This window comes from Silurus meridionalis, chromosome 15, assembly GCF_014805685.1.
Source record: "Silurus meridionalis isolate SWU-2019-XX chromosome 15, ASM1480568v1, whole genome shotgun sequence".
Classification (NCBI taxonomy): domain Eukaryota; kingdom Metazoa; phylum Chordata; class Actinopteri; order Siluriformes; family Siluridae; genus Silurus; species Silurus meridionalis.
In genome coordinates this window covers 19559844-19704022 of record NC_060898.1, presented here as the reverse complement: position 1 = coordinate 19704022, position 144179 = coordinate 19559844, and the positions used below count along the sequence as shown (strand labels likewise).

The window sequence follows — 144179 nt, the reverse complement described above, 5'->3', positions numbered from 1 at the left end:
GTGGGAAACTACTTACACGTCCTTTCTTTCACCATCTTTCAGATTTAAAAGTATGGACCATGATTGAATTGGTTTTATGTGTCATATTTTTATGAACAACTATTATATCACATTTACCCTTGATGAGATAACGAGAAATAAAATGTCCAGTTAGAATGGGATCTAAATTCAAAACGGAGTTGAAAAAGCTATTAGGCAGACGAAGGTCAGAAATTGTAGTGGTGCCAGTGGTCAGTATAAAATGTCTAGAAGCCAGACTAAGCTATGACTGCTTTTGTTCTAAAACCTTTTCCCTGTCTGTAGATCAAATCAACCTTCAGCTCCCATTTCTCCCAGGCATGAGTTCTGTCTAATTCTCACTGCCTTGAGTCAAAGTGTACCTTTGTAAAATTCAGTCCCAAAACTGCTTTTTCTGTCTTTCCAATTCAAACAACTCAGTCTTGGCTTCTTTGTTTTCCCTGGATGCCCTTAAATTAATGTGGCTTTGTACCGCATTTCAAAGAAAAGCAACTAAAGAGTTTACATGCAAAACAAAAACTAATTTAAAGGCAATTGCAAGTTTTATAAAGCTCAGCCATAGAAGATAAGAGCCAACAAACTGTATAGTAACTTTTATTGTTGTGTGTATATAACCCTTCAGAGATGCTGATCTTCCCGGGGCATTTTTTGTTCCAACAGCCCATATGCTGAAGTATGCTTAGTGCAGACACATCTGGTCTCTATCCCACACTGCCTGTTTAGATTTGCATCTTTCCCTGAAATAAATGAAGGTTTCCAAACTGTAAAAGACCTGAAGCTGTCATAACTTTGCTTATGTTTCATTTGCTGGAAAATTTTTCAGAAGACAGTTTCCATTAGGTTTTTCTGCATTGTCTATTGTATAAAATCATGCTCATCTTAAGAATAATTTCTTTATATAAGTCAATAAATTACTGAAATATCTGCTTGACCTCATAACACTCAGTATGCACAAAAACCTTTTGCCAATACAGACCAAATTCATTCTATAGAACATTCAATTATCAGACTGACTTTAGTATTTGGCTGTGATTTGGTGAATAGGTCACTTCCTGTCCTTCATCTGTAGACTGTGAAGATTTTATCCTGTAGATACTCCCTTTGTAGATATTTTTTTTCTGGGGTTTTCCAAAGCTGTAGTGATCCTTATTAGAAGTTATTAACCAGCAGACTATTGCAACCCATGTATGTCAGTTCTTATTCTAAGCTCATAAAATCACAAGTGGGAGCAGGTTCACATGTGCAGGCATCTATCATAAAAACAGACAATACATGGTCAAACATTGTAAAATAGATCCAGAGCTTGAACTCATTAACACCAAAATGCTCAATGAATAGAGACAAAACATGTCTCTATCACTTTTCAGTTTATGAGGCATTTAAATATGAACCTGAATCTGCACAACCCTCTTGATGGTAAGAAAAAAAATTTGTTATGATATAATAAGATATTACATTAAATTAAATAGTAAAAACAGCACATTTGTTGAAAAAATTGCATACCTACATCTTCAATATATATGAATATGATTGTGAAACATTTTTGGTTACCTTTTGGTTCTTAGTCTAATTTTCTATTATGTAGATCTATGTTGTGTGATGTAGCTCTATGTTGTTTATGTAGCACCAGGGTCCTGAAAAAAACGTTGTTTTATTTCACTGTGTAGTGCATCAGCTATATTTGGTTAAAATAACAACATAAAAGCTTCTTGACTTGAACTTTAGAAGGGATTCTTTTTTTCATGTTTATACTACAACTCAGAAAATCATAGGAAATTTGCATCAGAAACATGAGAAATGCAGTTCACAACAAACACACACACACACACACACAGACAAACCTGTTCGTATTTTCAAAAATATTTTTACTGTCTTAACAAGCATGCTGTTTTGAAAATTTGTCTCCTGCAGCGCCTGACATGAGCATCCCTTGAACACACATATAATCAGTGTGCTATTGCCTTAGGGAATCTCCTGATGAGGAATGCTGGTAAACTGTTGCTCATTTTAGATAGACTTAGTAGGGGGAGAACATCAACATCCTGTTTCCTTCTTTCTTTCTTAACTCCCCAACACCACTACACTATGAGAGATCGTTATGCCCTCTACAGCTGTCTGCAATAGCTTGAACTTAATGGAGCACCCACTAACCCTTTGACCTCTCAACTTCACACATGCTTAACTCCTCTGGATATGTGGTCTTATTTAACTAAATACCTCGGTTAAACCGGATTATTCTGGGATCTGAGGTAAAATCCAGGACCTGACACTGCCCTGCTGGATGTGAAACAGATAGCTGCTGTCTGGATAATTAATGCATATGTGAAGTACTGTTTTTCTACAGAGGTGGGCAGCCAAAGAATTTGGGCCAAAGAGCACTGTGTGTCCTAGTTCACTCCATTCTGCCAATTCAGATAGTTCTATCAACCATTGCTATCTACACACAATGGTGAATGAATTCCCATTGCTAAAATGGCCTTTCAGTTCCAATAGACACCCACTAAGTTTCCAATTGAAGTCCAAGCCATATGTACAGCATTTCAATATATTTAGGCAATGGACAGCATTGCAAAACTTAGTGTCTTAATGATATTAACCAGTACCAAGCTATATAAGGTGCTGCTCCAGAACAATCTGTTGATCTGACCGAACCTCCATGAAACGCACTAATATTATTAAATAAAAGCTATTTTCAGAATAATTAATAGCTGTACCATTTGTCTAAATCTAAGATGAGTTTACTTTATTCTTCATTACCTCAGCCCTCCTGTCAACGGTGATGTGTTGAGCATATGTTGCCTCCATTGCCATTTGATCGGTAAAGCATCTGCAGTTCCTCTCTCTATGGACTCACTTCAGTGGATGTGGAAACCTTCAAACATACCTGTATCTTCTCTTTGATACTCCAGAGGTGTATTTGGATATGGAGTGTTGGATAGAAAAGACTAAACAGCAACTGAGGTATGGTAGCACTCTGCAGGAATCTTGACCTTCTACAGCTGAAACTGTGCTCCAGAATGAATTATGATTAAACCAGAGATCTTGGAAGATGAAGTGTGAGCTAAATTGTGAGGATGAAGGTCTCAGAATTTGGTAAAAGGCTTAGCAGTTCCAGTCAGGCAGGCATTTCTAAAGCTATTCGAAAAGAAAAGCTGAGTGCTGAATGTTTATGTCTGTGAAGTGTTAGTGTAGACAGTGTATAGTTAAGTTTTATTGAAAGATAGTCTAGTTTTACAGTAGTTATAAGAAATAATGTGCTACCATTTTCTTGTATCTATTGTGAGATTCTTTTGGATCATGTATAGAAAACTGTTGGGACCACCAACAGTTCAGTGGTCCATCTGGAATGCGGAGAACCACCTATGGATGTTGCATGTGACAAAGATCATATTAGGGAACAGTCATATTTAAGACTGTTCTTTCCACTAAAACATCTGTCTGAGATCAGGTATTTTCTCTCTCACAGCACCTTGTCTAGACGCACAGTACCCCGTTACACGGTGATTATCGCTTGTGCGAAAACAAGTTGTCAGGTTAAGGTCTTATTGGCTGTATAAGTGTAGACTTTAATTGATTCAATTGTTTGTTTATTGACTCGTAGTGCCAAGGCATGTCTTTACCAGTAGTGGGCTCAGAGTTGGAAGTATCGGCCACTCAGGAATTCATTAGACACACTGAAGCTATTATCCAAGGCCATGTGCCCCCACTGATTCAACCAAGCTAAATTCCCAAGGTTTTGGTCGTCTCCAAAGTGTTTTATATTACTTGCAGGCCCTGAGCAGTACTCAGTATTGTCCAGCTGGTTTCCTGAACAGGTTTTTCTATTCAGAACCATCTATATCACAGCCATCTGAGTGCCTAGGACATGTCTGTGATATATTGAATGTATTTATTTATTTTGAACATCTTTGTCTTAAGTTTTCATTGTGGAATATCTAGACTAGGAAGTAAAGACTATTAAATAAGTAATTAACATCTTTGAATCCCAAGAAGAGAAACACAACCACTGCAACACAGCAGTTTGATTATTTGATTACTGCACCTGCACAATAATTTGGCCATTTGGCATTCAAAATTGTTTTAGTGGGATTTTAAATGGGACATTTTCATCAATCTTTAGCACATCTGATGTCTTAAGAATAAGTCGTTTAAAGCTGGAAATGCAGCACAATTCAAAACAGCATGACTAAATTCAGAGCAAGTGCAGACATAGCATGAAATTAAACCATAACAAAAGAAACATGATGTGGCCCATGGTCTCCAGCTTAATAACCACATAACATTTAACAAATTTGCTTTTGGCTCATTTAAAGAGCAAGAACAACATGATGGGTGGGGGGGCCTTATATGAAAACAATACAAATGTCTGAGGACTATGTTCTCCAAACAAACCCTCTTCAAAAATAAACACATAAATTCACAGAAAGGAAATCATAACCATGCATTAATACTGGCAGACTGCCCTTGTCATCAACGAGACAAGACTTTTCCCTGAATAAATTGTTCTTGAGTCCCATGAGAATTACTATGGGTATAAAAACCATATCACGTTAAATGTTTTTTCTTTCTTTTATAAATAATCTTGCCAATACATTAGACTCTGCACAGCTCCAAACAGCAGCTCAACTCATTCAACTCACCAGACTGTACCATAAATGATTTTAGGTCCACTGGGTTTGTAAAAAGGACGATTAAAGGGACATCTGGCAGGAACGTGAACAAATGTTGTGTTACTTCTGAGAGTAATCAGTGATAAATTCCAAAATGGAGATTCCAGGTCTAATACCCAAGTAAACGTTTGGGCAATAAAGTAGAAACCGGCAGATGGTAACTTCTAGGAAAAACTGCACATACTGAAAGGAGAGGGGGAGGTTAACATTTAAATGGAAAATGGATTAAAAGATGATCGGTTACTTCTTATTTCACAGACTAAGTATAGAAAAAGGATTCTTCTGGAATGAAGTTTTTTGAAGGGGGAAGTCATGATATAAGAATTTTAATAGACTGAAGTTGCACTTGCTTCGGTTTTTCCATCATCCCTCCTTGTTTTTCTTACATGATCAAGGACAGATGGATTTCCTTAACCACCTACTGACCCATCTAAAACTCTAAGCAAGCTTTCTTCATCTTATAAAAAGGAAATTAAGTTTTCCCAATGGATTTATCCGAATATACTTCAACAAAAGAGCCTTGAATCCTTCCTATATATTGCATGTTTAGTCTATGTCCATGAGTGAGCACTTGGTATGATTTACAAGGTCACCAGATGACATTGTTTATTGTCTCCTATCTCCTGACAGTGGATATTAAATCTTTGTGCTGTGTACAAAATCATAAGCTATATATCCCCAGCACAGAACAACATATCAATGAATAAAGTACTATTAAACAAACAAAAAAAAAGATAAATAAAACAGAACAGCTACCACCATATTTGGTCCATTGTGGTGACTAAGCCACACAGAAACAGTGGAGAACTGTATATTTTAGAACAAAATAAAAAAATGTAAAAATTAAATGAAAAAATGTAAAAAAAAATATTATAGGAAAAGTCACAAAAAGGGTTAAGATCAACTTAATGGTACATTTTTATCTGTTCTTAAGGTAAAAAAGGATTTTAATACTCAAATCAACAAATGTTGATGCTTTATGCAAATGTATGTTTACTATTAGTAAAACCAAACTTAACATAAAGCATGAAGACAAAATATTCCTAAATGTTTTAAAGTAAGAATTGTGTTTTAAATTATGTAAATCAGCAGGACACCAAATGGAACTATTGCTCTGTTTCCACACGGACGGTTTTAATTGCCGGATGTCGCATCGCAGCTTATTTTCGTGCTGATTTGTGACTTGGTGCGTCAGTAAAACAAATGATTAGTGATTAAAAATGATTTTTCGGGATGGTTTTTTTTTATATCTGAGTAAATAAAGGACGTGGTGAATAAATGTGTGTTGGGTTGCAAGTTGGAATTTTGCCTCTTTTATATTTATTTATTGAGATTTTTTTGCATGAATCGCATAATTAAATTTGTGTCGTTATAATGAATTTGCGTTAACACGTACTAATTGACACATTTTTTTAGTCAAACTGTTTTTAATTGCACTGAATATCCTGGATATGGATATTTAAAATTCAAAAAATATATATTTTCCACATTAAAATGCATCCTTTATGTTTTCTATATACTATATTCCATATGGCTTTTCTCTTGTTTAAAGTCCTCCAGGCTGTGCTGCTATTCAGGACCCCCTTGTGTGAGGGTCATGGTGGAACATGCAGAGGGCAGGAGCTTTGCATAGACCATACTAAGAACCCACTGACAGGGCCTTGCATCCTGCCGTGTGTCTTCACTCATGGCAGTAAGACATGCTGCGCTTGGATTTCCACTGGGCCCCGTGAGGATGCTGGAATGAAAGTTTCCTGGGGCCGGGGCCTACACCAGCAGCTTTGCTCAGCCAAAAGAGCCTGAGCTTTAAATTCACTCCAAGAGAAACACATAGGGATCAGCAAAAACGCAGGTTCTTTGCAGACACGTGGGCAACGACAGACATGTGCCGTTTGTTACGTATGGTTTGATCTATAATATGTTTTGATGAGCACTGTTAAGGTCGTCCCAGTGACTGACAACCATGGCTGGAAGCTACTGAACACATCTGTGAGGACTGAAATCGATTCTCTAACAAAAACTTAGCAGTCTACAGAAATAGATATCTGGCATGAGCAGCAAAAGGCATTGAAAAAGAGAAGAAAATATCTTTTATGCTTGCAAAAATATTAAATATTAATATAACTATTAAGAAGTTATATTTGAAAGAACGCAGTACACTGGGCTAAACTACTGATCGGTTAAACCAGCTGAATGGTTTCAAAATGCGCTTAGGAATGAATCCTTAGTGAGTGCATGTGTGTGGGAGAATGTATAAAACACATAGACAGACAAGTTAATGTCCTGCAGCAAGATGAGATCTAATTAAAACGTGTTATTAACAAGATATTAAAAAAAATAACACAGCTGGTCCGAGATTTCTCTGGTGCTGCCATTCGATTAAAATCTGCGTAGAAATATATGAAAATGCTTTTGTCCAGGCTGATATTAAGGCATGCAGGTAACCTGAGCCGTGTGCACGTTAGCCTGCAGCAAGAAATGGAATTTCATCTGCAAAGCACATTAACATCTGGTATCAATTGAAAGTGCAGCTACTGTGATATAGTATGTGAGCCTACACTGACCTTATACCGTTCGACTGGAAACACTGTAAAAATATGACACATCACACTACAGATCTCATAAAGTATGACAGATGGAAAATCAGGGCTTAAGAAACGCTTTGTGGGCGGTAGGATTTGGCACTTCCGTAGGGCGCAAAGTGATACGGCGTTAAAAAAAATTCAGTATCCAAAAATGTCCAATCATCAATACAGAAAATAGTTTACAAATCGATTTAAAATGAGGATCTATTTAAGTTTCCAGATTTAAAAAAAAGATATCTGATTCCTCTAGAGGTATCTGCTCTCAGCTTTTTTTCTCATCTTCGTCCTGCTCATGATGATAAAATGCAGACTTATTTGTATCTTTTGCTCCAAATAGGCACTATTGTATAAAATAAATATCTTTCCCATTCATATAAAGTCTTCATGCATTATTCAGAGAATCTATTTACCTTTCAACCTTTCTTGAGGACCTTAGACCTCTCATGTCAAGTCAAGTTTATTTGTATAGCGCTTTTCACAACAGACATTGTCTCAAAGCAGCTTTACAGAAATCAACAGTTAAGGTGAACGGTGTGTGTTTATCCCTGATGAGCAGCCATGGCGACTGTGGCAAGGAAAAACTCCCTTAGATGTTATGAGGAAGAAACCTTGAGAGGAACCAGAATCAAAAGGGGAAACCATCCTCATTTGGGTGACATCAAGAGTTTGATCATAAATCTTTCAACAATAACTCATCACTACCCGCTGCATTACTCACACTTTTAGAATTCTCTCAGAATTATTATTATTTTTTAACGTGCGTGACAGCGTTATTTACACTTCGGAGAAACATGTCAAATGAATGGCAACATGCTTTTGAAACTTTATTTGACTCTAACCACTTCCTTTTACCTTGGAATTCCACCTCCTTCACCATGCACCATCCGACATCATGAAAACTGAATTAATACGGCTGTCCATGTGTGTATTCAAACTGTAAACTAAAAGAAAGGAGTTTGAAATATGCGGCCTGGTGGAGGCTCGTGCTGTTTCTGTCTTTGCGAGCACTATTTAATGATTTTTTTTTTTTTACTGTATCAATTTCCCCATATGTTTAGGTTTAAAATGTCATTAGATGTGTGGTTTGCTCTTTGTCCTGAAGAGTGCAATGTTTGTGGAGTTGACTGTATCCAGAACAAATAGACACAAGGTAATTTATTGTAAACTGGATATACAATATGTGTGTTATGTGATTTAGTGGAAGACTGTGGACTGTGCACAGAGTGTTGGTGAGTTGATGGAGGAGGAGGAGGAAGAAGAGGAAGAGAAGAAGGAGGAGAAGGAGGAGGAGGCGTTCGTCTCACAGAAACGCAGTAGTGTCGGTCTATGTTGGTTCTGTGGAGCAAAGCCCAGTTGCCCAAACAATAACACATTAACTGCCACCAACAGATGATGTGGTGAAAAGAAAAAGAACAAATTTGCACCAAAAAAAATTTAATGCATGACCTCATCAAACACACAACAATCCTGTAGTAATTTCAAGAAGGGGAAACAAGGTTTCAACAAACGTTGAGGAATTCTGAGGAAAACAGAATTCAAACAGTGGTGTATAGTTTAACTGGAAGCTTGAGAGCATTACAGTTCCCAGTGATCTTTTAAGAAGTCTGACACCATTTATCTCTAAGATATTGAGTCACGTCATTTCTGAAACTTAGTGTCTTGATTACATGGTAAAAACGAGCTCTGAAAAACCCATAACGCAAATAAACAAATGGGGGACAGGAAAAAAATAAATGAGGGGTGCGTGTTAAATACACAACCCCCAGAAAATATGCAAACAGTGCCTGATTTTCCAACCCAAGAATAGACAAACATGATACTCATTGCACCAAATCATTTCAAGATGATGATTCATTTCAACAAACGAGAGGAAAATTAATCATATTTACAGATGCAGATTCCATCCAGCCCATTTCCAGCCAGCAAGTTTTCGTCAACCTACAATTAAGATTTGTGTATGTACCGACGCCAAACAGAAGTAAAGCAATAAAAATGGAAGCAGATGGGCTGGTATCTGGTGCCAATGCGAGCTTGAACCAGAGGGGCATCTGCAATTCACTCAGATGAGCAGCGGAATGATTATATCACATCCGAGTAACAGACTGGAATATATTTTTCAATCAGCTTAAATCAATTAGATGATAAACACACCACCACGCACACACACACAGACAGATCTAGAGGAAGATCTGTGTCACCAGTCCACCTACAGGCATGTTTAGTTGAGGTGGTAGGAAACCAGAGCACCCAGAGGAATCCAATGATATTACCAATATCAACCTGCCCCAACACCTGGAGGACAATAAATGTAATTTACGCAATATAAAGCAAAAAAGTGACAAGGATTTTTTACTACTGTGAAACATTCATTTTTATTTTTGCATATAGCACTGAGGACTTTTATGGGGAAGGGGATTGAATGCAGTTGCTTCTCTCTCTAGTTTTTCTCTCTGGACACAATAAAAAGTTAACTGTCCTCGATACTTCTCACACATGTCATCACTAAAAGTTTTAAGTAAGAACCTTAACCCTCGGTCACTCAAAACTCCATATCTTACACTAGTAAAATTTTGGGGGGAAACAGAAACTAAGTGTCCCCGAAAGCCTTTTCTTAGAGAAGTCATAAACCCTCCTTAAAAGCAATAATGGCAAACTCCAAAGTAAAAAAAAAAAAAAAAATTTACCCATGTTTGTCTGTGCAACTGTTTTTGTTTGCAGAACTTTGAATTAAATATATGATCCTGGTCAGGGTTGCAGTGGATCTGGAGCCTATTCTGGAAACTGTAGGTGCAGAACAGGAGAATTGATTTCACATGAGATTTCAATTTACAGGCTGGAGCTGTAAGACATACTTCCCCAAAACCTGTTGTCATGTCATTTAAAACCAGTAGATGGCGTATAGGGCAGATTTAACAGTCAAACTTGTTGAGTTTAGTTGAATGGAGCCACCAGAAGGGAGGAAAAGAGGAAGGTCAAGGAGAAGGTTTATGGATGTGGTGAAGGAAGTTAGCAGGTGGTTGGGTTGAATGTGGGCAGATGTGGAGGACAGAAGGGTATGGAGACGGATGACTTGAGATGCTGTTTTTTGCACCTTTGACTGTATTATACTGTTTACATGCTGTCTTTTGCACCTCTTTACTGCTGCTGTTTTTTGAACTACATTGTGTCTGTTTATATTCACTCCCGGGTATAGTTTTTACACTTCTCCTCGCACAGTACTGTACAATCAAAGTATACAGTAGGTTCACTGGTCGGTGCTATCTTGGGTTTTGTGTCTTGTCTTGTGTTGTCTGTCTGCACTGTCTCTCTGTACTGTTTTTCGTCTGCAATGTTTGCACTAGGTTGTCTGTTTGCACTGTCTGTTTGTACTGTTTTTCGTCTGCACTGTTTGTCTGTACTGTTTTTCGTCTGCACTGTTTGCACTAGGTTGCACTCGATGCACTTTATGTAGCTTGTGTTGTGTTGTAGCTCTATGTTGTTGTTTAGTGTAGCACCAGGGTTCCAGAGGAACGTTGTCTCGTTTTTACTGTGTACTGTGTACCACTGTGTATAGTAGAAATGACAATAAAAGCCTCTTGACTTGACTTGACTTGACCCCTAATGAGAGCAGCTGGATGAAGAAGAAGAAGTTGGGCGTTTTTAAAACAATATATTGCACAATTACTACACAATGATTCCACATTTCAATGAAGATATTACATGTTAGATCCAGTTTTTATACTAGTACATTATTATTATTATTATTATTATTATTATTTTATATTATTATTATTATTATTATTATTATTATTATTATTATTATTATATTGTAAATGAAAATGTCCTGATTTTTGCAAACCACTTCCTCTTTAAAGACACTGCTTCATTTTCAGTTGCTAGAAGGAACTAGATTAGGAGGGGTCTAAAAAAAACCCTGAGTTTCTCAACCAGTACGGAGTCTCAGTAAGTAAAGACAGTTAAACATTCGTCTGTTCAGTTAAAGTATACATTCATTTTAATTCAGTTTTGTTTGTATAGTGCCTTTAACAATGCACATTATTCCAAAGCAGCCTTACAGAAACAAATAGGTCAAAAAATTTATTTTATTTTAATTTTACTGCCGATTAGTTTATCGATTCTAAGTTTATCTCTAATAAGCAAGCCTGTGATGACAGGGCAAGAAAAAACTCCCTGAGATGTATGAATAACATTATTTCATGCAAATAAATGAAAATGACAGACAATAATGGCAACCCTGTGCATGCAAATGAACACATGTTATAATGATCAATCATTTATTTTAATAACTTTTCTTCTTCTTCTTCTTCTTCTTCTTCTTCTTCTTCTTATTATTATTATTATTATTATTATTACAATAACTTTGTTCACTGATAGAATTCAAGTGTATGGTAATAATTTAACAATTGGTTAGAGGATTGAAGCTTTGAAAGTGGTTTAGTGGTTAGTAGTCCAGTGGTTAGAGTCTGATTGAAAGGTTAAAGATTATTTATAAGTAACAAAAGTAACTTTAACAGCTGAAAGGGATAAAAGGGAATAAAACTAAAGCACATACAATTGTTTTTGTTGCAAATATATATATATATATATATATATATATATATATATATATATATATATATATATATATATATATATATATATATATATACACGCACACATTTGCAACAAAAAAAACAATTTATATTTATATATATATATATATATATATATATATATATATATATATATATATATTTATATATATATATAGTATATAATATATATTATAAATACATTTATACACAGTTTTCATATCTTCATATCACAGTTATCTATCCAGACATTATTCATGTTTTTATTATATATTTAGTGATAATGTATTTATATTTATTATATATTTAGAGTGATAATGTATTTATATTTATTATATATTTAGTGATAATGTATTTATATTTATTATATATTTAGAGTGATAATGTATTTATATTTATTATATATTTAGAGTGATAATGTATTTATATTTATTATATATTTAGAGTGATAATGTATTTATATTTATTATATATTTAGAGTGATAATGTATTTATATTTATTATATATTTAGAGTGATAATGTATTTATATTTATTATATATTTAGAGTGATAATGTATTTATATTTATTATATATTTAGAGTGATAATGTATCTATAGGAAGTGTTTCCTGGCAGACAAACACTCGGCGCCTGGAAAGAGCGCCAAAAGTAGCCACGCCCACTCACGCGACAAACCCGAGCGCTTCCGGGAAGTGAAGTAACACACCAAACTCAGAAGACAAATTTCAAACTTAAACATTTTACTTATAGGTCAAATCGTATTCTCCTACTTACAATCCTACTTATCCGCTCAATACTACCGCTTCTTTTTACGCATTTTTAAAAATATAATGAACAATTATTAAGCGAAAACCTTATTCTGATTTTGATCGTGTGTTTATTTAGTCCTTGCGCTCGCAGGGCCTCTATTTTGAAAGGAGACCAATCAGAGAGTATACACTTGGGGTTTCCATAGCACCGGCGCGCATTTGCGGCATGGCCACAGACAGCGCGATGTCTCACGGAAACACCTCGGCCTCGCTAAACGGGGAACCGTCGGCTAAACGGACCTGCGATGGCGGAGGTGCCGCGGGCACGCAGTCTCAGCCGCAGAATAAAGTGACCGTGGTGCTCGGGGCGCAGTGGGGAGATGAGGGGAAGGGGAAAGTGGTCGACCTGCTGGCTATGGACGCGGACATTGTCTGTAGATGCCAGGTACCGCATTGTACATCATTACAGAACATGGCGGTTTTTATATAAACACGTGTATAAATTCTGGGGGTGTATTTTTATTTTTTTATTATTTAAGCAGTAGTCAGATCATCGTTAGAAACTTAACCCTGGGCTGCTGAGTTACTTCCTCGTTTCTGACTTCCTTGTTCGCTAGCATAAACCGGCTAATAACCCGGGACTCCTGGTAGACCTTCATATAATCTATAGATTATATTTTTTTCCCTCAACCAGCCTTAATGAATAACTTATAACTGTTTTTATTATTTATGACGCATAATAACGCGCGAATAAACGTGTGAGCCGAACATTTTAGCCTCCAGCACTCATCTCCGGCCCTCATCCTCGCTTTATCTCTGACCTCATTGTGTGTCACGCAGGGCGGAAACAACGCGGGACACACGGTGGTTGTGGACGGCGTGGAGTACGACTTCCACCTCTTACCCAGCGGCGTGCTCAACAAAAAGGCAGTCTCCTTTATCGGTATGTTTTGATTTATTTTTCATTTGACCTTCTCGTTTCTTATAATAAAACAAATGTGCTGCCCCCTGTGGGTCAAACACAGCAGCACACTGTGATTTCTTTTCCCCACTGTCTTTACTGCCTTTAATGTCGACATGCTCAACTCAGGTCGCCATGTTTGTTCGCAGAGGTTGGGGTGCCGTCTGCGCATGCGCAATACACAATGACGTGCATATAGTATTACTTGGTATTACACATGGTTTAATTACTGATTTAGTGTGTGTGTGTGTGTGTGTAATATATAAAAACGCCGTGCAGATTGTGAGTCATTAAAATAGAAATTAAACCGGTTTTTAGTCTTTCTGTACCTGTCTGATGCCAGGTACTGTAGTGGTTCATGAAATCTGCCCTATAGCATAGGCTTAATGAATAATTCATGAGGCAAATAAAATAGAAAAAATATAGCACCCTGTAGATTTCAAAAGTCAGTGTAAAAATACTAAACAAGTAAACATTAAAAGCTTTTATTCTTTCTTTGTGGCCCAGTATCGGTCAATGGCTGGGGACCCCTGTTTTAAAACATGGGTTTAATGAATAATTAATAAAGGGGTGGGGCTTAATCACAGAAAGTTTTACATTCCCTTACGCCCTGTCATTGATACACGTTAGTATTGTAAGTTACAGGGTTTTTTTTTTTTTTTACATACGTTTGTGTGTAGCTGAAAAGTATGCAAGTAGTAGGACATAACATGTCATGTAATGTCGAGAATATTGCAATATCGTCATGCACATTAAAGGTCGACTGATTAATCGGTTTTGCCATTTAATCTGCATCAATAGTTGATTTCTAGAACTACAGTAATCCCCCATTTATCATGGTGGTTATGTTCTAAAACCGCCCCCAATTTTTGTTTTTAATTGTTCAAGCTCTAAATCATTCTCCCACACACTTTAAACACACACAGAAAACATTTACAAAAATACAGTAATTACTTTTTTATTAATACATTTTATTATTTCACAATAAAACCTAGTAAAAACAATTCCCTATTAGGGTTTTTTTGGTCTAACGTGCTATCGAGGAGAAACCGGGAAAATCAGCGAATCAAATTAGTTATGTGGCAAATGCAATTCCGAATTCGAACCGCGGTAAAGCGGAGGATTACTTTATCGTTGATCGGCAAAAATCCATACCAAATAGTTTTTCCAACTGTGTTGGAGCGTCCTAAAAATCCAGGGTCTTTGTACAGTACAAGAGCGGCCTCTAGAGGTGAATCACAGATGATACGTGCTGTTTGTAAACATGCGTTATGATGTATGATTCTGCTTTCTCCATTATATTTTGAGCATTTAATATGAAAATAGAACTAAAACTGGAAAAGTTTATGCTTTAATCGTTAACCTTTAACAGAGTTAGTAAAGTTTCATATGTTTAATAAATATTGAGGAACTAAAAGACATGCATTTCAAACTGAAATAATAATAAAAATGAACATTGTTACAAATAGAAAACCACTTCAAATAAATAAACATTTTTAATGTTATCACATTGACTTTCAGATTTTCCTCATTTGTTGTTCATACTAAAGACTGTTTATATAAAAATGCTGTTCATGTTTGCAGTAAATTTGTTGAGGCAAGCAGTCACAAAAGTATTTCTCTTTGTTGTAATTAATTCCCTATTGTTGAACTTGTGTCTAAATCATTTTGTGTTTCAGGTAATGGTGTTGTAATTCATTTACCTGGGCTGTTTGAGGAGGCAGTGAAAAATTCCCAGAAAGGCACAGGTGAGCCAGAGATGTTTGTAAAGATGTCTTTGTCACCACAAAGTGGGACTGAAATAAGTTATTTGTGTATCCACATTTATTTTTCTGTTATATGAGATGTTTTATTTTTCCAGGTCTTGAGGGTTGGGAAGAAAGGTTGAGGATTTCAGATCGTGCACATATAGGTAGGATCGAATCTGTTAATCTGTGTATTTGGTGGTCTTGGATATAGAATCTCAATGAAATGTTTTAGGGCAACACTGCTGAAATGAAAAGGCAGCCGGTTTATGAACTTTTTCTTTCTCCTCTCTCCCCCAGTGTTTAACTTCCACCAGGCTGTTGATGGGATTCAGGAGCAGCAAAGACAACAGCAGGCTGGAAAGAAGTAGGTTTTCTTGCTGCGTGTTTACAAAGTTTTTACATTTTTCCAACTGTTTTGCTTCATTTCTTTTTTTTTTTCCCTCCTCTTTTTATACTATAAAGCTTGGGGACGACCAAAAAGGGCATTGGTCCAGCATATTCCTCCAAGGCAGCACGTAACGGACTAAGAGTGTGCGACTTGGTTTCGGATTTTTCCGTTTTTGAGGAAAAGTACGTATTTTACTTTTAAAATCTGTGCACGTGGAATTTGAATGTTAAGAAATCTGCTTTTTTATTATAAAACCACTTTCTTTTTCTAGATTTCGTTTCCTGGCTCAACAATTTCAGACTACATACCCCAACCTCAACATCGATATTGATGGTGAACTGGAGCAACTGAAGGTAATAAAGACGGAATGGTGGGATTTGTGATAAAAGTGTGTGTTGTCCTGAGATGTTGTACGGTTTAGAGACAGTGGCATTGAGTAAAAGACAGGAGGTGGAGCTGGAGGTAGCAGCGCTGAAGATGTTGAGATTTTCATTCATGACGATGAATAGGATTAGAAACTAGTTTATTGGAGGGACACCGCATGTAGGACATTTTTAGGGACAAGGTGAGGGAGGTTTGGACAGGTGGTGTGTGTTTTATATGTATGTATGGATAGGAGAATGATAAGGTTGGAGCCACCAGGAAGGAGGAAAAGAGGAAGACCAAGGAGGAGGTTTATGAATGTGGTGAAGGTGGACAAGCAGGCAGTTGGTTTAAAAGAGGCAGATGTAGAGAACAGAGTAGTGTGGAGAAAGATCAGCTGCTGTGGCGCCCCCTAATGAAGCCTCTTATATGTTTTTTTTTTTTTTTTTTTTGTTTGGGGTTTTTTTTGTGTTTTGTCCACAATGTTATTTGTGTTGTTTAAGTTGGATGCTAAAACTAAAGTCCGCTTTAACGTATTGTGCCAAATTATAACTTTTGTCATCTTATATATAATCTAAAAACACTACCTTGTGCTTCTGCTCTTTCTTTAGGGCTACGCAGAAAGGCTGCGGCCTCTAGTCACCGACGGCGTATACTTCATGCATAAAGCTCTCACTGGTCCGAGTAAGAAGATTCTGGTTGAAGGTGCTAATGCAGCTCTTTTGGATATTGACTTTGGTATGGATTGTACACCTTTTTTTGTTTGTCTTTTAATCCTTATTACTGTGAACACCTAACATTTATTTAACATATAAACACGTGAATGTTTTGTGTATATATCTTTTAAGATATATGATTGGGTATTTTTGCCCTCCACAGGAACCTACCCTTTTGTGACCTCATCCAATTGCACAGTTGGAGGTGTGTGCACAGGTCTCGGGGTTCCCCCATCCAACATTGGTCGGGTTTATGGTGTCGTTAAAGCGTACACCACTCGAGTTGGTGTTGGAGCATTTCCCACTGAGCAGGACAATGTGAGTTTGTCAGAATGCACTAATGGACTCAAGAGTGTACATGGTTTCCTGTTGGAAAGGTTTTTACTTTTGGTTGTTGTGTAGGAGGTTGGCGACCTTCTGCAGTCAAGAGGAAGGGAATTTGGAGTCACTACTGGCAGACGGCGACGCTGCGGGTGGCTGGACCTGGTTTTAGTTCGTTATGCCCATATGGTCAATGGCTTTTCAGCGTAAGTGTGCCTTTACGCACAGCGTTGCCCCATGGATTACTCTGAATGTCTAAGGTCTAGCCCAGGGGTGGCCAACCATTTAGAGACCGAGAGCCATCCCTTCCTCACACACACACACACACACACACACACACACCTCTGCTCAGCTAGATTTATTGTAAATGTCACACACCAACATAATGACAGAAATTGATTCCTACAGTTCTAAGACCACAGGACAGTCATTTTCAACAATGAACATTGTGTCTCACACACAAACTCTGTTTAACCAAGTCCACAAACAAAAATATAATAATTTACAATAGCGTTTTTCTTTTACTATGCATGTTACTTAGTGGGACTTTTGGCATTCTTTGCCTTGAACAATCCCCTTCAAATCTGCCTCGTATTCCGTTGTTGCCACTCGAAGCAATTCTTTCACATAGGTGTCAGTCAGAACAGATCGATGCTTTGATTTCCGTGTTTCAGGGTAGAAAACACAGACTTACTTTGTGTGTTAGTTTTTTTTTTTATTTCGTCAAATGCGCATGTGCGTGAGATGAATATACCGCAAAGTTTCCCAGTAGGGGCAAGATCATTTAAGTTTTAAAAATACCGTATTGAACTCAAGCGAAGCGAACACGCACATAAAACAAAAAACACAAACACAAACTTCGATATGAACGTAAGAGCCGCATAAAACCAGCCAAAGAGCCGCATGCGGCTCGTGAGCCTCGGGTTGGCCACCCCTGGTCTAGCCGGTCATTTGTTTTATCCCTGTGGTTTTTTTTTTTCCCCAGTATCGCGCTGACCAAGTTGGACATTCTCGACACGTTAGAGGAGATCAAAGTGGGCGTGGCCTACACCGTTGACGGCAAGCCCTTGGACAGCTTTCCCGGTGAGTTATACGTTTTAGATTACGGGATATAATTTCCCATTAATTTGGGAATTCGTTTGATCACCATTTTCTCTGTGTAAAATGAAATTTTTATTTTTTTAATTTGCAGCTAATATGGACCTCTTGTCGAAAGTCGTGGTGACCTACGAGACGTTACCCGGTTGGTGCTGCAGCACCGAGGGAGCTCGCACGTTCGAAGACCTACCATCTCAAGCGCAAGACTACATTCACTTTATTGAGAAATTCCTGAACATGCCAGGTATACATTTTTGTCTCTCTTTTCCTAACAAAGATGCCCATGTCCTTTAGCTATGAATAGAAACTGGTGAATGATTAAAGGAAAAATAGCTTGTATGAGAGATCACTATCCTGACCTTTCTTTTTAAGTGAATATGTATGAAATAATTGTTTTCGAGGCCTTTTGTATCAATCTCGGCATCCTGGATGTTTTGGCGCATTTAAAAGTCGTTTTTGTTGTTGTTTTTCTTTTCCAGTAAAATGGGTTGGAGTTGGAAAATCCAGGGAGAGCATTATAAAAGTGATGTAAGATTCACCGGACAGTACCTGAAATCCACCACATCCTTCAGTCTTCCAGGACCATACAATTTTTGGGACCAGGGATTTATGTAGTGGATTAGTTCTGTATTAAAAATTCATTTGGGTTAAGAACCCTGAGACTGTCCTCCTTAAAGTGAGCACCAGCATAACTACAGTTCAGGACCATAGGCAGTAATGGGTGGGGGGTCCATTTAGAGAATGACTCTGGGTCAGGTGTGTGAGAAACCTCAGAATAAGTTCAGTTATTGCATATAAATTCGGTTTTAATTTCAATCTCCATTCTTAGTGCAACGCTTGATGCATATAGATTCTGAGGTCATACACTCCCACTTTTTAAATCTGCACTGAAATGAGCTTTATGTAAATGTTATATGTGCAAATGCACCATTCTGACCTCTGGATTTAGCTTTCCACTGTAATGTGTGGTAATTATTGATTCCAGGTTTAAGTCTCCCCTTTTTTTTTTCTTCTTCTTCATTTGAACTATTGTCCATTTTAATATGAAGCGCAGCACAACGCTGTTATAATTAAGGCTTTATTTTGATTTATTGCTTTTTAGGACAAAAAGAAAACTATTTTTCCATCTGTGTTGAAAATAGGGTTTTAAAGTTTACTGTAAAGTGTAGCCAAACATTTTATGTAATCTTGTGCAAGAAATTTATTGTATGAATCGTGATTTAAAACGTTTTAATTTGAGGTTTGTACAATTAAAAATGCTCTGGTGGCTGTATAATAAAATAGATTTACACAAGCTTTTTTTTAATTAGCTATGTACACCAGGCATCAATCACCAATTTTAACAGATGAGCACACTAGCAATGCAGGAGATGGACGTATACTCCATAATGCATAGTTGCCGTCCACTGGAGCGTAGATTGTATCGAGATATAGGCTGCTGCTTTGGAACAATAAACTGTTCTGATTACACCAGTGTGTGTTTTTTTTTGTTTTGTTTTCAACCAGTCACTTGCACAGGTCCGCATCATCTTGAGCTGTCCATTATTAGTTGTGTTATTAACTGGAAGTGACCAAGACTTAAAGCAGGTGATTAGTTGAATAGTGTAAATAATTTATGCAAGACGTGCATGTTCCTGGAAGGCCATGTTTTTCTTTAAAGGAAAAAAAGGATGCAATTATGTAGATCAAGGAGCTTCATAAGGAAAAATTCTTATGTACATATGAACCTTGACCATGAACTAATTGGTGACGGACCAGATCTGGGTTACAGGTAGGTGAATGTGTTAATAGGTTTAATGTAGATCGATGAATAATTTTATAGAAATTTGCTACAAGTGTTGGTTGTATTTTTGGTTTTAATGTGCGTGTGTGTGTATGTATGTGATATATATATTAATATGGAATTAAAATGGAATTAATATGGAATATATATATATGTGTGTGTGTATGTTATATACAGTACATACCAAAAGTTTGGACACACCTTCTTATTCAAAGAGTTTTCTTTATTTTCATGACTATGAAAATTGTAGATTCACACTGAAGGCATCAAAACTATGAATTAACACATGTGGAATTATATATGGAATTATATACATAACAAAAAAGTGTGAAACAACTGAAAAATGTCATATTCTAGGTTCTTCAAAGTAGCCACCTTTTGCTTTGATTACTGCTTTGCACACTATTGGCATTCTCTTGATGAGCTTCAAGAGGTAGTCACCTGAAATGGTCTTCCAACAGTCTTGAAGGAGTTCCCCGAGAGCATAGGCGTAAATTTCATTTAACAGTAGGGGGGGACAATTAATATAAAATTTCTCATAAACAATTTTTGAGGGGGGGGACACAAATAATAGTCAAATTGTACTTACAGTATAAAGACAGTACATTATTATTGTAGCATGGAGACTGCGTCAATTACAATTCTAATTCAAACTGCTTTACATAAAGAAAGTAAAACTATCATAAAAAATAATCACAACAATAAAAACAAGGAATTAAAAAAATGTTTAACGTTTTATTTACAAATTAATGAAGACACTTAAGAACAGAATATAAATTGATTATACAAAAAAATACTGTGTGGTCAGTTCAGATGTAGCACAGTGCTCATTTAGTAAATGCACAGATAAACAATATGCTCATTGTGTGTTAATGTTAAATTAACATTATACCAAGTCGTCCCAAATAAAACACTGCATGTGAAACGGCTTTGGTGTGTTAGTGTCAGTGCACTATGCTACAAGCTACTGTAAACAAGATAACTTTCACTAGATAAGTCATATTTTAATCACTAATAGAGCAGATTCATGGAAAATTACATCATTAATCAGCATTTTTGCCGCAACTAATTTATGAATGAGTCTGCATCAACTACATTATAGAGAATTGCTTTATTTAGTGAATAAAATAAGTGAATAAAATACCCTACTTAATGGAGATGAAAATTAGTTGAGCTGCAGCCACACACCTGACTCGTGTGTGTAGTGAAGGTGAGATGAACACACACCTGACTCGTGTGTGTAGTGAAGGTGAGATGAACACACACCTGACTCGTGTGTGTGGTGAAGGTGAGATGAACACACACCTGACTCGTGTGTGGTGAAGGTGAGATGAACACACCTGACTCGTGTGTGGTGAAGGTGAGATGAACACACACCTGACGTGTGTGTGGTGAAGGTGAGATGAACACACACCTGACTGTGTGTGTGGTGAAGGAGATGAACACACACCTGACTCGTGTGTGTGTGGTGAAGGTGAGATGAACACACCTGACTCGTGTGTGTGTGTGGTGAAGGTGAGATGAACACAGACCTGACTCGTGTGTGTGGTGAAGGTGAGATGAACACAGACCTGACTCGTGTGTGTGGTGAAGGTGAGATGAACACACACCTGACTCGTGTGTGTGTGGTGAAGGTGAGATGAACACACACCTGACTCGTGTGTGTGGTGAAGGTGAGATGAACACACACCTGACTCGTGTGTGTGGTGAAGGTGAGATGAACACACACCTGACTCGTGTGTGTGGTGAAGGTGAGATGAACACACACCTGACTGTGTGTGGTGAAGGTGAGATGAACACACACCTGACTCGTGTGTGTGTGAAGGTGAGATGAACACACACCTGACTCGTGTGTGTGGTGAAGGTGAGATGAACACACACCTGACTCGTGTGTGTGAAGGTGAGATGAACACACACCTGACTCGTGTGTGTGGTGAAGGTGAGATGAACACACACCTGACTCGTGTGTGTGGTGAAGGTGAGATGAACACACACCTGACTCGTGTGTGTGGTGAAGGTGAGATGAACACAGACCTGACTCGTGTGTGTGGTGAAGGTGAGATGAACACACACCTGACTCGTGTGTGTGGTGAAGGTGAGATGAACACACACCTGACTCGTGTGTGGTGAAGGTGAGATGAACACACACCTGACTCGTGTGTGTGGTGAAGGTGAGATGAACACACACCTGACTCGTGTGTGTGGTGAAGGTGAGATGAACACACACCTGACTCGTGTGTGTAGTGAAGGTGAGATAAACTGAGAAAACAGGCAGTGGGTCAAACCACTGTGAGGAAGGGGAGGGGGAAACGCAACTGTTTCTAAATGCATTTTTGCGGGGTTTTTTCTACTTACACAATTATTTTAGGTATACATACATATATTTTTCATATTATAGAGAATACATATAATAGAGAGTGCGATTTTTTAAAATATTTTTATTGGGGGGGACAACCCTTGGACAGGGGGGGACATATCCCCTCCGTCCCCCCCGGGATTTACGCCCATGCCCGCGAGATGCTTGGCACTTGTTGGCCCTTTTGCCTTCACTCTGCGGTCCAGCTCACCCCTAAACCATCTCAATTGGGTTCAGGTCCGGTGACTGTGGAGGCCAGGTCATCTGGTGCAGCACCCCATCACTCTCCTTCTTGGTCAAATAGCCCTTGATGCCTTCAGTGTGAATCTACAATTTTCATAGTCATGAAAATAAAGAACACTCTTTGAATGAGAAGGTGTGTCCAAACTTTTGGTCTGTACTGTGTGTGTGTGTGTGTGTGTGTGTGTGTGTGTGTGTGTGTGTGTGTATATATATATATATATATATATATATATATATATATATATATATATATATATATATATATATATGTATATGTATATGTATATATAAATAATGCGTATATATGTATGTATGCATGCACTTCATTCTTCATTTACTTGATAAAAAAAAAACCCTTAAAATAATTTGATAATAAAAACAGATTAAACATAATTAATCTGAGCAAATTAGAAATGAGCAACTTGTGAAGAGATGGACTACTAGTAGCAATGTTCTCACTCTGGTCCTGGACAGTTTTCTTAGGGTGACTGTAAGGTTTTTTTGTGGGTTTTTTTTTCTTTTCTAAAATAAATAAAATGCAATTGTAAATTCCGAGATGAATCACAGAGCTGTTTCTTGAATTCAGAAACCACTTTCCTTTCAAAACATTTATTTGTCTCATAGTGAAAATGTTGGTGATGAAAAAATAGATAATGGAGAAAAAACAAATTACTCAATGAAATGGCTTTTTAAGGCATTTTTTACAAACGAACTGTGGTCCCCCAATTCTATCACAACCATCTCAATTTTGGTTAATTAGACTATTAGCTGATAATCAGGTGTGTTGGAATCAGGGAAAACACAGGACATGGTACTCCAGGACCGAGGATAGCGAGCTATAAATTGGGCGATAGCACGCATGCGCAGCGCAATATAATTCCTCACACCGTAAAAGGAATTTAATTAAGCAGGTTAATTACTGTACCTATCTTTGTATACTGCACTTCTGAAATGTAGCAGGGCACACTAAGCTCATGCTTTTCTACAATTAGAATTAGGTTTCGATTTCAGCCACATGCTGACTAAGTAAATCCACATGGGAAACCTACGTGACTTTACACCATGAGCATCTCTCATTTAAAAGATCTCGATCAACATGTGGGCTCATTTGATCTTCACCTTGTGATCATGTCGCATGTGTTTCTTTGGCTGCTTCTTGTCATCACCCCGTCTCTCCAAACACGTGGCCCTGACTCTCAGGTAGGAGAAAAAAAAAATTATCATAGAACCAGTGAACATCACTTATTTCTTCTTTTTAGCTACATAGACAAGAATTGCTCTTAGTCTTAACTCTTATAGACTCTAACTGCTCTACTGGCTCTGAATTTGCCTGCAATTAAGTTCTCAATCCACTAAGCACAGGTCAGTTATGCACATCATATCCACATCTGTATTACTAAAATACAGTCTAGCAAATGTAAACGATTTGTTCCTTTTATTCAGATATAAACAATGTAATTTTTGCCAATTTGATTGCAATGACTGCATTTAATCAATATAATAAAAAGTGTATTGCATTAATTAGATTTATTCTATTTAATTCTTATACATTTTTATTTTATTAAATATTATAAAATGTATATATTATTCAACCAAATGCATTTTTTTTTTGTTTTAAAAATGTTAAATGTTAATAATAATATACGGCGTTAATAAAAAAAAAAAATGTAAATTATGTTTTGCAATTCCTGAATTTTGTGTACACCCCTACTTGATTTTTATTTGGACCTGATGTCCTGTCACAGAGTTGTCAGAAATATACAGGCCACATGTATAATATATGGCCAGTATACATGCCAAGTGTGTACTGCAATCACGTGATGGTCATTTATCCGTTGGTGGATGATGTGTGCGATGAACACGTTCAGAAACAGAAGAATGTTTGCTTTCTAAACAATATATTGTAGGACGTGATCAAATGCAGGTGGCTGCTATGACTGGGTGGCCAAAATGGGAACGGCATGATGATGATGTAAGCACGAGTCACTGGTGTACTTTTATTTTATTGTATATTCTTAGATTTATAGAGCATGGATCATTTCTATGTACATGCATTACAGCAATGAGTGTTTTTATCCGAGGTCAAAAATGTCATTCCGAATCCAGTCTCACCACAGAGGTCCAACTGGATCTGACAGATATGATCAGTTGAAAACTGAGTGTGTAATTTTCTTCCATCTTCTTCCCATTTCCACATGGGTTTCCACCAGCATTTTTTGTTTTCTTCCACTTCATAAATTCATGCCAGTATGTGGGTAAGTAGAGCCAGTCTTAGGGACAGAGCACAGCTATGTACTGTAGTCTAAACAAATTTGGGTCAATTTGGAAATCTGGCTCATGTGATGAGTTTGTATCTGTACGAGTTCATATTTTACAGGACCGTTATATTTAATACAATTCATGATTTTATTTAATATACACATTAGATTTTATTTAATATGAATTTTTGTTTTATAATGAATGTATCCCGGCTGAACAACCACCATATAGAACACAAGCAGAGGAAACATGATGATGGTGATCAATAATATCTCTGTTCTCTGTCATGTTTTCTTTACTGACTCCCTCTGTCTCGTCTACATTAACCCCATACTTCTTGTTGCCTTCTGCGTTGCTTGCTGTTTGCTTTGTAAACTGATTTACATCTGTGGTGTGTGAGATCCAGGAAAGGATACGCCAGTGGTAGATCGAAAAAGCCACACAATGACAAGAAATAGGTTGATAAGCTGAAAACAGCATGTGGTGAGAAGAAGAAAATTGATCAAATCACCAAATAGATTTAAACTAAAGATAGAAGTAGAAAGAAATACAGATATTTGTGTAAAAAAGGTAATGAGTGAAAGGAAAAAGCTGTCCCAAAAATAGTGAATTAAAGTAACGATACCAGATAAATCTTCTTAAGTACAGTAATGAAGTATTTGTACATTATTGCTACCATCGCTGGTGCACTGTGATGACTTGGTCTTTCAGTCAGGCTGAATTCTCCAGTGTTGTTGGAATTGGTTCGGTATCCAGACTAGGCTTAAATGCATACATGTGCGCACATTCGTGGAATTCTAAATTAATGACGAAGTGAACTTGAAAAGCCCAGTTAGAATCAGTTCTGTGTAACTTGTTATTTTACGTTCTCTGGAATTGAGAAATGGGAAGTTTAGTCTGGGAAGGTTAGGGAGTTTTAAAGACTTGTGATTCGCACCAAATAGTTACACTTGCGTAAACAACAACCTTTCACTTTCCTACAAAGACTCACATAAGTAAAATGTCTAATATATTTTTATCTTTCTAACTCTTATTTAACTCAGAAGAGCAACTGGCCATAATGGGACCCATAAGTGGCATGTTAAGACAGAAAGTATTGACCCTTGCATGGTCCTTAATAGTGGTTATAATGTACTGGGATTTTTCTTTGCACACTTTGACAGAGTATATAGTTGAACTTATAGCTAAACACTTTTAAGTGACAACTGATTAGCGATTTAATGTTTAGTGAAATGCACTTGTAAGCATTCGGATATAATCATATAATTACACCAATTACATATAATATTATTAATATTATTATTAATATAGCTCCATAGCCCTGCTGAGTGGTGATGAGTAAAGCTATTAGTGAAACCTCATGGGTGATTGCTTTTTGCTTTTTAAATTAATTTAAATGTGTGTTTTCTCTTTTCTTTTCACGTAGGACTACAATGAGGATACCGGGGAGAAATTAAAGCCTAATAAAGGTATTTGCACATAACTCACTGAATTTCAAGCATTACTCAGATCATCCTTAATATTTGCAAATCATTTAGTTTTTATAATTCCTAAAACAAAATGTATTTCTTGTAAAAGCCTTTTCTTTTCTCTAAATCTTAAGTTTATCTCTCGAATCATGTTGTCAATATTGTTTTAATTACAGTGATTGGAGATGCACATTTTCTGCTGTATGGCATCTATAAATATCATCAGCACAAATGTACATATTACTGTATGTGGGATATTGATTGCAAGAGACTGGACAGGATTCACACTTTTACCAAACTACTTGTGTTCATTCGTTTCCTGGTTTTTCATCCATTTCCAGAAATTGTAATTCTTTGTTTTGCTCTGTTTGCTCTTCAATTGAAGGTTCACAAGATTCACCTTTGACCTATATTATAGAACTTAATTGATCATTGGTTGATCTGATTTATCTGCACAATTCATCAATTCAAGACACATTTACAAAAAAAGGGTTCCATAGAAATGCCCAGATGTTTTGGGGGTTAAGACTCTTCAAATGAGAACCAGTATAAGATATTTAGATCAACATGATAAACTATTGATAATGTAAGAAACAGCAGGCAATTATACACAATCTATTAAATAAATGTATCAAAACAATAGCGTTTTGTTTTGTTTTGTTTTTAATGTGCACAGTTGACTACATTGATGTGATTGAACAAGTAATTTTGATCTTTTCTTATTTAAAAAATTCTCTAAAGATCCTTTTTTAATTACAGTTTATATTCCATAAAGGGCTTCATTTGATAGTGAGACTCTTAGGAAGATCAGAAAATGAACACAAAGTATAAAACACCACTGAAATACACTCGTTATCATGTTCAGGAAACAAGGTCCAGATGACTTTGTTACATAGCACATTAGAAATTAGAAAGAAGGTTTACAAAGATGAGTAAATTGTGTAGATAAAGGAAGGCATGTATGTGGTCAAAAACCTTTTGGAAAAAACAAACAAACACATGTTATGTTGACATTTTACTGATTTTTTACCCAAGGATGAAACAGGATACGGTTGAGCAGACCCAACCATGGAAGCTGGGTGGCCTTCTAATTAATAGCCCTTTACCACTAAGCCACCACTTCTATTATGTTTCTCTACACTGAAACTGAATTTGACCTTCCTTGTGTTCTTCAGGGATTACCACCTCGGACCTTATTTTGCAAAGTAGCTGCAAACCTCGTGAAACTTTAATCAATGTTTATGAAGAATTTCCAAACGAGACACAATACACCATTGTGCCTAGTTGTGTGCCAATGCAACGGTGTTTGGGTTGCTGTACAGATGAGGCTACAGTGTGTACGCCTCGGAAAACCAAGACTGTCAAGTTGGAGGTATGAGTGATGATGAACATAAAAAAAATGAATCACTGAAATAAAGTTGTCTTGTTCTTTAAATGATATTGCCTCAGTTCTCATGTTTATCTCCAGAATCTTAACTCTAAACCTGATGCTGTTATGTTTTTTAAATAGGTGATCCGTGTTTACTCTGATGGTACACAACAAACCATCAAATTGAATTTTAGGAACCACACTCATTGCAGTTGCAGGTAAATCCTTCTGATACAAGAATACCTCATTTCTCATCTTAAACCCTTACAAACTTACAAACAAGTTACTCCTTGTTGAATTTTTTGTATTTCTCTTGACCAGATTTATTAACAGAATTTCTGTATTAATAATAATTTGACCTTTTTTGTGTGTACTTTTTATTCTCATTTTATTTATTTTTTTTTTTTTACAGATACAGATTCCTGGAATAATTAGTCCGACATCCTTTATTGAGGAGTTATTTAATCATTTTTAATAAATATGTTATCTTGTAATTATTTTTTTTATATTTAACATTTATATGTGGTACTAAACAAATGATTGCAAATTACTGTTTTGTGAATAAACAAGATTAACTTAAAAGCTGTCTGTATTGAATCTTTACATTGTTTTAGCAGAAAAGCAGTCAACAAGCCTTTTAAAATATAGAATTTATAGTTTAATCTGTCACCTGTGGACCTAAATAATATTTAATTGAATTTTGCAAAAAATAAAAAATAAATAAATAAAAAATACATTAAAGTAAAGTCTACATGGCATGGCTAGTGATTATTCTCTTTTCAACATAAAATAACTACATAAATCCCAACAATGTGAAAAGAACACCCTAATTATTACTTATCAGTCCCTGCCACTTTTCAGAACTTAAGTAAATAGAGTTATTTGCTTGTTTGTGTAAAAATCACAGATTTATCATATATATATTATCTCAGACAAATAATATAGAATTGAAGATCTGCTTTTATACTTTTATATCCAGTTTCATGGAAAATAATGTTATGCCCAAATATAATAATCACTATAATCCACATTCACACTCATAAATTAATCATAAATTAATGATATGCTTTTCATAGTGCATTGAACGTTTTTTACTGATTATTTTGCAGTGTGTTGCCTATCATTTAAATCATTTAAATCTTTTACTCAGAATGACGTGGTTTTACACATTGGTAGTGTTTCCTGGGATTTTTGATCGTAATCATCACAGGCTACGAAAATAAGAAGCTTTTTTTTATGCTTTGCTATCTACCATCCAGTGGCAGGAAACACTACGGATGTGTAAAACCACATCATTCTGTGTAAAAGATTTAAATGATTTAAATGATAGGCAACACACTGCAAAGTAATCAGTAAAAAACATGTTTAATGCACCATGAAAAGCATATCATTAATAATGATTATATATATATATATATATATATATATATATATATATATATATATATATATATATATATATATATATATATATACATGTATATATATATATATATATATATATATATATATATATATATATATATATATATATATATATATAAAATAACTTTGTTGATTATTTATATATAACACTTAAACAGAAAAAAATTGAACATAAGAATCAAATAGTTTGTTTGGTTGGTTACTCTTTCTTAGTTTGTATTTTATAATAAGTTATTGTTGAATTTGATTAAGTAGTAATCAGGTATTGACTGTTACCTATTAGTTTATGTGATACAGTAATGTGACTCCATACACATAATACTTGTTTTTATCTTATATAAATCTATAACCTTTTATTAAACATTTCTGTGGAAAAGAAAATCATTGGTTAAAAAAGTGAAATTGTTTTGCGGTTCAAGCTGATGATGACATTTCCTGTGAATGTATAAAACAACAGGAAATAATTAGTTGGTGATTTTATCTCTGTAAAATCTACTTTATGTTTGGCATTTGCCAGAAGGTTACATCAAAATGCGAGAAAAGTATATAACTATATTACATAATAAGAATGAAGCTTAACTTTAGCATCACAAAAACATTTCTATATTGGTAAAGTCCAGTGTACAATTTACAACAACACTTTAATGTAAAATTAAATGTTAGAAGTTTCATGATTTATCTAACATTTATTCATACCTTTACAATGTCCCTCATTCTAACTTTTATTTTAAATAAATTGAATAAATTAAATTATATATTTTTTAATAAAAATAAATTCAAATGTAGTTTTTAATGCAAACTTTTTTTTTTTACATCAATGAGCTTTAATCTAACATGCAAAAAAACTGACAGTTTTATAAATGTAAATGTATATCTTTTTAAATGTAATAAATCAGACCTCCGTTGTTACACCAACAAAATAGGTCCATATTTTTAAATGACACTTTTGTAGGCAGGGATAAAAATAAGAAAAAAAAACTAATAGCATTCGTTACGGTATTATAAAGTGATAGATCTGTTTAAAAAATAATCGTCTGAAATGTTTTTTGTTTGTTTCTTTGTATATTTAAAAGAATAACAATATAACATAAAGATTCAGGTACAAACGTTTGAATTATACAATTAACTATCCACATTTAACGTAACAAAAAACAAGTAGAAGATAATGAGTATAAGCAAACAACAAAAAAATATGTTATTAAATAATACTAGACAGAGTAATCCAAAAAACAAATAAATAAATAATAAAAGGAAGGAAAAAAATATATATTAAATAAACTAATTTATTAAAAGAAAAAAATTGATCAGTGTATCATTGATTGGTACGGAGTATCAAACAATAACAGAGAAGATTTGTGGTTTTCTGTTAGATTCAACGAGTTCAAAAAGTTTTGTATTTCACAGAGGAAAGGCAATATTTTAGACAATTTACATTTTTACATTTACACAATTTTCATTTGTGAATGTAGGACATTAAAATATAAAAGTTGACGTGTTCAAGGCTTGGCACTATGGCTGAAAAAGATTATTATTTCCCGAAAACGTGAAATTATTTATTTGTAATTAAGTTCCCACCAAAAAGCTTGTTATAAACCTCTGAAATGTTGTCTATGTAAATACGGAGAGAGAATGCTGGGGGATGGTGCTATATTAACATATATCCCATGTTCACCAGGGGTCTTGAATGGATGAACTATTTTGTCATTTGTCTGTGGTACATGTTATTTTTTAAAGTAGCTTGGACTGCTTTCTATGTAGTTTATGTTAAATCTTCTATTTGTTTATTTTAATTACGGTACGATTAATTCTTCACCATTACCCAGTAGTGTGTTGTTTCTGGTATGAGGTGGGACGGCCAAGTGCCCTGAATTATCACTCTTGTTTCTCTTCATATCGTATAAATCTTTCGCCTTTTACTAAAGATTTCCGTGGAGAGGAACATTATGAGTATCAACTAATTTTTTTGTGGCTTCACTTTATAGTGGAGCTTCCTTTCTGAGTATAAAAACAGATTCCAAATATATTTTACTATGTTTAGATGTGGTAGTGCTTCATTTCAATAAATGTAAACAGTATTAATAAACATTTGGTAAACTTCAATGTTGGCCTTTATTAAATTTAGTAGTTTTTATAAGTTCATCATTCTTTGACGTTAGTAAAAAACATACATTTTGAAGATTTCCATGCTTCCTTCCTATTAGTTTGTTCCTTATGAGTAAGCCATTAGTGACGGTGGCAAGGAAAAACTTCCTGAGATGGAATGAGGAAGAAACATGGAGGGAAAAACAGACTCAAACAAAGAACCCAGCTGCATCTGGGTGGCACCGAATGTCCTTTTGTTTTATAGTTTTATCATTGCTGGACTGAGCTGTTCAGTGATGTGTCCTTAAATACAAAACTATCATGCACTGGAACAGATTGTAATTTGTTCAGATTTATTTTTCTGGACCGTTTCATACAGATGTTTGCCAAAAGTTCCTGTAGTTTACTGTAGTTTCATTAGTAAATTCAAGAAAAAAATGCTGGGGGCGGGCTAATGATATGCATCCCATGGTGCTTTGCATCTCGCACGTTCGTAAAAAAGTTTCTTAAGGTCATTTGGCATATATATATATATATATATATATATATATATATATATATATATATATATATATATAAAAGAGAACTAGTTTGCGTTACATTTATTTATTCTACTGTGTTAACTCCTCACCATTACCCAGTAGTGTGTTGTTGCTGTTATGAGGTGGGACGCCCAAGCTCTCCAGATCATCACTCTTGTTTCTCTTCATATCGTATAAATCTTTCGCCTTTTACTAAAGATTTCCGTGGAGAGGAACATTATGAGTATCAACTAATTTTTTGTGGCTCCACTTTACAGTGGAGCTTCTTTCCAGTGTATAAAAACAGAATCAAAGCAGCATTTTTGTTGTTTGTTTTGTGGTGATTTTAAATCTTGATTAATTTATTCTCAACTATATATGATTTAAATTTAAAATGGTCTTAGATTTTGTTATTTAAATAGTTCAATTTTGTAGTTTGGGGAAATTAAATGCATTTTTCTTTGAAGAAGTCAAAACCAGTATTTTGCCATGTGAGGTATAATTACAACTAAAATTATTCAAAATATACAATTGTTATTTTGTAGAGTGCTTTTAACAATGGACAATGTCTCAAAGCAGCTTTACAGAGATAAAGAGGTTATATATTATTACTGTTTACTTCCTATTAGTTTATTCATAATGAGTAAGGAAGTAGTAACGGTGACAAGGAAAAACTCCCTGAGATGGCATGAGGAAGAAACATTAAGAAAAACCAGACTCAAAAAAAAAAAAGAACCGATCCGCATCTGGGTGGCACCGAATGTCCATTCTTTATAGTTTTTATTATTGTTGGACTGAGCTGTTCAGTGATGTGTCCTTAAATACAAAACTAATCATGCAAACTTTAGTTTTCATTAATTGGAACAGATTGTAATCTGTTCAGATTTATTTTTCTGGACTGTTTCATACAGAGGTTTGCCAAAAGTTCCTGTAGTTTACCGTAGTTTCATTTGTAAATTACAGAAAAAATGCGGGGCGGGCTAATGATATGCATCCCATGGTGCTTTGCATCTCGCTTGTTCGTAAAAAGTTTCTTAAGGTCATTTGGCATATATATATATATATATATATATATATATATATATATATATATATATATATATATATATATATATATATATATATAAAAGAGAACTAGTTTGCGTTACATTTATTGATTCTACTTTGTTAACTCCTCACCATTACCCAGTAGTGTGTTGTTGCTGTTATGAGGTGGGACGCCCAAGCTCTCCAGATCATCACTCTTGTTTCTCTTCATATCGTATAAATCTTTCGCCTTTTACTAAAGATTTCCGTGGAGAGGAACATTATGAGTATCAACTAATTTTTGTGGCTTCACTTTATAGTGGAGCTTCCTTTCTGAGTATAAAAACAGATTCCAAATATATTTTACTATGTTTAGATGTGGTAGTGCTTCATTTCAATAAATGTAAACAGTATTAATAAACATTTGGTAAACTTCAATGTTGGCCTTTATTAAATTTAGTAGTTTTTATAAGTTCATCATTCTTTGACGTTAGTAAAAAACATACATTTTGAAGATTTCCATGCTTCCTTCCTATTAGTTTGTTCCTTATGAGTAAGCCATTAGTGACGGTGGCAAGGAAAAACTTCCTGAGATGGAATGAGGAAGAAACATGGAGGGAAAAACAGACTCAAACAAAGAACCCAGCTGCATCTGGGTGGCACCGAATGTCCTTTTGTTTTATAGTTTTATCATTGCTGGACTGAGCTGTTCAGTGATGTGTCCTTAAATACAAAACTATCATGCACTGGAACAGATTGTAATTTGTTCAGATTTATTTTTCTGGACCGTTTCATACAGATGTTTGCCAAAAGTTCCTGTAGTTTACTGTAGTTTCATTAGTAAATTCAAGAAAAAAATGCTGGGGGCGGGCTAATGATATGCATCCCATGGTGCTTTGCATCTCGCACGTTCGTAAAAAGTTTCTTAAGGTCATTTGGCATATATATATATATATATATATATATATATATATATATATATATATATATATATATATATATATATAAAAGAGAACTAGTTTGCGTTACATTTATTTATTCTACTGTGTTAACTCCTCACCATTACCCAGTAGTGTGTTGTTGCTGTTATGAGGTGGGACGCCCAAGCTCTCCAGATCATCACTCTTGTTTCTCTTCATATCGTATAAATCTTTCGCCTTTTACTAAAGATTTCCGTGGAGAGGAACATTATGAGTATCAACTAATTTTTGTGGCTCCACTTTACAGTGGAGCTTCTTTCCAGTGTATAAAAACAGAATCAAAGCAGCATTTTTGTTGTTTGTTTTGTGGTGATTTTAAATCTTGATTAATTTATTCTCAACTATATATGATTTAAATTTAAAATGGTCTTAGATTTTGTTATTTAAATAGTTCAATTTTGTAGTTTGGGGAAATTAAATGCATTTTTCTTTGAAGAAGTCAAAACCAGTATTTTGCCATGTGAGGTATAATTACAACTAAAAATTATTCAAAATATACAATTGTTATTTTGTAGAGTGCTTTTAACAATGGACAATGTCTCAAAGCAGCTTTACAGAGATAAAGAGGTTATATATTATTACTGTTTACTTCCTATTAGTTTATTCATAATGAGTAAGGAAGTAGTAACGGTGACAAGGAAAAACTCCCTGAGATGGCATGAGGAAGAAACATTAAGAAAAACCAGACTCAAAAAAAAAAAAAAGAACCGATCCGCATCTGGGTGGCACCGAATGTCCATTCTTTATAGTTTTTATTATTGTTGGACTAAGCTGTTCAGTGATGTGTCCTTAAATACAAAACTAATCATGCAAACTTTAGTTTTCATTAATTGGAACAGATTGTAATCTGTTCAGATTTATTTTTCTGGACTGTTTCATACAGAGGTTTGCCAAAAGTTCCTGTAGTTTACCGTAGTTTCATTTGTAAATTACAGAAAAAAATGCGGGGGGTGGGCTAATGATATGCATCCCATGGTGCTTTGCATCTCGCTTGTTCGTAAAAAAGTTTCTTAAGGTCATTTGGCATATATATATATATATATATATATATATATATATATATATATATATATATATATATATATATATATATATATAAAAGAGAACTGGTTTATGCGTTACATTTATTGATTCTACTTTGTTAACTCCTCACCATTACCCAGTAGTGTGTTGTTGCTGTTATGAGGTGGGACGCCCAAGCTCTCCAGATCATCACTCTTGTTTCTCTTCATATCGTATAAATCTTTCGCCTTTTACTAAAGATTTCCGTGGAGAGGAACATTATGAGTATCAACTAATTTTTTTGTGGCTCCACTTTTTACAGTGGAGCTTCTTTCCAGTGTATAAAAACAGAATCAAAGCAGCATTTTTGTTGTTTGTTTTGTGGTGATTTTAAATCTTGATTAATTTATTCTCAACTATATATGATTTAAATTTACCGAATGTCCATTCTTTATAGTTTTTATTATTGTTGGACTGAGCTGTTCAGTGATGTGTCCTTAAATACAAAACTAATCATGCAAACTTTAGTTTTCATCAATTGGAACAGATTGTAATTTGTTCAGATTTATTTTTCTGGACTGTTTCATACAGAGGTTTGCCAAAAGTTACCGTAGTTTACCGTAGTTTCATTTGTAAATTACAGAAAAAAAATGCGGGGGGCGGGCTAATGATATGCATCCCATGGTGCTTTGCGTCTCGCATGTTCGTAAAAAAGTTTCTTAAGGTCATTTGGCATATATATATATATATATATATATATATATATATATATATATATATATATATATATATATATATATATATATATATATATAAAGGAACAAGCTTGTGTTTAATTATTTGGTTCTAGTTGATTATTTGTTCACCATTACCCAGTAGTGGGTTGTTTCTGCTATGAGGTTTGACTCTTGATTCTGTTTGGTTATCACTCTTGTTTCTCTTCATATCGTATAAATCTTTCGCCTTTTACTAAAGATTTCCGTGGAGAGGAACATTATGAGTATCAACTAATTTTTGTGGCTCCACTTTACAGTGGAGCTTCTTACTAGTGTATAAAAACAGAATCAATGCAAAATATTTGTTGTTTGTTTTGTGGTGATTTTAAATCTTGATTAATTTATTCTCAACTATATATGATTTAAATTTACCGAATGTCCATTCTTTATAGTTTTTATTATTGTTGGACTGAGCTGTTCAGTGATGTGTCCTTAAATACAAAACTAATCATGCAAACTTTAGTTTTCATCAATTGGAACAGATTGTAATTTGTTCAGATTTATTTTTCTGGACTGTTTCATACAGAGGTTTGCCAAAAGTTACCGTAGTTTACCGTAGTTTCATTTGTAAATTACAGAAAAAATGCGGGGCGGGCTAATGATATGCATCCCATGGTGCTTATGCCTCGCATGTTCGTAAAAAGTTTCTTAAGGTCATTTTGCATATATATATATATATATATATATATATATATATATATATATATATATATATATATATATATATATAAATATATAAAGGGAACAAGCTTGTGTTTAATTATTTGGTTCTAGTTGATTATTTGTTCACCATTACCCAGTAGTGGGTTGTTTCTGCTATGAGGTTTGACTCTTGATTCTGTTTGGTTATCACTCTTGTTTCTCTTCATATCGTATAAATCTTTCGCCTTTTACTAAAGATTTCCGTGGAGAGGAACATTATGAGTATCAACTAATTTTTTGTGGCTCCACTTTACAGTGGAGCTTCTTACTAGTGTATAAAAACAGAATCAATGCAAAATATTTGTTGTGTTTTGTGATGATGTTTAATATCAATAAACTAGAACTCATCTATTGAATAGATGAATTTTTAGTTCTCTTAGAATTTGTTCTTTTCCCAGTTCATTTTTGTAGTTTTAAGGAGTCACAACCAGTATTTTGCCATGTAAGGTATAGTTAAAACGAAATATTGATGAGAATATTCAATTAAGTTTTTTTGTAGAGTGCTTTTAACAGTGGACAATGTCTCAAAGCAGCTTTACAGAGATAAAGAGGTTATACAATATAATATACAATGTATACAATATAACTGTTTACTTCCTATTAGTTTATTCATAATGAGTAAGGAAGTAATGACCAGTGTCGGTAGTAACACATTACTGTAATGCAGTTACTTTTGACAGTTACTAATACTGTTACGCAGGGGTGTCAAAGTCAATTGCACCGGGGGCCAAAACTCAAAGCACAATTTAAGTCGTGGGCCGAACAGGACAAACATTTATTAAACACACTAAAACTAAATGTTTTATTTTACATAAATATGAATAAAAACCAGACAGAAATATTATTCCAGAATAAATAATCTTAAACTTTATATAACTTAAGATATTTTGCTCTCCATAAAAATATCTCCTGTCAAAATTATACAAGTTAGAAATATGAACATGCTGCAAAAAACCCTGAACAAATCTATACCAATTGTGCTTTTGAGTAAACGTTAAAATAACAACAAATCAAAACAATCAGATTTCTTTGCTCTTATGCGATTTTATAAAAAATAATCTTAAACTTTAATCAACTTTAAATATTTTGCTCTCCATAAAAATATCTCCAGTCAAACACCAGACGTCTCACACCTTCATCATGCAGCTCTTCAGAAACTCTCCCTCTGTAAATGGCTGATGTGACTCTGATTTCTCCTCTGTTTTCACACCAGCTTCACTTTGTGATTTTGCTGTGGTGAAAAACATCTGGTGAAATGTCAGATTCTTCTTTAACTCTTCTACTTTCTGTATCTTCTGCTCTGCATTCAGGTTTTTCAGCTTCTCCTGATGTTTTGTCTCGTATTTCCGTCTTAGATATAATTCCTTAATTACAGCCACATTCGCTCCACAAATAAGACACACGTGTTTACCAGCAGTGTCAGTAAACATCTACTCAGAATCCAATCGGTTTTGAAAGGCTCTGTTTTCAGAATCCACTTTTCTCTTGGTCATTGTGAGGAGCTTCAAAATAACTGTACAATAGGGTTAAATACATCAACAGAAGCTCGACTTGATTGACGCTGGAATGTTCCCAGGTAGTCTAGCATTCGGTAAGGCAGCTGAAGCGCTGCATTATGGGATTTGTAGTTTGTGTTATCAGCGCTTCATATCGCCGGGACATTAATAACAATAATAATAGCTCTTTATAAAATCATCTCACGGGCCAGATGTAATTGTACATAGGGCCTTGAGTTTGACACATGTGCTGTAACGCATTACTTTTAAAAATAAAGTAACTCCGTTACCGTTACCGTATGGTGCGTTACCGTTACTTTTATAAAATGAATGAATTTCAGCTGAAGTGTAGACTACAGTCTAACCTGTTTAAAGCAGAGACGCATTGTAGGATTGATGGATGAACCACTGTATACACGAAGAAGACACACTGTGGGCGTGTCTCCATTTATTCAGGTCTGTGCGGCAGTAATGAGTTTCTGAAAGTGGAAATATGCTCATTATTTCACTTTAGTTGAGCATAAAAACCTTTTAGTCAAATGTAAGCTGTGTCTGGTTCGAAGGTTGTATCTACTGCGATAAACAGCAACTCCAATCTGTCGAAGCTCCTCCAGAAACTCCATGCCTCGACGAAGCTAGAAGCTAGAAGCTAACCCGGTATCAGTGGACACACTCGAAGTCAAATCAAATCAAATTGTGAGTCAATCCCCTCCAGCCAAACAACAGCGACTAGATTTTAACCGGACTGTTAGCCAGGGACAGATCAACAAAGTATTGCACATTTTATATTTGTAAAGTATGCAATGTTATACACACTACTTTGACAAATAAATTGACACCTGGCCTTTCCAGCCTTATGTTGATCTTCCCCAAACTGTCACCAGTTTTTAATGCATGTCATTTATGGTTGTCAATAATAGCGTTTTTTTTGGTGCTGAGTTTCTCCAAATTGATTTTGAATGATTCGGATTGCTTTCATTATTAATTTCAAAATGTTTTGTGTTATGTTGTATATTGTTGATAGTTTTCATACTTCAGCTGTGAAAGGAACATGTTTAAGGGCTCAACACAACAGCAGAAGCCACTTTAGTTTTTGATTGTGAATATATTATTCAGCTTGTTTTGTTATTTATTTCAGAAATCCTTGAGATATATTCAGTGTGTGCTGGTCTGACTTCAATAAAATAGCGTTTAAAAATTACTTTGTGTTTTAGTCAGTTTTATGTTTGTATAGATCATAACGCATAAAAGGGCATTAATGCGAATATTAAAGTGCGTTCTTTAAAAAAGTAACTAAAAAGTTACTTTTAACAGTAACGCATTACTTTTTGGTGAAAGTAATCAACAAAGTAGTTGAGTTACTTTTTGAATGACGTAACGAGTAACTGTAACTAATTACTATTTCTTAGTAATTAGCACAACACTGGTATTGACGGTGGCAAGGAAAAACTCCCTGAAATAGCATGAGGAAGAAACAATGAGAAAAACCAGACTTAAAAAAAAAAAACTGATCTGCATCTGGGTGGCACCGAATATCCTTTTGTTTTATAGTTTTTATAATTATTGGACTGAGCTGTTCAGTGATGTGTCCTTAAATACAAAACAATCATTCAAACTGCTGTTTTCATCCATTGGAAGAGATTGCAATTTGTTCAGGTTTATTTTTCTGGACCGTTTCATACAGAGGTTTGCCAAAAGTTCCTGTAGTTTACCGTATTTTCATTGGTAAATTCAAGACATACATGCTGGGGGCGGGCTAATGATATGCATCCCATGGTGCTTTGCATCTCGCATGTTTGTAAAAAAAGTTTCTTAACGTCATTTGGCATATATATATATATATATATATATATATATATATATATATATATATATATATATATATATATATATATATATATATATATATATATATATAAAGGTAACAAGCTTGTGTTTAATTATTTGGTTCTAGTTGATTATTTGTTCACCCTCACCCAGCAGTGTGTTGGGTTTGGTATGAGGTTTGACTCTTGATTCTGTTTGGTTATCACTCTTGTTTCTCTTCATATCGTATAAATCTTTCGCCTTTTACTAAAGATTTCCGTGGAGAGGAACATTATGAGTATCAACTAATTTTTTGTAGCTCCACTTTTTAGTGGAGCTTCCTTTCTGAGTATAAAAACCGAATATAGTGTGGATTATTTTGCCGTGTTATCAAACATTGGAAAATTTCCGATTGTTTAAATTTAGTTTGATCTAATATTTTGTTCTTTATTCTATTCGTTTTGTACCTTTAGGTATTCTCTAAAATAAAAAGTCACAATCAGAAGTTTGATATGTAAGGTATAATTACAACCAAAAGTTTTCATTTGTTATTTTGTAGAGCGCTTTTAATAGAAGAACCGATTTGCGTTTTTGTATATTGTATACATTTTTCGCCTTTTACTAATGATTTCTGTGGAGAGATTTTTTTTAATGGAAAAGTATATAATGTGTAGTTCTTGATTTGTACTTATATAGTTTTGTTTCGCTCTGGACTCGGAGTGTGCCCTCAACCCTAGAATAAGTTAATTTACTCATACACTCGGAAATAAAGGGCGGAGTGACGTCACATCAGCCTTCAGGATTTCCAGTGACAAGACCAGGAGTGACGTCATGTATGTAAGCAAATTAAAATTAAAATGATGCAGATGTGCTGTTTTATCCAGAACGTGAACAACAATATATTATACATTTGTTTGTTTTATTAGGAAAATTCCATATTCATAAAAATATGGCTCAATGTAGACAAGAAACAAAAAACAAAATAGCACTGAAAACATGTAATGCTCTAAAAACTTTGACATCTATGTAATAATTTTTATTTATTTAACATGAGTATGTTATACCTCTTGTTCTTTTGGCATAAAAAAAAAATTAAATGCATGCCAAAAAAGGTCAAAGCCAACAGGAGACCAATTCAGAATAAAGAGAAAAGCAGTAGGGGGAAAACCTGCAAAAGATTAAGATGTGTATGCAGCTCTATTACTCATCTCGTTATAAGGAAAGTATAGACTAATAGATTTAATGAAATGGGATAGTACCTGTATATCACTTATGCTATGTTGCCTGCTATACTATTACACCTAGGGCAACAATATTTTTTCTGTTCAACTAGCTTACATAACATTATAATTTATAATTAATTCGACCTAACTAGTAGTGTTGGATTGATTATATTATTTATTATTATAATAGCACTTATTGTGCTATTGTAAATGTCCTATTGGGATGAACAAAGTATTGATATATAAAGCTAGATCATTAAATGACTTGTGACTAGGAGGAGTTCTAGGTCTAGATCTAGGTTGCACTGTTAACTGGGGTGAAGAGAGTAGAGAGAAAAGAGTGCAGGCAGGGTGGATTGGGTGGAGAAGAGTGATAGCAGAAGTGATTTGTGATAGAAGTGTATCTGCAAGAGTGAAAGGGAAAGTTTATAGGACTGTTGGTGAGACCTGAGATGTTGAATGGTTTAGAGACAGTGGCATTGGGGAAAAGACAGGAGACTGTGAATCTGGTGAATGTTGTGAAGGAAGACTGGTGGTTTGAAAGAGTCAGATGTAGAGGACAGGGGGTGTCTGGAGACGGATGATACGCTGTGGCGACCCCTATAGGGAGAAGCCCAAAAGAAGAAGAATGTACAATAGCACTTTATTTTAAAACTTTTCATAAAACTAATATTATATCTATATATTTTGTATACAGTATATATTGTTAAAAAGTCACATATCTTTTAAATGGATGAATATTTGCATAATTTAAAATGTATTCGGAAATAATTCAAGTTTTGCATAATAGAATTTTTACAATTTATGAAACATGGGCATAACATTCTTAAGTTTACTTTGGATTGCTTTGTTAATAGAAACATAGCAATCCAAAGCAAACTTCAGAATGTTATGCCCATGTTTCATAAATTATAAAAATTCCAATATTAAATCCATTGTTAATTTACATAGTAATCAAATAGTTTTGTGCGGCTCCATTTCATTGTGGAGAGCTTTTTTATTTATTTTTTGCATTTTCAAACAGAAACTAAAAAACAAAAATCTGTGCTAATAATAACTTAAGCATGATGCAGTCTAGTGGAATACATGTGTATTCACAATATTTAAATATAAATCAATTAGATTAAATGTTTACAATTTTAAAATCATTTTTTATTTATTAATACAACTTGCTACTCTCCTTTATGTACATTCATTTAAGTTCACCTGTATATACAATCATCATGTCCATAGAAACAGTATATTATTTTGCAATGTTTCTACCTCATGAATGCACCTCACTTTGAAGTTCTCAGATTCACACCCCACTGCACTTTTATATCCATTTATAAAAACTGCAACTGATCTTTAAATGCAAATATTTGACACAATGCGCTCTTATTTTTTATTGTTTTATTACGACTGACAACAAAGCTTGCTTTTAGGTATTAATTACAAACTATACTTCCAGGAAGGTTTCTGTAATGCTCTTTAATGAAGTCATTGTCAAATAATTTTGCTCTATAATGCATTTCTTCTCCTGCAATGTACTCTTACAGGAAGTTCATAAGAAAAATCCAATCAATTCTTCAAAGAGTCAATTCTTCAAAGAGTCAATTCTTCAAAGAGTGGCCGCTAGGGCGGGCTAATTATATGCAGCCCATGGTGCATTGCGCGTGTTCGTTTAAAATGAATGAAGTGTGGTGTTGTTTTTTGCAGTTGACATTAGTGTGTGTATATATATATATATATATATATATATATATATATATATATATATATATATATATATATATATAACGTTTCTATTTTACATGCTGAATGAAATTTCTATAGGATTATTTATTCACCCTCACCCAGCAGTGTGTTGGGTTTGGTATGAGGTGGGACTCTAAATTTTGTTTGGTTATCACTCTTGTTTCTCTTCATATCGTATAAATCTTTCGCCTTTTACTAAAGATTTCCGTGGAGAGGAACATTATGAGTATCAACTAATTTTTTGTGGCTCCACTTTTAGTGGAGCTTCTCTTGATTGTTAAACAATAGAACACTTTCACATTTAAACACATGCAAGAATGAAAAAGTGGATGAGGTTTTTTGCTGTGGAGAGTGTAGTGTCTCAATTCAGACGCTCATGGTGTTATTTCTCTCCTTTTTAGATGAACAGTACGAAACTTTCACTGTCCGACATGAGTTTCATGCAGTTTATTTAAATGGTCAAGCAACTTAAATCTCTTAACTTTTCATGACTCTGTGCTCTTCCCCCCCATTCAGCCTCAGCTCGCATCCTTAGAGTAACTATGGTCAATCAACTGTCCATCTCCTCACATGTTGCTTATGTGGCTTTGGAGGATTCGGCCATTCCTTCCACACAGGCTGCCCAGATGATTGTTCAGCTCTTGTCATTTCCTTGCTGACAGGTCTTCCTCTGAACGCTACTATAATGCATTTCTTCCCCTGCAATGTTCTCATCCAGAAAGGTCTTAAAAGTTAGTCAAAGATTGCTTTCGACTTCTAAAATGAATCATAAGAGAAATCCAATCAATTCTTGGGTCACTTCAAAGAGTGGCCGCTGGGGTGCGCTAATTATATGCAGCCCATGGTGCATTGCGCGTGTGCGTTTTAAATGAATAAAGTGTATTTTATTTATGTATTTATTTTTGCTTTTGTTAAGTCATTTGGCATTGGTATATACAAATATATATATTTGGGTTTATTTACGTTATTTTACATGCTGAATGAAATTTACATATGATTATTTATTCACCCTCACCCAGCAGTGTGTTGGGTTTGGTATGAGGTGGGAATCTAGCGACAGTTTGATTATCACTCTTGTTTCTCTTCATATCGTATAAATCTTTCGCCTTTTACTAAAGATTTCCGTGGAGAGGAACATTATGAGTATCAACTAATTTTTTGTGGCTCCACTTTTTAGTGGAGCTTACTTTCTGAGTATAAAAACAGATCACTACTGAATTAATTAAAGATCTTTTATAGCATGTATTTTGTTACTTCAAGAATCATGTAAAATATATGCTTTATGTTTCACACCATGAACTGTAGTAAGATGCATTATATTTCAATTCAGCTTTCTAGAGTTTTAATGCTGAAGATGATTTTTGAGACTGTGTAAGTGTTTAGTAGTAGCAGCAGCTCACCCATTAAACAGTATAAAGCTGTACAGTATACTGTTATGGAGTCCAATAGGAGCTTCATGCAATGGATTTACATGGTCGAGCAACTTAAATCACCGAATGCAATGCAAAGCATCCAGTGGAATAATATAAAACACCTCCACTGGACTCTGGAGCAGGAAAATATGTGCTGTATGTTAGGCAGTCTGATGGGCGAGTAGAGTCTGGGTTCTGTGGACGCCAGGAGAATGTAATTCTACAGTGAAACAGAGAACTTGCTGTCATTTTTCTGCACCTCAGGTCCTATGTTTTAGTGCATGTTGAAGGAAAGTAAGCATGATGTGTCTTTCAATCCAGTTTTCCTCGCCGACCACTGCATCTACGATCCTCAAAGTTGCCTCCTTTCTTTGTCCTTCAAATCATCTTGAAACCCAGGGAGACACCTTGCCTGACCTGAAACTGTCTTCCACAACCTTACCTTAATAGCAGAATTTGGCTGTTCCTCAGCCAGTTTAAAGCTCCTACACAACTGTTTCAGCTGTTAATGACTGTGTTTCAACCTACATATAAAATGACTGATCATTAGCACCTGCTTAGTGTCATTGTTTAACCCTACACCTGATTGTGATCCTACAAAATCTTTGACTTTGTGCAAAAGTAAGAATTGAAATAAAAAAGGGTGATGATACCAAACATTGATTTGAATATCTGTTTATTTACTTTCTATTTTGTTAATCCATTTTGTGAGTAGTTATATTTCTGAAAGAATCTTTCACAATTTGTGTGTGTGTGTGTGTGTGTGTGTGTGTGTGAGAGATAGAGAGAGAGAGAAAGATAGAGAGAGATAGAGAGAGAGATGTCTAAATACTACAAAAATCTATTAAAAGGCAGTAGCATCTTAATTCAGGTTAGTTCATTTGTAAGCACTTTTAACAATGGACAATTGTTTCAAAGCAGTTTTACACAGATAAAGTGGTATAAAAGAATGCATAAGTTTGTCCCCCTGATAATTATAAATTTGTCCCTATATATATATATATATATATATATATATATATATATATATATATATATATATATATGAACCTAAGACAATGACATTTTTATTAGTTTTTTTAATGTAATTTGAATATATAAATATATATTGTATATGCATTGGGGGATTTTAATATGATATATTATAATATTTAAATCCCCCACTAAATAAATATATTTATTTAAATCCCCCACTACTGAGGCTTGTAAGAAGACGTGGCAGTGACGTAAGAGTTTGTACCAGAACCCGGATGTTCAATGCTAATAGCGCAGCTACACACATACAAAACAAAGGGAAAAGTAGCTCAAGTTGCAGGTGTGTCTGGTAAAAAAAAGTATTTAGGTGTGAATTTGTTCTATAATCGTGTGTAAATTCGGGTTTTAAATGCGTGTACCTTTTTAATTCTGACAGAACAGCTGTTAGATATTTACTCCAGCCGGCTGTCAGGTGTCTTAGCCAGTTAGCTTTAATGGAAGATCTGTTATGAAGCTCAACACAAGGATCTTTTTTTCTGATTTGATCATCTGGAAACGTTTTTATAACACACTAGTATATTTTATTGACATAAAAACAAGCTTAAGGATCTAAACCTGACTCGAAAGAGAAGTTAGCTAGGTCTTGTTTATTGTCTAATACCTGTTGTTTAGCATATTGCATTCTGGTCAGCAAACCTTAAAGTTCACAAGTGTACTAGTACTGCATGTTAGAGGTTTTTATCCATGATTATCCAAAAGATAAAACTCCTTTCCATAGATATTTATAATACATGTCCATTCAGGAGGTTCTAATGCCTTTGAATAGTTTTCTTTAGTATTCAGATTATTTATGAACTGTCCTGTTCTCAGGTATTTGATGTTCAGGAGCACTCATGAATACACGCAGGCGACACACTCCAAGGAGCACCCAGGAAGGGGTTTACACTGGGCCTTCTCAGACCCAGACCCAGACCCAGCTGCTCCAGCCACTGGAGACCCCTCTGTCGGTTCCTCTTCCTCTCGTTCCTCCTGTAGATGCCATCAGCATGTCCTGCAGAGACCGTACCACTGAGTTTCAGTCTGTGTGCAAGTCGCTTCAGGGGAGAATGGTGAGTCAGGGGGTACTGATGGATTCACCGTGGTATACTTTGTGCTAGAGAAAAAACACTTTAAAAGGTAAACTCAGTCCTAAAACATGTGAAATATTGGTTGTGTGCGTGGCCCGTGCCAATTTTATGTGTTGTTATTTTCTTTATTTCTGTACGAGGTCAAAATGCCTTTGAAATTACATTAGGGTTTATAAGAAGAAAAGGGATTTCGGTCACCATTTCCACTGGTGTTTAATGCCACTGTAATGAAAAAGTCAATGTGGAAGTAGTGGAAACCCCAGAAGTTCTGCAAAGTTAATGCAAAGTACTTTATCAGCATGATATTTGATGCTCTTTTAGAGTACAATAGATAGATTAGGAGGGATGAGAGCTGAACTGACCACTGACCAAAGTGCAGAAAGAGTGTAAACCAATGATCTAAGTATTAAAGTAAAGTTTCTTGATTTTGGTGTTCAGAGATGACCTTCTAAAAATTAGAGGTGCCAGTAAATCCTGCTAGTTTATTTGAGTTGAGTTTGAGGAATTTGGGTTTCTCCTGAGATTATACCTGCAAAACAGACCTGCCTCTTTTCATTCAAAGGCAATTTATGAGGCATACAATGTATCAGCTAGGGAGATCTAAAATGCTGTCCTGGATTCATTTTCATTCAGCTTGCACAAAAAGCAAGACTTGTAAACATTGCAACCTGTTTCTGTAATCCACTAGAATGGAGCACAGGGCATTAAACCAGTTCACACTGCTGTCAGAGAGAGGAGTGACTTCACACTCATTGCAAAGTGAGTAATAAAGCTTTCCTTTCTTTAACCGCTACACTACATCAGAAATTTTCCTCTTTATTGACTTTAATTGCTGATTATTTTTTGTCTCATTGGACATCTGATTTGTAATAATATATTTTTCTAATGGCTTTTGTAGGAGAATTGGCAGGGACCTTAGCAACACCTTTGCAAAACTGGAGAAGCTAACGATATGTAAGTGTCTGCGCAACCGTTCACTCGTCCAAGTCTTAATCTGTGTCTTATGGTAAAGTTTGTGACGTTCTGTCCATTCGATTACAGTGGCCAAGCGGAAATCCCTGTTTGACGATAAAGCAGTGGAAATTGACGAGTTGACGTACATCGTGAAACAGGTAGACATTTTTATGGTCTTGACTTCACAGTTAATCATCATAGTTCTTTTCTTTGTTTTATTTAGTTTTTAGTTTAATTGATGTGTTTTTATATATATGTTTTTTGTTCAGGATATTAACAGCTTGAATAAACAAATAGGCCAACTCCAGGAGCTTGTCCGATCCAGAAAGGGGCAAAACAGCAGACATCTTCAAACACATTCCAATACCATTGTTGTATCACTGCAGGTATGGACATCTTCCAAAAATGACTTAAATTATTTAGGCCTGCAACTAACGAGTATTTTGATAATTGTTTAATCGTACGATTGTATTATTTTTTACATTTTTCCCCTTTTGATTAATTAGGTTAAAAACATGTATTTTTTAATTAGATGTTTTGCTTATTAAAAGTATAAATATCCTGAATTAGGGTTTTATATGTATGAAAGTGTTTGTCACCGTGGTACTTTCATGCCACACAAACGCCCCTTTGCATAACTTGCAAGTACAGTTTTCTTTGCTATGTTTAATATAAATTGTTCTCATGGCATGAGTTTAATATGAAACGTTCTCATGCCTTGGATAACTTGGGACCCACACTTGTTCCTGCTGCCTGTTGACCCTGTTCTCTTGTAATGTCGTCACTTTAACCCGTAACTTGAGCGGCCGAACTAATCAATATCGGCGTTCGTTTACACTGAATATCATTATCGATTATATCGGTTAGTTGTTGCAGCACTAAAAAATAAATCTGTATATTTTCTTTTATAATCTTTTATTCTTGTCTTTTCCAGTCAAAATTGGCATCAATGTCGAGTGACTTCAAGTCAGTTCTGGAAGTAAGAACAGAGGTAAATCTTGATACAAATGAATGCACATTGGTTTCAAAGACTATTTCATTAATAATGAATTTTATTTCGCAGAACCTGAAGCAACAAAAAAGCAGACAAGAGCAGTTCTCTCAATCACCAGCCTCCGCTTCCTTCCATAACTCCAACTTCAGTAAGCTCCAGTTTTATAATTGACATTTCTATAGCTAATAAACAGATCGGTGTGTATTAATATTCATTATCTATGGTCCAGGAAATGTGTGGATTCCTGGTTTGCCTACATGTATGAAATGTGCTGAGCACGGGTGTTTTGCCATTATCGTCCATTAACTTTAGTACGTTTTGGGTTTTGAGAATTCTGTCAGATACAAAAAAAATATACTTTGTTTGTTATAAATGATGCTTTCATGGCAATCGGTCAGTTTGTCAGACCCTGCAAATTTGTATGTGGGGGCATAAGTGCATGGGCAGTCCGGTATTTAGTCGTTGTCACAGCACCACCAACTGGACACAGAATAGAATTTCAACTATCTACCTAGATATTTCACCAAGTATGTTATAAAGGGGCCTAGCTGCATACTGAGAAGATGCTTCTTGTGTCTTTTTAATTTGCTTGTCTTTTATTGTGCTCTTGGTGCTTGGATCTGCAAGTCGCTGCTTGCAACTGTATTTATTGTTGATTTTACAACAGGCAATTCAGTATTGATGCAGGACAATTCAAAGAAAGCAGATGTCTCCATAGACATGGATCTCAGTTCCAGCCAGCAGATGCTTCTCCTCGATGAAAAGGTAGTTCATAGTGTCTAGTTGATTTATTATACACTTGTCACTAGTGGAGAGTTTTAATGCATGTTTGTGTCATCAGGAGTCTTATATTCAGGACGAGCCAACACTATGCAAAACATTGAGACTACTATCGTAGAGTTGGGATCCATTTTCCAGCAGTTGGCCCACATGGTGAAAGAGCAGGAAGAGACCGTGCACAGGTAAGAGGAAAGACAGGGTTCAGGAGTGTAAGAGAAACCTAGTGACGTGTGTGTGCGCGCTAAATACTGAATACACAAAGACGCTTGTTTTGTTTTGATTATATGCATTTTAACCCTGCATCGTATCTCTCCACCCCCCCCCCCGTAACAGGATCGACGCTAACGTAGAAGACACTCAGCTCAATGTGGACTTTGCTCATACGGAAATTCTAAAGTACTTTCAGTCCGTCTCCAACAATCGCTGGTTGCTCATCAAAATCTTCCTCATCCTCATCGTGTTCTTTTTTATCTTTGTCGTCTTCTTGGCTTGATTCCATTGGACAACCGGACAATTCAGAGCAGTCTCCAAAAAAAGAAAGGATTGCATGAGGGAGTTAAAATGTAAAATAAACAGGGATCCCTCAGCTTTGGTGCGATTAGAGACTTTAACGTGTTTATAAATAATGTGACTTTACCGAATCTGCACCTTTGGATCATGAGCAGTGTTATTTGATACTACTAAAGTAACTTCTGATAGCAAGTTATTTTATTGTGGCCAAAAAAAAAAAATTGTTTAAGTAGGCAATTTTATACACACACAAAAAACCCCCAACACATCCTCCCTCTATTTATCGATGTAGATTAGAAGACAGGGTAGCTACACCACTGCGGCTGTAAATGGCTTCTTTCATTATTGATCATTAGGCTTTGGAATCATAATCACAATGTGTAACTGGTTTTATGCACTCTGATTGAGTTGCCAGGTTTATGTTGAGACAGCGGTCTAGATTCGAGCAAAACTCTTATATGGGGCGCAGTGCCAGCTGGGTCTCATTTAAAACTAGCATATTCAGGAGTTCAGAATCCTGCCAATACCATTTTAATTTATGGTCAGGAGTCAAGAGCTCAGTGCTCTGTCTGTCCCCTTGTCAATCACAGTGACATTAGCCAGCCGTGGGCTTTTGTGAGATTGTGTTTGCGGATGCGGAGGATACCTTCACATGCCTCAGCGGATGCATGTGCTAATTTTATCCTTCGAGAATGGTAGCTGTTGTCTGATAACGAGAGAGTTGCCTAGTGGGTGACAAAAAAAGTCTGTAAGTACAATTGGCTTTAATAAGAAGAAAGTTTTACTAGCAATTGCAATTATTGAAAAAAGACCCACATTTGCTATAAGAGGTACTTCAGGAATTTTCATTTCCAAGACGACCATTATGCATCAGCAGAACATAATTCATATCATAAAGTGCAATTTTAGGGATTTAAAATTCAAGGATACAAATGAAGACAATAACATTCCACTTCCTGTCATGTACAGCTGTATTTTTTATCAGGGAATAAAAGTTCAGCAGGTAAATATGTTTGATCGTCTCTGGCTTGTTAATGGGAAAACATTCGCTCCGTCTACAGCCTTGTTCTTCTTTAACAGTGGCAGTTTGTCACTTTTTTCAAAAATGCAAACAATTTCTTATTTCATACTCACAGCCTGTGATTTAGCAGAAATTTCTGTTATAAAATTAGGTCAGATTATCTGTTTTACATACTCTCGAGAAGCCTCTTAAATTATTGATGTGAAAATAAACAAAATGCTGGTGATTGTGTTTTATGCGACTGTCAATGTGGATTCAATCTCACACATATATCCAGGTCTATAACACTATATAGGACTCATATACAGTAAGAGTTTTATCACCCAATCTACCAACAAACTTGATGAGTCACTTGAGAACAATAGGTTCACTTTGGAAGGAAGGGATCTTTAAGCAGAGTTCCTGAAGCTCTAGCAGCTCTTCAGCCATGATCTGGTAGGGGGCTTCTGCTGTGTTGTTGCCAGCCAGCTGTAGTCCACACAGGAGCTGTCTACGAATCTTGGCTGCCCTCTCCTGACGTAAGCATTCAGTGTGCTTCAGCAGAGAGTCCAGCTCCTGCACAAGTGTTTGGGTCACCATCTCAGAAGGGGAGCATTGACTAGGATGCTGGGGCTCCAGAGTGACTATGGCAGACCAGGGGAAACACCTAAATATAGGACAGGAGGATATAATGTCCAACAATGGTCCAGTGCAGTGAAACATTCAATACAGAGTAAATCTTAAGATAAAAATCATTAGGGATTGTTAAGGATTTTAAGATATTTATGATGGAGAAACATCTTTAGTCCATTTAGGGCTCTTGATTCAACTTTTTGGGTGTTTTATTTACAAGTCATCACATATACCTTGTCAAGTTTACACAGCTCTCTTATTGCTACAACACTGAAATATTGTCAGAAATCTCTGAATACCATGAAAAGACCAAACCTTACCTTAAAACCCAGCACGTTGTGCAGTAGATGCTAGTATCCGATCTTGTCATCAAATGAGCCAAACATGTTTACGACATCCTGGCACCAATCTGTCCTGCATGGGCCGTGAGTGGTTTAAAGCACCTTTCCTGTCTACACAATCTAATGGGCTGAGGATAAATGTTAATCTGCTAATACTACACTGTTCTTTTCCTCTGCATTTTAATGCTTCAGCACTTTGAACAGTTAAAAACAAATCAAAATCAAACTGGGGCTATGTTGATCACAAAGTCTGCTAAATGATTTTCACAGTGTCTCCATATCCATGCATGTATATTTCTAATATACTTTCAGTATCTAGTTGGGATTGTATAATATGAAATTGGATTAGTGTCTGTCTGGATGTATACAGTAGCTCGCAGGAGCATTCACTTCTTTTGAACTTTTTCTTTTGTAGTGTTACAGCCTTTCATTGAAATATATTTAAATGGGATTATAAATCTCAAAGCTACACACTATAGGCCATATAGTTAAAGTAGGAGGAAATCAATTATAAATTATTAATAAAAATGTAAAGGTTGTAAATATTCACCATTGTTTCTGTAAAACCAATTGTAATTAAATGCTATGGGAACTGTTTCTGACAATCCCAAGGGTTTGTTATAGAACACACCTCAACAAAAAAGTCTCATAAAGATGAACAAGCTTTAAAAAAAAACGTTTTTGCAAAAAAAATCCCAAACTTTTATCATCCTGCAAAACACCTATTAAAGTGTAATATAAAAAAATAAGCCAAATACTAGACAATCTAAATACAGTTAGTCTCCAAATTATGATGGTTTGACTTACAATTTTTTTGATGTCACGATGACGATAGCGATATGAAGAAATTGTACAAATATTAAAATTTTTACACGTCATTTAAATTTTTGTATAATACATTAGGATGCCGCCAGGATTTACGCATCTCGTTGAGATCTTGTGAGATGCCTTACTCTCGCCAGCAGTCGACGGAGTTCAGAGTAAATGATTAACAAATACTACCCCATACTGATCATTATTCTTTAAGACTCCTGTGTAGGCTAGCCCATGTCTCGATTTGGCCTTGATATTAAGTTAACATGAGGTCAGAGTATCGCTTCTCCTTTGTAAGTCGGGGACTAATCCAAAATGTGGTCATATCTGCAAGAAACTCGAGACTGGGGGAGAGGTTGTGCATTCTACCAAAGCTGTTCAAAAACAGAAATCTCTTTGCGGTAGAATGGTCCAGTCAAAGCCCAGAAATCAGATGAAAAAAAAAGTAGCAAGATTTATAAATTTCTTTTTATCAACAGTCTTGAACAGCAGTTTGATCCATTTTGGGAAAGAAAATAATAAAAAATATCCATTTCGCTGATAAGGAGAGCTCTGATTTTAGCCGAAGATGTTCTACCAAATGATTAAATACATGCAACCAACAACTGAATGAAAAATATTTTGCATCTTCACATGTTAAATCGAATAAATCAAATGGTTACAAATATATGTTCATTTAAACTTTAGGTTTTAATGCTAAAAATATGGTGCAATCAAAGGGGGGATACTTACACAACATTCTGTATGTAACCATGTAATGGAAACAGAAAAACTTTTCTATTGTACACCGTTAGAAACAAGAGCGTAATAACATAATGGTTTGATTTTGTGCAATCTGCACTTGAAAACATCAGGGTAGGCAGAAGACTATAAAGCTTTTCTGTCATGTGAAGAAAACTAGATTTAGATGTAAACTTAAGTGCTGGTCATAATCCTTCTTACTTCTCACTATTCTTCCTTCTTCAACCGCCTCCCCTCTTCGTTCTTATGTTAAAAGCTTGCCAGAGTTAGATTAGATTATTAGATTAATGTGTAATGTAAGAGTTCTTTGTGTATTGATCAAGTGCAGGAGAGTGCTGTTTCTTTGGAGGTGTCTGCCGGCCCACTTCCCATCAGGATTGAGGGGGAAAAAAAAGCTTACACACGGCCTCTTCTGTCTGTCACTCATTATGCTTTTCACTGTGCATAGATGTCGGTTCAAACTTTAAACACTTGCAATTAAATATGTGATAAATAGTGATGTCCTTCGAGAGTATTTATTCCTACGTGCTATGAGCTAATGGTGTTTTGTAATATTTTACAGAACATTTCAGTAACCTGTTCAAGTGGATGGAAATTGGGTTAGAATTGTACATTTCTGAGATGTCTGAAAGTGCACTGCATAGTCCTGGGCAAAATGGGCTAAAATTGCACACGTCTGCATACAGATCAATTTGCAGCCTCCGAAGTCCATGCATCATCAGAAAAATAGCACAAAGGGGGCTTAATTGAAGACGCTTGTAAAGTGGGAGATAAACACAGGCATTAGTGTTTAATCAATTCGAAAATTCTGTCTTGGAACCCAAGGCGCTCCTCACATCATATCTCCAGCCCATCAGGTCATCGAAATCATTATCCGTGTTTTCTTGCTTTTTTTGTATGTGTTTTTGACTCGAAGCGAATGCAATTAAAATTCGAAACAAGCCGAAGACAAACTAAAGAGAAAGAAAACGTCCGCCAACACCATCGGTAAAGGGAATGAGTAAGTTTTTTTGTTATTCTGTAGCTTTTTAAAAAGGGAAAGAGCTAAAGCAGTCATACTTTATTGCTTTAGGAACAATTTATTCATTGTATACAAGTGTATTTTTTGACAGATGACATCAAAGATATAGAGACAGTCATGGTTCATTCACTGGAAAGAAAATGGCATCGTAGAAAATGAAATTGTTTTGATATTGTCAATTTGATTGAGTGTTTCCTATTTCAAGATCACCAAGAAACCAAATATTATTAAACCTATTTGTTGTTGTTTGTTTTGTTTTTTTTATTATTAATTTCAAACCTTACATTTTCACATTGAGAGATAATTTCTCTTCTTTCTAGAAATGAACGCTTGAATTAAAATTAATGTGGAAAGACCATTTCAAGCCTGAAATAAATGTAAAAGTACTAGAAATAGTAGCCCTAATAGGTTTGTTGTAATCATATAAGTAGAAATACTACATTAAAAATATATTTGCTTGCTAAGATGCCATTTTTGCCATTTTTGCAACTTCCTGTGTAGAATGTGTGATAGAGTTTGTCACTTTGGGATTCGGAATACCTTTATGCCTAGTCTATAAAAAAAAAAAAAAAAAGCCACCATTAATTTTCTAGTTAAAGCATTTTAAAAAATGCAAATAATAACCTGACTGCATATTATAAACCTCACCCTTTAAATGTTGTTAAGGTTAAAAAGAAAGAGAACAAAGACTCAAGGACTTTCAGGTAGGACACTTCATCTTGATACAGGTCGAAAGAAAAGAGTCAGTGATCTCTGTGAAAGGATTTATCCAGGAAGGATACCTTCCACGTTTTAATTTATTCTTCAGTCTTTGGATGGTAAGTGGCAAGTCGTGGAAAGTACTTTCACCTACATTATTGACATCGTCCATGTTGGGACAGGACGTAGGACGTAATCAATCTGTGGTCAGGAAAATGTGCAATCTGAGAAATAAAGCGAAGTGGTGAGAGGGGAGATGGTATGGTAAATCATCATATTTGGTCTCATTGGCCATGCCTGAGGCTGGAAAAGTCAGGGATCACTAACTCATCATAGCTATTTGCTGTGGTCTTAATTCAAATCCAGCATATCATTGAGTCTCTTCTTGAAGGCCAATTTATTTGTAAAAATAAAAGACATTTTATAATACTAACCAGTCAAACACAGGAAGGTGCGTTTTTGGTGCTACGGCTTGAGGAATCCCGAAAGAAGAACATAAAAGAGCAGGTAAGACTTCATATTCTGATCTTAGTCATGGAAAGCTTTAGCCATGATCACTCCAACATCTGAAAGCTCCTCAGTTTTTCTATGTTTCATTCTCTTTTAAGCGGTTTGGCATCGGACAAGCCATTTCTAAAAGTTTTTATGCAAAACTGGAGCGCTGCTTGCTTTATGAAGATGATGCAAAGATAGGACTTACATACTGTGACATAATGTGACATTTTTAGAACACCAACATATCATTTCTTGGCATTTCTTGATTTGAAATGTAAAATATTTTCATGACTGATTGCTGATTTTTTTTGTGATGAAGTTAAAAAGTAAGACAATGAATGCATTAAACTCTGACAAGATTTCTTTCATTTTTACATTGCATATTTACTTTTGTAATTGGACTATCTATGTTTTATTACCACAGAACATTAACACATTATACATTAGGTTTACTGGCTGCACAATTTTGTGTTTTGTGTATCTGTCTAACACTGTCTTGTCTTTTATCTGCACTGTTTGCACTCGGTTGCACATGATGCACTTTATGTGGCGAGTACAACTTACTTCTTTAGCTCTGTGTTCTGTATGGTGCTATATGTTGTGTGATGTAGTTCTATGTTGTTTTATGTACTGTAGCACCAGGGTTCAGAAAAAACGTCTTATTTCACTGTGTATTGCGTCAGCTATATATGGTTGAAGTGACAATAAAAGATAATTGAGCTTGACCTCTTGACCATTAGTATTACCACAGAACAAATGCATGCGACTTGTTTTTACATTTTTAATGTATCTGGAAATAATTAAAATCCAGGTACACTGCAGGAAATATATTTTATATATATATTTTTTTTGATATCTTGAACAAAAGGAAGTCATCTAATAGCCCTCATTATGGGATTATTATTTAACAAATACAAGATAATGTAGACATTTAGATGATTTTGATAATATATAGATTTTGTTGTTAATTATTTATTCTAAAAAATCATACTTGTTTGTAGAATGATCTACAAACAACTTTCGAAAATTGCTACATTATTTGCCGAAAGGATTTAACAATTCCAAACGTAAAGCTTCACCTATTGTTTCCTATACAGTATTTATATATAATATAATCTATTTATAAAATTTTATATTCATCATCTTTTTACATGCTGTGATTTTTGCATTGTAATTATCATGTAAATCAAGCTAGACATTTCAATTACCTCGGCATATTTGTGTATTAATACATTTTTTCAATATAACTTTTTTTTTTTAAGATACAACAAGCATCATGTCGTTTTCTTACAACATTCCCAACTTTCCCAGGAAGAATTCCTGTTAAGTCGCTGGCCAAAAACCTTAAGTAGATCTAATAATAGACATTCTGAGTGATCCTACATGCTGACATGAATCCAAAAGGGATATAATGACAGTTGTTCAAGGGGCAGATGGAATTTTCTTGCATCTTCAGTATGCACTTGTGCCCGTGTCGATTTCAGCATTCGGCCTGCAACATCCGTATAAATACTTTACCTGATATTTGGGAAGACCATGAGGTCATCTTGCAGAGGTTGTCTGGGTTATGTGCAAGGAAATTTTTCTGTTGCTCCTTTGATGGTGTCTGGGACGTTTGGTGCTGTTGGTTCAGGTACAGCCAGGTTCGGATGTGTACAGGCCAGCTACTCAACATCATTTGTCTTGAAGGGGAGGAGAATCTATAACCACATTAAATAGTAACATATCTCCCTCAATGACTACTGGATTTACTTCAGTGAACAACACCTGGATGCCATGCTTTCATCCCTATTGTTTGATTGACCACCAGTAACGATCCATGCAGTCTATAGAGTAAAGGCTCATGAAAAGAGTAGCCAGCTAACTTTTTCTAATAGCGTATCATATTCCCGTTCCTAATTCAAAACTACTTTTGTAATACTTCCACTCTTTCTCGCCGAGTAAATCATCACTTTCTGCCACTGATCAATTCTTTTTTAAATATTTTTTACACTTAGCCAGTGAATGTGACCCCTGAATCAGTTCACCAGACAACTGTGATTTACCACTGCTTCCCCTGTGAGTAATAAGACTCCTGTTTAACAGCTGTTGAATCACATTCAGAGCCTGGGAGAGAGGAGAGCTGGAGACTCTCACACAAATTACATTGAAAGAGCAAAGTGGGCATAAAAGTTCACAACAAACTGAATCAAGCTGCAAATGGAAGTTGTGCCGCACACTTCAGGAGCTGTCAGGATGCAAGCGGATACTGTATGTATGATCACTGATTTCAGTTTTGAACACGTATGACTCACCAATTTGGAACGCACTTTACAACTTTCTGACATCGTAGGTACACTCCCCAACACTGTATATGATTGATGGATGATATTTTTATGAGCAGTGTCAGGAGCTATTTCCCCAACCCCCGTTTTCACAGGCAGCAACAATATGTTTGGGGTATTTAATAAACCATGGAAGCACCTCAATAAAATAACCAGACACTGAGCGTATTTCATTTTTTACTGAATATGGCACAGAGCCCAGTGTAAGGAGCACAGACGTACATCAGTTAATTACAAATCCCAGTTGGTTAAATAGAGTGCCACAGTACAGCTAATTTATTCAGGCTATGACTGTTGTTCATAACCAGCACAAAAGGAACAGAGATGACAAAAGAGATATAAAAAAAATACAAGTTTGAACTATGTACCCAGAAAAGCATGTGACCATTCAACAGCTGGTTAAAATTGACTGGAGCAACTGTTGGTGTTTACTTTAATCTATGGAAACGCAAGATGCTGTGGTTACAGCCATCCCCTTTTAGAGGTATTACTGTAGGTTATCCCTTCATCATCTCCAACTGGTCTACTCTTTATTACAGGAGGATTTGCATCCCCAGTGGTCGTTAGGATTGTCCCAGGGCAGCTGTCCTCACTTCAAGATGAGCTATTTCAACAGCAGAGAGAGATTTCTGTTCTACTAGGTAAAGAAGATCACGAGAGTTAGGAAATGGATGATGCAGGCATTTTTGTAGACGTGCTGGTTGTAGTGTGGTGGTACATCATCATGAATAATAGAGCATTACTGATGTACTCATCTGTTCTGATGTGTAATTGATGGCTGCAGACATGTATTGATTGTTTTACTAAATTCAATACATTTACTTTAATTTTATAAAAGAACTTATTTAATCTCAACATCAACAACAGCAACATTTTTTAGACATTCTTGCTTCCAGACATGCTAATGAGAATCTTTCATTTACAAATTGCCAGATGTACAACAGATTCCTTATGGCATGGTGTCACGAAAATGCATTTATGAGTGCACTACAGTACAATGTATAACTAAATGCAAAAATTCAATATATTGTATTCCATTTATTTAAAGAGTAAGTAAGTGTTGAATAATCTTTAAAATCATAAAATGTATTGATATACTGTATATTAAAAGAAATTGTACCATTGGGAGGCCTTTGGGAGTCCATAGTGAATTATGATAGTTTGATGGTTTAAGAGAAAAAAACATGTTGGTGATTTTTTCTGTGCTTCAGACTCCTATGACATAGCTTATGCATGAATTGCAAGGTTGTAGAGCAGAACTACACAGCCACACTCAACCACACACTCTCTGCTGAGCCACTAAAAATTCTTCTAAGAAAACTTCCTCCGGATGTGTTAAATCGCTTTCGTATACGAAGATCGCTTGGCATTTTAGCTTTTAAAGTTAAACAAATTCACATTCACTGCCCACTATCATAGAAAGACCTGTACACCTGCTCATTCATGAAATGATCCAGGTAGCCTAAATCCATGCAGATACAAGAATGGGTGGATCTGAGTGGCTTTGATCATGGTGTGAGTGTTGGTGCCAGACACTGTTATTTCAGTAACTGCTGAGCTCCTGTGATTTCCAAGTATGGATTTTAAATAGAGTGCAGAAAAAACACCCATTGAATGAGGAAGGCCACTGTAACTGAAAACTCTTTACAGCTGTGACGAGCGGAGAAGCATCTCTAAATGTTGGAGCTTCATATTCAACCTCAAACAAAACACCCTCACCTGGAGCATCATCAGCCAAGAACAGGATTTTGATGGAATAGTGCATCCAGTAGCTTCCATGTCATTTGTTTTCCTGAACGATATGCATGAACTTTAGATAAATACCAATTTCCTATAGTGACCAGTAAAATTATTACATTTCTGAAAAACTCAGAAACTTGAAATAAATTGTTTTAAGAGACTATTTTATTTGCTAAAGACAAATAAATTGCAGCTTTTTCATTTTATTTCTTTATGAAATATAAGTTACACTACACCATGCTTTACCTCCTGGTGCATCTGGAGGTATTTCTCAACTGGTGCATATAAAGATTTTCTTAAAGATCAAGATTATGACAATTTAAAGGTGCACAGTAATGATATTTTGAGGCTGAACGTGTTGTTCCAAAAACAGCAACTATTGCTGATACAAAAACTACATGAAGATGTCACCTATTTGATTTATGGCTACTTTAGCATGTTGCTAAGTATTATGTTATTAAAACATACTTTGGGCTTCAAATCTGTCTGTCAATCCAAGAACAACAACAGTTCTAAGGTCTGCAGGGAAGTTGTAGTGTTTCGCATGGCCATGTCCACGTACCAGATGGCTTTTAAATCAGATATCTAATGCTGGTGCGCTCAGATCAGTATGTAGCTGATTGCAATATGACTCCGGGTTTTTGGATTTACACCTGCCATGACCCTCGAATGACTGACACAAAGCTTCCACAGGTATGCAGAGTAGAATGTAACACTGCTTAAATACACGCAAACCGTAAACCAATATAGTGAATGCTATGAAAACATTATGTACTAAGACAAACAGTGATAGAATATGTACAGAGAGTCTATGAGGTGGGGTAAAGGTGCAGGTTGACACATTTTTGGTTACAGAATGATCTTTATTTCTTATTTCCTTAAATTAGGACAACTGAAGTAATGTGAAGGTTTATTTAAGATTTATTATTATTAACAACTACAAACTTCTTCTTCTTCTTCACGGCTGCTCCACACTACTCTGTCCTCTACATCTGCCTCTCTTAAACCAACTACCTGCATGTCTTCCTTCACCACATCCATAAACCTCCTCCTTCTTTTTTTCCTCCATCCTGGTGGCTTCATCCTCAGCATTCTCCTACCGATATACCCCATGTCCCTCCTTTGCACATGTCCAAACCATCTCAATCTTGCCTCCCTCACCTTGTCTCTATAACTTCCTACATGCACTGTCCCTCTAATAAACTCATATCTAATTTTGTGCATCCTCATCACTCCCAATGAAAATCTCAGCATCTACAACTCCCGCCAGCTCCAATACCCTTCTATTACAAATCATTCCTGCCACTCTGCTCCACTCACTCCACCCTGCCTGCACTATTTTCCTCACTTCTATAACACACTCTTCATTACTTTGTACTGATGATTCCAGGTACTTAAACTCCTCCACCTTCTCTACCTCTTCTCCACTGCCCTCCCTTTTATTCACACACATGTACTCTGTCTTACTCCTACTGACTTTTATTCCCCTTCTCTCCAGCGCGTACCTCCACCTTTTCAGGCTCTTCTTAACCTGCTCCCTACTCTCACCACAAATCACAATATTATCCACAAAATCATAGTCAATGGAGACTCCTGTCTGTCCTACATATATATATATATATATATATATATATATATATATATATATATATATATATATATATATATATATATATGTATGTATGTATATAAGTATTTGTTATTTCTGTATATGTATAAGGATACACACACACACACACACACACACACACATATATATATATATATGTACAATGTGTGTGTGTGTGTGTGTGTGTGTGTGTGTGTGTAGTACATATACAGAAATAACAAATTCTTATTTAGCAGTTGAGGGAGATTCTGAGTCATGAGTTAATTGTGTGTGATTTGACAGACTGCAGGTTTAACAGATTGTAAAAGGGATGGCTATTCCCCCTTTCATTCTCTGTAAATATTTCATAGAATGTCTCCCAATCTCATGCTGACTATGTCCACTGGAGGAACGGAGAAATGTGAAATGGCAAAAGAAAGCAAGACATATACTGTAGCGTGAACTAAGCAGCTCAGTCAGGCTCTGAATATCTGCATCGACCCCTCCCTTTATTTCTCTCTCTTGCTCTCTCTCTCTCTCTCTCTCTCTCTCTCTCTCTCTCTCTCGCTTTCTCTCTCACAGTAGTACCTATTCATTTCGTCCCGGTCTCATTCCCTGCTCAACCCGCCCTCTTTTACCAAAACACACTCAGTGCATCACTCTCTTAAAACTTGCAAACCAATTTGATTGAGTATCTTTTTATTTCTTGGGCACTCAGCAAAGTCTCTCTCAGATACACACACCCAGCAACACACACTCTCTGGACAGAGTCCTACAATTTGTGGTTGCCTCTTTCAATTCCGTGGACCATTTGCTCTGAGGTAGGAGATGGAGACAGGCGTGAGAGTCTCAGTGTGAGTGTCTACATGCATGAATGTTTATTAGGTGAAATGGTTTTGTGGTGATTTTACAATCTCTGAAGTGTTCGCTCCCCTTGTAGATTGTAACAGTCATGCCGTGTATGAAATTTGCTTGTTACTGTGCAAGTCTTTCCGTTGTAACCGTGCATGTGTTCCGTCCAGTTGTGTACTTTATAAGCTGTGCATCAGAGTTGGTCATGCATGGTCATGCAGCTGCAAGGGTGAACATGCTGCTTTTGGTGTTGCAATTACAACACTTTTGTTACAAACTTGTGCAGACGTGAATTTAGAAGGATAACTCGTCAATGTAGCTGTAAAGCATGATCTGATGAGATTTCAATCGAGATATTAGGATATCACTTGGGTTAATGTAATGGGATGTGTGCATTACAGTGATGTGTATGTACTTGTTTCTGTACAGTGCTGTTCTGGTTTTAGTGTTGATCTTGCAGCTGTAGAGTCAGCAGCAACTCCTGCTATCTGAATTAGCTCAAGCCTATTAAACTGTCACACAAATGTGTTTCTCCACCCCCCGGGATCTAGACCTTCACACACTCACACACACACACACACAAACACATTCACCCAGCCAGACCACCACACACCATTCTCAGTATCATCCTTCGGGGTATAGGCTTACCACTTGAATCTTCACCCCCTCCATAAAATCCAATTACAACTTGTGGGTGGTCAGATCATTTATTTGTGCAACATTAGTAATATCAACATCATCACTCAAGCGAGATACTCTGTGCCTGAGTGACAGACCATCACATTAACCCTGAGCTTATTTCCTTTATAGACCTCCAGAGTTGTTAAGTTGTTAAAATGCTATTCCCATTCTTAGCGCTTTGGTTGATTGTTTATGCAGCACTGACGTGACTTTTCCGTCACTGCATGATCGATTAACTTTGCATGTCTCTTCTGTCTCACTCCAAAGCTGCTAAAATATATTTTTTTCCATGGAATGGTTCATCGTTCCCAATGGCTTCTGGGGAAAAAGGCATATGGTTCATAAGTTGACCCAACACAGGTGCAACTGCGATTATTCCTGTGCAATGCTGTTCCAAAACATGAATGTCTAAAGAGGTGCCAAACACACCCTGTACTATTGTTCAACAAATGAAAAGACAAAAATACGCTGCATTATTGCCAGTCATGCATGAGCTGGGATACAAGATGGGATTATAGAATAATTGGTTTCCAGTGTATTTCATGATAATGTTTTACAACTTCATGCCACTGTTTTATGTACAGACAAAACTAGGTGTATTTTGAGTATGTGATCATAATTGAGGACATTTCTTTACTTCTTTGTATTTAGTGTCTCCAAGGTCTGACTGTGAGGATTTTCCTGCTAGTTACGGCTCACGAAACTCCATCCTTAGTCACAAATCCAGCTGGAGAAAGCAGCAAAGAAAAAACAGAAGAGAGAGGTACAAATAATATTCCAGCTTTTTCAACATAACCTCTATTGGATGTGGAAAAAGAAAAAAAAACCTATTAACACAAATAATGTGGTTTTAATAAAAGTCGTATTCAATCGATATCTAACAGATTATAAATAAAGGTATTGGGATTATCATAATTTTCCAAATGTGTTATAAATTTTTTATTACTAATTTTTTTTTTTTTTTTTTTTAAGTGATCATGTACAATTTTTAACATGTTTCCATTTGATGCATTATTTTATTTAGCCAATGGCTAGTTTTCATCCGTGGTCCCTTGGAGTGCAACTACAAATTATTTTATTTGAAACATTGGTCACATACTTATGGGTTGAATGACATCACAGTTTTGCATAATTTACATATCAATTAATAAAAGAGTTTTAATAAAATGCATGTTCCATGTCAATCTTTTTCAACCACTCTATCAGATGACTTCCAATAAACTTCCATATAACCAATGTAACGTTACCAAATAAGCCAAACTTACCACAATATGCATGATTAAATGACTGTATATGGATTTTATGCCTTCAAGTGATGCAGTGGAAACACCCCCTGTTTTATACGAGTCTATACTTACTCCAGCATACTGAAAAATATTTGCTCATCAAGTTCCACAGTGCAGTCTAGTGGCTTATTCATATTCAGAAGTACACAGACAGTGATAGCATTGCATTGTGCAGTATGAGAAAATCATTGCAAAATGAAAGAATTTATGGCTGATAAGCTTAAATGGAATCTTTAAACTAAAGTATAATCAAATTTCAGTTGATATATAGTATATATCAATGGCTGGATGAGAGAGGAGACCTTTGAGGTTTGTCATGAGTAATTTTAAAGTCTAAATCAAAATGTAAGAAGTAAAAAGTTACCTTTATTTACTGTATTTGTACTTTTTAAATTTAATTGTATTTATTTATGAGTATAGTATTTAATAGAGCATAAATGCATTAAGATAAAACAGGTATAGTAACAATGTACAAATACTCATTAGACTAAATAGAAAACAATGGTTTATAGTTTTGTTAAAACCATATAAACGCGTATGAAGAGACATAATAAAATAAAAATAGACGACAGTGCATGTGGAAGGCTAAATTTCCTCCTTTAGTAATTTTTTGAAAACTCTGGATCCGTGTGAGTATGAACTCTGAGGTTTTGTCTTTTCTACGACCCATCTTTGTCCATCAATGATGTACTCAAATAAGTCAATTTCTAGATGACTCTGCTCTCCTGAAGTAAATTACTTCTATTGAGTTTGAAATAAAAAAAAACCATTTGCAAGCTAATTGAACTATCAGTCATTGTTGAATGACTAATCTGATGATATAACTAAAAAAGAAATCACAAGAGATCACACTGTTAGTGATTTACATTTAATGTATGATGTTGCCTTCTTCTCAGGCTTGGTACAGACAGGAGCAGCACTGGCAGCAGAGAAAGAAAGCAGGTGACCTCGGGTCTTAACAGAAGAACAGCCATGCGCTGCACCACACTGCTGTGCATCCTGGCAGGTGTGCTGGCCTACCTGGTCATGGGAGCACTGGTGTTTCACTACTTAGAAACCCCGTATGAGGAAGGAGTCCACATCAAGCTTCTGGATACCAGGCGGGAATTCCTGGACAATTATACTTGTGTGAGCCCTGATATGCTCCAAGCACTGATAGAGGTACAGAAATCAGAATATGCAGTTGTTTCATTAAAAATTAAGTGGATAAATTAATGTTGAACTAATTGATCCAAGTGTGTCCACTGTTCTTTTATGTCTCAAAGAGTAAACCTCAAAAATACATTTTAGTCAGAGTTGTTTGAACATTTTTGCATATCTATATTGTCAGATGTTATTATAGGTATATAAAACTTCGAAAAAATTATCAAAATTTAACACAACTTAATATGAAACAAATGAAGTAGTATTTGTCTTTTATGTTACAATTGCGAACACAGATTACACAATTATATTAATGCACACATTTCATGTAATCTTTCCGGATTTTATTAACAGTAAATCTCTTCTGCATGTCACTGCTCTTCCATGCAATGAAACATGAAAGACAAAATTGAAAGACATTGTCTTGTCCCATTATGCATAATGCAAATATATGCTCTGCAAGATGGCAGGGCGATGACATAATAAAAGTATATTTTCATTCACCAATTTGCTGATTTTGCTTCCCAACAAACAGGAGAATTTCATTACAGAAAAACACTTTAAGAGGCAACTGTCCAAATCAAGAAGCAGCCAGAAAGCCATGCCCAAACTTCAAAAAGCAGTAAAATGTATCTGGCTCTTAGCAACAAATCCAGTTCAAATAAATAGAAATCTTCATGTGCTTGTTTATACAGTAAAATGAAGGTTGTAAACTCAACTCCCAGCCATACCAAGCTGTAACTCTTGGATATACTCAATATACATAAAAATTATATACTGTATATTTATAATATGTACACATAGTATGCATAAGCATACACAAAAGCATAGACATTAACATACAATAAAGTACAGTAAAAGTGTACAGGAGGCCATTTTTGTGACATTTTAACTCAAATCTAAAACCTATTTTCTGAGAAAATAATAATAATAATAATAATAATAATAATAATAATAATAAATCTAAAAAAGAAGACAAAAAAAGAATAATTTCATAATTATATAATTTCAAATACACTTAGCTGCCCAATTACAAATTACACCTAGTGGTTAAGGTTCTGGGTTACTGACTGAAAGGTCTGTGCTCCAGGGATGCTGTATCATGGCTCTGACCCCAGCTTCCTAATATCGCTGAGAAATGCGAAGAAAGAATTTCACTGTGCTGTAATGTACATGTGACAAGTAAAAAAACCCAACCCGTTTTTTATTTTTATTTTTTATATATCAACTATAAATATTAGCATATGTATTGTGGATATAAAATTTAGGTCAGTAGAAACACTGCTGACCACATACAGTATTATTTATTATCAGGTGCAAAAGAATATGGACGATAAGATAAGATAAGATAAGATAAGATAAGATAAGATAAGATAAGATAAGATAAGATAAGATAAGATAAGATAGGATATACCTTTATTCGTCCCACAGTGGGAACATTTCTCTGTTACAGCAGCAAAGAAAAAATAAATGCAAATATACAAAAGAATAGACACATACTATAGTATACAGTATATACACAACACAATGTATAAATACAAATAGGGGGCTAGTAATTGGTTACGCACATATTGCAGGTAATTACTAGTGGTAAACAATAAACATAAATGCAAGGTGGCTGCTCAACCATAATGTGCAGAGCTGAAGGAATTACTTGGTGTTATGTTTAGTTTAGATTGGCTGTCAACTCTCATTGTTACACTAATGACATTTGACCTAAGTTAATTAGAGAAAAAAATAAACCTGATGGCTGGTGATATTTTCATTGCCACAATTTCAGCCCATGGATACCCGATGACGCCTTATACACAGTAATCTGATCAAGCGGAAGGAATGCCAGGATGGTGTGTACTCGGTTGCTGTCTAAACATGCCAGCCGTCTAAACTATTATTCTTTATGCCTCTGCAGAAGGTTACAGATGCCATTGGGGCTGGGGTCGACCCAAAGAACAATGACACGTTCAGCAGCAGCTGGGACCTTGCCAGCGCTTTCTTCTTCTCTGGCACTATCATTACCACCATTGGTATGGCATTTCCACAATGCTGCATGAGCCCTGTTCCCTTTTAACTGCCAACCATTGGCCTGCATTGTATGGATTGTTCACCTTCCAAGTTCTCTATAAATATCAGGGCCTCGAATCACATAGCGTTTTCCTGTGGGCTCCAGGTTATGGGAACATCTCCCCAAAGACACAGTGGGGTCAGCTGTTCTGTATCTGCTACGCCCTGGTGGGGATCCCTATGTTTGGGTTCTTGCTTGCTGGAGTGGGGGACCATTTAGGAACTGGGCTGAGGAATGCTATTGCCAAGATTGAGATGCTCTTCCTGGTGAGAGACTGAGATGATTATGATAATGAGGATGCAATTGCATCAATAATCAGTGACCAAATTACCCTTTACACTGGCACATATTTCATTAGATACTTTATTAATTTTCTGGCTACCATAAATACATTCATATTCATACTTTTTTCTTTTTAATTATCTTGTACATTTTCTTCTGTTCTGATGCTGACAGAAGTGGAAAGTGAGTGCAACTATTGTTCGCATCATCACCGCTGTGCTGTCCATCCTGCTGGGCTGCGTACTCTTTGTCTTTGTGCCCACTCTAATCTTCCAGGAAATCGAGAGCTGGTCTTTGCTTGAATCCGCCTACTTTGTAGTCATCACGCTCACCACTGTGGGTTTTGGGGACTATGTGGCAGGTATAGTTCAGTTTCCATTGTGTTTTTATTAGTTGGAACATGTTTCGTACATTTCAATTAATTAGAAATGTTAATGTAGTGTAAAAGATTCCTGCTCAAGGTTCCAACAAAACAAAAACAAAGATACATAAGAAGCAGGTTAGGTCATTTACACTGCAAAAAGATGTCTTCGGTGGAAAATGTTCTATACTGTCAAACATATGAAGTATTTCCTATTATAAGATTACAGTGAACCAGATATTAGACCATTAAAGACCATTAAATTAAAGACCATTAAACTCATTTCTAGACATTATCACTCATTTGATAAATCATTTTGCTTCTTTATATATATATATATATATATATATATATATATATATATATATATATATATATATATATATAAAATATTCAGCTATTATGTGTTTGTTGAGTGGAAGCAGCCACTGTTTCTTTCTTGAAGTAGTCGTTCTCTAAATTCTGGCAGCAAGCAGGACAGATAATGGCAGGGCTGTCAGGGGTTGCTTTAAAAAAAATTGCCTGCCGCTCCCAAGATATATTGTTTAAGTGCAAGTGCATACAGTATTTCTATTACATCCACTATTGATACAGTTTATTGTAAAGATTGGCAAAGGGAAAGGGGGATTATGGAATGAAACATGTCTGTATATCATAAACCTGTTTATATGGTGTCCTTATTATTTACACAAATGCCAAGAAAAAAAAGGGAAATGTGTTTTTCTTTTCCCAAATTTGTGTAGCTAAATTCAGATATTTTGTGCAGTTTTTGGGTAGTGGTTTAGCTGGATATTTTGCTGAAACCTAGCAACCCTGGCTAAAACAGCCCAGAATGAGCTGGTAGACTTGCGTTCTGGTTCAGTGTCTGTTGTCAATACTCAGCTGCTTTTTCTCAGTTGCCTATAGAATAGGTAAAAATTTATTTTCAATGTGGTCCCACCTCTCCAAAAGATCTCTCTGTTGGCTTCATGTCTGGCTTTAACTTTTTTGTGATCAGCTGTTATTATATTTATTCTGGTATAAGTCATGTTATTACTGTTAACCTCTTATGTAGGTGATGGAGGGGCTGAAGGCACAGACCACTGGTATAAACCTCTGGTGTGGTTTTGGATCCTACTTGGATTGGCTTATTTTGCTTCCATTCTCACCATGATTGGCAACTGGCTACGAGTCCTGTCTAGAAAGACCCGTGCTGAGGTAAGTTGCAGATGAAACTAGTATTGTGTACGGATGCTATTAAGTTTATTCCTCATCTTACTAAGAACAATGCACGACGGTAAATTGAACCAACTGGAATTCTTGCCACAGTTAAAATCACTGTCCAGATCTGCTTTGTATAAGTATTCAGCTCGCTGAACATTTCTACATTTATTAGTTGCGTCCTGGAACACATTAACTCTAACTTAATGTTAAAGTGTATTTTGAAAAAATATAGTGTCAATATAGTATGCTAAATTTACTATTTTATTAGGGGTGTAACAGTACACGTACTCGTACCACACTTTTTTAGTACAAAGCTTTCGGTTCGGTACGCATGCACCAAATGCAGTTCTATTTACCTGCAGAACATAGTTATAATCTGAATTCCCATAGGATGTTTTAAGTGGCGGACCGCAAGTTGGTTTAGTCTCCGCTTTGCACTTTGAGCACATCTGTATTACCTGAATTAAATGAGGTCTAACAAATGTAAACTATTTAATAAAAAAATTGTTTCTATTTATTTTATTGTTTTGCATTTCTTTCCCCTAAATGTACCGAAATTTAACCAAACCGTGACTTAAAATCCGAGGTACGTACCGAACCATGAATTTTGTGTACCATTACACCCCTATATTTTAATATATATAGCAAAAAAAAAAAATATATATATATATATATATATATATATATATATATATATATATATATATATCAAAGTCAAAAAGACTTTGCTGTAAATGGGGTTGCTTTACTGACTAATCCCCTCTCTACCTGATCTCTGATGAGTTTTGGATGTTGGCCATCTAAGAGCAGTTTTATAATAATAAATTTAATGGTTTAATATATTGTTTATAACCAAACCTGATTGATTTCTTGGTCCTAGATTTGTGTTTGTGCTTCATTTGTATACTAAGAGCACTTTTATAGCACACAGATGGACTCCGTTCAACTAATTATGGGACATTTAATGGTGATCGGTTTCAACTGAATTCAATTAGGGCTTCTAAGTCCATGGGGTAAATACTTATACAAGTACAAATATGTTTTCATTAGTAAACTATTTAGATTTTCTCAGTCTCTAAATGATGATTTAATCCTAATTAAATAAACCCAATTGAATCCAGGTTGATTAGTTCAATGGGTGTGAAATACTATGAAAGACTTGCCTAAATCTGTAAAACATAGATTCTTTAATATAAGTTCATATATATTTCAAATATAATTTAATGGAAATAAATAAATAAAAATTTCACTCAATGACACTCTTCAACTTTCCTTTTATGGTACATATTGTAGATTATTGATCATACGTACCTCGAAGGAAGTTAACCACTCACTTTGGACTGCGTCCAGATCAATTTGTCTCCAAACCTTGTCTTGCCTGGTGCTTTATTATCTATTCTTTTATTGTTTTTATAGAATAAAAACTCTCTAAATCTGTTTCTATTTTGCAGATGGAAGGTCTAAGAGCCCATGCCACTGACTGGACGCAGAACATCCAGAACATGTCTGTCGACTTCCGCATCTCTGGCAAACTGGACGACCCATTTAAGCGTAGACGGAGAAAGCGTCGCCATGGTCACCGCAGTCAGGGAAACAGCCAAAGTGCTCATGGCAATGTCGGTCAAGGAGAAAACAGGAGACGAGACGACGACTATTATGACGACCAATCTGAATCTGGATCTGGATCCTCATACTCATATACATCCAATGAATCAGACTCGGATTCTGAGGCAAGCTCAGAATCAACCCAGACAGAAAAGGTGCCAGACGTGGTTGTGAGGAAAGAAATAACAGACCCCACATTCTCACAGCCATTGGATTACTTTGGAGAAAATTTAGCTTATATTGATGAGTCCTCAGATGCTGTTAGCGGCAAACTTCACCTGGACCCGCTCCTGGACAGGCCCGAATCTAAAACAGCTGCACTTCACAGGGCTAAGAGGAGACGTCCCAGGAGACCGGCAGGAAAAAAAACACCCAAAACTAGCCCAACCAAACAGCAGCACATGGCACCCAATGGAGGAATTCTAATAACACCACCCAATAACACCCCACCTGCTTCACCAGACCATTAACTAGTGGTCATCCATTGTGAGGGAAAGGTGCTCCCTCAGAAGTGCATTTTAGGGACCGTTGGATACACTGGTTTACACTTTTCCTGTTGTCAATGTGTTTGTGCCTGATTTAAGTAAAATATTTTCTGATGACACAAGGTGGGAACTTAGCCATCACCCATGCATAGACTTCAAAGCTCTTAGCTCCATCTGCTGGCTGTTTTTGGTGCTGGATTGCCTTTGTGATACACATTCAGTGTATTCAGCTCTTGTCTCAGTGGCCTTTAACCTGCTTTAATGCTCTTTACAATTTCTCAATTAAACTGTGCACTGTAATGCACATTCTCTGCTGTTACATTCTGATGCCTATTACTGACCCAGGAGTTTTAGTCCTTGTGCCTTTTGGTGCCTCACGCTTTTTTTTTCCATATGATAATTTTTTAAAACTCACCCGGATGTAAAGATGACCACACTTATCAGTGATTACATTTTGGAACTAAAATAAAGCTAAATTTTATCTGACAGAAAGACGGTTTGTATATAAGATAAGAAGGTTATTGATTTTTTGCCATTTCTCCTCGGTAGATCAGTGATTAAGGCCCTGGGTTACTGATTGGAAGGTCAGGGGTTCAAGCTACGGTATCACCAAGCTGCCAACCTTGGGGCCCTTGAGCAAGGCCCTTAACCCTCTGTGCTCCAGGAGCGCTGTATCATGGCTGACCTTGCACTCTGACACCTGCTTCCAAACATTGCTGGGATATGGGAAGAACTTTTTTTTTACTGTGCTGTAATGTACATGTGACAAGTAAAAAAATGTCTTTCTTTTATTTATTTCTTTTCTAAACGCAAAGTTTCTGCTTTTATTATCTAGTAACTTCAGTTAATTTGCTAAATTCAATATGTCTACATTTATGCATTGACGACTCCTGAAATGTTTTTAAAAAATCCAACTATCAGTAAAAACAGGATAAATGAATAATTTGACCATCTTAAGAAGCAAACATCATTGATAAAAATGTAAACGCGGTAAAGGAAACTAGAGTTCACGTTCACGTGATTGAGCGGTCTTACCCAAATAAAAAACAGTACAATCCTATAGGATGCCAAAGGACATTAAAGGAAAGCTGTCAAAGGAGGACACCAGGGAAAACAATGCTAAACCTCAATCAAACCTCTTCTGTAGATGGATATGCTTTGCAAACTTTGGAGTACATGCACAAACTGCAAATATCACACCAACAGTAACCCCTCATCTCATCTCAGCATGGCAAGCCAAATTTCAGAGACATTGTACAAAGGCTGACCCTGAGCATTGTCTGCAGCTAGGAAATACAAAGATAAAAAAAAGATGTCTGTATAAAATGTGTATATGCATTATGACATGCATTTCTGACAAGCTGTGCAAGCTATAGAAGCAAAAAAGGATTTGAAGCAGCGTGATTAATTTGACCTTGGCACCGTTAACATCTTGATTCAGTCTCATCAGTAAGTATTGATTCATTTTAAAGAATTAGAGGTGTACATCCATCTACTTACTGTAATATGTTATGGGATCTATAGTCAGGTCTACTGGGCATTCTGTGGTGAATAATTGACATGAACAGCTTTAAAAGAGAGATTTTCTAAGGGGATGTTTATCTATCCTTTTGTAAGGAGTCTCCAATGTGAGAGAACTGTAACATTTAGAGGAAAAGCTACAGCTTATGTTATATAACGAAACTTCCGGATAAAGGGCTTCTCTATAGCAGGACAAATTTAATTTGTATGTCTTGTTTACATTTATTTTTTTAATAAATTATTAATTTAAATAATAATTTAATTAACTATTAACTGTTGAAAGTGAATGTTAGAACTCGAGTTATACAGTTATGTTTCCCAACATTATAGAAATATAAACGCATACAACGTACAATGTGTCAACCTAACAAAATAATGTTAGTCCTGGCAAATTCCCCTTGTGTAAGTCAAATTAAAACACCCGCTGTTATAGCAAAATAATCCACTTTAGCCTGGCATCGCATCTCAACACGCTGGTATCGATTATTCTCCTCCAACTGAACACACAAGTGTGTTTTATTCCTTATCAATATTTGACTTACAGATATGACAGTATCCATTAGATCATATAAGGAGCCATGTATGAAGAAAGCCGTATAAATCCATGATCATTTACCTCAAAAGAAATCATCTAAATCTTTATTTATTCACTGAACTAATTATTCACTTATTGATATTTCATTAATTTAATTAAATCAAGTGATTTACTTTTATTTGTTTATGATTTTCAAAGTATTATTCAACTCGAAAATATGTGCTTCCAGTATATACTCATTACAGATCAACCTTGTTGAGAATGTTGCCTTTTGACTCAGGATGCTTGGATCCTGCTCTGGTTAGTATAGATAGTTTCAATAGAGGATCTCGTGCTAGACCACTGGTTTGAAGGAGAATGCACTTTATCATCTCTAAACAGCATGGTTTTACATGAAAAATAAATAATGCAATCCATAATGCATGACAGAAATGTAGGTTTGGATGTTCGGGTTGTTGGTGTCTGTCTTACGGAAGTTGCTGTGTCTGATCGATTAAAAAAAAATTCATATCATTTTTCATCAGAAACTGAAGACCTGCAGAACAATCGTATTTCCTGTAATAAAATGTTTGCCCTCAACACATTTTTGTGTTTGTAGTGGTCATCATTTGGACTGTTTTTTGCAGCTGATACAGATGTTGTGGTTGCTCTATGTGTATGTGAGGTGGGAGGTTTTTTGTGTGTGTGTGTGTGTGTGTGTGTGTGTGTGTGTGTGTGTGTGTGTGTGTGTGCATGTGCAGAAGCTTAAGTTGAATAGCCTTGTGATAAACACGGCCTGACACATCTACAGATACCTGCTGTTTTTCTTCTGCTTCTGCTCAAGCCAGACTATCACCTATTCACACTGTGCATCTGCACTGAATCAGTGATTCCCTTCTCTCCTGCAGCTCAACTCACCTTTTATTTAGTTTCCTCTCTTTTCTTGTCCTTTCTTTTTCTTTCTAGCTGGCTGATCTAAGTTTAAAGTGAAACAAAAGCAAACAGATCAATGATTCCCTCCTGTCATCTACAAAATAATTCCTACAATTTGCAGTACGTCTGAAAGTACCTACAGATCTTTGTAGCATACTGTGCTTCGTTTTGAGCACCAGAACAAAATTCGACTATATTTTCGATGTGTTGTACCACGATCATCAGGAATTGATGAGCACTCCTGCTTCAGCACAAAGATACTTGATACAGTTGAAACATCAGGACTGTGCAGACCAAAGGAAGCAATACAAAATCTATTTTATGTCCAATAACAATATGATAACAATATCAAGCTAAAAAAAATACTTCATAAATTTTAGGTAATAATACTGAAAGTATAGTTTTTTGGATGCTAAAATGTATTTTGTATTCTTTTATTCATTTTATTTGAGCATATTTTCCTTTGTTACAATTTTACAGACTTGTTTTTCTTTGTTTTTTTTTTGTTGGTTTTTTTTTTTTACTTTTTTTGTGATGTAGACCTAAATAATATGACACGTATTGTAGATGTATTGTGAGTTGTAGCATAAATACACTTCTGTGATATGGTGTCTTATCATGCTGCATCCAATAAAATGTGGGTTTAGCCATTCACACATTCTTTAATGGGAATCAAAAGTGTGCCGAAAAAACTTTTCCCACACCAACGCACTGCTATTACTGGCTTTTGCACCAAACAGGATGAGTCCATGGATTTAAATTTTTGCTTTAGCAAAATTTTGATGTTAAATCATGGTTGTGTCTGATTAAGCAACTTTTTCTACTCCACAAATCTTCTGTTCTGATGGTTCTGTGCTCACAGAAAAAACATTACTCTTTTTTTTTTTTTTTTTCCCCATCCCACACTCCTCCTTTTTGGAAATATAAGGACAGTGAGGACATTATTATAACAAAATATAGCAAATCAATAGCACATACAATATTTATGAGTTATACTGTACTATTTTTTGGACTATAAAAACAGTCATGTAAGAAAAACTAAACAAAACAAAAAGAACAGAACAGAAGTAAAAAAAAAAAAATTATAGTGAGAAAAAAATTGGTAAGAAAATATTTTAGAATTCTGTAAGTTTACAGAGCAAGGTTTGGCCAGAAAAGAGGAATGTGTCATAGGTGATCATGAGTTCATGTATGTGTAAATAGAGCTTTCTTTGAAGTGTTTTATGTTGCCGGTTATGCATAAATTAGCATCCGTTTAAAACATTGGTTTGTTTGATATGTCTTATGCAAAGCAAGCGTTTAAAGCTTTTATCCTCTGGTATCTGTTGTATGATAGTAGAGAGATGGTTGATGTGTAGGAATTGCCATTTGAGCAAATTGGCCTGAAACTGTGGAAAAAAGGGATAAATATGTGTAGAAATAGGGTGTGTATAAAAATTAACAGGCAACAGATAAAACAGCCATTATTTTTAAGCTTTGGTGTAAATGAGATTGAGATAGGACGTGTCTTTTCCCAGTAGAGCTTGTTTATGGACATGTTTATGGCCAAGCTGCTCATGATTTACACCACACAAAAAAGGATTACATTAGATGAAGGATAAAGGATCCACAAATGAAACTTCATTTGTCATTTGCACTTCTAAAGCCATGAGAGACCACCAGCAGGCAGGCGAGATCACACCATCAACCATTACCTGCAATGTGGGATACAGATGATGTAATTGCACCATGCTTTGCATCAGAGCACAATCTTACATAACACTATCCAAAAGTGTGTCTGTGAGAGAACTCTTACAAAACTGGCTTATCTGTAGCTGAAATCTTGCCACTGAATGATTTAGAAATCACTATATAAAACAAAACATGATATAGGTTTAGTTGTATAGAAATGTCCCACTGCTCTTGTTGAATTCTTGTGGAGCATAAAGAATTACATGCTGCTCCTGAGTGGCCACAAATAAAAGGGCCTGACATTTAAAGAAGTCGTTTGTCATTTTTAGAGTCCTCCACTGCCTACAAGGCAAATTGCAATTAACAAACTCTGACACGCTTTTCTTTGTTCCACAAACCATCCTATTTTTCTTTTTCTGAAATTACATATGTCTCATAAATTACTTATTTTAAGGGAAACGTTGTATAGCTAAGATATAGTTCTCTGATTGGAGACAAAGCCTATTTCTGGACTAGAATATGATAAAAAAAAATCCATAAAGAAGAAAAAAAAAAATGGAGAAGCCGTATTACTAATTAAATGCAAGTCATTATTTTGTTTATATTTAAATGTATATCATTATGTTATATCAATTAGAAAAAAACAGTGAATTATTGGGTGCATTCATTTTCAAGGTGATGTTTAATGCAGACTTAAACTTTGCAAAGGACATTTCAGTAACTCTGCTGTCACATTTGACCTCTACTAATCGCTACACCGAGGAACATGGCCGCTATTCTGCTCCACTCTGCCTGCGTGATCATGCTCTCTCCACTCTTTCTCATACAGCAAGCTGTCCAAATGTAAAGGAATTTGGAAAATGAGTATTAGTTACATATTATTGCTAATAATATGTGTGCCTGTCTCTATGTGTGCCTGGGTGTGTGTTGGCATCTGCTTGAATTGCTAAACTCGAGCCTATCCAAGACTCTTAAAAATGCATGTGTGCTTTACAAAGTGGCACAATAAGTATAATAAGAAGTAGAAGAAGTAGTAGGAATTATTATAAAGTATATATAATATATTGAATATACATCATATTTGGTCCCGAAGTGGTCTTTTTGATAAGGCCAGGATTTCCATAGTTTATAATTCAGATCAGGTTTTATTTATGAAGGACACAAGTACAGCAGGAAGTTCCTTAAACACGGTTAAGTTTAATGGATATTTAAGTTGATTTAAAAAAATTTGTATAGAAGCATGTGATTAGTGTCATTTCTGCATTCTTCCCTGCTCAGTTTTTTGTTGCTGTTGTTGCGGTTTTAAATTAGGTCAATATTTATCAGTATTTATTTATATACTTCACTAATTAGAAAAAAAAAAATCCATTCTGGAGACGTCTGCATACAAACACGACTAGCCCACATGCATTAGTGTCTCAGCTGTCTCAGCCTCTCAAACGTGTGACCTTGTGCTCAAGGACGATTGGGGGATTGACGTCACCATTGCACTCTTCCAATGGGACATGTTTGACCGCTAGAGGGCGCCACGTTGTAGCCTGAAATATATACTGCGCTTCTGTATCCTAGTCTTTACCTTCAGTCTATTTATAGCCTGGGAATTATTGATGACTGGCGCGATTTGCTGACGACTGTATAACAAAGGACTACGAAGACATAACAAGGACGACACAACGTCATATAAAGTGTGATTTAAAAAAACAGTCTGCTTTGAGTTACAATAGTACAGTACAGGATAAGGTTATGAATAGTTATTGTGAATTCACAAGGTTGCATAAATAATTGGCTTTAATATAAATATAAAGCTGTTGTGATGTTGTGTAAGTCACTCGTGCATGCACAGACACCATGCAAGAGTTTGTCTGGGAAGATGCCTGCATGAATTGTGTATTATGCACGTGTTATACTGGGTGTTATAGCAGGCCACAGGAGACAAAACGAGGAGGAAATTGGATAGTGAAGCCTACTACAGCCAGACTTCCCGTTTTGTATAGACCACATGCGTGACTATTATTTTTGTGCGTGTAGTCGCACCTGTCATGGGGTCATGACCTCAAGCAGGAGATTTCGGTATGCAGGACTAATGCATGAGCTCCTTACAGCAAAGTCACAACAACTGACATAGCACTTCAAAAAGAACCTTCATTTTATATATATATATATATATATATATATATATATATATATATATATATATATATATATGTGTGTGTGTGTGTGTGTGTGTGTGTGTGTGTGTGTGTGTGTGTGTGTGTAAAGTAAGTATATAAAGGTATCTCTTGTCGTGACATGGATTTTAATGCTCTATGTGGACATAATGCAGTAGTACAGACAGAGTACTTCCGCTCAAATGCAGTGTGTAGCCTCTGCGGCGTCGGGGAATGAATGACCTTGAATTCAAGGTCGCTTGAAGATTCTCAATGACACCGGGAACGCAGCGTTCCTCCCGTGTAGGATCTGTGGAGCTCTTTTCCTTCTGTACACCTGCAAAAGCTCAGAGATGACTCATCTTCCTTCATTTATTATGTTATGCTTTACATGGGTACAATGGTAATTTTTTGTCTTCCATCAAACCCGCATGATCACTGAGATCCTTTTTCCTCCCCAGGGCGCAGATGCACGCGCCCAGGTTTCCGGTTCGAGTTACGTCCCGGTGTGCTGGTTTCAGGCTGGTTTCAAGCTGAGTTCTGGGTAGTGAGGAGTGTGTTTAAGATCTGCTGAGGCTTTAGTCGAGCCAGCTGACCGGGGGAAGGCCGCAGAGCTGCTTCAGTGTCACGAGACCACGAATTTTCCATGCCATCTAAAGCCATGCGGGATTTACAACCAGGGCCGAACACATTCTGCCGCATTACACCACCACCACCACCTCCTCTTAACCCTCCAAAGCATGCATCACACACATTTAGTCTGTAATAATTGTCTTATAATGCCACAAAAATAATGCAATCTGTGTTGACCTCAAGCAACGCATACAACCATGAACCGCAATTTGCGCACAATTGTGCAACCTGTAACATTTTGCAACATCAGATAAACATTGTTTGTGATAAGTGATATTTTGTAAGCCATGTATCTTTATACACACACACACACACACACACACACATCCTGCCAGTTACTTCGTCGTATCCATGATTAAATTAAACAGGCTTCTCAAGATCTCAATGATCTACTGAAGATCTACTTCAAATTTGTATTTGATAAAAGCCTGAAAATAGAAACATCCTAGTTAAACAGCAAGAAATGAAAAAAATCTGGAAGATCTAAAGCATGTTAACTCGTGAGTCACAGACTCCATGAGCTGCATACCGAATCCAGAGTGGTTTCCTACATAGGTGTACTGGAGAAGGTCTGTAATAATGGGTCGGACACCCTATCTAGTGCACTCCAGGATCCAGAATAGATTGGTTTGGGTTTCATTTTTTTTCGTTGCGGCGTTGATGACGGAGAAGCGGCATGGAAAAGGACGTAACGGAGAGAGAGAAGGGGAGGAGAAAGAGTGTGTGTGAGTGTGTTACTGTGTGTGTGTGTGTGTGAGTGAGTGAGAGAGAGAACGGACGTAAGCAGGATCAGCGGAAGAAGACACGGATTCAGGCTTCCAGTGGCAACCGAAAGCGCTTTATAAGAACCTGGGAAAGCCTTGGATTTAAAAAAGAAAAAGATCTTCTCACTTGGTCTGCACCGAAGATCTCGAGATCCTGGCATGTCATATGGTTCTGGTGTATAGTCTATAGTGTCGATCTGCAATCCGAAAGCCGCTTTGAGATCAAAGTTGATCGCCACCCGGAGTGTGTGTGTGTGTGGGTGTTCAGGTGTGTTTTATTATAACCGGAGTGTGTCGTGTGGACAAGCGACGATGTTGCTCGACTCGTGAGACTCACACCTTGTCACACACAGACCGACTTCAGAGATATTTGACTTCCTACAAATGCCGGTGAGTACCTTATAAAAAAAGATGCAGAATAAATGCTCTGATCCCGAGCCTAACTCCAATCACACACTTGAATGAACTCGAATGAACTTTTCCTATCTACTCATCTATTTTCTTAGTGTCCAAGACATCACTAAGTTTACTTAGAAAATTCGATATAGCAAAAATTCATTCATAACTATACTCCAGATGTGCCTGCCTTCCAGCTGTTGTGTAGTAGTGACACGGTATGTAAAGTAAAGAAGAAAGTCCGCATAGGCTGGAAAACAGTGTGTTGATGCGTGCTGACCTTGATCATGTTGTCCTAATCCTTAGTCCATAATAATGTGTACAGTTCCTTCCCACTACACCGGTCATTTCCCATTGGCCTTCAGTTCGCAGTCCGAAAATAAACCCAGAAGCACGTCAGAGCCTCATGAGGCAAACTGACATTCAGTGAAAAGTGGATCTTTGGTGTATGGAAATTGCATTAGGATTCTGTTCAGAACTTAATGAATGATAGTGTAATTCAGTTAGCAGGCACTTTCTGCATACTGACAGTGCCACATGGTCTGCTTTGTCCTAAAATAGACCTTTATTTCTTTTCTGATACGTTTTTATGTATATTGACTATATATATAAACTGATGGTTATTTATGGAAATCTCTGTCTAATTAATTTTGTACTATTTTTTCCTGGCAAAAACTCACTTTGCATGCTGGATCGAGCCACCGTTTGACTAAAAGACTGAGATTGACATAGAAATCCTTGTTCTTAAGAGGCAGTAATCCAATTTTAGAAATTAACCTTTCGCTATTCACTTTGCAATGTCACCTTCTGAAGTCTGCTTCGGCAACCTTTGCTGTAGTCGCTCTCGCCGCACGTGTGCTTGAGCCAAAAAAACAAGAAGGCTAATAACCCTCATTTCGTATCTCTGCCATGAATCGTTTTTTTTTTACACACTGGCCTTCAGATAATGCAATCAGTCGATCTGTGACTTCACTCCGTGTGTAGGATGTGAGAAGTTTTACAACACGTTTCAGTGGTTGCTGTGAATATCTCAGCCTGATGGCTTGTACGTCTCCTTCACCTTGGGCATCGTGCCACTTTTTCTCTTTACTCCCATGATAATGTCAGTGGGCTGTATTTCTCTGCGGCTTTCATTTCGTATGAAAGCAATATATGAAGCAAAACTGCCTTATGGAAACTAATCTCTTTGTCTGGGTCTCTGGGCATCACATGGCACATTCTGGCAAATTTTATATATGAAACATTTTAATAATTCATATTCCTTCAGTTATGGGTTGTTAATAATCAGGCAAAGGATTTTTTTATTAGTTAATTTGTTTTTAAATAAATTTGTTTATCTACTGTATCCGTTAAATATTTATATTGTAATATATAATAGTATATATTATGCTACATGACATTAGTTTTTTTTCATATATTATATTAATAACATTTAAAATGTAAAAAAAGAAATATTGAGGGTCATTCATTAAAATAAGTAAAAATAGCTGCCTTAAGAACAGTCTGTCCTTCACACCTCTGCATATCTCAGGTTGTTACTCCGAATTCACAAAGTTAAGCACTTTTGCATCTGACTTGAGTGTTCAAGCTTCTTAATCTCATTGTTTTTTGCAAGTGTTGGGTATAATTAAATGAAATTCATGCATTGTGTTGTTAAAACAAGCCTTTCCATATAACCCTTCCCTATAGCCCCACTGAGTACTCCTATAAAGTTATTCTTACTTTTAATTAAATCCTACTTTCTCATATAATTTATTAGAATTTGTTATTAATAAACTGCACCAAATGGTAATTTACGAGTTTTCCTAATAAGGAAATGTCTAACAAGTAGAAATACGCACTTATAATTAAGTCTATGTATTATTGTTTCTCTTTCGGGTCACTTTCTTTGTATTGTCAACGTCTCCAATCTCCCTCGGTATCTCTTAAAGCTTAGTAAATTATCACCCAGGTGGAACTGTGTTTTTCTGCATGCGCATGCAGTGCGATAGAGTGAGTTGCCTTGACTGTCCTTCAAGCCCTCATGTGACTTTGACCTTTGGAATGTGTTGGAGAAAAGGAGGGGGTATTGTGAGCAGAAATAGTGTGTGTTGGTGTGTGTTTGTGTGTGTGTGTTTGTGTAAGAGAGAGTAAGTCCCCCTGACATGGGCAAAGAGTGTGTGAATGACAGTGAGCAAGAGCAGCAAATGTTTGCCTTTGAGAAAGATGAAGAAATAACCCACTTTCCCCATCCGTCAGCATTTTCTGCCTCATGTTGTTGATGCAGTGTAATAGACAGGTATACGCTCTGTTAAAGGCTGAAAATCTAATTTAGGCCTGTATGAGGTATAAGGGTAGCTACAGTGATATACGACTCTGAGAGAATATCTTAAATTATACAAGCTTGAAATAAGAATTCATGTTTAAGTGTAATCTTATTTAGTAAATCCAAAGAATTTGGCTTATAAGCTTTATGCAATTAATACCACATATCCATATGTAGTTACTCAAACAAAGTTGCTTCTATTTTACAGTGTTCCTGATGGCTGCAGAAAACTGACCCATCGTCACACGACTGAAGACAAAGGGAAGTGAGCGGACATTGTTCATCGCCCACGTGGGGCTGAACGTACAAGCAAAAAAAATAAAAAGGTAGGACATCTCTCGAAATACATTTCAAGCCACTCCTGTTTGAGAATCTCCACGAATGTATGATCTAAATCATGGAGGAGGTGGTAGCTTAGTGGTTGAAGCATTGGACTTTGGATCCAAAATTTGTAAGATCAAATTCCACACTAAGCGCCTGGGCCCCTGGGTAAGGCCCTTAACCCCATAGCTGCTCACTGAATGAGATTAATGTAAGTCGCTCTGAATGAGGGTGTCTGAGAAATGCCATAAATGTAAATCAGAATTGGTTTGAGACCAGTATCAATAACACGTACTAAATCGAGTATGTTAAGTTTAATTCTAAATTATGTGCCGCTGATGTCAAATATTTCTCTACAATTAGATGTAGGACTGTGGACTGCAAATTAATAGAAACTTGGCATCTTGAGCTTTGGTTAGTGTCTGTGTAGAGTTTTTCTGGCTTCATCCCATCTCCAAAAACCACTCCTTATTAAATTGTATTTAAATGTGAATGATTGTGTGAACGGTTCCATTCAAAGTGTGTTTTTGTCTGTTGATGTGTACATTATTCCCAGGAGAGGTTTAGGATCCACCATTATCCTGACTGGCATATATTCACTGAAGATGACTTGATGATTAAAATGACCTCAAATAGAATGGAAATGAACGTTATGTACATGTACGCGTCAATATATACATTGCGTGTCTGAAAGTGACCCTTTCCTCATTCTGGACATCCGGTTTCAGATTTAGTCTTGATTTCACTACTATAATAACTTTTATTCTTCAGGGAAGGCCTTCCAGTAGATTTTTAGTGTGAAGATTTATCCACAAGAGCGTTAGTGAGATCAGGGCCTTGGTGTTGTGTGAGGAGGAGGAGGCACCACCACCTCTGGGGCACATCTGGCATTCTGGTTCATCCTGAAAGTGGTCAATGGAGTTTTAAACAGGACATGCATGTTCTTTAGCCGGGGTGAAGCATCCTTTCAAAGCTTGGGTCATGTGATATTTTAGCTCATTGTGTGCAGACAACTTTGTGGAAGACGTTTACGAAAGGTGTGATGATCAGTTGTCCACAAACCTTTAAAGAAGAAAAAAAAAAAAGAATGGGTTCATTGAGTAGATGGACATCTGATATGCATTCAGTATAGAACTGTACTGGGTATTTAATTGTAGAAATAAAATACAAATTCAACCCTGTCATGCTGTGTGTGTGTGTGTGTGTGTGTGTGTGTGTGTGTGTGTGTGTGTGTGTGTGTGTGTGTGAGTGAGTGAGTGAGTGAGTGTGTGAGTGAGAGAGAGAGAGAGAGAGAGAGAGAGAGAGAGCTGCTCCTCCTTCCTGAATAATCCCCATTAAGTACAGCCCATGTGAGGAAGGAGAAAAGTGAAGTTTACAATGCACTTAACTCGGATACTAGATTTCAGAGCACCAGAGTGGGATTTTAGTTGCTAAAATTACAACGAACTGACTCAGAAACACATTTTATATCCGTGAGGAAACTAGAGTACGCCAGTCTAGTCCGCCTTGCTTCTCTGAGCAAGGTCCAGGAGGTAAGTTAGCAAACACACCGCGTTTATGCTAAGCTAACCAGGCTAGCTCGAGTCTGCGCGGTTACACTAGCATGTGTCCTGCTCTACAGCTTGGAAGGAGCCTCTGGTTTGGTTGTGGAACTGAATCTCAAGCAAATGAGATGAATATTCAGAGATATAAACACTGAAATAATGTGTTAAAAGCGTGTAGCGTGGGGTGTTTGCTATGAGACAACTGACAGCTGTGCTAGGTTGCTAGCTAGCACAGGTTCTGAAAGACATGAGCTGCAGGTGATCATCTATAGGTTCAGTATTAAGGTGGGATGGTGGAAGTGACACCACTGTGATGGTCGTTTGAGCTCCTCTGGAGGTTATTCACTTGGTTTGCTGAGCTGTTTATTTGCATCAGGTCGTTTTTTTAGGAAGCAGCAGAAGCTCCTGCTCCAGAGATTTTAATTTTTTTGTCATGCACCATTTGGTCAACCGGCGTCTTTTCCACTCATGCACAATGGAAATGTGTGTACTGTGAAGTACAAAGAAAAGCACCTCAGACATGTGGTTTTGATCGTCTGCCTTCCCATGGCCACGTTTTTAGCATGAAACCCTGAGGTTTCACATTTACATCGACTGGCTCTCTCTCGTCTGACATCAGGAACATGCAACTGGGAGATGTTTCCTTCAGGAACCTTTCTTCTCACGCTTATCTCAATCTATACTTTATTCCTGTTTTAGACATTGAGGTATCATGCAGCAGGATTCATTTCTCTATTAAAATATAATATTCTCAAATAAACCAGTTTGAGTAGTGTAAACCTAAACCGGATCCGAATTCAGTCCTGGGTTTGACGAAACCCTTAAATCAGGTACGATTCAATCCGATTTATTTTAGTCGTCCTGGTTTGGTATATGATCGACCACACCATCTGTAATTGATCTTTTTCCATTAAATCGGTTTGTAGTTCGCTGTAAACGAAAATAATCAAATTAGGATCGTTGCCATTTCGGTTGTCCTTTTGTAACGGCATGCTAATTAAACTTATAGGGACTAAACTATAACATATAAATTCACATTTTATAACCTCTTCATCTCTGGAATATTTTGGGACAATATCCAATGTGCACTATGTAAATAAAGCTGAATTGAAACCAATGCGTAGGTCCGTGCGTTTACACTTACCGTACTATAAAGCGCACCCATATATAAGCCGCACCCACTGAATTTTACAAATATTTTTTATTTTTTAACATAAATAAGCCGCACCTGTCTATAAGCCGCAATGTAATGTACTTTACACAGGCTTTAACGAAACGCACGTTACACACGGTGTAACGGGTGAAATATGTTGCGCATCCTTTAGGATCATAGTGGTATTTTGGGAATAGCACAGCACAGCATTTTTCTGCTATTACTGCATGTGTGTAAGACCGAGGAATATGTCCTTATTATTTTCTGATGCTCAAGTTTCTTTCACTAACCCGTAACGCTGTTGCCAAGAAAAATAAAAAAGCGCGAGTTTTGGAAACATGTCTGTGCTAATATGATTTCTGTTGCAACTGGAGTTAGCGAGCTCTCCCTTCACCCAGACTCAACGCGTTACAACGGCTTGTATCTAAACAGTAGCCTACCAAGAAAGTCATTATTCACTGTCTTCCTCCTTCCTTTCACAACTATTTCTATTGAGAGTTTATCTTTTGGCATCGTCGTGCGTTTAAAAAAAAAAAGTTTTTTCTCCCGATGCCGTGCAGCTCAGAACACAGGTGAGGTGCGTTTTTTTCGTTTCCGTTCGGAAATTTCATTGGTCTAATGTTATGTCGCTCAGTTTTTTGGCTTGAAGTTTGTGAAACCGGGAAAACCCAGGAAAAATTCATAAATTAGCCGCTTCGTTGTTTAAGCCGCGGGGTTCAAAACGTGGGGAAACCTGGATATATTTTAAGGGAATCTGAGGCATAGTTTGTAGCAGAGGTATCTCCGTCAGCGTTGTTGGATTAGGAGGTCAGAGGACCAATTTTTAAAAAGAAAAATAAATGAATGTAATGGATATTGATCAATAAAACAATATATTGGTTGGCAACATAAGTGAAATATTGTATCACAGTACTGGACCTTTTTTTTTTTTTTTTGTGATATGTATATTTTTTATAAGTTTGCTGCCAGCAAAAAAAGTACATAAATAAAATGCATCTGTTACTACATTCGACATCCAATCTGTCATCATGATTTCTTTCTAAATAACAATACATACATGCCATCTGCTGAAAATATTCATATTTCTCATTAGAATATGGTCGTCCTGCTCAGCTCTACCCATATGGCTGGTGTTAAAGCTTCTCAGATGATAAGTCTTCACGTATTTAAAATGCTAAAACATCCTGTGCATGTGTTTGCACTTGTGTTGTTTCATTAGAGTCAGTGAGTGCAGCATGCTCGGGTTGAGATGTGTGGAAGGGTGATAGGGTATAATGTCAAAGTTCACCGGATTGCACAAGTGCTGGAACGCAGGCGGTGAGCAATGGGTCAGAGTTACACTCTGTACACCACCAGGCGTACACTCCCATCTCTCGCTGTCTCTCATGTATTAATGGCCTGCAGATGACATTGGAGACACCTGTTGTCAGTTCTTTTTCTCATCGAATTCCTACATGTCTTGCTATCATCTCTATAAATCAGTGGACTCAGGCACAGTTTGAGGTTCGGCTTTTTGCTGCTGGTTCTTTTCCAGAAATAAAGAACAACTAATGTGTCTTAGATGTACATAAATAGCTAATAAAATTTCTAATGAACAAGTTTTATGGTCATAATTGGCGTTTGTTTCACTTTGTAAGCTATTTAAGGAGATTTGAAGTTGTCCAATCATCTCCAAAAGCATAGTAAAGAATGTCCCAGTCTTACTTATGTAATCCCATCAATTCACTTCAGTATTGAAATGATGCGTCGTGGCTCCACGGTAAAGTAACGCTCCTAATATCTGGTAAGAACCCTGATGTCGTTTGAGGCCAGAAGCCAGGCAGCAGAATTGACCATAATCTCCTTATCCTGTCAATCACAATGACACTCACCAACCGTTGGTCAATATGTACAGTGTATCCGGAAAGTATTCACAGCACTTCACTTAATCCACATTCACATTTTAATATTACAGCCTTATTACAAAATGGATTAAGTTAAAATCCTAAAAACAATACCCCATAATGACAACGTGATGGTTTGTTTGAAATCTTGGCAAATTAATAAAAATCATGCTAAAAATTGAGCTCGGTTGCATCCTGTTTCTTTTGCTCATCCTTGAGATGTTTCTACAACTTAAATGTAGTCCACCTGTGGTAAATTTAGTTGTTTGGACATTGATTTGGAAAGGCACACACCTGTCTATATGAGGTCCCACAAATAACACTGTATGTCAGAGCACAAACCCAACCATGAAGTGCAAGGAAATGTCTATAGACCTCAGAGACAGGATTGAATTGAGGCACAGATCTGGGGAAGGGTACAGAACATTTCAGTCAGGGAGGTGACCAAGAACCTGATGGCCACTCTAAAAGAGAGCCAGAATTTATCTGTGGAGAGAGGAGAACCTTTCAGAAGAACAAACATCTCTGCAGCACTCCATCAATCGAGCCTGTATGGTAGATTGGCCAGACGGAAGCCTTAGTAAAAGGCATATGAAAGCCCACCTGGAGTTTGCCAAAAGGCACCTCAAGGACTCATAGAACATGAGAAATAAAGATTGAAGTCTTTTGCCTGAATGCCAAGCGTCATGTCTGGAGGAAATCAGGCAACGCTCATCACCTGGCCAACACCATTTTTTACAGGGAAGCATGGTGGTGGCAGCATCATGCTTTGGTGATTTTTCTCAGCGACAGAAACTGGGAGACCAGTCAGAGAACTCCTGCTCCAGAGTTCTCTGAACCTCAAAATGGGACAACGGTTCATCTTCCAACAGAAGAATGAGCCCAGACTTAAACCCGATTGAACATCTCTGGAAAGAGCTGAAAATGGCTGTGCACCGATGCTCCCCATCCAACCTGATGGAGCTTGAGAGGTTCTGCAAAGAAGAATGGGAGAAACTGCACAAAAACAGGTGTGCCAAGCCTGTAGCATCATACCCAGAAAAACTTGAGGCTGTAATTAGTGCCAAAGGCTGTGAATATTTATGTCTATGTGTTGTTTTGTTTTTTACTTTTAATAAATTTTCAAATGTTTTAAACAAACTTTTTTCATGTTGTCCTTATGGGGTATTGTTTGGAGAATTTTGACTAAAAGATTGAATTGAAAAAAAGATGTAAAGTTAAAATAGAGAGAAACTCAAACATTACTGCAGTTAAAGTAAAACTGATCCCTTTAAACTTTCACTTGAGTAAAAGTACAAAAGTATTTAATAATCCAAACTTTATTATGGCTATAATGTTCCTATTATTTATGTTACAAGACTTTTTGCTTAATAAATTTAGTTGATGTGGAAAAGACTCTGTTACTCTCAGCACGTCGATCTATTAATAGAATGATATTAATGAATCAAACACTAATCGGTATCTATTCAAATTAGCATGAACCCATAACCTTCTTTTTAACTACTTAAAAAATAAAATCATGTCATTGAGGCCACGAGTGTTGTGGCGAGTTCGAGTCTGGAGTCACTTCCATCTTTTATTCCTCTCAATGTTCTGCCTGCTGTTGAACTGACGCTGAACTGTGTGTTGGTGATAAGTAGATACCATCAAACGACAATCAAAACAAGTTTAAAACGGAGCGCGCTCGACCCTGATGAGGTGATTCGCTAAATGCTAATGAACAGTTACGCTTTTTTGTCCATTCATAAATAAAAAGGAACGACTGATTTCGCAACGTGGAGTTGAGTAGAAAGGAAGATATTTAACTGTAAAATGTAGTGAAATTAAAGTCTCCCCGAATGGAAATACTTCAGTAAAGTATATATTAGGGCTGTAGCTATCAACTATTTTAGTAATCGAGTATTTTACCGATGGTGCCATCGATTAATCGAGTAATCGGATAAGAAGTACTTTTTCTTTATTAAAGTAGCAATACTAAATATACAAGAGAAAATAAGACAAGTCTCTTACAATGGGTAGATTAATAAAATTAACTATTAATACAAATTAACATTTTTATTGCTGAAATTGCACACAAGAATATCTCTGAAAACTAAACCCATTTAGTGCATTTAATTGGCGTATTACATCAAAATTCAAATAGAATTATATAAATAAAAATCATAAATAAAAGAAAAAACGTTGTAAAGTTTTCTTCCTGTTCCTTCATTTTTTAAATTCTGCAGCAGCATCTCTGTTTACCTGTCCAGAGCACTCCAGAGTTTAGCAGGTGGTGCATCGGTAATAATGGTCCGTGGGGAAACACAGTGCTCCTTGTGTAGATAAATAGACTAAACGAATTCTAAATACTCAACGAATCTTTTCAGCCCTTGTATTAATACATGGAAAAGCTACTTAAATACATTAACGAATTAAATGTACTTCATTAACTGTCCACCAATGCTTACATGTTTGTAGGGAATACTAATAAGGCACCATTTGGTCTCACAAATGAGACAAAAGTTAGGTCTGCATTGCCTGGGCAATTCTCATCTATTTATTTTATAACTAGCTTAACATGTTGGAGCATAGAAAACAATATTTGGTTCAGTACCAGCATTAGTTAACTTCACTAGCAAGTTCATTTGGCTAAAATTTTATCCTTTAAAACAACAGTCCCTGAGCTTGAGTTAGTATTTGTTTGGATGTTACACATGTTCTTCCCGTGTCAAAGCAGGTTCTTAAATTGGCTATTGCAGATTTCCCTTAGATTACAAAAAATTCTTGAATGTGGTGCCCTGGCATCCTAGGGTAAATTCATCTGCTTGGCACCAAGCGTTGCCTGGATATGCCCTAAAATCACCACGACTCTGACCAGGATAAACCATTTCCCGAAGAAGCATTAATAAATCAATTGGTCCAAATCATGCCTATTTATGCATATTTTGTGACCTCACAACCTGAGCTTTGATTTGAGTTTATCATGAGGTGTGAAAGTCAGACGTGGCTGTAAAGACCATTATTTTTTGCCATTAGACTGTTTTCAGGCTTGCAGTCATTACCATCTCTCATTTTAAACAACTCTCATTTTACATTTGTCTGTTTTATAACCCAGGTTTGAGTTTTTAATCATTTTGAGGGTTTATATTGCACAGTATCATTTGTTTTGTCAGTCACTATGTCTATCTCTATTAGCTGTATCGGTGAGACGAGCAGTAAGAGGACACGCTGATGCGCTCTGACAACCGGACTATCCTGAGAATACCAGCAGCACACCATAATTAAGATTAACCACAGACAAACCCGAATTTATAAACATTTCACTTATCCTTCGGAGGGCCTGCATTTCATTTTCATTGTGTTGAAACCAAAACAAATATTGGTTTATGCTCACAGTGGCTTTAGTGGTGTACACCAATGATATGTATTATTAAAAGGCTAGAAGTGGCTGAGAGCCCGCGTCATTTCTCAGGCTCTGGAAATAATGCGGCTAATAGTCTAATCTCAGAGCCACCTGGGAGTCTACAATTTACTTCTACCATTTTACTGTAGCTGCTGTTGGTCATTAGAAGACAATCAAAACAGTGCTTCCTATTGGGCAATCGACTTGTCTTGTGTCATATCGTGTTTAGTAATATCTTGGCTAACGCTTTTGAAAGATCAGCACTTTCTTAGAAAGGGGGTCATGAGTCAGAGGTTTCTGAGAAGGACACGCCGTGGAGTCGCTACAGTGCCCAGGAGACCTCCTTTCTCTATCTGGCTTTTGTAGGATTGTATCTTCTCGCTAGATTAATGACCCTGATGTGGTATAGGCCGAGGCCACGGTGTTGCAGATTACAATCCAACCTTTTGCGTAGGATTCACTCTGTTTTGTACAAACACGTCTAGCTTTCTAGATTTCATGGTGTTCATGACAAATTCAGACAATTGAATGTATCTACAGGCTTCATGCATCTAGATTTCGTCCTGGACTTCGCAAAATCACCCATTTTTGTTTGAGGAATTTTTGGATCAGTGTTGACACTGGTGATATTTTTCTTTTCAAAATCAAAACCCAGAACCTATTAGCATGCTCGGTAATTTCTATCTTAACGTTCTTTCTTTCTAGACCATCAAGTGTTTGTAGGATAAATAGCCATAAAAACACCATCCTGCTTCCCAGTAAGGTGTTGACTTCCGTTCACACTGAAGATTTCTTAGAAATTTCACTGGAATGGTCAAAGTATATATGTAAGTTTTGTCAGTTTTACCAACTCTCCTGTGTTTTTTTTAATTTTTTTTTTTTTTTTATATATAGGTATAATGACTTCCAGAGAGCGCCGCTCAGAGCTGCATATAAAGGCTGAGCCCAGCAGTCCTGAGGGTGGAGGAGGCGGCGGGCGGACGAGCCCTGGCGGTGTGTCTTCTGATTCCTCTCACAGTGGTGGAGGGGGCATTCGGGGGGAAGGAGCTGTCCGTTATTCCTCACCCGTATACAGCCCGGCACTGCGCTGCCACTTTAAGGAGGACGGAGCCGATGGTGCGGACGAGGGCTCTACAGGCAGCAGCGGGGGGCGCTGCAAATATGCCTTGAGCACTCTTCCTAAGAGGCTTTGCCTTGTATGTGGAGATGTGGCCTCTGGGTACCACTATGGTGTGGCCTCCTGCGAAGCCTGCAAGGCGTTCTTTAAGAGAACTATCCAAGGTGAGCACACCTGCCTGTCAGTGAGAGGAGAAAGAGTAATAGTTTAGCTAGAATATAAATGCGAGCAGTCTGGAATCGTACTCCCTTTTATTAATTCTGTATTCACACTGTGTTTTTTTGTACAGAATTTGCTTCCTGGTGCAATTTTTTTTTGCTGACATATGCATATTTATAGATATTGTAGCTTTAACCCTACTGTTACTACTTAAATCTGCAGTGGCACGAATAAATACCGTAGCTTGTTAGCTACTTGTGTTATTACTATTACAATACTACTAAAAATAGCCAGGACGGATATATTTTTCCCCTCTGTAAGGGATGCTTTCTCTTGGTCTTTGATCTCTGACCTGTTAATGATGTAATACAGCTGTTTCTTACAGCACTAGCAGCCATGTTTACTTACAGACTTAGAGCCACTGTCGCAGTATGTCTGTACACAGCCTTAATTCTGACCTGGTAATGTGTCCGGTAGCTATTGAGCTAGAGCTGTATGAGAAAGAGGAAATACTGTAAAAATACCCAGAATAACCGACCTTGCCCTAAAGATTGACCTCCTTCGCAGGCAACATTGAATACAGCTGTCCGGCATCTAACGTGTGTGAGATCACTAAGAGACGCAGGAAGGCCTGTCAGGCATGTCGCTTTACAAAGTGCCTCAAAGTCGGCATGCTCAAAGAGGGTAAGAATATGACTGTAAATACACTTTTCTATTCGGCTTCACTATTCCAAGCTCATTAATTTAAAATGGTTAAAACGTTTCCATGTACCTGTTTGGTTTTGACGTGTGCGTGTGTGTGTGTGTGTGTGTGTGCCTGCGTGCGTGCGCACCTGCAGGAGTTCGTCTGGACCGGGTCAGAGGAGGGAGGCAGAAGTACAAGAGGCGGCCGGAAGTGGAGAATGCTATGTACCAGAGCACACCAATACCTGTAAAGAAAGAAGGGGAAAGAGGTAAATAGTAAAATATATTACACATGTGCATTACAGTATGAAAAACATTGCCTATGGTTGGAACAGAGATTTTTGTCAATCCAATGAATAAATCCTGAGATTGTACGTTTGAAGGAACCAAAATTAGCCATGCATGCACTCAATCAATGTCAGTCACATCCACATTAGCCAGTCGTGGTTGTCTGTAAGTTAATCTATGTAGAGGAGGAGAGAGAGTGTGATACCGGTGTGGTTTGCGCTGTTCTGTTATGAAGCGTGAGCAGCAGGTTAAATAAATGTGGATGGCTGGCTTCACGTATTTTATATGTTCCCTGATTGGAAGCGTTCATATGATGGGGATGGGTGAGAATTTCCGGGCATCCAAAATTGAGGATGAAATAGCATGGTCAATCTTATGTATATGCAATATAAATAAAAAAAAATCTATAAATATTTTACAAAAATATTTATACCGGGGGATAGAGGATGGTGGATTTTACTGATGCTGATCGCAAGGTTGGATCGTACTTGCCGGTAAACGAGTAATCAACCGATAGTTTTTTAAATGAATACTGGATAAAAAATAAAGAAAAAAGTCCTGAATCATGAAAATGTGCTAAATTAAATAAATATGAATATGTTCATTAATAAATATCATTATATAAATAATTAATTATAAGTAGTAAATATTGTGCACTCCGTGCAGCGCGCAGTCTCGCGTGTAAAAACAAACAGAATGTGGCATCAGGGCTCCGGCTCTAGAGGGCGCTATCATAATGACACCGGACCCGAAGACGGACAAAACCGGTGCCGATTAATCGGTGGACCTCTACTCAAAATGTGTAACAAAATTAGAGGTCAGGCGATATGGGTTTTGCCTCTGGCCGATAGCGAAATAAAAAGCTCCCGCAGCCGATGGACGATATGTGATAGCGATTGTCATCATTATACAGAAAATTGCTTCGATTAAACATTTGCCGAGTGACGGTCAGCTTTCGTTTTTTTTTTTACTGCACTGTCGGAGTGCATCAGCTGTTTTTCGGTCGATTCTGGATGTCAAATCAACAGCAGAGCTTATTGGCGATGATGAGAATCCGATTGGCTAAAAAAAACCCGCTTGTTGTCATTCTTGCTCTTTAGCAACTTAACAGACATGAATGAAAAAAAGCTACATGAATCCGTTAGTAATGATCACGCCAGGTGGAAACGCTGCTTGCTTTATATATTTACAGTTGTAGCTATTCCGGGTTTGGTTTGGATGCCGAATACAGACTACTGCCATCTGCTGGCAAGGGAGAGTTATGTTCTCTCACGCAAGCGAGGAATGGTGTGTCTGATGCGCCTGCCTACTAATCGGCTTAATTTTGCAGCACAATCGGTTGATGCAGATTTTAAAAAAAAACGGGCCGATTAATCGTCCGGCTGATCAATCGGTCGACCTCCTCATCAAAATGTTTAAATAATTATAATTTTTTTGTACAATAGACAATGCCAGGGTTTATATTTCACAATTCTGAGTTTAAACGCTGATTACAAGGGAATTATTAACTATTATTAACTATTTTTTAACATAAAAATTCATTTAGTATTAATAACATTACCAGATTAATAGCATACAGGCATAGGTTTTGGTGTGATACTAGTAGTGAGCCTTGCTTTACAATTGTTTTGTGTGTATGTGTTTTTCAGGCTCCCCCAGCATCATCGTATCTCATCTGCTGGTCGCCGAGCCTGAAAAGCTGTTCGCCATGCCGGATCCGTTGCAGCCAGACACCGCTCAGCGCACGCTCACCACGCTGTGCGACCTTGCTGACCGTGAGCTGGTCGTCATCATCGGCTGGGCCAAGCATGTCCCTGGTGAGAAAACTGACCTAAAAGAGAGATGAAAGAATGGTCTCGGTTTGAAGGTGCTGATAATAGGCTGGCTTTACCTGAAGCTGTGAAAAAAAAGACCAGCTGGAAAGGCAGTGTAAAAGTAGAGAACCTGCCAGCCTGTTGTTTCCATGGCCCCCACCTGCAGAGAGAAGTAGAATGTCTTGAGCACTTGAGAGTGCTGAGAAATCACACGCCTTGCTGTGGAGAAACAGGTGCTTGGAGAAAAGAGACTAATAACTGAGAGAAGCTGGAGTTGGGCATGCAGTGTGTGGGAAGGTTTTCACCTAATTGCCAGCCAGGCTTTTCTCTCCAAGGTGTGAGCAAGTGGCCTGGCTTTTGTTCGTTCCATGCTGTTTTAAAGAGTGCTCGAAATGACAGTGTGCAGTTGTAGCTCAGAACTCGGTTGTTGCTTCCAAACCATGCACATTCATTCTGTCTGTCTGTCTGTCTGTCTGGATGCTGCACAGGCTTCCTCTCTCTGTCCCTGGCTGACCAGATGTCTGTCCTGCAGTCCGTATGGTTGGAGGTGCTCGTCCTTGGGGTGGCGTATCGCTCTCTGGGCTGTGAGGATGAAGTGGTGTTTGCTGAAGACTTCGTGCTGGATGAGGAAATGTCGCGCGTGGCCGGCTTGACCGAGCTCAATGCTGCCATCTGCCAGCTGGCACGGCGCTTCAGGGCTCTGCAGCTGGAGCGTGAGGAGTTTGTCATGCTAAAGGCCATCGCACTCACTAACTCAGGTGACACCATACATCCCCCCCACCCCGCGCCCCATAACACACACACACACACACACACACACACCTAGTTGGCTCATTTGGTTATTGCATTTGTTTGTTTTTTTGGTGTTTTATACAACAAGAGTGTAAACTACGGTTGCGCACTGGAAATGTGGGCATGTTTATTTTTCTCAAGCAGACAAGAGGAACAGGAGGTCCGAATATAAAATATTATAATATTATATATGTAATTAGTGTCCCATTCAGGGTTGCCTGAGAACCATTCTTTTTCTACCCTTCCTTCTTTCTTTAATTTCTTTATTTCTTTACTTTCATTCTTTATTTCATTCTTTCTTTATTTCGTTCTTTTTCTTTTTTCCCCTTCTCCCTCTTGTTCTTTTCTTGCTTGTTTGCTTGCTTTCTTTCCTTCCTTCCTTCCTTCCTTTCACGTTTGCATTCTTTCTTTCCTTTATTTTCTTTTTCTTTCTTTCTTTCGTTCTTTCTTTCCTTCTTCCTGTTGTTCTTTTCTTGCTTGCTTTCTTTCCTTCCTTTCTTTCTTGTTTTGCTTGCTTTCCTTGCTTTTCCTATGCAGATTCAAACATACAAGTTATTAGTGAACAATTTGCTAGTGTTATTATTTTTTAAATGTTTTTGTTTTTAACTCAGTGCAGGTTTTTGACCCTGTCGTGATTCACACTGCTATTATTTTCCTCAAATATGTAATGAAGAATCCATTTGGTTTTCTGAACCTAATCCACACCAGTCCTGTTTGGTAATCGTATTGTAAAGAACAAAGCTTCATACTGATTATTTTGCCTCCAGCTGGAAGAACACAAGTGACCTGCACAGCATCGGTTACTGTAAACAGGCAGCTCCAACCCTACACACACACACACACACTCGTACACACACACACACGCAAGCAAAGCCTCTTTATTTGCTATGCAAATATTACAACTCGTTTGTGAAGGCCCTCGATTTTTAGAGGCACACCTCAGATCTCTCGGCACTGAATGTGTTGGTGCACGTATTAGCAAGCCCTTATTTTCCAAGTCTGGTTTGGTTAGTAGCTAACGCCCATCTGTCTGTCTGTCTGTATCTCTCACATTTACCTACTTTCCTTGTGTTTTTCTTTCTCTTTCTTCCTGTCTCAGACTCCGTCTACATAGAGGACATTGAGGCTGTGCAGAAGCTGAGGGATCTCCTGCATCAGGCTCTGTTAGAGCTGGTGGTCCAGCAGCGTCCTGAAGACCAACAGCGGGCCGGTCGTCTTCTCCTCACGCTGCCCCTACTCCGGCAAACAGCCAACCGCGCACTCACCACTTTCTACAGTATCAAGACCCGCGGAGGCGTGCCCATGCATAAACTCTTCTTGGAGATGCTGGAAGCCATGATGGACTCCCCCTAGTGTGAGGTACACCAGATGAACAACTGGTCAGCCAAAAAAAAAAAAGGAGAGTTTTTTTTTTTTGTTTTGTTTTCTTATAAAAGCATGTGACTGAAAGGCGAGTCAAGAATCCCTTCGCATCTCACTCGTATATGAAAGCGTGATGATCAGCAGGAAAGGCAATCTCTCGTTCGTCTGATTGGACTTATTTCTCACCGTACAATATTAGCGTTAATCACACAGTTTGCTATCGATTGATTTAACAAAATGGGACTTTCCATTAGTATCATATTTTAGGGGCTGCAGTGTTGCAAGGAGATGATGTTCAGTTACTGTTATGTGAAATCTCCTTCGCCTGCAGCACCCCCTTGTGAGCCTATAGCCATATTAAACACCACACAAATCCAGTGATCCATTACATGACCTCGTGTTTAACCTTGCAGGCCCATAGTGCGCGTGTTTGAGCGCACGTGTGTAGAGTTTCACAGTACTTGCTGTAAAAGGTAAGTACTATCTTGTTTAACCCAGAGAGTTTTGTGGTTCGAATTGAAATATGCAAGACATGTACAGGAGCGTTAGACCTACAGGGTGATCGGGTGATGTAGTAATTTTAGGATTTACACATAAACGGAGCAGAAACATAGTACATGCTATAACATGCAATATATTTTAAAAGCAATATGTACTAGAAGTGCAAGTCATGCATTTTTCTGTACAGTGGGGGCGCTGTTGTCAACTTTTTTTTGTTTGTTTTTGGTTTTTGGGTCTGAGCTCTGTAATGTAGTGGTACACAAAAGGAATGCTGTCAAATAGGACACCACTTTTCTTCACACAGTAATGCACTCTATATTTTAGCAGTCAGTTCCACAAAGTGAACGGCTAAAGAATGAATCTTGAACTTTGTACGTGTGCGTGCGTGCGTGTGTGTGTGTGTGTGTGTTTCTGTGCATTGTGTAAGTGCATGGATGCATTGGTGCATTTAGATCAGGGTAAAAGAGCCACCTCAGGCCCTTTTAGGCCAGCTGGCTCGGTACATGAAGTCTGCTGCTGTGTTGTGGAGAGACGCCGTTTTTAAAATGTCAAAAAGGCCGAGCACGGACGAGCTTCAAGTTCACGGCTTCACCCGATGTCACGCGTTCTTCAAGTGACCAATACAATATTATACACTGGGAGCCAGCGCAGGAAACGGCACTGAGACTGACCGTAGCCGTTACTCACTCGTCAAGCCTCAGCACTCTGAATCCTCGTCCTGAAAACTGAAAAAGGAGCTGATCCAGGATCAGGATGGAGTGAAACTTGAATCCTTGAATGACAGATGTGGATGCTGCAAGCGGCCCCTTTCGGTCGCATGCCGTACAACGTTCGCTATATGAGAGCAACACTTGGTACAACATGAAGAGCCTCAGATTATGATGTAAAAAAAAAAAAAACCTTTCGAATTCCCCATGACCATTCTCGTAACTTTCCGAGCGTTTTTTTTGGGAGTTTGTTTTGCAGACGTTTGTCTGGTTATTATATGCAATCATTTTTCAGAGCCCTGCTAACTTTTTTTTTGTATTTTATTTTTTTATTCAAAAGTGTTTTTTCTTTTTGCATAAAAAAAAACTCAACAGTAGGAAGAAAAGCCAACTGCTGTCCAGGCCAAGGGAGAATAAATAAGAAAATCAAACCACTAATCAGTTTCAGACCTCTGAGATTACAGTGTGTCTTCAGGGTGCTTTTCAGTGTGCGTTTGTAGTAACGAATGTGCGTGTAAAAAAAAAAAAAAAAAAAAAAATACAACGTTATGCTTCACGCAGGTTTATTCCCAGTTCTAGTCTATGATTGCATTTTTTTAGATGATTCCAATCAATAAGCTTATCTTCTTGTAGGAATCCCTAGCCCAAATGCCATGGGAATTTCTGATCCTCAAGTTTGTTCTGTTCTCTTTTGTGGTTGCTGTTTGACTGAATTGAAACAGACATTCAGTGTATTTCATGTCCTCAAGTTCGGTACTAAAATAAAGCAATCTGGTTGAATGTTGTGAAATATTACTTTTTTTTTTGGGGTGTTGCTGTTTTTCAACACTGGGGTTTTGACAATAATTGCGCAAATCTGAAGAATAATGAAAGCCAGGGAAAGCTATGTTAGTGATTTTAATGTGACCTGTTAATCACATTAAATAATTAATAATACAAAAACAATAATATCAAACAATAATATTAATAATAACAATAGTGCTGCACATTTCAGGCAATCAATAGGTGGCGGTGAAATACACAGTTATTTCCTCCATTTCCATGCTCTTTCTAGCACGACACCAGTCCTGCTCTCTGGCCTACAAATTTATTTTTCAGTTAAGATCTTAATCTTATTAACACTACAATCATTTTGGGTTTGTTTTCTTTATATACTTTTTTCCCCCCTCTTTTGTATACAGAGATACACACGTCTCTGGTCACGTTGCAGAATGTGTACAAAACTATCCATGTCCGGGTCCATTCAAAGAAAGCTGTAAACTATGTCAATGTTTGTGTGAATAATTATTTAAAAAAGAGAAATTAATAATAAAATGAATAAGCAAATATAATTCTAATACGTTAGTGTTGTCATCGACTATCACCATTGTATGATGCCATTTTGTAATTGTCAACGTTAGAGATTTGGGACATCCATCGGTGGGACACATTGTTTAGAAATCACCTTATAGTCACGGGTAGCTGTTAGTGTGTCTGTGTATATTTATGTAAATGAGCAATACGAGAATTTACCAAAACTCTTGTTTTCACCTTTTTCTCTGTATAGTGACCTACTGTAAACGCAACCTCAGCAGTAATAACAGTGTTAAAAAAAAATCCACCGAAACGATACAGCTTATAAGGTAAAGAACAAATCAATGTTTGTATTTTAAAATATTGTATTTAAAAGATTAAATTCTATTTTTTACTCAATTTGCCGATGTTTATTAATATTATTTGGTTGTTTTTATTTTATGTGGGTTTTAGTATAACGATTGTGGATGTCTGTGTGCTGTTTTTGGGTTTTTTTGTTGTTTTTTTTTCTTCTCTGTTTTTTCGTAAAGCTAAATGGTTCTGCAGTAGTGACTCCTTCAGCAATTTGTTCATATTGAATCACTGTGATTTAAAAGGCAAACACTAAAACACCACAGGAATTTAGGGGTACTTCAAGATATTGTCGGTGTAATGTGTTTTGTAATAAATTAACACACGTCAGAATTTGTCGTTTGGTCTGTTCTTTATGATTTTTATTGTTTTCTTTAAAAATGTGATCTGTATCAATAGCACTGTTTTTTACTTGGGTTTTTTACGCACACACTTGTACACACACACACACACACACACACACACAGTGGAACCTCGATAGTTGGAGACTTTTCATTTGGATCCGGACTGAGAGCAACTCGCGAAAAATCTGATGGTTCGCGAGAAGCCGTGAGTGGCTCGAAAATAAGAGAGTAACATTTCAAAACAGTGTTTCTACTAATAAATTACATAAAAATGTTCCGAAAATAATTGTATTATTCATTTAAAGTAGTTAATAAAACATTTCTGACAAGTAATTCACAATTTCTGTTGAGTTTACACTGCAGTACATGTACAATTTTCCCTTAAAAAAGGAACCATCAAAAGGAACTTGCGAATTTTTGGTTACTCGTGAGAGGCAATAAAACGTAACCCCCCCCTAAGAGTATCGAGGTTGCACTGTGTGTAAAACCCCGGTCCAGGGCTTTCTGTTTGGTACACACGTTTTATATTTATTATTTATTATTTAACTTTAAAACATGCACAACAATGCCAGGGGTATAGAAAAGAAACTAGAGTTAGCGCAGTGTCACTGTTTCTACTCGCTCTGTACCGGATATAAGATTTGTTTTGCATATGCAAAACAAAAAGCAGAGAGAGCGAATGAATAGAGGATAGAAGGAATAAAGACATTGTTACAGTATGCTGAAATAAGTAAAACAGTTATCTTTTACTAAAAGATTTTTCTACTATCTAAAACATATCTTTAGAAAATTAAATATAAAACACATTTATATTCACACCTGTATTACCCAAGTGGGGGCTAACATATAAAATCATCTAAACTATTTCATTAAATCATCTAAACTATAATACAATTGTTCCCATTAATGTTGTTTAATTAATTGAATTTGCCTTGAATTTAATTTATTACTTAATTTAATCGATTTTTTTTAATAAAATATTATTTTATAAATTATTTTACCAAGCAGGCATTTTATTTATTTATATATTTATTTATTATTCAAGACTGTAACCACATACTTGTACTGCTCAAGTAAGGGAGAAATAAATAAATAAAAACATGGCATAACTTTTTTTTTTTTTATAAAATATATTTATTAATTTATTAAATAAATTAAATGATGAGCAGGACTGCTTAACATCTGTTTGATTTCCATGTGCTCTTGTTTTGTTTTGTTCCATTGATGGTGACTTGTGGCTAAATATGTAATTAAGTGGAAAGGTGATTATTGAATATTGTGTTTATACAAAGTTTTGACTGTTGAACCATAAAAAAGTTTAGTTAAAAAAAAAAAAAACCATCACCAAAACACTGCTATGGTCGTCGCTGTCCTTTAGCAAACAGGATCAGCTGGCCGGCAAAAACAGTGCCTCAAAAGTATTTGGATTGAAATAACTATTGACTATGTTGAAGAGTTGAAAAGAAAAGTTTTGAGGGAAGAAAAGAAAGGTTCAGGTCTGACTTTACTGCCAGAGGGATACAGTGAGTGTCCACTTGCTTCTATTCTTAAAATTTTAAAGACAGCAGTTTATAAGAACAAGGTCAAGCTGTAACATCTGGCACAACAAAGTGTTAAAAATGACTTTCCACTGACCCGGATGATCGCCAACAGGACGGTAGGATGACATCGAGTGACCAACAAAAAGATTTACAAATTGCAATGTAAATCATATTCATAAAAAAACGGTACAATACTGTAGGGTACAATAGGGTTCAGAAATCACTGCTGCCAAATCAGAATCAGATTTATTGGCAAAGTGTGTTGACACACACAAGGAATTTGGTTCCAGCGGTTAAAAAGTACAGACATCAATAACACTATACATTTAGCTTGGACTATTCAGGACAATACAGACAGTAATTATTGATTGGATAACTGTGTAAATGAGTAGGTGCATCACACCATCAAGTTGCCCCAGCTGTGGAAACTTGGTGATGAAAGAAAAGATGAACAGATCGGTGTGATATTTGAAGAATGGAGAAGATTTATTGATTATGATATTTCTTTGGGAAAGAAGCTTGATACATCTGATACAGTGTCAATCAAACTGAAGGGGCGGGGCTAAATAGGAAAAAGGTATCATAATGAATAGTATGGCCTTTAAAAAACAATGGAGATGCCAAGTGTGTGTGTGTGTGTGTGTGTGTGTGTGTGTGTGTGTGTGTGTGTAGGGGTGGAGCATTAAAGCAGACTTCTTGCCCTGCCTTCACTTCCTCATCTATAAAAACCAACCAAAACCCAGAGCAGATATGCTTCTCAGAGGATCTCGTGTGTTTAGCTTCATCAGACCATTTCACACCACAGTTCCTGCAGACATGCCCATCAAGGTCGGTGTCATGTTTTTTTATTCCTGCCTCATTTCCTGATTCACCGCGTTACATTACATTTCTTATTATAGATGAGATATTTAAAGTCTATAAAACATGGCGTTGTTTATATTATAGGTGTGACCAGGTTTACTTCTGGGGTGGTTAAAAATCTCTCTTAAATGCTTTAACCTTCTCTGGAACAGGTTTTGGAAGCACACCACCACCATGACGAGCTTTTTTTTTTTTTTTTTAGCTTTTCATCTTGCATGCTCTATCATGTCGTTTTTGTTTGCATCATTTATTCTGCCATAACTTTGACGTTATAGAGCTGCTGCTGTCACGTTGAACTGCGCATGCGCATCGACAAACGCGTCGTTCTTGACTGTCTGGTCCAGCTGATGTCCAGTCCTGTACTTGTGTTATTGCAGGATATTTCTGAAAATGTTCCAACCAAGGACATTTTAACTGTAGCATAAACCACATGAAGCTTCAACAGTACAAATCTTGAACAATTTATTCAACATTATTATAATAATAATACAGTCTGTTCTTGAAAGCTATAGAGAGCCAAGTTCACCTGTTTTTTAGACCTAGATGTTCATGATTTATGAGGTTTGATGAAAAACTTATAATTAATCATTATACAAATTCAATAATAAATGTTTTAGATGTGTTTTCCACCACTGGAAATATACAGGATGTATAAAAGTCAGAAAACTATGGGATTATGTCCATCCAGATAGTATGAGCAAAATCCACAGAAATGCAATAGAGAAGCTGAGGAGATGCATAGAGCATAAACATGAACATGTAAAGTCTATGTTGTAGGTAATGTATATTAAATAATGTGTGTACTTTTTTTTCAGTGGATATTTACTTTGAGAAAACCTTTAGCAAAAGAAAAACAGTGCTAAATTTCAATTACAAGTTAAAATTCCAAAATAAAAGTCTTAGTGACTGAATTAAACAGTTCTTTTAATAGTATTTTACTCATAGTGAACAAAGGCTCGAGTATTCACTAGTCCTCAACACCAAGACGCATGTTAGTGTTAAGCCAAAAATTTACTTTGTGAGGTTTTATTTCCTCAAATACTAATCAAAGTGCACACCTTAACACTGCATTACCAACAACACAACAGCATCGTCGACGTGCCAGAATGAAACATTAAGAACAAACATTAAGAACAAACTTTCTTAATCTTTCACGCCTTGAGTGGTTCCATAAAATTCCAGGAGCTTTGAGGGTAGATTTAGACTGTAGTTAATGTCAACAGTCTGCTACACTGACTCAGGACTACAGTTTGCTTCTGATCACCATCACTGCACCTCGCAACATCGTATATCTGCAATAAATCACCATTCGGTGCAACCCAGATGAGGATGGGTTCCCTCTTGAGTCTGGTTCCTCTTAAGGTTTCTTCCTTATCCCATCTCAGGGAGTTTTTCCTTCACCACAGTCGCCACCGGCTCACTCATCAGGGACAAACTTACACTTATAAAGAACATATTCACTTTTAATCACCACATTATTTGTGTAAAGCTGCTTTGAGACAGTGTTCATTGTAAAAAGCGCAATACAAATAAAAATGAATTGAATTAATCTTCAATTAACAAATACAATTTCAGTATCGTGTCACGAAGGAGAAGAACGATAAGTATTCGATGCAAAATTTAAGTATATCATTTTAGATAAAGTAAAACCAAATATTTAGAGCTGATTGTGATCTGATGCACATCTCAGTCTCAGAGAGTTGCATTTTTATTCAACTTCAACAAAAGCTGGTTCTCAAAGTTTTTTGGAACTCATTCTATTTTTAGACTGAAAATGAGGCCTAAACAAGTCACTCACAGGCAGCAGATGTGGGCAGAATAAATAAACCACAGCAGATGAAGCTGCTGTGCAAAATGTAATTGGTTGTCAATTAAAATCCAATGGAGTAAAAAGCACATATATTAAATTGTAAATGTAGTTGAGTAGAGAGTAAAAGTTGCTTATATCTTTGATACACAGTAAAATTAGAAAGTAGCCACAAAATGACTTCAGTAGAATAACGAAGTACGTTTACACAAATACTTTACGCCGCTGCTGATCGCCGTATTACAGAAACAATATTTTGCCATTGCATATGGTCAGGGTCTCAGGAGATTTAAACTGGAGTCTGTCTGCACTGTGCTGCCCAGATCCATAAATAGATTGGATGACAGTCTAATCTACTCAAATTTAATACCACATGCACAGGATATATTAGAGTTTACCCTCATCCTATTACACCGGATTAATTACCAAGATGAATTGTTTTAAACAAGAGAAGGTTACACCACTAAGCAGGAATGAGATACGTATATCGCTCTTCCTAAGGTTGGAGATCGTTTGCCTGATGTGGAGCTCCAGGAAGGAGATCCAGGCACAAAAATTTCCAGCGCCCAACTCTTCAAAGGGAAAAAGGGAATTCTGTTTGCAGTACCAGGGGCCTTTACACCTGGATGCTCCAAGGTAGCTTACATACACAGCGTACATCTGATACACCATTCAAGACAATACGGTGTACTTCTTATGGTGTCGGGTTCTGTTGTATTGAAGTGACGCCGAGGTGTGCCAGTCCAGCGTTAAAGTGACAGTTGGGCAACCGTGCCAATAATTGTGCAAATGATGGAAATGCAGACAGGTCAAGAAAGGTCAAGGTTCTACGCTCTAATTGTTTTCGATTCAGAATCTAAACCAGGAAAACACCTAGCACACAGGACCTGGACTTTGCTCTCTGTCTACATTTTCTTGTCTACAATTTTTTTGCACTGTTGCACAACTGTCACTTTAACTCTGGACTGGTACACCTTCTTAATACAACACCTGAACACTTTAATGACAATCCCACTGGGACACTTAAAATCCATCCATCGATCTTTATATCTTTATTATACGTTATGGATTGTAAAGTATGACATATTCAGCATGCATACACCTGTGGGACTGTTTTTGTGGTTCAGACACATCTCCCAGGATTCATAGCTGATGCTGAGAAGCTGAGGAGCAAAGGTGTGCAGGAGCTGGTCTGCGTCTCCGTGAACGACGTGTTCGTCATGGCTGCATGGGGAAAGGAACAAGGCGCAGAGGGAAAGGTGAGCAGAGAACAAATGCTGTAAACAACCAGTTAATGCAGTCATGTATTAGAATCATGTATGTAATAATGATTGTATAATCATATGGCATTTCCCAGAAAAGGGAGTGTTTCTTTTGAGTCTGGTTCCTGTTTACTCTTTGTTCCTCATCTTCTCTTTTAGGACATTTTTTTTTACCACTATTGGCTCTGGTTTGCTCATTCGGCAAACCTAAATCTATATTTATGGCGTATGCCCTTATTCAGGGGGTCAGGGGCTCAGAAGTGGTGGCTTGGCTGGGATTTGACCTTTTTTGGATCCAAAGTCCAATGCCTTAAATACTAAGCTGCCATCTGCTAGGTTTCTAGAAAGACGATTTGCGACTGTTTATTGTTCAACGTTAACTCACATTAAATGAAAGCTTTTATTTACAAAAACTTTACATCGGTTGCTGATCATCATCGAGCCTGTAATTATATCTCCGAAACAGAGAAGTTGATTTATCCTGAGAAACTCGAAAGCTCTGATCGGAACAGTACAATGTTAGTAATCTGATCTTTAACCACCATAAAGGCTGGTTAACCAGTTGGATGGAGTATCATTCAACTGGACAATGGCCTTTTCTCATGTATTTTATGCAAGTTTCTGGAAATCGACTTCCTTGTGAATTCCCCACCCGGCACTGTGCTGTAAGTGGTTTGAAAATAGGAAAATCACAAGCCCACATTAAAGATACCCAACAGGTTTGGCAATGTGTTGTTTAACCGACACTGTTTTACCTCGTCATCCTGTGTACGTTTATCAGAAATTCTGTTTAGCAGAATTCAAGGTATCAGGTTTCATTTTACCATTTCAAATAAATGATGTAAAAGTGAACAGTGTGGCGGTTATAAGAAACATGGTGACTGAAGTCGTTTCCTAGATTGTGTGACGATCTAAAGGACAACAAAAGAATCAGAATCAGAAAGAGACCAGTTTATTGGCCATCATGTTTGAGGTATAACCAAAAAAAAAAAAAGAAAAGAAATAATAATAATAAATAAAATAAAAATGTTAATTAATAAAAAATTAAAAAGAAAAGTATTATTGCACATTTTTTGTAAAGAAAATGGAGTATTATTGCACAAAAAAAGTACAGATTTAGATTAGTAAAAGCGTTATTGCACGTATGTTTTATTTTATTGCACAATGGGCAGAGTTTGAGTGTTAAGGTGGTCTTGATTTACCCAGAGATTTCAACTGAACCGTATACAAGACTACATTTTTCTATTTCACCATTCCTACATTGAAAACTGTGAGAATTGGAAGAAAATAAAAACCAGTGACGTGTGATAAACCCCACTCACTTTCCTTTTCCCAATATACACCAATGTGTGAAGTGTTAACATATTTAGTGCTGTGCTTGTAGAAGACAAAAGATAAAAACTTCACAGGATTAAATGTAAAGAATATTCATTAATTCAGGAGTGAAGTTTCAGATGAGATCTGAACCCTGTCCATTTCATTATAGGTGCGAATGCTGGCGGATCCCACCGGAGCCTTTACTGCGGTGAGATTTGTTTTCGATCTACCTACTGTTCTCATTAACCATGCAGGGGACAGGAAATTGTATGGAAATCTCTAATCAAATGTGTCTCGCCGCTACCCGTCTGAACCATTCGCAAGTGATTCGTGATCTTAAATGCTTCCTGCAGATGAAGCAAATAAGGACGGGTTTCCCTCTTAAGTCTGGTTCCTCTCAAGGTTTACTCCTTATGCCATCTCAGGTAGTTTTTCCTTCGCCAAAGTCACCACCGGCTCACTCATCAGGGACAAACTTACTTATAAAGAACATATTCATTTTTTATCACCACATTATCTGTGTAAAGCTGCTTTGAGACAATGTGCATTGTTAAAAGTGCAATACACATAAAAATGAATTGAATTGAGGTTTACACAACTACAAACTTGTCCTCTTTTTCTGGCAGGCGGTTGATCTCGTTCTGGACAATGAGGACATTTTGAAGTTGCTTGGTAACAAGAGATCCAAGAGGTAAGAAAGATCTCTTTAGAACAAAGAACATTTGTGTTTGTAAAGTTTCAAAATAAATGGAGATTATCGTACTTCCAGGTAACGTCTGCTGTAAGCAATTTTCACTCTGCATAATCATTTCAAAAGGCAGGAGTCTTATAGAATTACCACAGCTTAATATTTCATGAATGGAAAAAATAGATCATATAGTCTTCAATAGCAACAAGTCCTAACAGAACGTGTATTACTCAGGTGGGACTCAAACTTCAGAGCCTCGAAAGGCTTCAAACCTGAACCAAGAAGTTGACGGAAAACTAAATTAGGAACAGATCCTGTGCCAAATTCTTCTGCTTAAAGAAAGAAGTGATGAAATAAAAAGGAGTTCAAACCATAAAACTCCTGTTTACTAAACATCCACTTGAAGCCACCAATTTAAATTTAAGAATTTCTGATTGTTCAGGATGTTTCTCCAGTGGACGTTAAACGAAGCCAACTGTAGCAGCAAAGTCTGAACTGAAAATCAAAATGCAGCGTTCTTGTAACGCTTCATTTAATTAATTGTAATGGAAAATATTCCACTTGGGAGCATTGCTGCATTATTAAACATAAAAGCTCATCAGGTTTCAATATGCAAATGCAGAAAACTGCTTTTTTACCCAACATATTAGATGAAGCTTGTTGTGTTTGGAAGAAATCATCAGTTTCAGAAACTCATCAGACTTGTTCTTGAAGATTCCTTAGATGAAATAACGTATTTTCCAAACGTTATTTAATCTAAGGAATCTTCTAGAACAAGTCCACTCCATTTTTTTTTAGCACCAGAATGATGAGTTTCTAAAACTGATCATGTCTTGTGTAGATACGCGATGGTCGTTGAGGACGGCGTGGTGAAGCAGCTCAACGTGGAGCCTGATGGTACCGGTCTCACCTGCAGTTTGGCCTCCAACATCCTCTCTGGTCTGCTCTGAAGCACAAAGTGCACCAGCGTCTACACATCATCTATATTTTCACCGTGACTGAGTTCTGTTCAGTATTTTCAGTTTTGGGTCATTTTAAAAGAAAAAGGGGGTAAAAATACAGTTTTAACGCCGATGCAACCAAAGGAACGAGTACAGTATTGTGATGGCCGTTTTATAATTTAGTGACAAAAACGCACAATGTGAGCTTTACACGCACATTAATCTAAAATTCTGTACTGCAAAATACTATTGCTGTTACTCTGATACTGTTATGTTTGTTGTCTGTATGACAATAAACCATACTTTCACATTCTGGTGAATGATTTCAGAGCTTCATGAGAACCACATCAACAACATATTGGCTTTTTCAAAAAAAGGTTTAATCAAAACATTCATTAAACATTCAAGAATAAAGTTTACAACAGAGGAAATGATTTATATTCTACATTTTTGTACATGGGTAGCTGGTAAATATCGGAAGAACGAACATCAGCCAGAAAAATCTATTGAACTGGTATTTAAATCAACAATAATTACATCAGCTACAAAACACAAATCAAAGCCTCAACCTGCAGCTTGTTAGAGAAAAACAATTTTATAAAAAAAAATTTCAATTTCACTTTATGAAAGCGACATCTGGGATTTTTCCATGGGCCTGAAAACAAAAAACAGAAAAGCGCTTAGTAAATATCACAGCTCAATGTTTTGCAATAAGCAGAAATCAAATGACTAAATGATCACCTTGAGGTCTGTGAATATCTGACCGGCTTTTTCAAAATTCCAATCGTTGTCTTGCAAGCACCTGAACAAAAGGCAAATCATCGAATAAATAATGATGTCAATGCGATATAGCTGTTACTCATGTACCCACATGCGGCTTTATTAAATTATTACAAATTAATACTCTTCCAGGCTTGAAAATAAACCTTAAAGATTGTCAAGACCACAGTTTACATGTAAAAATTATTTATTCCAACATGCGCTATGTTACAATCTCTCAAGTTTGTAGCTACTGCACTTCTTACAAATTAACACCAAACCACATTCGATACACAGCATTTTAATAAAACTGCAACTCTAAAGCGTAAATCTATACGTTTCATTTTTACATTTAGACACAGAGCTACTTTTCTCAGACTGCGAACGCAAAACCGTTTAATGCGGAAATAAAAAAATAAAGACAAGAACTCAACATGTGATGTATATTTCAACAGCACCTCCGAGTGGTCTCCACACATTATCCACATGAGACACTGTTCAATAACGAGCAAAACGAACGGTGGAACATTCCGTTAAGAGTGCTTTCCAACAGATCTTATGCAATTCACCAAGAAACTACAAAACAGGACTAAAGTCCATTAACAAAAATCTTCTGGCCTTCTCCACACTAATCCGTTTGTAAAAACCATATTTTTCTTTGCATTTTGGCCTTCCGTCTACACCCGTGGTCCCCAAACCCCGTTCCCGGGCCGCACAGAAAATACACATAACTTACATTATTTCCATTTTGTTTATTATCTGATTCTGAACGATGTTTTATTTAGGAAAATGACCGGATTCTCTCCTACACATCTGTCTATGACTCACTCTTGATGCATGTCATGATGCCTCGGTCACATGTCTTACCTCCATCCGCTACCTTCTTAAAGGGGCTCCGGCCACTAACACATAATACATTACTGCTAAATTAAAACCCCCCAAACGAGCAAAATGAACAAAAACACAACACAGTGGATTCACGTTTATTATTATATTTAGAAAATACCAAAAAAAGGCGTATCATTTTATTTTGTTGTATTTATCCGCCACACCTTAAAGGCCGGTCCGTGAAAATATTGTCTGACGTTAATCCGATCCTTGGCGTAAAAAAAAGTTGGGGACCACTGGTCTACATGGAGACGACGTCAAAGTAGCTTTTTGAAAAAACGCTCTCCAAAGTGGATACATTTAAAAATAGACATTGGATAAGTTTAAAAAATTGTGTTTTCCTAGAAGTTGCTCATCCAATAATTTCAGATCTTCAAACACTGTTTTCAAATGTATCCAGATTAGTTTAGATGTAGACTTTGTTTTATTCAACAATTATTATTTATTGTGTGTGTTCTTCCCCCTAAGCTTCCAGCTCCTCATATCCATTTAAATATCAACTATATATTGCGGTGTGGTGTAAAGCTTGTAAGTCTTACTTTTGAGACCACTCCAGATTCATGCCTGACTGCAAGGAGAACGCAGCGAGCATTTCCTGTTGGGTGGAAGACAGCGTGGGAACCGGGCTGCTGGAGGGGGTCGGGGCGGGAGCGACGAAAGCTCGTCGAATCTCCTCGGTCGTGGCATTTCGGACAAACATCTCATCGTTCACAATACACATGCTGAAGACAATGCATACATCAGTGACAGTATAAGGTAGCGGTGTCCTCCAAAGATTTTATATTATATATATAAATTAAAAAAAGGTCTTACGTTCCGTTTCCTGGAGACACGGCGATAAATACACGAGAGAAAGCTCTGTATGAGTCGCGAGCGCTGCCATCGACTGGAAAAAACACGAAATATTGCAAAAATGTAGCCGCGTAAGGTTTCTAACAGAATTGCTCGAGATACTTATATATATTAAAAGATCACACCCATACCTTCTTTAAAGACTCCACTGACCGTGAATGACAGCAACGTAGTCTGAGGAAGAGGAGAGAAGGTAAAAAGCTAAACCGATGCTAAAATACTTAATTTACGTTGTAGTACTGCAAAATACACTCACAGTGTAGGTGTTGACATCGACATTAAAAGAAGCGATGTCATGCTGGGTCTTGGGCAGTTCGTTCAGAAACGCGACCACGTTCAACCGTGTGTGCTTAAGCAAACGAAACCTTGTTGCTAAAGGACCAGAACAATAAAATAAGACTTACGACAGGATGGTCACATGAAAAATGTGAATTTAGTAAATAAGCAACTGCAGAAAATAAGAAAAACAAATAAAAAGTCTCACTGGAGTCTTTCACTCGCTTGATGTTGCGATTGTCCTTCAGGTACTCTCCCAAACTGCTTCTATAAGAGAAATACAAATTTATTGGCATGTAGCTTTTAAACAAAATCAGATACACCAAATCAGTCATAACATTATGACCACCTGCCTAATATTGTGTTCATCCCCATTTTGCTGCCAAAACAGTTCTGAAACATTGATCATTAACAGCATTAACTTCTACAGCAGTTTGAGCTACAGTTGGATCAGCCTTTACTCCCATGTGTGTCAATGAGCCTCGACCCTGTCGCCGGTTTACCACTGGTCCCTCCTTGGAGCACTTTTGATAGATACTGACTACTGCAGACCAGGAACATCCCACAAAAGTTGCAGTTTTGGAGATGCTCTGATCCAGTCGTCTATACATCACAATGTCTACAATGTCACAAATCCTCATGCTTCCCCATTTTTCCTGCTTCGAACACGTCAACTTTTAAGGACATAATGTTCAATTGCTGCATAATAAATCCCACTCAATAACATGTGTCATGAAGAGTATTATTCAACAGTCAATGTTTTGATGTCAATGTTATGCCTGACTGGTGTATATATATATATATATATATATATATATATATATATATATATATATATATATATATATATATATACACACACACACACATTATATATGCTTAATGATCATTTATCTCTAAAGCATCAGGGATGTATAAAGTATTCAGTTCAACACCAAGCCTGCAATCAAGATTTTTATACACATGTCCACTGATTTTTTGTACAATAGAACATTTTCCCCTGCACAAGAGTGAACAAGCCAGTGCCCAGAATCCAGCGCAAAACGTGGCAAATAAAATATGCAGATCACGAAAGAAAATTTTATAGCGGATCGGTCAAGGCCTGGGTTATCAACAACCGCCACAGGCATCGTTTTCAGGGTACCGTTGGAAATTGGGCTACTGTTGGCCAAAGGAGGAGAAGGAGAGGAGGAAGATGTCTACAGAGGCGGCAGGAAAGGGAGAAGTGTAGGAGAGTGGAGGTTCGGTTGGGCACTTTAAACGTTGGTACTATGACTGGTAAAGGAAGAGGGGTAGCTGATATGATGGAGAGGAAAAAAGGTAGACGCGTTTTGTGTTCAGGAGACCAAGTGGAAAGGGAGTAAAGCCAGGAACATTGGATGTGGGTTTAAACTGTTCTATAACGGCTTGGATGGAAAGAGAAAAGAGAGGGGTTAAGGAAGAGTACAGTAAGAATGTAGTGGAGGTGAAGAGTGTTTCTGATAGGGTGATGAACGTGAAGCTGGACGTTGAAGGCGTAATGAGAAATGTCTTCAGTGCTTATGCTCCACAAGTGGGTTATGAGATGGAGGAGAAAAAAAAATTCTGGAGTGAGTTAGATGAAGTAGTAGAAGGAGTACCTAGGAATGAATGAAAGATTGCTGATTGGGGCAGATTTAAATGGGCATGTAGGTGAAGGGAACAGAGGTGATGAGGAGGTGATTGGTAGGTGGGGCCTTAAGGAGAGGAATGTGGAAGGGCAGATGGTAATAGATTTTGTTAAAAAGATGGACATGGAAGTGAACACATTTTAAGAAGGAGGATCATAGGGTGACGTATAAGAGTGGAGGAAGGTGCACACAGGTGGAATATGTTCTATGTAGGAGATGCAACCTGAAGGAGATTGGAGAATGTAAGGTGTTAGCAGGGGACAGTGTGGCTAGACAACATCGGTTGGTGGACTGTAGGATGGTTTTGGAGGTAAATAAGAGGAGAGTGAAGACTGAAAGAAAAATAAGATGGTGGACACTGAAGGAGGAAGACAGTAGTGCACGATTCAGTTAAGACGTCAGACAGGAGCTCGGTGGTGGTTAAGAGGTGCTGGATGATTGGGCAACTACTGCATGAGTGATAAGGGAGACAGCTAGAAAGGTACTTGGTGTGACATCTGGAAATGGAAAGGAAGACAAAGAGACGTGGTGGTGGAATGAGGAAGTGTAGGACAGCATAAGGAGAAAGTGGTTGGAGGTTGGCAAAAGAGAATTGGGATCAACAGAAAAATGAGAAAAGTAGGCAGGAGATGCAGGTGATGAGGGATGTGGCAAAAGCCAAAGAAAAGACATATGAGGAGCTGTATGAGAAGTTGGACACTAAGAAAGTATAAAAGTATTTGTACCTATGGACAGGATTAGAAATGAGTTTATTAGAGGGACAGCACATGTAGGTCGTTTTGGAGACAAGGTGAGGGAGGCAAGATTGGGATGGTTTGGACATGTGCAGAGGAGGGACATGGGGTATATCGGTAGGAGAATGCTGAGGATGGAGCCACCAGAATGGAGGAAACGAGGATGGCCAAGAACGCTGTTTATGGACGTGGTAAGGGAAGACATGCAGGTAGTTGGGTTTGAAAGTGGTAGATGTAGAGGACAGGGGGGTATGGAGATGGAGGATCCACTGTGGCGACCCCTAATGGGAGTAGCCAAAAGAAGCAGCTTGAAACTTTCTTCTTCTATTTTCTAATAGACACGTTAGATTTTCAGCCAGAAAATGGTCCAAAGCTGCACAGATTCGTTTTGATGGTTTATTTTATTGCACAAATAAACCTCTTTTCGATACAGTGGGTCCTTCAACTTGGTTTTAATTAATGATTTCAATTTGGTACGTCACTAACATTTACAATAATTAATTTTATTTGTCACATACACATTCATACAGAGTATGAAATAATGAAATGCTTTTTTGACTGTCCATCTTGTAAACATGGAAAGAAATACAAAAAAAGTTAAATGTTAAAATAAATGAAAGTATATTAAATGTATTAAGTGTGTATATATATATGTATATATATATACATACACACACACACACACACACACAGAAAAGTGTATATATTTTATATATATAAAAAAATATATACAAATTGAATATATACACACATATATACATTAATTATACAGAAGGGATGGATGGATATGTATAACAGACAGACATAAGTAGAGATTAAAGTGACCCAGTGTGATTTTTATTGTCATAAAAGTGGTATAAAAAATGTAAAAGTGAAATGGTATAAAGTAATGCTGTGCTAGTCCAGGCCAGAGTTGGAATGGCTAAATCCAGTGTTAAAGTTCCACTAGTGCAATTAATAGTGAATAATTGTAAATAATAGTTGTGCAGCGAAGGAAGTGAGAGAGAGAGAAGTCAAGGTGCTAGTTGCTGGGTGTCTCCCTGGTTTAGACACCGAAGGGCCTGCGGAATGAAGCTCCTCCTAATTCTCTCCTTTTGCTGCCAATGAGCGGAAGCGCTTCCCTGAGCGTAACAGAGTAGAGAGTCCATTGTTGGGATGGCTGAGGTCCTTCACAATCTTCCTGGTCCGGCCCCGCGTGCTGTAGATGTCCTGCAGGTCAGGGAGCTTGGTGTGGATGGTACATCACTACTGACTGCACCACCCTCTGGAGGACTCGTCTGTCCTGAATGGTGCTGTTCCCAAACCAGGAAGTGATGCTACCCATCAGGACGCTCTCAATGGTGAAAGTGTAGAAAGTCCACTTAAGTGGGTGAAGTCCACAATCAACGTCTTACTGATGTTCAGGAGAAGATTGCTCTCCTGGCACCATCTCTCCAGGTTTTTAATCTCCTGTAGGTAGGCCGTCTTGTGTTGTTGGAGATCAGGCCTACCACAACAGTGTTGTCAGCAAACTTGATGATAGTGGTGGAGTTGGAAGTGGCCACAGTCATGTGTGTACAGTGAGTACAGCAGGGGGCTCAGAACACAACCCTGAGGAGCTCCAGTGCTGAGGGTGAGGGTGGATAAGGTGTGTCTTTCCACCCGTACGGCTTGTGGAAGTCAGGAAGTTGAAGATCCATTGACACAGTCCCAGGACCCCCAACTTGGAGGTGATCTTGGAGGGAATTATGGTGTTAAACGCTGAACTGTAGTCCACAAACAGCATTTTCATATAATTCCCTTTTCTGCAGTCCTGGTGGCTCATCGTTGTGTGGAGATGAGTAATGGCGTCTCAGTAGAGCGGTTCTGGTGGTATGCGAACTGAAGTGGATCCAATGTGTCCAGTAATGAAGTTGTGATGAAGTCTCTGACCAGTCTTTCAAAATACTTCATCACTACTGAAGTCAGGGCTACAGGGCGGTAGTCGTTGAGGCAGGCGGGCTGGGGTTTCTTCGGGACAGGAACAATGGTGGACTGTTTGAAGCATGTGGGGACAACAGACTCTTTCAGGGAGAGGTTGAATATCTCAGTGACTATAAGTGCTATTTGCGTAGCACAGGCTTTCAGAATATGACCTGTGATGCCTTCTGGTACTGCTGCCCTCCTGGTATTTACTCTCCTGAATGCCCTCCTCACGTCATGCTCCGAGATGGTGAGCGTGTTTTCTCTCTGGCTTTCAGCATGCATGCTGTTTGTACCACTAGCATGGCTTGCTGCAGCCTCAAAGCGAGCTTAAAAAGATGTTTAGCTCGTCTGCCAGAGAAGCGTCTGCATTCCCCGCTCTGGAAGATGGTGTTTTATTGTCCGTGATGGTTCTTAGTTCCTGCCACAGGCTCCTAGATCCACCATGTTGAAACTGTGACTCTAGAATCCTCCTGTAGCGCCGCTTTGCTTCCTTCACTGCTCCACTCACACTGTAAGATGCAGCCTTGTACTCGTTCATGTCCCCGGTGGCGAGTCCCGCATTGTAGGCAGCAAAGTGGGATCTCCGAGAATCACGGATACTTTTATCCACCCATGGCTTGTGGTTGGAAAACGTTCTGATGGTGGTTTTCTGTACTGTATCATCCGCTAGTCTCCCGATGAATCCCACAAGCGCTTCCGTAAACATGTTGACGTTATCAAGCTGCGCCTGAACATGTCCCAGTCTGCGGCATCTAAAGCGTCCTGCAGAGCGGCCACTGATTGGTCAGTTCAGTGTCTGAACTCCCTCTGAAGCGGAGCTTCCCACTTCAGCCTTTGAATACAGGCATGAGGAAGATGGCAGCATGGTCTGATTGGTGAGATTGCGTCTTGTAGCTGTTCTTGAACTGTGTGTAGCAGTAGTCCAGTGTCCTTTCGCCCAGTTGTCCTTTTCGGGGCAGGTGATGTGCTGCTGGAAGTTCGGCAGTGCGCGCTTGAAGTTGGCACTGTTGAAATCCTCAACCACATACAGCGCAGCATTCCGAAGCTGTGTTTGGTGTAGCGTTAGTGTCTCGTGTAAATCCCATCCCATATCACAGTGTCTGTGTTTTCCCCAAGTAGATAGAAGGGGAGACATTTGATGGTCAGCAGTTCCAGATTTGGTGTGCGGGAGCATGAAATATGATCATGCTCACGCTGTCACACCAGTGGTTGATCATCAGACACACTCCACCTCCCCTTGACTTCCACGACTCCAGTGTTCTGTCCACGCGGTGCACCGAGGAAAAACTCGGCCGGCTGGATGGTGTGGTCTGGTACAGCTGGGTTCAGCCATGTCTCCATGAAGCAGAGATGGTTGCTCTCTCTAATGTCCTTCTGGAACTTAACCCTTGCCTTGAGGTCGTCAAGCTTGTTCTCCAGAGATTGGACGTTGGCTAACAGGATGCTAGGTAAGGGAGTGCAGTGTGCACGCGCCCTTAGCCCGTTTCTGACGACGGCTTGTTTCTCTCACGGACGCTGGTACGGGTCACGTCCTTTGTTCTTCCTCAGGATCTCGCTCGGCCAGCATGGGTCCGGGTTTAAAAAAAACGCTGAAAAGTGAGCGGGTCGTACACCAATAGATATAAGAGTGGCTCTGTCATATGTAATGATAGCCATCTTATGTAAAGAAAACAGTAGACGTGTGAATAAATATGAAAATGAAAAAAAAAAAAAAAAAAAAAAAAACATTGTGGTCGGAGTAGTCGGGGCAGAAGCAGACCTCACCGGCGCCACCATGTCACCCCTATGAGTCACCCATATGAGTCCCTAATAGCACATCAGACACAATATAGTATGCATGCTATAGGTGTAAGCCAGAATACAGTTAAAAGCCAGGTTTAAAAAAAATAATAATAAATTTAAAAAAATAAATAAATAAAAAGAGGATATACCCAACCTGGAAGGGTTCTGTGCGGAGAACGGAACAATAAGCGAGAACGCTGCTCCATCATGATATGCATCGAGCAGAGGCTGTCTGTCTGCCGAGTCGTATATTGCATAATACCTTAAACAAAAGAACCGTGTGTCAGCTTCACTGCTTTATTTTCATAAATGCGACCTTTATATTCATAATAGAGAGAGTAACATACTGTTGCAGGAAGCAGGTGATGAGGCCCTTCAGTTCTTCTGAGCCGAAGTAACTGGGCTAGATTTGAACAATATTCACATTAGTTCACAATTTAACAAATAAACTAACAGGCTAATGGAGAGGACTCAAACAACCGGCAGGCTGGAACCGGCCTGGTTGAAGTTCTAAATCATGGTGACAAACCAACACTTAGGAATAAATTTTTTTTTTTTAATGAATTGCCTCAGAGATGATCCACAAGGTTAAGAATAAAGATATGGACTATTGCTCTATTCTGCCTCCTAGTGGAGTAATAAAGTCAACACACTCGTCTCTCATTAACAAGCTAAAATATATGACTGAAGAAATCATTTTGGAAGCTGATATGAAGTTTTATGTTCAGAATATATGTAAACTGTAATCTTAAAATACTTTTATATAATTTTTTAATTTTTCTTTTTTGTGTGGACTAAGAAATTTCAGTACTTCCATGTTGCATCATGCATTTTATTGATATATATTTAAAAAATGGAAATAAGGCAGAATCAGTGAGTTGAATTTATTGATGCATAGAAAAAACTGTGACTGAAACAAGTACAGCAATGATTTGGCAAAGTTCGAAATTATTTTCTTTTCTTTAAATAAAACAACCTGCAGACTAAAAAAAAAAGGTCAATAAAATAAAAATCCGATTTTTAAATAGTTTCTGTGCGGCCAAATAGCAAAATGACCCGGTACCAGTCCAGGGCAGGTTGGTTGAGGACCCCTGCTGTACGGCATACGTTTAATCCTTTTAATGGATTGTTAAGGTCAATAACTATATTTCAGTAGTCTGCCTACTGAATTTATAAACATTAGTATAAGATAACATTATTAGGCATGTTACCTTGCATGGAGGAAGAACAGCTGGAGCAACCTCCAGGTCAAAACCAATAGGAGGGGGAAGATCATGTCCATCCTGTAGTAAAGAGATGAAAAGGAGTGATTTAATACTGTCTGTGCACTATTTGAAGTTTATAAAAAAAAATAATTCATTGACATGAAGAATGAGAAAAAAAAAGCCACAACGAAATCTAATCCAAGAAGGTGCATTTCCACTGGAATTCAGAAATCTTTGTATTAGGAATGAAAAAATTCAAAAAAGGTCCTGAAAGTATTCTACATGGTGCATGGGCAAGTTTAAAAATTCATTCCTTCTGTGCAAACTCAAAAACCAACATTTTGTACTTTTACAAATACTAGTATCTGCTTAAGATCAATCAAAATATTAGCTTGTTAAATCTATAATACCTTTTTTTTATGGTTATAAATATATATACTAGGATTATCCACCTAGGAATAGCCACAGAAAGCTTGTGACCCTGAGGTAGTCTTCTCTTATCATCTGTCCATTCAGTAATGTTCAGTAGAAAATCTACCACAGAAAATACAAGTTCCATGAAAACACCCTGAACCAGGCCGAAATGCACCTTCTGTGTCAGTAGCTACTCTAAATTGAGATTAAAAGGGAACTGCTGATGGTGTCAGATACACCTGATTAAATCAATGATGTGCAGAGCCTACCAGTTTGAGCAGTCTGGGGAACCTCTCCCGTATGGCACTGTCCAACAACCATAAAGACAGAAGGCAAGAGAAATTTGGAGTTATTTGACAAGAAACTAGACAGCAGATATTTCCCCCCACTGGCCACATACAGCAATGAGACAGTCACCCCCAAACACATGAAATGAGGACACTTTAGCACTGGGCATTAAAAATTAAATGGGGGATTATATATTAAATAAAACATGAGGCTCTACAAAATTCATGAGCTTCTTATGTATGCAATCTGTTTTCCGTAAGGTATATTTAACACAGCCAAACATCACACAATCGAACAGTTGTGGATTTCTTGTTACAGTGTGAGCAACATCAATCACCAAGACACGGCAAAGCTTTAAGCCACAATTCATTTGCAATAACAGTATTCGTAGAGCTTGTGTGTTCCCCTACCCCAACAGGAATGTAGTACTTACCCCTCAACAATACTCACCATCAGCCCCCTACGCGCCGGAAACACACTGACACACAGGCTCTGGGGGGGGTAGGGATGGGGGAAGGGGAGTGTGTGGGGTAGAGGTGGTGGACAGGGTGAGTACTTTCAGGCACAGTGCGAGTGGACCGAGGTCTCTCAGGGGGGCCGTGGTGAGTTCAGATCGACATGCCATAACTAGGTAACGGTATTTTCAGATGCTTAATCTCTGTGAGGTTATTTCACAGTCAAGGTAGTTGATGAAGCAGCTCTACGATCGATTAAAAATTCAGTTATTGTTGTAAATGAGTCGTTCTGTAATCAAGCTGGTAAAATAGACTGCATTTACACAGAATACTATGATATAATTTTCCTATAGAGCACATTATCCAAGCTGGAGAGAAAAAGCAATTGAAAAGAATAGAGATTTTTACAAGAAAAGTGAGAAGAGAGGGAGATAGGGAAAACAAACAAACAAAATAAACAAAAAACATAAAACAGACTGGGTTTTAAAGTAAGGAAACCGTTTGCAGCAATGAAGCTGAACCCTGTGCTTTTAATACAGAATACTGCGACTGCTCATCATCATCTGGCGACGCAGCTATAAACATATAAATTATCCTAAATCGTAAAACCTAAGTGTCTGGACCCAACCAATGCAATTAAAAATAGCTGGGTTTTCATTCACGAAGAAAGAAAAAAGATCGAAGCTAGATTTTTAACGCTCCTAGCCAGCTAGATCTAATTTTATGTTTTTGGGTATTCAGGATTTTTTTTTTTCCAGTTTGTTTTCTCTTAAATTGAGATGAGAATATGGCCACAGAGCCCACATTCCGGTGTTCCTCGGTTTCATAAGAGCCAAGAGAGCATTTGCTTTGCTTAAATGGTTCACATTAATGTCCATGCACCATGGACGTGGAGTTCCAGCTTTGAGCAACAAACCTCCCACTGGAGTTTTAAGGCTCTCAGCATTGCTGAGAATTGCTTGGCTTGAAGAAATTTCTTAAATCCTCACTTGGTTTCCTCCTCCACCCGAGAGCTCTCTTCAGTGCAGTGTTAGCAATCAACATCACCATCATCTCTTCTCGTAGGACATCATCTTGGTTTGCTCTATGTTGTGTGCTGTGGCCAGCTTTGCGACTGTGCCTGCCTTAGGTTGTCCCGAGTTTATGGTGGGATCTTACCCGTCTTTGGCTAACCAGCCCTCGTCACTGGCCAATCAGCAACCTTAAGGTGAGACCTAAGCTCAACCGGTATATGTGGGTTGGAGGGGATGGAGGATGCACCATTACAGAGTTGTTGATAAATCAAGAGCACTTCAGTGTGCGTAAAACTTTCCACACATGCATTGCCTTCTCTTCTAGAGTCAGCTTAGGCCCGATGCTCTCGCAGGGTTAAGAGACATTGGGCATTGAGTGGTTAAATGGCACTGTTTTTTCTCTCCCCCAAATTGAGTCAAGAATAAGCCAAAACAAAATAAATGCCTAGGCATAACTAGTCTTCCACTAAACTAACCTTTTTAACCAACAATACAAAACCAACTATGAGCAGTACTCTGTAAAAAAAACAAAAAAGTTTCAACAGCACTGCAGGCAAAAAATACAGAGGGAACAAAGAACTGAAACTGCAAAAGGGATTAAAAGGAGATGGAAAAGATGCGCATGAGGCTTTATCCTTTATACTGCTTTAATTTTTTCTCCCCAAATAAACTTTTACTATACACACTACTACAAACCTTGGCAAATGTTTTAATTAGTAGTCATGCATGTGAGCGTTGTGGTTTTTGTGTCGCATCTACAGTGTGGTTCTATAGTTCTAGTGTGCGTTGCATTAACCGTACACTAGATAGAAACGTATCAAACGCCCTTACACGCTTTCAGGGGCAACAATATGCATAGTGGATTTTTGTGTTTGCCCAAGAGTTACCAAGAGAATGATGAATTTGTGAGCATTTGTAACTGTAATAGGAATATTATAACTGTGTAATTACTGGCTTATACTCAGTCAGCTGCTTTTCACTATGTGGACTGAATTCACTACATTTTTTTGTTTTTTAAAGAAATACAGTCAACCCCCGATAATTTGCGGAACTAACAACAAGCTGCGAATTATCTTAAAATTCGCAGGAATCCGCAGCGGGACCGGATGTTCAGGAATGCTAGGAATAACATTTTAAACTATGTTTTCACTAACAAATTATCATTTTTTTTTAAAACACTAATGAATTGTTCATTTTAAGTGATAAATAAAGCATGTCCATTACTTCACATTTTTTGTTGAGTATGCATCAAAAATTAACCAACTTACTGGTGTAATGTCTAGATGAATTCACTAAAGGACCATAGGGGCTGTGGGAGTGCGTACAATTTTTTGGAACTTGTGGGGGTCTAACCACGTAACCCCGCGAGTTCCGGGTACCACTTTGCAGCTAGACATGCAGTACTGACAATACACACCACATGCGCAAAAAGTCTATTGTGACTTATACCACAGCACTGCTTGATTCTTGAATCTGAATGGTTGAACAAATGGTTTGTTTTTTGTTTTTCTTGCTAGAAAATTAAAGAAAAGATGCTGGTGGCAGAATGACGGCTTACAGCTGCTATAATATTCAGAAAGAAAAAAAAGTAGAAACAAACCTCCATAACATTAAGTATAACAATGACATTGTTTAATAAATAAATAAATAAACAAACAAACAAGGCAAGTTGCTATGGTATAAGACGAACCAAGCTATAAAAAGTCAGGTTTAACTACTTGCATAATCAAAAGAAGGATAGTCATATTTCTCACTGCTACCTCAGGCACGCTCAGTGCACTGATGAACACTATTTCCTTTACTTTCTACACAACACAAGCCACCTTTCTTTCAATTCAGCGCTGCCTGAAAGGGTTTGTTGACCTCCAGGTAGATGATGTATATGATGTATACAGACACACACACACGGACGGACATTCACTCACCCAATACACGCTCATTCACCCTTTTCCACATTCTCTTTCATTACAGGTTAGAGTAAAAACTGACCTAATGTAGTCGGCCTGGTCGTTAAAGTGATCGCACAGAGGGTTCCTCTGCAGTGACAGCTCCACCAGCCTCAGCCCCTTCAGCTTGTCCAACTCTCTTTCAGACCTTATCTACAGAGACCAATGGAGTAACCAAGTGAACCAAAAAGACTGAACGAAACTATCTGTAGAAATAAAAAAATACCACGTACCTCATTGTGCGAGAGATTCAGAATCTTTAGATTTGGGACTTTGCCAACAAGGTCAGAAAGGTCATCAAGCTTGTACAATCTGTTGTTGCTTAGGTTCAAACAAATTAGCTGTGAAGAGGAAGACGAAATTTTTCCATGCGATCGTCAGCATACATCAAATACTTCCTTTCATGCAAGTAATGTTAGAGAACAGATCCTTTTCTGTACCTCAGGGATGTTCTCCTCAATGATCTTGATAACTGCCTGCATGGAGTTTTTCCTGCTAAGAGCCACATCAATGTTCAAAGAAACCAAATCTGAAAAAAGCACAAAAACAAAGTAACATCAAATTAATGCCTTTGACTTTCTCAGCTTATGCTGCAAACTGGGCCAAGTCACAGTCATAATCCAACTATATTTAGAAACAGCCAGATATTCCAGTGGAACTAGTTTCACAAAAGGCTGGTTTTGTTCTTCTAGGGGTGTTTTCAGACTTGGCAGGAACACTCGAGTGCTCTCAAGACCGATCCTTGTCTCATTTGTTGGAGAGAATCGTAAATCGTATTTATTTTTTTTCCTGCACTTTTCTTTTTGGATGTGTGAAATATTACCACAAAATAAAAGGGCTAAATACGATGCCAAGCACAGTTTTACACTTCAATCATCGTAACCATCGCCAAAAAGCATCGAGGTAACTGATGATCGAGATAAACGAAATTAAAATGGCGGCAATATATTAACGTGCTTGAAATTTCTTTATGTACATGATGTGCGTTAATAAATGAGAATGTGCATGCACGTGTTTTTGAAGGGTTTTTTACACAACAGCGTTGCCGCGATTTGTTTGATGAAGGCATGCTATAAAAATACATACAGTACATGTTTATCTGTCAGGAATCCACCTGCCACGCCCCCTTCGGCCCCCTTCAGCGTGTCAGGTGCTTTCTCGGCCGCTTTATCTGAAGCTCCGCTTCAATCGCGCACATATGGTGCTCGTTTATCATCATCACCAGCTCCTATTTAAACTTCCACACTCTCACTGTCCGTTATTGTTGGTATATGTTGGTTCACGGCGGTCGTTGTTATCACGCATGCGTATCCCGGTACATGTCTTCCCACCGGCACCCTCTCAACGGCTGCGCTTTTCTTTCCAAAGAAAAGCGCGGATTCCCCCCCGATCCTGCCGGTGTTCGTTCTATGCTTTTGGATGGTCATCACACGTTCCGCGCCGCCAAGCGCGGCTTTCGCCTCCCGTTCATCGCATAACATTTAACAACAAAAGGCATATGTGCACTCACTAACAGCAGAGATTCACCAGTTGTCAGGAATCCACCTGCCACGCCTCCTTCAGAGGCTGTCATTGCCTCCGCGCTCTGACAATCTCGCAGCGCAAATCATGCACAGCTGAAGCGCGTTACTCACTCACTCCCGGCTCTCATATAAACCGCTCACTCACCCACACTCGGGGTCCGTTATTATGTGTGTTCATTTGTGGTCGTGTGTATGCTGCACCCGCTACATACCGTCTCCTCCCGGACTCCTCGCTCACTCCACGGCTGCGTTTTCCTTCCCCAGCGCACCTCGAACTTTCGACGTTTCCCCGTCGCTTCCTCTGCGCCGCGCTTTCTCGATAACGCACCGTTGTTGATATTATTGGACTGCCGTTTGCCGGATTATCCCGATCTACGCGGGTATTTTGTGTTGGCTCTGCCTTTGTTAAATAAAGTTACTGTTTGCCGTTACTCCGGCTTCTGCCTCCACACCACGCCTAACACCAATATACAATACAACACCTGTAGCAGCTGTAAGACTTGATTATTCCGCCACTTCCGCGAGTTCTTCTGCGGCTGCACCGAGATAACCGACGTTAAATGGCAAATTTTTCCCCCCTTGTGTTCGAGATATTAGGGTTCGGCGACATAACCGATAAAAAATGCTTAGAAAAAGCGAGAATTTGGCGGTTCCACTTCAAAAACGTCGACTTAATAGGGTTGTCGAGGTAACCGAGGGCGAGATAACCAGGTTCCACTGTATATGTAACAAATAAATTTAAATGAAAGCCATGAGCAAGTAACAAGAAATAATGTGCTGAGTGTTTAACATGTTAATACTTTGTAAAGTAACATACCTGGGTCAACCCTGATGTTGTTCAAATCAAGAGCCTGTTGCGAACCGTCAAAGCGCTTGGACATGCACTGCTGTAATAAATAAGGAAAAAAAAACAGTTTCAATGCAACAAATCAACCACCAACCTCAACTACTGCAAAACATTGTAAAAAACATAAAAACAAATCCAAGTCAAAATTCAGGTTCTTACCTTTAAATGCTCCAGGTCCTCTATTTTCAGATCTTGTTGAGGTAAGCTTGGAGGCTGGCACTGATTCAGCAAGACTGTAACCTGTTTTGCCGCAAGAAAAACACGATCAAGTTTAAAATTGAAAGATATTAAACAATGTGGTAAAATAAATCATTAAAATGTTGCAGCTATCAGCAAATGTACTTTAACACTGCACCTTATATCCATCTTTGTCTGTGATTTTTCTCGACACTTTGGACAAAGCATACGCTGTTGAAGAATCGTCGATGTAGAACTGTGCTCGGTTTCCATCTATATGGTACTGAATGATGAACGATATATCAATATATATATTAATTGCACATAAACACAAAAAAGCCTCAGCACGTTTTCATTGCATTTCAAATACTACATGTAAATCCAATATTTTGCTCAATCAACACCACGGAGAATTGAAGAATACTGCTACATTCTGATTGGCAATATTTTGCTCACCTGTATTGCATGAAATGGCACTGTGCAGATGTTCTGTAATGCAGACAGAAGCCACTGTTTCTCATATTTTTTCCCATGGGGAATCTGAAGAAAAACAGACAAAGAAAAAAGAATTATTTATCAGGTTAAACACAATATTTTTTTCATTTCAAGCCACAAAGTTTAGGTCAAAGCAGATCATAAAGTACTCACAGTCATCCTGAACCAATTCTTACGCCCTCCACCACCTCCATCAACTCCGTCTAAACTGCCACCTCCTCCTCCTCCACCTCCCCCTCCTCTATTCCCTCGCCCCCTGTGGTTGCCTCCATCTCCTCTCGCATCCTTTCCACCTCTTCGGCCATTCCGTCGATTTTGGGGTCGCCCATAAGGATTACTACACAAATAAAAGCGTATAAAATTCAGTCCCATGTTAGAAGCATCAGCAAAACAACTTACTGTGAGGAAATAATGCTAAACAAGTCTTACAATCTGCGCTGCAATCCTCCATCATGAGAGTCATCAGCCATTGCGATGTCGCCATCATCATCATCAAATCTGGATCTGGGACCAGCACCTCCACCTCCACCTCCTCCTTGACCTCCACGATGCCTCGGCTTCGAGATCTGATCGCTGTACAGAGGTGCTCTAAAAGGTCCTCTGCCCTTCCTGCGATGCTTAGGTCCTACACGGTCATCATGTTCTGAACGACAAATAATTTTGTCACCTCGTTGGCCACAATCACCATCAACACTTTTTTACGCCGTACTGATTTTTTTCAAATGTCCTCAGCACCTAATTAAAATGACCAACAACTGAGTATCACCGCCTGACCAACCTACACCCTCCATTCTTGTTTTATGAAACTCTTTTACTGGCTTTATTTACAGGTAATAAAAGTGAGCCGGTCTCGCCATACTCATTTCTTTAAGTCTGTTTCCAGATTAATACTGCATTCCATTTGCCTCCTCATGGTTGCATGCAAAATTGATGTACATTTCCACACAATTGTTTTTTTTTACTTTAATATATACATAGTTGCCACACAAATCAATCAACTGGTCAGTGCTGCAGTGCCACTGCATTTACTGTCTTATGGGGAATTCCTTTTGTGTAGTTTTGCATTACTTTTTGTTACTGATGCCATAACACCCTGGTCCTGGGGTGGGGTCTGTTTCACTGTTATACTCTACTGTATGTTCGGAACGACAATAAAAGCGTTAACTTGACCTCTGGATATTTTTAGCAGTACACATGAAAACTAGTCTCTTTTTTTTTGCTTCTATTGTATGTATGCAGAAAATCTGACCTGCAAACGACTATGGCGGGGTCTAAATGAGAGGAAATGACCTCTTGCGCTACCCTCTCCCACCTTCCTGCTCATGATATCTGCCTTATAGACTCCACTGACTGACACGAGGCCCAGTGAAGCAAAACAAGCGTTCTGTATCTGAACTTACACGTATATTACTAAAGTTCTGGTTTTATAAAGATTTTTTTTTAATCGTCTATTGCATTGTACAACAGTATCTTTGGATTAGTACTGTAAAAAATTGTATATTCATAGGATATCCTAGCCTATCTTCTACATATCTATATATCATTTGTATATACACTGGGAATAAGGTTAGTACAGTCATCACATTGCACATTTATTTTTATATATATACCCAGATTTCTCCACAGATAAACACGTGTTCTTAATGTACTTAATCTACAGCTTCTGCACATCTTTCACTGCCCATAACCTCTACATTTAATTGTTGTGTGTATATCTAAAATATTTATCTACACTTGTTTTTGCACTTCTGGGCAGATGTTAAACTTCTGTGCATGTACTATACATTGTTAATAAATCTCTATTGATCTATAATAACTTGCACTCCTGTGTGGGTGGGATTTTGTGCAATTTGCACTGAGGCCATACAATAGAAAACTATTGTCTATTGATGGCTGAATAAACAAACTGGTTCAGTTTAAATTACACTCCGAGACTGGATTAAAAACGTCCTGTTGGGTTCTTGAGTTAAACCCCTGAGATGTTTCAGGTTTCTCGAGCAACAGTTCGGCGGCTAACTCTCAGCTCGCACTTTCATGCTAGCGTCTCGTGCGTGGTAAAACCTAGCTAAGCTAACAACACAGCCACTAGCTGCAGCGCGAGAGTTTTTTTTCCCCCAAAAAAAATATTAATTCGGATTAAAAATTAAGACGATGCACTGTTTATTTATTTTTTTCTCCCCATAATCGTTTCCGAAATTTAGACACCGTTGAGCAGGCCTCACTCACCGCTGTAGAATCGGGAGTCATCTGCTGTCGCCATTTTGCCTTTAAAACGACCCAACCTCGCGAACAGCTCGCGCTCGCTCTCTATCTCGCTCTTTATCTCTCTCTCTTTTTTTCTGAGGTCGTCGTGTGTATTACTTTAACCCCGTACGAAAGCAGATAAACGACGTCGAACGAGACCCGAGGACGGCGCCAACCCCTGAGTGAGGCTAGCTAACAGGAAAACCCGTTGCTCCGTTTTCTACAACCTATTTTTTATCCCCTTTTGGACGACGCAACGCTTTAGTGCGCATGCGCGCGCGCCGTTTCTTCTTCTAAGCTTCACACGCCGGCGTTTCAGGCGAACATCTCGTTCGTGGCGACATCTGTTGACGGCGCGGGTACACTGCAAACGACAGCCTGTTATGGCTGATGAAACATCAGATTCAGAAACATCTTTATTATAAAGTATGCAGAAGTGGGTTTTTTTTTTTTTTTACTTGTCACCAGTGGTGAACGAAGCATTTTTATCCCAAGACTCTTTGCTTAATCAGCTCAGTTTATGTGAAGAGACATAAAGAGAGAGAATGTTACTCTTAGCACATTCGTCTATTAATAGAATTGATATTAATGAGTTAAACACTGATTGATATCTAATAAAGTATCATGAGTCCAAAACCCTCTTTTCAACGACTTCAAAAAATCTCGCAAAATAGGCCACGGGTGTTGTGGCAAGTTAGAGTCAGGAGTTACTTCCATTCAAAATGTTCTTCTTGATATTGAGCTTACGCTGAACTGTATGTTTGTGCTAAGTAGATTCCAACAATCGGCAATGGTGGTTATAGCCCTGAGTGAACCACGCTTTGAAAAGCTCCTCTCTGCTTCAGCTACCGTCACTGGATGAGTAAAACATATTCTCAGAGCAGTCCACAAATCTGGATACATTTCTGAGAGCTCGCTCTCATGTAAAAACATCACCCTAAATGCATATATTGCACAATTACATTCACATCATTGTGCACAATTGTTCAGAACCAAGAACCAAACAACTCCTTGGCTAATTGTAGACATAAGATACAAACAAAATCGATATCCTTATAATATACGTCTTTGAAATGAGCCTTTTAAGCTGCACTGGAGATTCCCCTTACTGACCTCAGTTCAGTAACCTATTAATAAAATAAAATAAAATAAAAAATAATTAAATAAAAATAATAGAAATGAATTAATAATACATTTAATTTAATAAATAATAAAGTGTGGTTTGGTCATATGCACAAAAGAGACATGGAATATAAAGGTAGAAGAATCCTGAGGACGGAGCCGCCAGGCAGGAAGAGAAGAGGAAGTCCAAGGAGGAGGTTTCTGGATGTGGTGAGGGAAGACATGCAGATGGTTAGTTTGAAAGAGGCTGGTTTAAAGGACAGAGTGGTATGGAGACGGATGATCCGCTGTGGCGAACCTTAACGGGAGCAGCTATAAGAAGAAGAAAAAATAATACATTGTAAATAAGTCTTTATTTACATTATTTGCTAGGGGAAGTGGTAGCTCATTGATTAAGGCTCTTGGTTACTGATCAGAAAGTCGGGGGTTTAAGCCCCAGTATCGCCAAGCTACCTCTTAGGCCCTTGAGCAAGTCCCTTAACCCTTTGTGCTCCAGGGGTGCTGTATCAGCAGCTTCCCAACATCACTTGGATATGTGGAGAAATAATTTCACTGTGCTGTAAAGTACAAAAAGAAAATCCCCTTATATTTTATAAACCAATCAAATATAACAGGATAATTATTCATTATGGTGAATTGAAAAATTGACTGTTATTCAAAAACATTGTTTTTTTTATGTTTTTTCACATGTAATAACCAAAATCTCAACCCTTTTTTTACAAATCACAAATTTTATGGAAACTAGACTCTCATTTCCTTATATATTCCAGTGTATAAGAGCAATATAAGAAAAAAAACAATTTATAATGCAAAACAATTGCAGGTAAATGCACATAAACAATATAATGTATTTAATCAAAATATTAAAAAAATGAATTGCATGATAATGTATAATATTTACACGTTCGAACCAGTTTCACAAAAAACAGCTGTACTTTGAATCACCATAAATGCAGAAAAGTGTACAGAATGGTGAGAAAAGCCAAAAACCATCTGTTAATAGACGATTCTGCAGGCAGATGCATCGTGTTGACGAGAAGTTCGGAATCAAGCTGACAGGAAGACTAGTGTTAGTAAACCATTTTTTTCATACTATGCTGAACACAACGCAAAACAGCCAGTCGTTGAAACACTTTAGCACAGACGCCAGAGCCTTAAGTGAATAACAATTTTTAATCATATAAGCCGTCCAAATGTGTGACACAACTGGCACGTCTGTTGCTAAAACGAGCCAAGGTTTCTAGATGTTCCCATACGATAAAAAAACACTTCGCTGAGACAGTAGATCTGAAGGATGTTTATGCTTACATCTCCGTTCTTTCCGCTTACTGTTACGTGAGATTTACATCCACTCTCCTTACACGCTATCTGGATAAGTGTCTTGACAGAAAACGGAGGAAGATCTAAACAAATGTGGACAATGTGTAATTCATCACAATAATATGATGAGGTGAATATTATTTACAGAAGTGTCGTTTAGGAAAGTAAAGTTCCACACACGTGATGGGTAGATTTATTTCAGACCAAAAGCCTCAATTCAATTTTGTTGGCCTACACACATTCCTAACAACCATTGTCCTTTTACATGCATTATCTTCAGCTTGGTTTATAGCTTTTTTGTGTGTGTGTTGTATATCTTATATTCTTAAATATCTGTTGTTCTCTTTCACAGGCATAAAACCACATCCTTCATTTCCTCTCAATTACAGTTGCCTAAAATTACAATCTTTTGTGAAAAAATGACCCCGGGTTTCAAAGGTCATCGAAAGGACAAGTTGTAACCAAAACAGTCCGAGAACCACAGCCATAAATCATCCCGGTAGTATTCTTATGAGACAAGGGAAATGGTTGCCGTAGTTTCAGCAAAACAAATGAGGTATTATTGTAAAAGCCAAGGAGATACAATCTACTGCCTACATGCAACAAAAATCCACTTTCACTTGGCAACTTTCCACACATTACTGTGGTTTATTTTAGTCCTTCACTTATATCATTGGCTGTTGTCAACTTTATTTCCTTCCATGTGAACTAACGGGAATTATCGTAAGCAGTGACAGAAAAGTACACATGTATCGTGGCTGCTTTGCTTAAAGTTAAATTTAAAACCATGTAAATATCGATATGGTGAATATTGTTATTTGTTTAGTGGTTTTAAAAGAAGTCTATAGTGTCAGTGGGGTGTAACATTCAAAGGGCTTTCAGGATTTACGCATTGTATTTTCCTTGAATTTTTACTTCATACAATTTTGTTTTCTAGTTTTTGTACTTCTCAGTATTTTCATTAAAAAATGTGACTGCAGTACATTTCCAAGCGAACGTCTTAGTTTTACTCCGAAACATGTCGTTCCTCACTACTTATGAAGTGACTACATAAATTGTTATGTGGTATGAAAACCTGTTGTGAGACCAAAAATGTAACCCCATGGTTCTGTTGTGTGTGTGTGTAGTGAACATTCTCTCATTGCGTGTCTATAACTATAGAAAATTCCGTCCATATTCACATAGAGTAAAAACTTCAATACTTTTTATGAAGTCCAAATGTAAAAGGAGATTAGAAATTGACCTGAATAATGCAGGAATGATGCACTTCATGAAATCTGCAATTTGGAAATAGTCAAATCAACCTTTCTGGAGTTTTAACTCATTCTGTTGTTTGATGTGAACACAGACTCAAGCTCATGACCTGGATGTACAGGAGTTTATACATTGTGGTGTTACAATGCTGATAGATGATCATGTTTTATCAGATGCCAATGTGTACCTGTTAAAGTGTGTTAAAGTCATTATATATATATGTATATACACATTAATTCCACGCTTTACTGCGGTTTGGATCTCACGCCCCCGGTTTATTGCGGAATTGCATTTGCCACATAACTCTTTTGTTTTCTGATTGTTCCGCTCTCTCACAGATAGCACGATAGACCAAAAAACATAGGGAATTGTTTTTTTTTTATTAAAAATTGAAGTAAAATGTTAATACTGTACAGTACATGTACTCACACTTAATGTGATACAGTGTACTGTATTTCTACAAATTTACACAAAATTCATCTCGATATATTCTTGCAAATGTTTTCTGTATGTGTTTAAATTTTTTTACACTTGTGAGTTTGCACAATTGCTACTACATGCACTTGTGTGGATACTAAACCGCATTTCGAGCTGTGTGCCTGTAAAATGCAGTGACAATAAAGTTTTAATTGGTATCTATCTATCTATCTATCTATCTATCTATCTATCTATCTATCTATCTATCTATCTATCTATCTATCTATCTATCTATCTATCTATCTATCTATCAGTCTATCTATCAGTCTGTATGGATTTGTCTGTCTATCTATCTATCTATCTATCTATCTATCTATCTATCTATCTATCTATCTATCTATCTATCTATCTATCTATCTATCTATCTGTCTGTATGGGTTTGTCTGTCTGTCTATCTATCTATCTATCTATCTATCTATCTATCTATCTATCTATCTATCTATCTATCTATCAGTCTGTATGGATTTGTCTGTCTATCTATCTATCTATCTATCTATCTATCTATCTATCTATCTATCTATCTATCTATCTATCTATCTATCTATCTATCCATCAGTCTGTATGGATTTGTCTGTCTATCTATCTATCTATCTATCTATCTATCTATCTATCTATCTATCTATCTATCTATCTATCAGTCTGTATGAATTTGTCTATCTATCTATCTATCTATCTATCTATCTATCTATCTATCTATCTATCTATCTTCATCTATCTATCTATCAGTCTGTATAAATTTGTCTATCTATCTATCTATCTATCTATCTATCTATCTATCTATCTATCTATCTATCTATCTATCTATCTATCTATCTATCTATCTATCTATCTATCTATCTATCTATCTATCTATCAGTCTGTATAAATTTGTCTATCTATCTATCTATCTATCTATCTATCTATCTATCTATCTATCTATCTATCTATCTATCTATCTATCTATCTATCAGTCTGTATGAATTTGTCTATCTATCTATCTATCTATCTATCTATCTATCTATCTATCTATCTATCTATCTATCTATCTATCTATCTATCTATCAGTCTATCAGTCTGTATGAATTTGTCTGTCTATCTATCTATCTATCTATCTATCTATCTATCTATCTATCTATCTATCTATCTATCTATCTATCTATCTATCTATCAGTATAAAAAAGTTTTATAAAGGCTGTCTTTAGTACTTCTTACTAGACATAAATTAGAAGGGAGGTGGCAGGGGAAGTCTAAAAGAACCCAAAGGAAAAGGGAGGTGGAGATGTCCAAAACTTAAGAGAGTCTCACTGCAACACAGACCTCAGTATTGATATGAACTGGAGGTGGATATTGGATACATATTTAAAGGGCAGTTCTGTTAGACCTGAGTGTTAGAAGTACCTCAGCAGTAGGATCGTCTACGATGTACAACAGCGGCTATAAAGGCACCTACGGCAGTGGCTATTCTAAAGCTAAACTCGATTGGTCTGCCAAGAAAATTCACAAACCAGAGGACAAGGGTTGCGGTTACTATTTGAAGATGTTCTTCTTCTTTTCTTCGCTGATCCAGTCGCTCATTATTGTCAGCCTGGTGCTCTTTCTGGTTTACGGACAGCCAGAGCAGACAATCGAGGAGAAGAGAGTCCAAGATTTGGAGCAAAGTTACAATAAACTAAATATGGAGAAAAAGGCTCTTCAGGACAAAGTGCAGAATCTCACCAAGCAACTGAATGCAACTATGACGGCAAAAAAAGCTGTTGAAAAAGACTTTAACAAGCTTCGTGACCTGGCGAAAAATTCAACCATTAATATAGGTTTCTTGCAAACCAGATGGGTAAGAATTTGTTACTTAGTCATGAGTCTTTAAAATCATTTAGTGTTTTAATGATAAGACATGAGAATGTGATATTATTTATTATGCAATTCTCATCCATCTTGTCAGATTTCACATGAAATATTACCCAGCAAATATTACTTTGATTTTGATTACATTTATAGTAAATGGATTATGATGTCTTAATATTGTGTATTCATTTATATAAATACATTTGTGGTTCATGCATTGATTCCTTCTTTAATATTTTTTATTTGCGGTATTTTTATGACTGTACGTGTTTTTCATTTGGCAGCGGCAGTGCGAGACAGAAAAAAGGACAGTTTCAAATCCCGTTTGCCCCCCCAGCATTTTTACAGATGGTGAGCCATCTTCAATCTTCAATAAATTAATACATTTCAAAATCTTAAAATGATGTTCCGGTGTGATTTTTCTTTATCCCTAGGCCGAGGTTTTGTGCTTCAGAAATCCGAAGAAATGCTGAAACTCGTCAAAGCAAACTTCACTGAACAAATGTCTACAATGAAACTAAACTTTGAAAAATCCAACAAAGACAAACTGCTGTACCAACTGGAAGCCATTGATCTGCGGCGAAAAAAAGCCTCCCTTGAAGAAACGATCAAAACGTATGAGAAATCATGTAAGGAGGATTTTGTGAACTCGTTACAGGGAATCCCCAATGTCACCAGAGATTTTCTTAAAAAAGTCGACGACTTGTTCAAGAAGCACGAATCCTTCCAGCTAACGTGTGAGAAACAAAGCACAAAACTTGAGGACATTCGAGTAAACTGCAGCAGTTTGTCGAGAGAGGTGGAGAACAAATTACAGGTGTATCTGGACAGGGTGGGGAGTCAGGTTTCGTCTATTTCAGGCGCAAACGCCAAATACCAAGCCGAAAACAAACAACTGAAAGAAGATGCCGTTTGGTGCAAAGGGAATCTAAGTGCCACTGTGCAGGAGAACCAAAAGGTTCTTAAGGAAAAACAGCTGAAGTACGACGAAGAAACTGAGAAGCTCCTGCAGCAGGTCAGACAGCAGACTGAAAAAGGCAAACTTCAAGAACATCTTCTGTCTGTAAAAGAAATTGACATTCGAATTCTTACCGAGAGTGTCAAGACGATCAACGCCTCATTGGCAAGTTGCAAGGTGGGCTTTCACTAAGAAATATTATATTGTTCCTCATTGTCTACAACATCAATTAAAAGTGTTCATTGTTTCCTTACAGGCAACACAAAAAAACACTTTTGGGCAGTTTACTGCTGGAAGGACCACTTCTTTCCAATGGCCAAGTTCTAGCGGGTCACAGGTTACTGGACTTGGTAGCATTGGGCAAGGTACCGCAGGACTGGGCAGTGTGGGGTCAAGCAGTACCAGTGTACTCAGTCGACCAGGTTTGAGTGGATCATCAGGGCTTAACCTTCCAGGGTCAAGTGGAATACCTTTAAGCAAAACACCGTCAATCGGATCAGGACCTTCAGTAAACGAGAACCTGTTCACAGGTAAAAACAAAATGAACATGAACTTTGCAACTTGTCTTAAAGCAAATTGTAGTGAAAGTATAACACCTGCTTCTGTTTCTTTTCTGTTCCCAGCACAACTCAATCAGCACTTGAGAGAACTTCAGCATTACATGAAAACAGACTGAAAGGACCAGAGAGCTGTGCAAAGACAAAAAATGTTCCTAATAATATTTTATATCACAGTGCTGTTGATTCTTCGATCTGATGACAGGAGGTGGTTACTTTTCTAGAACAGCAGCTCTGACAATAATGCCGTTACACAAAAACATAACAGGTTTATATTAAACACTTTGTCTATTCTATAGCGAGAACTCATTTTGTAAAGGGATCACTCTGTATAATCGTATAGCTTGAATTGTACAAATGTGTGTATAACTTTTATGGAAGAAGTCGCAGGTTTTCAGCACTTTGTAACATTAAACCATGGAAGAGGTTTCAGGAAAGTCCCAACAAACAAACAAATGCGTCCTGGTTTCTTCAGAACAACAAACTGCATTTTTTTTGTCGTGTTAACTTCAAAAGAGAAGAAAATAGAAATGCTGGGAGGGAAACATCTGCCTATAGCTGTGATACATGTTAACCAGGAACCAAGCAGATCAACAATATTGTAAAATTGCGTTATGTGGTATGGAAGAAATTCAACATTTTGGGGTGTGTTTTAATAGAAAAATAACCAGTACCAGTTTTAGATTCGGTCCTTGATTATGTTTGTACAACAGCACACGTCTGTCCTGTTTTTTTGTTTTTTTTGTAAATTAAAATGTACATATTTGAATGTGTTACCAGGGATTACATTTGTACTATTATTCTTATTATGTTAATGCATTTCATTTGGCTTTCATGACAAGATGACTGGAATCCCTTTAATATAATATTGTAAAAAAAACTACTTGTAATTATCGCATTTATTTGGATGGGTGTATATTTTATGTAATTCTTTGATCATGTATGACCTAAAAAACATTAATAAACAGTTGAAATGAAAAGTGCATTTTTCTATGTGTCATGAAAAGCGTGGATGTGTACACTTTTATTTCTGCACTTCTTTTGTAAAAAAATGCATTTATCGAGGGTAAAAACGACAAGAATCTTATGTGCGTCAAATCTTATGTACGTGGCTGTAAACAAAAGTGTTTAGTTTGTAATACACTTTTTTATCTGGGTTTTATCTGAACCAAATAGGTGGGCCACCCCAGCCAAAGGAATGTTTCCCTGCCAGACTGTTTATGCCCCTGAATAGGAAGGGTGGATAAAACAATGCCTCACCCCTGCCCCAAAAATCAGGTGCCACAGCCTATTGTGAATTTTACGTCAACGGGGAATTTTTCTCTTTTCTCTTAGACTAACGGAAATTCATTTCAAGCCAAAGTTGACCAATCATTTAGCTGCGCTGGCAGCAAGGTTAGATAACGTGCTCGAATTTTTTTTACATGGATGCGCAAAATGAAAACAGGGCAAGAATCATGAATAAAATAAACACACCTTCGAGTTTGGCAGTTCGTGCAGGATGTACCCACTGAGAGGACACATTGTCTTTCCAAAAGACAATGTTCGTTATGTCCACAGAGAGACATTGGCACTGATAAACTGCGCTACATGTGCAGAATGTAAAACAATTAAGACAGTTTCCCATGCTGACTTGCTTCCTGTGAAAAGCAATGCCAAAAGCATTGCAATAAAAAAAAAACAGAAACGTTTCTGCAGAACAGAAACGAGGCGCCAATTAATAAATAATGCAGTTGCATAATGGAAGTCACAGTTCTGCTTAAAGGATATCCTTTGTTTAGCATATGTGATTTCCACTTAGGCCTGCTTGCTCGGAGAGACGCTCTTAACATTAGCATTTGTGACATCTGAACAATAAGTCCTTGACAAAAAAGTTTTTGTTTATTTACTGGCATTTACGATTTCAGCAGGTCAGAGAATCGCTGTATTGGTCACATGTTCAAGCTTCACACAATTGTACAGGATGGCTTTGAATGCAGCATCATAAAATATACCCTTTAACTAAAATAGGAAACCCAAAACATGAAGATATGGTTACTATGGGTTGGATTGGAAGCTCTTGAATGGCCTGACCTCAAATAGACCTTTGACCGCAACTCTATTGAATACCTTTGGGATGAATTGGAATGCTAATTGCGCACCAGGCCTCCACACCTCACCTACATCAGTACATGACTAACACCCTTTTACTGAATGAGCCTTCTCCAAATTCTAGTGGAACATTTTCTCAGAATAAAGGATGTTATTATAACAGCAAATGTGGACAAGGATGGGATGTTCAACAAGCACATATGAATCTTATGCTTTGGTGTCCACAAACCTTTCTTTATATAATTTAATGGTAAGTTGTAGCTCAGTGGTTAAGTTGTTGGACTTGTGTTTGGACAGTTGTGTGTTTAAATCCCATTCAGCTGCCACTGCTGGGCCCTTAAACAAGGCCCTTAACCCTCAACTGGTCTGTTGTAAGTTGCTTTGGATAAGGGCATCTGCTGAATGGAGTAAACAGCAAATGGGACTCCTCCGAATCTGTGTTTCTCACTATCTTATTTTTTAAACTAAACCAAGCACTTGAAAAAAAATAATACAATTTACAAATGATCTTTTCCTGCTTTTTCAGGAAGGGATTGGTGTGTATTATAAAAAACTCCTTCCTAGTCTAATTGTTTATAAATTGCTGACCACTGTTATTCATACTCTCTTGTCCCTCTTAACACTAATTGCATTTCCTACGTCGTTGGCTCATTAGGACCCCATGGGAAAGACATTAAGAGGTCAAATCTTTTGTTCATCCCTTAAAATAATGACCGTAAACAAATTATAAATAAACTCAAATGAATATCTCATTGCCCTATAAATCGAGATCAGTGCTGCAATGAACTCCATTTGTACGCCAACTGTACTATTACTTTTACTCAGAAATGCAATACTGTGCAGATGATATTTTAGATGTGAACTAAAGTTGCACAAGTGTTCTGCACATCTGTATGTAGCTTCCAAATTGGAAAAGAAATTGTATCGGGGAAAGATCAAACCCCATAGGTGGGTTTGATTAAAGCTTGAGTTAAAATTTTGTTTCAAATCTGCTATAATTCAAAAAACCTTTTTTTTATGCGGCTCATAAAAGTACAGTACAGTACTTGACTTGTATCTGAAAGAATGATTTTATGCATTTATGCATGATTAGCTCAAAAAATTTGTGAGGTCGTGAGCTCAAATCCCAGCACCAACAAGCTGCCGATGCGAAGGCCCTTAACCTTTAACTTCCCCAATTTATAAATGAGATCATTATAAGGTTGCTCTTTATAATAGCATCTGCAAATAAATGTGTGTGCATGGTGCAGCGTATACTATACAGCCTAATCAACATTAATCAGAGTAATGAAATTTTAAGGTTTCAGAAGGCATATATGAAGGAGAACAGGCAAGACAGGATTAAAAAGGATACAGTAGGTACTGAGAGTACAGATGTGTGCCAAGAATTCCAATGCTGTTTAAAGTTCAGCAGCCCAATGTGCGTCTCTGAAATGGTCCACCGCCCAGCAGTCCTTCAGCCAACGCCTGGTCAGTGCTAAAAATGATGCGTTGATGAAAGAGGTGAAAGGAGACTGACACAATATGCGGAAATGAACAGACAGTCAACATCAGTGCCAAAAGATCAACAACAAAAAAAAAAATCCCTGCAAAGCTCATAACACTTTGACATGAACGGTGTTTGTTTGCAAGCAGCCTTAAAAGGTTTGTTTTTAAATATAATATTATATAATATAATAATAATCCTAAATACAGATCATTTCCTGTACAGTAGGTTAACTTATATGCATAAAATGCTGTGATAGTGTCTCAGAGTTTTCCATCACACAGATATCTTGAATATGACTGGAGAATATTTGAGTCGAAACACATTTGGGAAACAGGAAGTCATCTGAAGCCTGGATCTACGAGCTGCATCACGAGGGCGGATCTTCTCAACAACCTCTGAGAGGAAAAGGCCATAATCATCAGTCTCCTGAGGAAAGAACCAACGGAAAGAGTGGAAAAAGGAAAAATACGGCTGCGACACCTCCACAAACAATATCAGTGACAGAAATAAAATTCACAAACGTCACAGGGAAATGAAACTGGCACTTTTATTTTTTGAAATAATGGGCATAGATCCACATTTTAAACACACTCCTCCTAAAAAAAACACACTCCTTTGTTTTTGGCTCATAAATATAACCTAGACGTCTGGCAAGATTTTAACAATTCTTACATGCTCTAGATAAACATCATCATGCTTCTCTAAAAAGTCCAATGAATTGATATTGTTTATGTGATAGACAGTGTGCCTGAGTCACCGTCTCTTCACAAAGAGTGTGAAACACACAGGGAGCAAACTGGTGATCTATCTATCTCTGCTGCCTGCCTGTCTGTCTGTCTGTCTGTCTGTCTGTCTGTCTGTCTGTGTATATACACACAAACAACAATGATCGTAATGAAGAAGAACTTTATAACAGCGTAGCAGTAACAAAATACATAAAGTACTTTGAGTTCATCCATCCATCCATCCATCCATCCATCCATCTACCTACCCATCTATCTATCTATCTATCTATCTATCTATCTATCTATCTATCTATCTATCTATCTATCTATCTATCTATCTATCTAACATGAAGTACTTTGAGTTCATCGAAGTCAGAAAGAACCCAGAACAAACTCCGCCCAGATATTTTATAGTGTTCTTTCCTTTGAAGTGTAGAGAAGACTGTAAATGTAAATTAAGTGTAGGAAATGAGTAAAGGAACACATGGCTGGGTGATACCACTATAGAACTGGAGGTCAGCAGGTGGTAGCCACCGGTGTTTACACCTTTGCTGGTGCCGGTATTGTTTAAATGATAATCATGGTCTCAGACACCTTTTGGTAAAAGATAGTCCTGCCTCTCCCAGACTGATTAGATTAAAACTGTGATTAATATCGATCCAACTGAAATTCTACATCAAACTACATAACTACTTTTGTAAAATTTAAGCCGTTTTGCGGATGAGGTTCATTTGATACAGTGTGGGGTGGAATCTGGGTTGAGGCAGAATGAAAATTCTTACAATATGAAATATTTGGAATTTTGTAGTGGTCACATGTTTAACAGGATATTGCATCAGCCAAATTTCCTGAAGTTTACAAGTGAAACATTTGAATGTTTTCTCATTCAATTTTATTTTTAATTGAATTTCTTTAAAAACCTATCATGAGATTCTCACTTAAAATGTGTTCATATGATTTTAATGGTTAAATGCTCGCTTCCTTTAGATTAAAAAAAATTATTAAAATGTTACGATTGGTAGATAAAAAATATATATTATATGAAATATAATATTTTGTTATAATAAACTCCACTCTTCTGGGAATATGTTCCACTAGATTTTAAAGGAGGCCTGGGGTGCAGTCAGTTTTCCAATTCATCCCAAATGTGTCCAATATGGTTGAGGTCAGATCTCTATAGCAGGAGATCTTTCACTCTAACCAGTGTAAACAATATCTTCATGGACTTGGCTTTGTGCAAAGGGTACACTGTCATGGTGGAACGGCTTCAGGTCTCCTAGTTGAAGTGAAGGGATAATATAATTCTACGGCATCCAAACTGGCTCTAATTTTGTGGTAACAGTTTGGTGAAGAACTGCAAATGGCTGGAAAAGTCAGATGTCCCAACACTTTTGCCCAAATAGTGCACTTGTTCACTTTAACACTGACAATCACACTAAACGTATTGTTCCTCAACTAGCTAACAACTTAAAATGTCACATCAGCATGAAGATTATTTTTTAAATAATGCAATGTAATAAATAAATTAAGATATTTATGTTATAAAATGCATATAGGTTTAACAGAAAATAAATTCTTGTAAAATTATCATAGCGACTATACATCCAGGATCTTTTGGTAATAAACTGTAATCCTCGTTTGGATTTATTTATTAAATAAATAACATGAACATATAATACACATATTAACAGTTCACTATTACAACAAACCAACATGAGTGTTCTACTATACATTACAGAAATCATGTAACATAAAACTGAGCCGAAACTATTGTATTACTACTAAAATATCAGTTCAAACATTCGATTATTTTAAAAACATCACAGGAGGTGGGCTTCAGTGAGTGAGGCGACCTGGGAAAACATTGTTTCATTTTGCATCATTTATTGCAAATATTGTCATAAAATCAGGTTAAATCTGATGCATTAGGTTTAATCCAGCAGTAGAAAGAGAAACTGAGTACAATGGACCGTTCGCAGCACTATGATCATTAGCTAGTTATATCAAATGGGGTAAATATCAGTCATTAATAATGCATTTTATTACCTGGAGCCTCACGTAACTCTTGAATTTTACTCAACACTGTTCACATAAGTACAACCGAGGTGGAATGGTCACTACTCTAGGAGGTAGCTCAGTGATTACGGCATTTGACTCTGAATCAGGTGGTCACAAGTTCAAATCCCAGCCCCACCAAGAGCACGACTGGGCCCAAGAGCAAAGCGCTTAACTGTCACTGTGTAGTTGTAAATTGTTCTCGACATAGACGTCTGCCAAAATGTAAATCCGAATGTATTCCGGTGGGTAAGTTCAAAATTAGTTTTATTAGTATTTCATCTTTACAGCTTTTTTTGCTGTATAAACAGAAAGAAAAAAATTCTGAACTCAGGTTCGTTATGACACGTAACACTTGATCGAAGCGGGACTGTGTCAGGAAAGCATACTCGGCTAGCCAGATATAATTTAAAAACATCTTCAGGCAACGTTCCTAATCCAACAGGATCATGGGGAGTTAGGAATCAAGTCAAAGATTTCAACATCGTTTTGCTGAAATAGGTATTTTTACATTTAAGTAGCAGGATGGGTTTTTTTTTCTTTCTTTAAAATCTGCATTTTTCTGAAATTTAGTGGTTTTCCCAGGCTGCCGCACACATTTAAAAAAACACTTGAACAACCGATCCTCATATAATGACCCTCTATACGTTTCAAATACTACTTTTAAAAATCCTGCTCTTATGGTACAATCTTCAGCCTTCAGCTGGTACAATATAATACAAAAGGTGTCAATATAACATATTACTAACAATATTTGTATTTATTAGTTATACGCACTGTATGAACATTACTTTCACCACATACACCCTGATCAGGCTTAACATTATGACCACCTGCCTAACATTGTGTTGGTCCCTCTTCTGCTGCCAAAACAGTCCAGACCTGTCGAGCATCAACAGCATTACCCTCTTCAGCAGTCTGAGCTACAGGAGTTCGTCTGTTGGATCGGACCACACGGACCAGCCTTTGCTCCCCACGTGCATCAATGGGCCTTGTCCACCCGTGACCTTGTCGCCGGTTCAACACTGTTGGACCACTTTTGATAGACACTGATCAATGCAGACCAGGAAAACCCCACGAGAGCTGTAGTTTTGGAGATGTTCTGACCCAGTCGTCTAGCCGCCACAATTTGTCAAACCATTTTTCCACTTGCTGCCTGATAAACTCCACCCACTAACAGGTGGCATGCTGAAGAGATAATCACCGGTCATATTGTTATGCCTGATCGGTGTACACTGACCTGTGTTCAGCTGTAACTTCAACACAACAAAGTGAACCCAATAACAGATTAAGCGAAATGTAACAGATGAGACTCTTTGACCCAAGAGCTCAGCTCAGCTTCATTACAAGTCAAATAAATGAGCGGAGGGCCATAGGAGTGTCTTTAAGCGGTGTGTCCAGGATTAAGCATTGGCTGTATTTATATTCATCTGAGCTGTGCGTTAGTGTTAGTCATTATTCTGGTGAAAAAGCAGCTGGAGTGCTGGGGGATGTTCAAGCTCAGTGATGTAAACAATTAAACAAGCTTCTACCAGTAATACAGATGGCTACACACACATACACAGCACTGCTGTGATCTGGCTTGTCTGTGCACATGGACACAGACACACACACACACACACACACACAGCACCAATGTAGTTCAAGAGGAAAATGTCCAAGCGTGTTGGCTTTCACTTAACGTGAACTCAAAGACGCATCCAAGGCCCGTGCCTTTGCCTTAAGCTGGTGTCTCTCTGGTCGAGCTCAGTGGCGTCACTTGCATTGATCTCTGGTACATCCGGAACATTGAGATCTGGTGCAGCGAGACAGGATGTGTGAGATTAGAAATATTGGCATGCGTGCATGTGAGGATGTGTGTGTGTGTGCTTTGTTTACTCACCATTCCCTTTATTTGGTGAAGATTCACTCACTGAACTCATTGCACCGATTATGTCTAGATCACCTGAAAAACAAAAACAACAAAGCCCGAAGTATAGAAATGTGCTTGAACTTAGGCATGTTCTCATAAAACTTAATAAAAGCAGTATTAAGGCTTTCCCAGAGTCAGATTCAGTGCTCAGACTTCCAGATTTTTTTGACCAATCTTGACGTAGGCATTTAATGCTCTTGACTGCTTGTTGTACTTTTAAACATTTTATGCCTCGTTTCTTCCATGTTAAAAGGAGTGACTTATGAAATATAGCATGTGTCCACTGCCTTGGTTTAAACATCACTTTATTCACTTGCGCTGGTTTCCTAGTTGTCATATCACCACCACGAGCTAGATTAGACATCAAATCACTATTCTTCAGAGGTGTAATGGTACACAAAATCTACGCTTCCGGATGTAACTCGGTTTTTAAGATACGGTTTGGTTCAATTTTGGGACGGTTACGATATGTTCCACTTAACTGTTCTACTTATTTCGGCGTACTTTACCAAATATCTTCTTCTTTTACGAAAATGTTTTAAAGCTGGACATAAAACACAAAAGAATCCATATTGCGAGACGGTTGAAAAAACACAGGAAGTTGCGGCGATTTCACGCATGCTCAAAACAAAATCTGAGTTTTACAAACGCACTACAAACTCAAATGTTCCACGCGTAAAAAGGATTGGATTCGGTTCACATGTGCACTGAACCAAAAAGCCCTGTGTGAATACGTGTACCGTTACACCTCTTCTATTCTTACACTTAAAATGAGATCTTATTTGTAAATATGTGTCTTTAAATGTTTAACCAAAGTGTTTTAGGTCCAGGTCTGTTCATTTCGTGAGATCAGACGGTTTAAAATTTTTACCCAGCCACTAGAGGGCCTCAGAGACATTCCAGCCTCTCTAAACCGTTCTACCCATGCATGGCCTTTGATTAGAAAAAAACTCACCCTCAGTTCGTTCGTTATCTTCCAGTTGGTCTGGAGGAGCATCTTGTTCCCTTTCATACTTCAGATCTGGTAAACATGTGCAAGATTACATAAACGCATGCACCAAACAACTCTGCATCTGTATAAACATTCACTACAAAGGGTACCACCCTGTTTACTGACGTATATTATTATACAAGTATCCTGTTTTTACCACAGTAAAAGGGGCGGGGCTTCCTACTCACACCCGACACACTCACCTATTATTTTTATTCCCTTTATAACCAGTATTCAAAAATAAGACAACATAATTGAATTATTTATTGAGATAAATCACGTACTGTGTCTTAAAAACAGAGGGAATACTCTAGAGGAGGGTTCTTAGTTCTCTTACTTGGTGCGCTTGCTGTTGTGCGTATGCGCCTC

General features: G+C 37.2%; 9 protein-coding genes and 10 non-coding genes across 22 annotated transcripts in view; 17 read left to right on the top strand and 2 right to left on the bottom strand.

The window, feature by feature from the left end:
- Window positions 1–12792: 12792 nt before the first annotated feature.
- adssl (adenylosuccinate synthase, like) lies at window positions 12793–19659 on the top strand. The gene is made up of 13 exons (XM_046868582.1): window positions 12793–13039; window positions 13435–13537; window positions 15235–15303; window positions 15417–15467; window positions 15601–15667; window positions 15766–15873; window positions 15963–16044; window positions 16666–16792; window positions 16934–17088; window positions 17173–17297; window positions 18077–18174; window positions 18284–18433; window positions 18669–19659. Exons 1-13 carry the CDS (start codon window positions 12821–12823, stop codon window positions 18719–18721), a joined length of 1407 nt encoding a protein of 468 aa, XP_046724538.1. The 5' UTR covers window positions 12793–12820; the 3' UTR covers window positions 18722–19659.
- Window positions 19660–23427: 3768 nt separating this feature from the next.
- Window positions 23428–28244, top strand: LOC124398303 (vascular endothelial growth factor A-A). Its single transcript, XM_046868405.1, has 5 exons — window positions 23428–23771; window positions 26257–26299; window positions 27475–27671; window positions 27810–27886; window positions 28081–28244. The coding sequence occupies exons 1-5, from the start codon at window positions 23634–23636 to the stop codon at window positions 28097–28099; spliced, it is 474 nt and encodes a 157-aa protein (XP_046724361.1). The 5' UTR covers window positions 23428–23633; the 3' UTR covers window positions 28100–28244.
- A 2721-nt stretch (window positions 28245–30965) lies between these two features.
- Window positions 30966–31082, top strand: LOC124398509. The gene has a single exon (XR_006928068.1). It is a non-coding gene; the product is annotated as a U5 spliceosomal RNA (small nuclear RNA).
- Window positions 31083–31865: 783 nt separating this feature from the next.
- LOC124398506 lies at window positions 31866–31980 on the top strand. Its single transcript, XR_006928065.1, has one exon. It is a non-coding gene; the product is annotated as a U5 spliceosomal RNA (small nuclear RNA).
- Window positions 31981–32934: 954 nt separating this feature from the next.
- LOC124398507 lies at window positions 32935–33048 on the top strand. Its single transcript, XR_006928066.1, has one exon. It is a non-coding gene; the product is annotated as a U5 spliceosomal RNA (small nuclear RNA).
- Window positions 33049–33841: 793 nt separating this feature from the next.
- On the top strand, window positions 33842–33955 carry LOC124398503. Its single transcript, XR_006928062.1, has one exon. It is a non-coding gene; the product is annotated as a U5 spliceosomal RNA (small nuclear RNA).
- A 959-nt stretch (window positions 33956–34914) lies between these two features.
- On the top strand, window positions 34915–35031 carry LOC124398510. Its single transcript, XR_006928069.1, has one exon. It is a non-coding gene; the product is annotated as a U5 spliceosomal RNA (small nuclear RNA).
- A 598-nt stretch (window positions 35032–35629) lies between these two features.
- LOC124398530 lies at window positions 35630–35743 on the top strand. Its single transcript, XR_006928088.1, has one exon. It is a non-coding gene; the product is annotated as a U5 spliceosomal RNA (small nuclear RNA).
- Window positions 35744–36329: 586 nt separating this feature from the next.
- On the top strand, window positions 36330–36444 carry LOC124398505. Its single transcript, XR_006928064.1, has one exon. It is a non-coding gene; the product is annotated as a U5 spliceosomal RNA (small nuclear RNA).
- A 3263-nt stretch (window positions 36445–39707) lies between these two features.
- On the top strand, window positions 39708–39822 carry LOC124398504. The gene has a single exon (XR_006928063.1). It is a non-coding gene; the product is annotated as a U5 spliceosomal RNA (small nuclear RNA).
- Window positions 39823–42595: 2773 nt separating this feature from the next.
- Window positions 42596–42710, top strand: LOC124398508. The gene has a single exon (XR_006928067.1). It is a non-coding gene; the product is annotated as a U5 spliceosomal RNA (small nuclear RNA).
- An 802-nt stretch (window positions 42711–43512) lies between these two features.
- Window positions 43513–43627, top strand: LOC124398529. Its single transcript, XR_006928087.1, has one exon. It is a non-coding gene; the product is annotated as a U5 spliceosomal RNA (small nuclear RNA).
- A 1697-nt stretch (window positions 43628–45324) lies between these two features.
- stx5al (syntaxin 5A, like) lies at window positions 45325–50453 on the top strand. Its single transcript, XM_046868620.1, is given in 12 exon segments — window positions 45325–45471; window positions 45702–45940; window positions 46647–46717; window positions 46857–46912; window positions 47000–47070; window positions 47182–47298; window positions 47847–47903; window positions 47976–48054; window positions 48574–48671; window positions 48748–48760; window positions 48763–48868; window positions 49020–50453. Coding segments are annotated over 11 exon segments (1044 nt in total). The 5' UTR covers window positions 45325–45471; window positions 45702–45724; the 3' UTR covers window positions 49180–50453.
- A 10882-nt stretch (window positions 50454–61335) lies between these two features.
- On the top strand, window positions 61336–71139 carry LOC124398101 (potassium channel subfamily K member 4). Of its 2 annotated transcripts, none has more exons than XM_046868123.1 (8): window positions 61336–61445; window positions 62776–62887; window positions 64307–64571; window positions 66466–66577; window positions 66721–66881; window positions 67072–67258; window positions 68313–68455; window positions 69913–71139. In XM_046868123.1, exons 3-8 carry the CDS (start codon window positions 64383–64385, stop codon window positions 70534–70536), a joined length of 1416 nt encoding a protein of 471 aa, XP_046724079.1. In that variant the 5' UTR covers window positions 61336–61445; window positions 62776–62887; window positions 64307–64382; the 3' UTR covers window positions 70537–71139. The 2 variants fall into 2 exon arrangements, with proteins under 2 accessions (XP_046724079.1, XP_046724077.1); XM_046868121.1 differs by having other exon boundaries at window positions 66463–66577.
- Window positions 71140–78694: 7555 nt separating this feature from the next.
- esrra (estrogen-related receptor alpha) lies at window positions 78695–96311 on the top strand. Of its 2 annotated transcripts, XM_046867851.1 has the most exons (8): window positions 78695–79124; window positions 81644–81761; window positions 90613–90999; window positions 91562–91678; window positions 91834–91947; window positions 93616–93783; window positions 94269–94538; window positions 95672–96311. In XM_046867851.1, exons 3-8 carry the CDS (start codon window positions 90618–90620, stop codon window positions 95923–95925), a joined length of 1305 nt encoding a protein of 434 aa, XP_046723807.1. In that variant the 5' UTR covers window positions 78695–79124; window positions 81644–81761; window positions 90613–90617; the 3' UTR covers window positions 95926–96311. The 2 variants fall into 2 exon arrangements, with proteins under 2 accessions (XP_046723807.1, XP_046723808.1); XM_046867852.1 differs by lacking the exons at window positions 78695–79124; window positions 81644–81761 and adding an exon at window positions 83086–83288.
- A 5035-nt stretch (window positions 96312–101346) lies between these two features.
- prdx5 (peroxiredoxin 5) lies at window positions 101347–107857 on the top strand. Its single transcript, XM_046867319.1, has 6 exons — window positions 101347–101499; window positions 103841–103975; window positions 104467–104598; window positions 106088–106126; window positions 106545–106609; window positions 107448–107857. The coding sequence occupies exons 1-6, from the start codon at window positions 101422–101424 to the stop codon at window positions 107554–107556; spliced, it is 558 nt and encodes a 185-aa protein (XP_046723275.1). The 5' UTR covers window positions 101347–101421; the 3' UTR covers window positions 107557–107857.
- Window positions 107858–107905: 48 nt separating this feature from the next.
- nxf1b (nuclear RNA export factor 1b) lies at window positions 107906–127308 on the bottom strand. Its single transcript, XM_046867318.1, has 21 exons — window positions 127021–127308; window positions 125224–125437; window positions 124948–125131; window positions 124756–124839; window positions 124478–124582; window positions 124282–124362; window positions 124093–124162; window positions 122193–122281; window positions 121986–122093; window positions 121796–121905; window positions 118320–118356; window positions 117643–117714; window positions 116779–116834; window positions 116586–116693; window positions 110531–110589; window positions 110303–110418; window positions 110178–110220; window positions 110008–110080; window positions 109734–109916; window positions 108289–108349; window positions 107906–108202 (listed from the first exon to the last, which is right to left on the bottom strand). The coding sequence occupies exons 1-21, from the start codon at window positions 127052–127054 to the stop codon at window positions 108164–108166; spliced, it is 1926 nt and encodes a 641-aa protein (XP_046723274.1). The 5' UTR covers window positions 127055–127308; the 3' UTR covers window positions 107906–108163.
- A 5190-nt stretch (window positions 127309–132498) lies between these two features.
- On the top strand, window positions 132499–135527 carry plvapa (plasmalemma vesicle associated protein a). The gene is made up of 5 exons (XM_046867115.1): window positions 132499–133021; window positions 133317–133383; window positions 133467–134167; window positions 134247–134520; window positions 134614–135527. Exons 1-5 carry the CDS (start codon window positions 132611–132613, stop codon window positions 134664–134666), a joined length of 1506 nt encoding a protein of 501 aa, XP_046723071.1. The 5' UTR covers window positions 132499–132610; the 3' UTR covers window positions 134667–135527.
- A 5361-nt stretch (window positions 135528–140888) lies between these two features.
- Window positions 140889–144179, bottom strand: part of bscl2 (BSCL2 lipid droplet biogenesis associated, seipin) — a 12182-nt gene continuing 8891 nt past the window's right edge. For both annotated transcript variants that reach the window (XM_046867692.1, XM_046867693.1), the window contains exons 8-11: window positions 144148–144179; window positions 143775–143840; window positions 142790–142852; window positions 140889–142702 (exon numbers count right to left, since the gene is read on the bottom strand). The exon at window positions 144148–144179 is cut by the window's right edge and continues 50 nt beyond it. In XM_046867692.1, coding sequence (XP_046723648.1) covers window positions 142596–142702; window positions 142790–142852; window positions 143775–143840; window positions 144148–144179 — 268 coding nt within the window. In that variant the 3' untranslated portion in view covers window positions 140889–142595. The remainder of the gene's footprint in view (window positions 142703–142789; window positions 142853–143774; window positions 143841–144147) is intronic.

Excerpts from the sequence above, each read along its gene's own strand:
- nxf1b (XM_046867318.1), bottom strand. The coding sequence starts at position 127,054 with ATGGCGACAGCAGATGACTCCCGATTCTACAGCG. Across the intron at positions 122,094-122,192 it reads TTGAGGAGAACATCCCTGAG|CTAATTTGTTTGAACCTAAG; the intron begins GTACAGAAAAGG and ends TCCTCTTCACAG. Across the intron at positions 109,917-110,007 it reads GTGTCTCCAGGAAACGGAAC|CATGTGTATTGTGAACGATG; the intron begins GTAAGACCTTTT and ends CATTGTCTTCAG.
- LOC124398303 (XM_046868405.1), top strand. The coding sequence starts at position 23,634 with ATGAGCATCTCTCATTTAAAAGATCTCGATCAACATGTGGGCTCATTT. Across the intron at positions 23,772-26,256 it reads CACGTGGCCCTGACTCTCAG|GACTACAATGAGGATACCGG; the intron begins GTAGGAGAAAAA and ends CTTTTCACGTAG. Across the intron at positions 26,300-27,474 it reads GAAATTAAAGCCTAATAAAG|GGATTACCACCTCGGACCTT; the intron begins GTATTTGCACAT and ends TGTGTTCTTCAG.
- prdx5 (XM_046867319.1), top strand. The coding sequence starts at position 101,422 with ATGCTTCTCAGAGGATCTCGTGTGTTTAGCTTCATCAGACCATTTCAC. Across the intron at positions 103,976-104,466 it reads TTACACCTGGATGCTCCAAG|ACACATCTCCCAGGATTCAT; the intron begins GTAGCTTACATA and ends TTTGTGGTTCAG. Across the intron at positions 106,127-106,544 it reads CCACCGGAGCCTTTACTGCG|GCGGTTGATCTCGTTCTGGA; the intron begins GTGAGATTTGTT and ends TTTTTCTGGCAG.
- plvapa (XM_046867115.1), top strand. The coding sequence starts at position 132,611 with ATGTACAACAGCGGCTATAAAGGCACCTACGGCAGTGGCTATTCTAAA. Across the intron at positions 133,022-133,316 it reads GTTTCTTGCAAACCAGATGG|CGGCAGTGCGAGACAGAAAA; the intron begins GTAAGAATTTGT and ends TTCATTTGGCAG. Across the intron at positions 133,384-133,466 it reads CCCCAGCATTTTTACAGATG|GCCGAGGTTTTGTGCTTCAG; the intron begins GTGAGCCATCTT and ends CTTTATCCCTAG.
- LOC124398101 (XM_046868121.1), top strand. The coding sequence starts at position 64,383 with ATGCGCTGCACCACACTGCTGTGCATCCTGGCAGGTGTGCTGGCCTAC. Across the intron at positions 66,578-66,720 it reads CACTATCATTACCACCATTG|GTTATGGGAACATCTCCCCA; the intron begins GTATGGCATTTC and ends TGTGGGCTCCAG. Across the intron at positions 68,456-69,912 it reads CTAGAAAGACCCGTGCTGAG|ATGGAAGGTCTAAGAGCCCA; the intron begins GTAAGTTGCAGA and ends TCTATTTTGCAG.
- esrra (XM_046867851.1), top strand. The coding sequence starts at position 90,618 with ATGACTTCCAGAGAGCGCCGCTCAGAGCTGCATATAAAGGCTGAGCCC. Across the intron at positions 91,000-91,561 it reads CTTTAAGAGAACTATCCAAG|GCAACATTGAATACAGCTGT; the intron begins GTGAGCACACCT and ends CCTCCTTCGCAG. Across the intron at positions 91,679-91,833 it reads AGTCGGCATGCTCAAAGAGG|GAGTTCGTCTGGACCGGGTC; the intron begins GTAAGAATATGA and ends GCGCACCTGCAG.
- adssl (XM_046868582.1), top strand. The coding sequence starts at position 12,821 with ATGGCCACAGACAGCGCGATGTCTCACGGAAACACCTCGGCCTCGCTA. Across the intron at positions 13,538-15,234 it reads AAAGGCAGTCTCCTTTATCG|GTAATGGTGTTGTAATTCAT; the intron begins GTATGTTTTGAT and ends TTTGTGTTTCAG. Across the intron at positions 17,089-17,172 it reads TTCCCACTGAGCAGGACAAT|GAGGTTGGCGACCTTCTGCA; the intron begins GTGAGTTTGTCA and ends GTTGTTGTGTAG.